Below are 144179 nucleotides of genomic sequence, written 5' to 3'. Positions count from 1 at the left end.
TCAAGATGAAATAAAGGGACAAGTAAGGAGAAGAAAAGGAGGAAGAATGAGAAATTTTCTTGAAAATCTTGAGAAACTTCATTTATTAGACCATGGAAAATATTTAGGGAGAAATGCATCACACAACATGATTTTTATGTGTGATATTGTGCATCAGGCAAAAATTCTCACTCTTGATATGCTTGTTACACCATGGAAATACTTGGGCATGATGTATAGCACCAAAATATTTTTATGGCATGGTACATCACAAAAGAGGAAGTTTTCATTTGTGGGAAAAGGCTTGGATACAAATATTCATGCATTACAAGAAAACTAATTTTGTTTGATACATTGCATATCAAATGGAAAATCTATATCTAGTGATACAATGGCTTTTCTTCACCTTACTTTATTTCATCAAGGAAAATATTAAAGGAGTGACGTATCATACCAATTAAATTATCTATGGGATATATATTGCAAGGAAATAAGCTTTGTCAGGATGTGATGAGCTAAATGGCTCTAAGACTAATGATCTAACCACATGAATGCTGACATATATTGCATGTCATCATACAAAAGATGATGAAAACTTTTATGGACGTTGACATGTTATCATATGATTGATGACATGTCAATTACATGGTAGTGCCTATGTGGAAATATCCTCAATACTTATTTAGTAGATAAGGAAATATTTCTTTAAGCAGATGTAAAAATCCTTCAGTCAATGCTTCAAGTAAACTTTCATTTCATCACTCAAACAAAACTTATTTTTAGCACCTTACTCAAACTTGTTCCTCAGTGATGAAATGAAAGATGAACATCGATAATGTAAACCAACTAAACAAACTAGGTTTTGATGTGCAATCTAAACTTGCTTCATGGAAAAAAATTAAGCTTTTCAACGCATTGAAAAAAAAAAATCAACTTTTTAGCTCCTTGAAAAATATTTCCTTCGATGATCAAAGGATATTCACCTTTCTAGTTCCTTAACAATTATCTCCCTACCATTGTACTTTAGAAACCATAACTCACTTTGAGCAAGAATATAGTCATTAGAAAGATCTTAAGGAGTATCATTGACCTACAAGCCCCTAAAGGGAAATTGGGATTACATTGAAGAAAAGAAGGTTTATGGAGAATGTGAAATTTCTTCTACACCCCACCATCCTAATAACTTTTAAGGGGTTGGGTATTTTATAGACATTGTGGCCTAAATGGCTATTACAAAATCTTCTACCTCCTTTGTTTTGCTTCAATAATGCAATCCTATATGCTTTGCTCAACTATGGAATAATAACAATACAAAAAGAATGGAACCCATTCTGTTCCTTGTGGCCCAATTTAATATAGCTTGATAGTCATCTAAGGTCATGGATAAGGTTTTGCATGCCTCAACCCTCAATTAGTGTTAGGGTTTGGAACCTCTAGAATCTTCTTGAAAGTCCAAATATGATTACCATCACATGTGAGAGTAACTAGGGCTAACATGGGATCTGATCAGTACCATGGTGGTCAACATTCTATGTCAACTTATGGAAGGCATAAAGTTCGCATATGAACCCCAATTGAGGTTATTTTCACAATGTTGGAAAGACTTTGGTTTGTAGAACAATGATGAGTGGTTGGGAGCTATTCTTGCAAAGTTTTAACTCCAAAAAATGTTATTTAATGTCTCAGCTCGGTTCTAGAAGGTTCTATACCCGTAATCACCAACTTGGTACTTGCTCCTAAAATGGGCCTTGCACGCCAATTACTCCTATTTTCTCACCAAAAAATTATCAAAATAGATGACAAGTTATATTATGATTCATTCCATATCATTAAATATTTAATTAAATCATGAAATAATTCTAAATTTGCTTATATTAAATATAAATATAAATAAAAAATGACTTGAACTATAGAGACCTTAATGAAATTAGTCATTAATATTAATCTCACAAAGACAACATGCAAATCTTACAAACAAAAATTGTAAATCGATGCTTTATATTACCAAAATATACTCAGATATACATGGTTGTTACATCTATCCAGCTGAGGATTTCTCTATGATTTTATTTGGATACCAAGGTTCCCATATACCATAACTTTCATAAATAAATCTTGGTCGAAAAACAAGGCATACTATTAAATCCAGATTACAAAAACGATTACAAAATTCCTTATTACTAGGATGTCTTAACCAGACATAACTAAAAACTAAAAAAACTGACAAGTAAGTTTATCATTCAGACTCAGAGGATGAAATGGGAGTTGGGTCTTTAGCACTCAATCCAAGAGGCGCAATAGTGTTAGAGTCACATTGTATGTGTCCCTCCACATGGGCCAACCTTGTTTCCAATCTATCCAAGGTGAAGTGTTGATTCCTTAACATTATTTTAATGTCCTCCAAGGAGGAAAACACATTACACCTCTCAACCTATTTATCCTTCAAAACCAACCCCAATATATTTTTCATATGCTAGTGAAATTCCACTGAGTTCAAATATTGCTTCTTTCATCCCCTGGTGTGACCAAGGTTTGGAACCCAAGTAGATACCTCATCCATGATTTCAGAATCTAAGTGGGATTTCCTCTCCACCCGAGCTTGAGTTTCTAGCTTGCAAATTTATCTTATTGTCTCTTAGTGGCACACCATTAAAATATGTAGCAACAAAATCCTGAGCGAAGAGCCTCACTCTTCGTTAGCCTTGTGGGTTGTTTCCCCCACCCCCTGCTTGTAACACATGTGTTTTCTAAGAGGCATAGAGGCACAAAAGCGGTCACACCTGTAGAAACTACTATATCGATTGTGACCAACAAATAAATACTAGAATGACCTCACCACCACTCTACCAAGACTTTAGAAGCACCCTATAGATTTATCACCAAGACTCATTAAACAGACCATGCGAATTGAAGAACACCCTGACTGGAACCCCACTATAGCAATTACCCTAGTGACAAAAGCCATAAACCCCTACAAAATTAAACAAATATAAATCTATGGGTTTCCCTAAGGGAAATATACTCCCAAAATTGAAAGATACCAGAATGGCAAAGAAATTCTTAACCAATCACCAAATATCTTCATGAGAGCCCTTAAACTAGCATAAAAGACAAACATAGGCATTCCAGAACAAATCCTTCTTAGCTCGATAAACAATAACAACCACTTATTATAGAGAGAGAACATGCACATACCATGCAGACAACCCTCCCACTCCTTAGACAAAATTCTGGAAACCCCAAAAAAATGACTCGAGAAAAGAACTAGGAAAGAAAAAAGGATTACAAAGAAAACAAAGCACACTGCCTTGCAGATACTTAAAGAGGTGATTCTTCGTAGGCCATTGACCTCCAGGAACTAAATCCACAACATGACTTCCACACATCCAGCTTCAAAGCCCTCCCACCACCTCTTCCACATAACCTCAAGATGTAAATATCCCACCATCATAGAACCTATAACACTCACAAATAGATTTATATTACTAGAGGAGTGAAAAAATGTCACTAGCAGCAAGGAGGTTGAAGTTTTGACCTCACCTTTCCCTCTTTCTCCCACGTAGAATTCCTGAAACACATTCGTTGATGTAAATATATAAACAAAGGTGTCCATTTGTTTCCATGCATGTCAATGCATGTTGGGGGCAAGGCACACTCCCTATTCATAAATTCCCATTGCGTCCCAATTTCATGCGCTCGACCCCTAAGGGTCCCTTATCAATGCCATTAACATCCCCATCGAGGAACACACAAATCTTACAATTGAAAATGATTCACAATTCATTAAAGAGCTTGAAGTTCCAAAAAAAAAATTGGTCAAAATGTTGGTTGTAAATGGTTGTTAATTTCTCATATCTAATGTTATAAAATGAAAAAAATATGTTTTGTTATTGTATTAAATTTTTGTAATTATTGAAACTTGGTGGTAACTAATAATGCATTAGAAAAATAAATCACTCATTAAACATGTTTATAAAATCATCTTTAATTATAATCTAATTCTCTATCATGATTTGGGCCAACCTTTTCACTAAATAGGTGGCATAATTGCCAAAACCAACTAAAATTGTGATAATTAAGAAAATATGCACAATTGGTCAATTATAAAAAATCGTAATGAAATGGAACATCTATAACATAATTTTGAAATGACACATCTATCACTATTAATTTCCATCACCCTTATTATGCTCATTGATTTTCATGTCAACATTGTGCTCCTAGAAACGTGTTTTAATCTAGTGTCTTAGTACGAACCACCAATATATCCAGCATATCAAGGTAAAAAAAATTGGTTGAAATGTTTTGGGAAACATAAGGCCCTTCTTTTAATTCCACGTTATTTTAGAGTTAATACATATCAGCCCACTATGATGATCTTTCTTTACATTTCTCCAGTCAGAGGCATCCCAACACTTGCACTTAGAAATAACACATTGGAAAGATGAGAGGTCCACTTACATGATCTCTTGTTTCTTCTCACGTAACCTAACTCCTCATCTATTAGGTTCTAATCAAAATATCTAGTATAACTAGATAGGTTGAACCCAACCTCCACTCCACAGTTGTTACATGTTGATCATCTGCATCTTTGGTGTGAAACTGGTGTCCATATTTCCCACATGGATAGGAATAAATGCACCTATAAAGATGGGAACAAAGGATGTGTCTTATGTCTAGTAACACAAGCAAGAAAAAAACACAATACATGTTATAAATCAGTTGTGCATTATAAAATGAAGAATTGATACAAATAAAGTATTACAAAGTTGATGTACTTGATCCCTATGTTGAGTGCATCCTCTACACTGTATGGGTAAAGATTGGACACACCATATTTCTCTTTGATGCAGCTAGCCACCTAGCTATTGGGACATATCTATGACATACTTTCTTTTAAATGATTAGGATAAAGCATTCTTCTATTGTTCAATTGTCGAAATTTATTCCTATATGTGGGGCTAAATTGTGCACCATGCAACACAAGTGTAGCAGGAGGAAAGGAAAGCTCCCTAGAGACAGCCTATGGGTTGATTGTAGACCAGTGCCTAGGACATCTTAAATAGAGGAGTGCTTGTGAGGTTATATGTGAGGGGGTTGCAGCACTCCAATTGTCACGTAAAAAGGTATGAGGGGCTTGGTTCAATAAGATTTCAAAGAGGAAGATTCATGCCAACTCATGGATCCAAATGCTGGGGGTATTTGGGCAATCTCAAAGAGAAACGACTTCTCCTTCTGGTGGCCGACACATGAAAATGAGACAGCTTAAACTGAAGTTGTATTGATGGTGGAGAGGAGGAAAGGAGGGAGAGAAATAGATGCATAGGGCTATAACAAACAGAATCCTAGGCAGCAATGTTCCAACAGAAAGGGGAATTCAATGGATAGGGCTGTAAGAAAGACAAAATCCTAAACCATGGTTTTCCAATGAGATGATAGAAATAGAGGAGCAAAAGAAGGTTTCAAATCAAACATAACATGGGTATTGTTCTCTACCAAAGCAGCTAAGATAAATCCATAGATTGAAGAGGAACCAACTGTGTTCATTACACTATTTCAAAGAAAGAAAAACACGGGTGAAATGAGATTACCAAGAGGAACTTGTTGTACATTAATCATGCTTGGAATCAACAGGGAAGCACCATTTATCCCAAAGGGCCCAATAACCAGTCCATACACTTAGCCATGCTATCAGTGAAGTCCCATAAAAACATATTGAACCAAAATGGCAACACAGAGTTTAGCCCTCGCGGGTCTGAGAATTTGGAACCCTTCTATTATGTTTCATCCCCCTATTTATAAGAAGAGGGGGACAACTTTGAATTACAATCCAAATATATGAGCATGAGCCCCATCTATCATGCTAGACTAGTTGTCTCGTCTCTGTCAGGCTCTTCTATCACCTACCTAAGATTACAACAGGGATCGAATCCCTTTCTTGAAAAAATACATAAATAAATGCATAGAAAAAAGTTGAGAGAGGAAGGAGGAGGTGTCCCCTTGCTGCTTCAGTGGAGGCCTTGGATAGAGCCACGTCCCTACTGTTGTCCTGCTCTTTTCGGCTACTTGAGGTAGTTCACTGCTGCTCGGCCGACTTATGTCAATTCTACCTTTACTGTGTGGGTGAGATGTTTGGTGGAGAAAGGATGGAGTGTTTCTAGGTAGTGTTACACTATTTAGAGGAGCGAGACTCCATGCCGAGGCATTAAGTCTCTGTAGAAGCCCCCCATATTGTCATTTATGCACTTCCCCCCTACCTCATTCAATACCGGAGTTGTTGACCCATACGTCCTTTAAAATCATTGCAGTACACTATCAGAGCACCATGGTCGTGGGTCTTTAATGTTTAAAACAAATGAATAGGCAGGCACTTTTAATTTCCCCTTTAGCCCCCTTATTACAACCCCTTTGTGTTTTTCTTATCATCTGACTGTGGGATATGACTAGGGGCTTAGCCCTTGGATGCTAAGGCCTTCAAGCTCCTGTCCGGGGGCTTCTTTCCTATGTTATTATGAAATCCCACACTTGGGCATGTTATTGTGTTTTTCCTGTGGCACTTCCCTTTATCGTTTCGATCGCCGATCTACAGGTTTGGGCCCGCCAAAAGATATCATAATCGCAACCGCGGAAGGGGGGGGACTCTTTACCTTTTTCTTTGGAACGAGCCGACAGTCTGGACGCGAGATCTTTATAGACCTTGTCGTAATAATTTATCGCATCCAGGGGCTTCTTCCTTATCACAATCGCAACCGGGGAGGAGTCTTGCACATCGCAATTGTTGAGTCCATCGTCTTTAGCTTTTCCCCATAACTGCTGCGATCGTCGATCTATGGGGTGATGTCATCACTGCCATGTGTCACCCTGTGAGTGGTGACATGTGGCACCCGAAAATGGCCCCATCTCACCCCTGAAAATACTGAAACTAGGTGACATGTGTCCCCCGTACGACCACGTCACCCTCCGTACTTGCAACATCATTACTGACATCAACTGCCATGTTAGCTCAGTGGACCAATTAGCGGATGCCACATGGCCCCCCTGGAGGAGAGAGAAAGAGGCCCGTCGAGCCCTGTGTTCCCATGCTTTCCTTTGTATTTAAAAATTGGCCCTCCCTGGGGATTTTGGTCCATATCGCAATATCAGCGATTTCTTATAGTTTCGGACCTGTGACCCCGCCGATCGTCGATGCCACATGGAGGAGAGAGAAGGGGAGGCCCGACCCTTGGTTGGTGTAGTCATTTCCTTTGTAAATCGAAATCAACCCCTCCCACCGGTACAACATTGAATCGCAATCAGCCCCACAAGGTCTTTGAAGTTTTAGATTACGGGACTGTTGTGATGCGAGATGCGGGATTGTGCCACGTGGAGGAGAGGGAAGGGGGGCATCCCGCTCCTATTTTGTTAACCATTTTCCTTGTTAATGAATTTCCCGGCCCCTTGGTGATATTACATAGTATCGTAATCGGCCGCCTGGCGCAGTCTTCAGGACTTAAATCCCACTGATACCGATAAACGTGGTGCCCTGAACCACCCGACGCTGATCTATGATATCGTTGATCAGTGAATCGCAGTTTCTACAATCACAAATGTTCTTTGGCTTATGGTCCTATCGATGCCGATGTGTGATGCGCCCAAACCTGTCAACGCCGATATGCGATTTTTCCCTCAAACTTGGCCATTTTTTGGGTTTTCTGAGCTTTCTAGAGGGATTCTTCAACATGCCCTAACTTCTAATCCAGGAACCCTTTTTTGGACTTCTATATACCCCCAGAAAGCTCTTTCAAAGCACTACGCACTGGAGAGGGTCCCATCTTGTTCTGATAGCTTATGTGGCTCAAAATTTGGCATAAAATATCACTATTGTTTGGCTTCTTAAGCTATTGGTGACTAAAAAAGCAGGGAGTGACAACATTGGCTCCTACTGGGGACAGTGCCTTGCTGGCAAGGTGTTGAGAACCTGTAGACCAGTATCCTTCACCAATGGGCATGGAGTCAGTAATTTATGAACTTTGTAATCAACAAAATCTCCAAGGGACTTTCAAGTATTTTTAACTCTCAAATAGAGCCAAGCCATCATAAGAGTACTGGAATCATGCCTTCATACCGTTGAAAAAGAGAAATTAAAACAGGCATGCACCATAAAAATCTTCAAACAAGGATCCTAATACATGCTCTAGAAATAACCTCTATTGCTAACTTAAGAATAGGCTCATGTACGTAGCCACAGGGTCATGGAATAGACAAGGAATTCTTGCAGCTGCCTCTTTTTCATGAACAATCTGTTGACCAATATCCTCATGGCCAGGGAAGCCATAAACACTTCTCAACTCCATAGCTTTAGACTTTTCTGGAAAAGCTTGTTGTTGTTGGGAGCCTTCTCCCCACTTTTTAGTAAACAACTCCTTCTAGACCTCAATCACCACCTCTCCCTCCTCTGAGTAATATGAATCACAAATTGGAGGGGGGTCTTGATCTTTTTCTCTAGACAAAGGATGAGCATTGCAAACTAAAGGCTCTTCGCTGACTTCCTGATGGGCGTCCTCTTCTTGCGTTGTGGCTCTGGATCAATTGACACTTCACCAGAGTCATATTCATCATAAGAAGGGGAATATCACATTTTACCAAATCAGACCCCTAAGGGTTTGTAGGAAGCTCGATGATATTTCTTTCTTCACTTTCTAGCTCAATGAGTGATGCTTCTTGATGCGAGAGGATGTTTTCTTGGAGTGGAGCTCCACAAACATCTTCAGTTGGGTCTTCAACCTCAGGAAAGTCTTTATCTTAGATATCATTTTTTGGGGATTCAACTGCGTTAAGTAAGTCATTCAAACGTATGACCATTTCCATGAGAGGTAGTCGTAACTGACTAATTTCTCATGATTTTTGAATAGTTCACTTAGCACTCATTGCATCGGGTGATGCTCACAGGGGTGAAGAAGTGGGATTGAAACTAGTGAAATGTGGAGAACGAATCACATAGCATCAATCATCACTTCCGAGGCTTGCACCCGGTAACCAGGACTTCCCAGGAGGTCACCCATCCCAGAACTCCTCTGGCTCAAGCGCGCTTAACTGTGGAGTTTTTCCACAATCAAGCCCACTTAGCTTGCTACTCCATTTGCAAAACCTTAGCAAGTATTGTGCCTCATGAACAATTCAAGTAGAGATCCCTTGACTCTTTTTGAATTTAAGTATGGGGGATTTACGCAGTGCATTATATTAGATATCATTTTTTTTGGGATTAAACTGCGTTAAGTAATTCATTCAAACGTATGACCATTTCCATGAGAGGTAGTCGTAACTGACTAATTTCTCATGATTTTTGAATAGTTCACTTAGCACTCATTGCATCGGGTGATGCTCACAGGGGTGAAGAAGTGGGATTGAAACTAGTGAAATGTGGAGAACGAATCACATAGCATCAATCATCACTTCCGGGGCTTGCACCCGGTAACCAGGACTTCCCAGGAGGTCACCCATCCCAGAACTCCTATGGCTCAAGCGCGCTTAACTGTGGATTTTTTCCACAATCAAGCCCACTTAGCTTGCTACTCCATTTGCAAAACCTTAGCAAGTATTGTGCCTCATGAACCATTCAAGTAGAGATCCCTTGACTCTTTTTGAATTTAAGTATGGGGGATTTACGCAGTGCATTATATTAGATATCATTTTTTTGGGATTCAACTGCGTTAAGTAAGTCATTCAAACGTATGACCATTTCCATGAGAGGTAGTCGTAACTGACTAATTTCTCATGATTTTTGAATAGTTCACTTAGCACTCATTGCATCGGGTGATGCTCACAGGGGTGAAGAAGTGGGATTGAAACTAGTGAAATGTGGAGAACGAATCACATAGCATCAATCATCACTTCCGGGGCTTGCACCCGGTAACCAGGACTTCCCAGGAGGTCACCCATCCCAGAACTCCTCTGGCTCAAGCGCGCTTAACTGTGGAGTTTTTCCACAATCAAGCCCACTTAGCTTGCTACTCCATTTGCAAAACCTTAGCAAGTATTGTGCCTCATGAACCATTCAAGTAGAGATCCCTTGACTCTTTTTGAATTTAAGTATGGGGGATTTACGCAGTGCATTATATTAGATATCATTTTTTTGGGATTCAACTGCGTTAAGTAAGTCATTCAAACGTATGACCATTTCCATGAGAGGTAGTCGTAACTGACTAATTTCTCATGATTTTTGAATAATTCACTTAGCACTCATTGCATCGGGTGATGCTCACAGGGGTGAAGAAGTGGGATTGAAACTAGTGAAATGTGGAGAACGAATCACATAGCATCAATCATCACTTCTGGGGCTTGCACCCGGTAACCAGGACTTCCCAGGAGGTCACCCATCCCAGAACTCCTCTGGCTCAAGCGCGCTTAACTGTGGAGTTTTTCCACAATCAAGCCCACTTAGCTTGCTACTCCATTTGCAAAACCTTAGCAAGTATTGTGCCTCATGAACCATTCAAGTAGAGATCCCTTGACTCTTTTTGAATTTAAGTATGGGGGATTTACACAGTGCATTATATTAGATATCATTTTTTTGGGATTCAACTGCATTAAGTAAGTCATTCAAACGTATGACCATTTCCATGAGAGGTAGTCGTAACTGACTAATTTCTCATGATTTTTGAATAGTTCACTTAGCACTCATTGCATCGGGTGATGCTCACAGGGGTGAAGAAGTGGGATTGAAACTAGTGAAATGTGGAGAACGAATCACATAGCATCAATCATCACTTCCGGGGCTTGCACCCGGTAACCAGGACTTCCCAGGAGGTCACCCATCCCAGAACTCCTCTGGCTCAAGCGCGCTTAACTGTGGAGTTTTTCCACAATCAAGCCCACTTAGCTTGCTACCCCATTTGCAAAACCTTAGCAAGTATTGTGCCTCATGAACCATTCAAGTAGAGATCCCTTGACTCTTTTTGAATTTAAGTATGGGGGATTTACGCAGTGATGATTGATGCTATGTGATTCGTTCTCCACATTTCACTAGTTTCAATCCCACTTCTTCACCCCTGTGAGCATCACCCGATGCAATGAGTGCTAAGTGAACTATTCAAAAATCATGAGAAATTAGTCAGTTACGACTACCTCTCATGGAAATGGTCATACGTTTGAATGACTTACTTAACGCAGTTGAATCCGAAAAAATGATATCTAATATAATGCACTGCGTAAATCCCCCATACTTAAATTCAAAAAGAGTCAAGGGATCTCTACTTGAATGGTTCATGAGGCACAATACTTGCTAAGGTTTTGCAAATGGAGTAGCAAGCTAAGTGGGCTTGATTGTGGAAAAACTCCACAGTTAAGCGCGCTTGAGCCAGAGGAGTTCTGGGATGGGTGACCTCCTGGGAAGTCCTGGTTACCGGGTGCAAGCCCCGGAAGTGATGATTGATGCTATGTGATTCGTTCTCCACATTTCACTAGTTTCAATCCCACTTCTTCACCCCTGTGAGCATCACCCGATGCAATGAGTGCTAAGTGAACTATTCAAAAATCATGAGAAATTAGTCAGTTACGACTACCTCTCATGGAAATGGTCATACGTTTGAATGACTTACTTAACGCAGTTGAATCCCAAAAAAAATGATATCTAATATAATGCACTGCGTAAATCCCCCATACTTAAATTCAAAAAGAGTCAATGGATCTCTACTTGAATGGTTCATGAGGCACAATACTTGCTAAGGTTTTGCAAATGGAGTAGCAAGCTAAGTGGGCTTGATTGTGGAAAAACTCCACAGTTAAGCGCGCTTGAGCCAGAGGAGTTCTGGGATGGGTGACCTCCTGGGAAGTCCTGGTTACCGAGTGCAAGCCCCGGAAGTGATGATTGATGCTATGTGATTCGTTCTCCACATTTCACTAGTTTCAATCCCACTTCTTCACCCCTGTGAGCATCACCCGATGCAATGAGTGCTAAGTGAACTATTCAAAAATCATGAGAAATTAGTCAGTTACGACTACCTCTCATGGAAATGGTCATACGTTTGAATGACTTACTTAACGCAGTTGAATCCCAAAAAAATGATATCTAATATAATGCACTGCGTAAATCCCCCATACTTAAATTCAAAAAGAGTCAAGGGATCTCTACTTGAATGGTTCATGAGGCACAATACTTGCTAAGGTTTTGCAAATGGAGTAGCAAGCTAAGTGGGCTTGATTGTGGAAAAACTCCACAGTTAAGCGCGCTTGAGCCAGAGGAGTTCTGGGATGGGTGACCTCCTGGGAAGTCCTGGTTACCGGGTGCAAGCCCCGGAAGTGATGATTGATGCTATGTGATTCGTTCTCCACATTTCACTAGTTTCAATCCCACTTCTTCACCCCTGTGAGCATCACCCGATGCAATGAGTGCTAAGTGAACTATTCAAAAATCATGAGAAATTAGTCAGTTACGACTACCTCTCATGGAAATGGTCATACGTTTGAATGACTTACTTAACGCAGTTGAATCCCAAAAAAAATGATATCTAATACAATGCACTGCGTAAATCCCCCATACTTAAAGTCTTTATCATTAAAATGCGTGCAACAATCTTCAAATAGAGCATTCGGTGGATATAATTCTTTACAATAGTTATTGAATGCTATATGAAAACATCTCAGGGAAGATATACTACCACAAGGTATTGTTCTGTACCAGACTCTAGCACCCTCCTCTAAAGAATACATGAACAATTTCATTTGTACATCTTCAAGGAAAATGCCCTGTTGTTCCATGCATTCATGAAATTCTTTGAGGTGTTGGTCAGGCCTTCTAGTTGTGCTTCCACCGAATCTAGGAAAATAGGTATTCCATTCATGAAATGCATGGACATGATTGGGATAACCAATAATAGAAGAGAAATCCAATGGGAAAAATTTGTTGGCCAGGAATGCAGGAATGGCCATCTCGAAAACCTCCCTATATGAGTGATTGCATGTTCAAAGGTAGGGAAATTTTTTGGTTGCTGCAGCATTAGAGTGAGTATGGGGCTGTTTGAAAGCTAGGATGATCATATAGATATTTCGACAGTGAAGTTTCCAGGATGTTTACCATAAAATTGACAATGGAGTCGCCAAGGTGAGAGATCTTCAACCCACACTTCCTATGCTCACCTAACAGAGGAAATGAAATGTTTTGTTGTACCTAGGGAAAAATATTCTAATCTATTCCCTGACAATGGCGCCAGAAAGATGTTAGGGCTAAATCTTGCACCATGCAGCACAAGTGCAGTAGGAGGCAAGGAAAGGTCCCTAGAGATAGCCTATGGGTTGATTGTAGACCCGTGCCTAGGACATCTTAAATAGAGGATCTCTTGTGAGGTTATATGTGAGGGGGTTGCAACAATCCAATTGTCATGTAGAAAAGTATGAGGGGCTTGGTTCAATAAGCTTTCAAAGAGGAATATTCAGGCCAACTCATGGATCCAAATGTTGGGGGATATTTGGGCAATATTAAAGAGAAACGACTTCTCCTTCTAGTGGCCGACACATGAAAATGGGACAGCTTAAAATAAAGTTGTATAGATGGTGGAGAGGAGGAAAGGAGGGAGAGAAATATATGCAAAGGGCTGTAACAAATGGAATCCTAGGCAACAATGTTCCAGTAGAAAGGGGAATTCAATGGATAGGGTTGTAAGCAAGATAGAATCCTAAACCATGGATTTCCAATGAGATGATAGAAATAGAGGAGCAAAAGAAGGTTTCAAATCAAACATAACATGGGTATCGTTCTCTGCCAAAGTAGCTAAGATAAATCCATATATTGAAGAGGAACCAACTGTGTTCATTACACTATTTCAAAGAAAGAAAAATATAGGTGAAATGAGATTACCAAGAGGAAATTGTTGCACATTAATCATGCTTGGAATCAACGAGGAAACACCATTTATTCCAAAGAGCCCAATAACCAGTCCATACACTCAGCCATGGTATCAGTGAAGTCCCATAAAAACATATTGAACCAAAATGGCAACACAGAGTTCAGCCCTCACGGGTCTGAGAATCCGGAACCCTTATATTATGTCTCATCTCCATATTTATAAGAAGAGGGAGATAGATTTGAATTACAATCAAAATATCTAAGCCTGAGCCCCAGCTGTCATGCTAGACTAGTTGTCTCGGCTCTATCAGGCTCTTCTATCACCTACCTAAGATTACAACAGGGATCAAATCCCTTTCTTGGAAAAATATAGAAATAAATGCATCAGAGAAATAAAGTCGAGAGAGGAAGGAGGATGTGTCCCCTTGCTGCTTCAGTGGAGGCCTTGGATAAAGCCACATCCCTACTATCGTCCTACTCTTTTCGGCTACTTGAGGCGGTTCACTGCTGCTCAGCCGGCTTATGTCAATTCTACCTTTACTACGTGGGTGAGATGTTTGGTGGAGAAGGGATGGAGTGTTTCTGGGTAGTGTCGCACTGTGCAGAGGAGCAAGACTCCATGTTGAGGCATTAAGTCTCTGTAGAAGCCCCCCCATATTGTCATTTATGCACTTCCCCCTGCTTCATTCAATACCGGAGCTGCCAACCCATACATCCTTTAAAACCATTGCAGTACACTATCAAAGCACCACAGTCGCGGGTCTTTAATGTTTAAAATAAATGAACAGGTGGGCACTTTTAATTTCCCGTTTAGCCCCCTCATTACAACCCCTTTATGCTTTTCTTATCATATGACCGTGGGATATGACCTGGGGCTTAGCCCTTGGGCACTAAGGCCTTTAGGCTCCTGTCTGGAGGCTTCTTTCCTTTGTTATTATGAAATCCCGCACTTTGGCGTGTTATTGTGTTTTGCATGTGGTGCTTCCCTTTATCCTTGTGATCACTGATCTATAGGGTTGGGCCCACCAAAAGATATCGCAATCGTAACCGCGAAGACTGGGGGACTCTTTACCTTTTTCTTTGGAGCAGGCCAACAGTGAGGACGCAAGATCTTTATAGACCTTGCCATAATAATTTATCACATCCAGGGGTTTCTTCCTTATCACAATCACAGCCAGGGAGGAGTCCCACATATCGTAATCGGTGAGTCCATCGTCTTTAGCTTTTCCCCTTAACTACTGTGATCGTCGATATGTGGGGTGAACTCATCACTTCCATGTGTCACCCTATGAGTGGTGACATGTGGCACTTGGAAATGGCCCCATCTCACCCCTGAAAATGTTGAAACTGGGTGACACGTGTCCCCCGTACGGCCACGTCACCCTCCGTATTTGCCACGTCATTGTTGACATCAGCTGCCATGTCAGTTCGGTGGACCAATTAGAGGCCGACACATGGCCCCCCTGGAGGAGAGAGAAAGAGGCCCGCCGAGCCCTGTTTTTCCATGCTTTCCTTTGTATTTAAAAATTGGCCCTCCCCAACGATTTTGGTCCATATCGCAATATCGACGATTTCTTATAGTTTCAAACTTGTCACCTCGCTGACCCACCAATCAACGATGCCACTTGGAGGAGAGAGAAGGGGAGGCCCAGCCCTTGGTTGGTGCATCCATTTCCTTTGTAACTCATAATCAAACCCTCCCGATGGTACAATATTGTATTGCAATTGGCCCCCGCAAGGTCTTTAAATTTTTAGATTACGGGACTGTTGTGATGCGGGATGCAGAATGCAGGGTTGTGCCACGTGGAGGAGAGGGAAGGGGTGCGTCCCGCTCCTATTTTGTTAACCATTTTCTTTGTTAATGAATTTCCCAACCCCATGGTGATATTACATTGTATCGCAATCGGCCCCCTAGCACAATCTTCAGGACTTAAATCCCCTTGATACCGATAAATGTGGTGCCCTGACCCCCCGACGCCGATATATGATATCGACGATCGACAAATCACAGTTTCTACAATCACCGATGTTATTTTTCTTTTGGTCCCGCCAATGCCGATATGCGATGCGCCCAAACCCACCAACGCCGATATGCGATTTTTCCCTCATACTTAGCCATTTTTTGGGTTTTCTAAGCTTTCTAGAGGGATTCTTCAATAGGTCCTAACATCTTATCTAGGAACACTTTTTTTGGACTTCTATATACGCTCAGAAAGCTCTTTCTGAGCACTACACACTAGAAAGGGTCCCATCTCGTTCTAATAGCTTATGTGGCTCAAAATTTGGCATAAAACATCACTATTATTTGGCTTCTGAAGCCACTGGTGACTAAAAAAGCAGTAAGTGACAACACTATCACTGTCTTGTTTCCTTCTCTTCTCTTCATACAATGCAATCCATGGTTGTTGTGCCTCCACATTGTAAAAAAAAAAATTATTAATGGCATTATTTAATAAAATTGTTGATGTATTCATAAAATCAATACAAATAATATGGGATCATATATATTATATCAAGTTTAGTGTAAATAGTTACTCTCTAGAAAAATGAAAAAAAATTAAGTGACTTTCTTTTCATCATGTGCACTTTTACATTGTTTTAAAGAGTTGCTCCTATTCCCTTTTATCCTCATCTTGGTGGTTTTCCCAAATTTCTTTTCATAATGTGTTGTTGTTTTTCTTGATGTAACCACTAGCATAATAGAATGGTTGATATACTATGTACCCCTCTAGCATAAGACCCTCATATTTCTCCCTTTTTCAAACAAAATGCTTCAATTGTTTCATTTACCTCTCCAAGAAGCGTCTCCAACAACATGAGACCACCTTGGTTAATTAAACCTTATTAGATATGTGAATTATAAAATGGACCTATAAGTCCACGAAACTCATGTCAATTCCTTCTCAAACATATAAACAATACCAACTATCTCTCAATGTCACCATGTAATGCTAGCCATGTGAATCACCTTTGATGTAATCCAATGTACAAAAGTAAATAATTTAGATATGGGTTGTCAAAGGTACTAGGAAATTCATTTTTCCGACAACCACACATGAGAATAGGCTAATGACACCACAAAATAAACATGTACAATTTAATTGTCATAAAATTGTAAGTGTATAACATATAAGGTACACTGTGAAAAAATAACCTTGTAATTGACATACATATCCTTAAAAGGTTCAGATGGTCATGTGATTTCAACCTTGAAAAATGTTTTTCTATAGTGAAGCAATGCCATAGAGTTGACCCATATAAATAAGGTGCATTCACACCCAATATAACATCCTTCACCAAGGGAAAATCATATTTTCTCAAAATACATGGACATCACCTTCTCTTAAAGGCCGACAAGATTGAGCTCTCCTCTACTTTTATTTCTTGACCATTGTTTATTTTTAGTATTGAAAGAAATAATATCTCTCCTAGCATCCAATGCATCACATTTTTTTATGATGTGCCTCCATAAAGAATATGAAACCTTTTTGAATATATGCATGGGATTTGGTAAGTGGGAAATCTTAAGAAGCTCCTAATATAGAAGCTCATAAAATATAAATTCTCATTTCATCCTAATGGACATTTTCTCAACATATGTGTTTAATTATTTATGATTTTCAAACATAGGTTCCCTCTTTGGATCAAACATTCCATAATTTCCTTCTCCTTTTTTGTTTCATATGCCCTAACTCGATCGATGTCATTATTTTAGATCTCTAATTTCTCTTTGGTTTATCACGAAAAGTAGATGATGCTCTTCTATAAGGGTGGTCCTTGGGGTGGAATACAATTGAGTAGTTATATATTGGTTTTTATAGGTGGTTGGACCATCTAACATTTATTAACATCCATGATACCATTTTCTTACAAGAGCCACAACACTATTGTATATGAAATACATTAACATCAAAGAAGAAAGTCACACGTAATTAAGTATGCCAAATATGTAATGGGTATAAGAAAATTAATAAACATGATTACTAGAGTAAAATCAAAATCATTCATACTTGTGCATGGTGTACACACCTTGATACATCATATACCTTTATCATATTACTTCAATTCATCAAGCAATGGTTGGAGGTAGACATACATTACACTCTTCACTTGTCTTCTACTAGCAACTATAAGAGCCAACATAAGACATTCACTCTTCACATACAATCATGGGGGTTACTGTTATTGATCACTACCACTATCCGAACAAAATATTTGGTATTTTGGAGGGAATACAAGTTAACTCCATTCATAACTATGCTTGATGGAAGGATTTGTACCTCATCCTTTAATTTATCTATCCATATATCATATACATGATTCATGGATATTGAACTCATTGGGATCAAGATAACTTCTAATTCACTTATCTATGAGGTATTCCACCCTTATGCATGTTCGCCTTGTAAAGAACACAATCATTTAGACAAACATGACATGATATGTACTTTCAAACCCCAACATTATTTTAGTGGTTGCATTGTCACTTTCTAGTTATCAAAGGGGACATTATCACTTAGAAGTGCCTTATCTTAAAATAACTAAAAAGTAATAGAAAATATAAGTGTACACTATTATTAACCACACATCAAAGCCCTTTTCATTATTATTATTTTTTTAACCCAAAGGAATCGAAAACTAAGTCAATCTTGTACTCGTGTGACATGGGGTTGATTCTGGCTATTACTACTATACCTATAGGGGCTTATGACCTGTAATCCTCTCTATATACCAGGTCATGATCGGGGGATTGAATCTCGAATATCTTGGTTTGCATGATTTCACATCACTTCAATCACTAATTGAGATTCCCCCTAGGACAAAACCCTTTTCATTATTGATTGTGTGACACGATCTATTTAAATATAGGCTACGTCAACAGTGTTGAGAAACACATGTTTGACATATCATGGACAACTTTCAAGTTTTTTGGTGACATTGATATGTCTAGCTAGGTAGAACTTGACCCATGTCTCTAGAGTGGGGCATTATACTTAGATTTTAGGTGCTTGAAGAAGGTACCAATGATACGAGAATCATCCCTAACTCATCATCCTAGAATTCATTTAACAACAATCTCTACATGACATGGGTACTATCTTATAAGAAATCATTCATACCAACGTTCGTATCATTGTTTGTATATCCAAAATTTGAATAATTAGTGTTATTGTAAATGTTATTAATTAGTGACTCAATATATAGTGGGAATAGAATAAGTGGTTTATTCAAACAGGCTTGGTATGCTTCCTCTCCAAGTTGTGCTCATTTAGTATCCTTCTCTCAAGTTGAAATAACAATGGGGTGCAATGATAGCTGATGGAAATGTAATTATTATTTCGACATTGAATGCAAAAATATTGAACCTTAAATTTGATGGTATCAGTAAACATAACATATTTAGTATATTTAACTTTGAGGGTTAGCTCAAGTATTCATGATCTAGACATGATTTCTCTACTTCCAAAATTAGAGAAGTCACACTCTATTAATCCCTTTAGGGTTAGGCTCTATAATCAAGGTTAATGGTTTACCTTGCTCACTATCCATGGATCATGGGGAAGTAATCAAAGGGTTTTCAACAAGGTGTTTTCCTTTAAAAGAAAATACATTTAGTATGTTCAAACTTTAGACGCAAACATTTATTAGAAGCTTGAAAAAAAAATTCTAATACACGTGCAACTGACCATTTTATAAAACAAACGTCAAATAAATTGATAAATTTACATGAATTCCATTGAAAAATCCAAAAATACAATTACACAATGATCTTTTTCTTATGTAACAAGGGTATGTCTAAAGTTAGTACTAATGTAAGTTTCCTTTGACAAGTTATTGGTAGTGTACGAAAGGTATAATTTATTGAGAACTCATCACTAGGAGACAAAATATACATTGTATACACAACAACAAATATGGATGCCCTCCTTTTCATAAAAAAATATGTATCGCTAGAGTGTTCCTTAAATGGAAAATTTACACTCAATAATAGTACCTATAGCTATTTATGAACCTTGCAATGTTGTCATCAAAATGTGGTTGATTATTGATATATAATAGGTTCTTCTTGTTAATGTTTCCAAAAGCATAATTATTCATTTACATAATATACATGTAAGTGCTTTATTTAAATTTAACAATGTTCAAGTAATTAGACTGACTATAAAGAGGACCACAAAATATCATAAGTCCTACCAACTATTAAGGAGGAGTGCACACATGTGAAGGGATAGGAAAGCCAAGATTTGTAGCATTTCTTTTAAACTTGAAAACATGTAATTAATACCACAAAAGAAGAATTTAGTCTTAACATCACGAACAAAAAAGGAAGATGAGGCAAGCATTAAACAAATTGTGCTTGTAATAGGTTTGGTATTTAATTTTCAATTAGGCGGGAAGAAATAAGTCATCATTTCCTTTCAACAATGGAATTGGCCCTAGTGTGTACTTGGACATTTTTGCTCTCATCTCATACAACCTTTTGAATCTTCTAGTAGATATGTTTTGGATAATATTGATATCATATTCTGGGTCACCAAAATTATTAGTTGACTCAAAAGAAGGAGACAAGTTAGTCAATTTTGGATGAAATACATTGGATTTTACTTCTAACTTCTTGAAAAATAAGCATATGGAAGTTTCATGATGTGCCTTTCCTATATCACATATTAGATACTTAATTGTAGTGAGAGGTATGAAACTATCAACTTTGGGTGGTCATTAACATAATGGGATAATATGACATGTCAAGAGGTCACTTTCAACCCTTTACATTTTGGAAAACCACATATTACTTGGGTATCGTAAAAGAGATCTAGTTCACAATGAAGTACCACTAGCCCATGATCATTGTTGAAAGATGGTATATTACAATTATTGGGGTAAAGTGGCTCTCCATTTTCATTTAATAGTTGCTTACAATATCTTGTTTTAGATAAGAGCTTGAAATTTTTTTTGTATTGGTGGAATACCTACACATATCAAATCAATTGCATCAATGATCCAACAAAATTCAACGTACAACTATTCAAATGCATGCACAAAGGTAGCATAAACTCCATATATATATATATATATATATAATGGATTTATTACAAATGAAAAGGGAGAAATTGGTGAAATTGGAATATATGTAATGTGGAATTTGAAGAATTTTTCAATTGGTTTTATAATTTTTCCCCGTGTATTTGAGCCAAAACCGCAATTAATATGTGTTAGCATAGGCTTAAAAAAATTCTGGGGGAACATGTAATATTGTCACTTCAAATAAGCTTTTGAATGTCTTTTTTAAGTAATTGATGCACCTAGATTACACATATGCACTTGTGTGTTTGTTTATACTATACACAACAATCATATGGATTTTGATGCACACCAAAAAAATGCTTACATCAAAACCTCCAAAAAGTACTAACTGTGGGGGTGTGCATTTCTATTTTTGCTTAAAAAAAATCATTGCTACAATGCAATTAAGGTATTGTAGCACATTGGTGCATTTGACATGTGCACCACACTAAAAACAATTGATAAAATAAACTACACATTTTTTTTATCAATACATTGAAAAATCTCATCGAAAGAGAATAGGAATTTCATTTTGTAAAAATGAGTTAAATAAAATCCTAAATATTTATTCATTATTGTGCTTAAAGTGAGAAGGGAAATGTGTACGAGAAAGATTAAAATTGATAGATTTTTCAAAAGAGAGAAATTTATAGGGAATCACCATTATGCAAAGGAAAAATTTAAGATATGAGATTTCATTCCCATTCTGTCAACAAAATTGCCCTCAAAATATTTAAAATTCCCAATTTTTTTTAATTCCTATATTTATATTTACATTGCATTTCAATAAAATGGAAAAAAAATTAGACTTACCTTCAACGTCGCAAACCAAAGTTTTCTTGCTGCTTCTTTTTTGTTTTATCTTATTGCAAACCTTAGTTGAAGGGGTTCAGTTCATTTACCCTTTTGACAATGAAATCTGTTTCTCGACGGTCTTTGGTATTTGTGGGCCTCAATGATTATTTTGGTGTAATGAATATTTTAATGGAATGACCCCTCTTATTACATTGAATCCCAAAACCTTTCATGTATTATTTTTTTTTTTTTTTTTTTTTTTTTTTTTTAAAAGTTGAATGGTATGCATTATATATTAATATGCACCCATTGATTGGTATTGTATTGTGCACCACTTAGTCGTTTATTATTAAAAAAAAAAAAATTAATTATATATATATATATATATATATCCTAGCTTTCGAGTGCATTGTATAATACATGGCATTGGTGCTTTTATCATTGTAAAGTGCACTAGCGGGCACAAACCTTCAAGCTACATGGTGCTCCATATAGAATTAAATGCATTAGTGTCTCTTAGTATACAAGGTGTGTTAGTGCATATTACTATATAATGCACATCATTAATATGAATAGCTTGAAAATAGTTTTAGGTTGAAATTCTTTACTTAGTTTATAAAATATATTTCATAGTTTATACATTTTATTGTGTATTATTTTTACTTGTATAATGTGGTTGATAGAAGATTTAAAAAAAAACTTATAATAATGAGTGTGAAGGAAGCATGTTTTAACCAAAGCAAGTTATTTGAAGTTATAATATTTAGGTAAGATATTGAATTATTTGTACATTTAAATGTGTATTAGTCAATATAGAGAAAAATAAAATAAAAAACTCAATACACTTGTTCACAATTTAAGTGGAAAAAGTATAAAATCTTTATGGATATATTTTCAATAGTGGAATTAAGTGGATACAAAAGTGATGTACATGAAATTTTCTTTGACTTTTGAGTAATAATATAGTTCTTAAGAATAATACTTAATAATGTTTCAAATATTCAAGTTTGCATATGTTGAGCATTATGTAATGAATGACAATGAGGGGAGAGATGACCCTTCTAGGAAGAAATAAGTAGAAATGGTGTAAATGATGAATTAAATATACTTTTAACTTACAATATAAACATCAATACAATGAAATCCAAGAATTGAGTTAATATAAATTACAACAAGCTTTTTGAAACAATGGTCAATGAGACTTCTCAGACTTGTAATACCAAAACCATATAATACAAAAAGAATCATTTAGAAATATGTTTACATATTTTCATATAATATCTATATATTAATTTGAAGATTTTCCAAATCTATATCCACTACATTTACTTCCATATAAATATAAATCAAATGTTTTGATTATTAAGCTCTTCATTTTCTAGGATGATTAAGAAAACAAAGGCATTGAATGATATGATATCAAAAACATACTAGTAGGAATGTCCCAAAAAATGTACAATGAGATGGTCAAAGAAATATGAATAATTGAATCTAGAAATTAGGAGGAGCTATCCTAATAACATACATCAAACATATGTAATCATTTATTTATTTATTTTTATATGTAATTAGAGAGTTTAATTATCACATGAAATAATAATAATAATGTCAAGTCCCACTAGCACAACCGGTTGAGGATGGGCTTCGTTAGCAAGGCGACCCAAGATCAAACCTCACGAGGGGTGTTTGTGCCCTATGCTAGCGGAAGGAGACATGCTAAAAAATCTAGTCAGTTAAGGGCTGGTGTGGCCCCCGGGTGACTTTGACGGCTTAGATTCCCCTTGGTTGCAACTCTTCAAGCCACAGGTCAAGCTTAGAGGATCACAAACAACTTGAGAAAATAATAATAACAATAATCATCATTATTATTATTTCATTGTAGAAAAGAAAACAAAATGGAATCCATTTAATACATAAGACAAGTTGACAAGAAAAAAAATGGCTAATTGCAAAACTTCGTCACTAACATTTTCCTTACTTGACATTTCATATTTGTTGTGATGTTTATATTCAATTAATTCACAGTCATCCATGGATGTTTCCTACGAGGTGGTAACATACAAAGGCAAAGCATCAAAACATTTTATTGACATTAGATCATCTATGAATTGTGAGTATATGTTGGAATATCAAGGCTTAATTTGACAATTTGTGAGTAGCTATGCCATTTTACTTCCCTATTTTATAATTAATGAAGCAAGAAGCCTACCTTTCATTATGCTTATCCTTTTTCATGGTGTATAAAAACTCATAGGCAACAAATTAGTAGTGGAGCCAATTAAAGATATCTTAAGAGACCATGTGAGGAATGGATTCAAAAAAACGTGTGTATTTCATGAATCACTTACAACGATGGTATGATTTTCAATTTACACAATCATATTTATTATATATAAATGAAGATATGCACATTGCACTTTTATTTCTATTTTTCTAAATAAAACATGAGTAAGTGAAACAAATCAAGCTAATCAACAAAACATTGCAAATAACCTAAGTATAATATTGCTTGCAAGTGATGAAGAAATGAGTTGTGTAAACAACTTGAATTCAAAATATGAATGATGATCACTATAATTGAGTGTTACAAGTTTTATACCTTGGAATATTTGTTTGTAAAATTCAAACATTTTGTTTAATGTAGAAATATCATTCTAACTTATATAACAATGTGTTACTAATAATTGTAACAATTATTTATTGACATTTTTCTTATCATGATCTTTTACATTATCTCATTTCATATGACAAATGACCTCTTATTTGTATATAATAAAAAATGTTTCTTATTTTGTTGTAATGTTCAGTGTTGTTAAATGCTATGTTGCTCATTAAATATGTGGACCATTTACATTATTATAATGAACAGAGGTGTCATAAAGTGTCATATTAGTTTAAATGATACAGTATGTTACTGTCATGATTATATTGAAACACATTATTTAAAATATAAAGATCAATATTATTATAAAAATATTTGATCTTCTAATTATTAATTGGAATTTTATTAAAGAAAAACAATAAACTGCATTTTCGTATCTACAATGTGAAATTTTTTAACATTGAAATATATTAATCCATTGCATTCATTTGAATGTAATGGTGCATTTTGTTGGAAATTGGGTAGCTCGAAAGGTATTTCTGAGTGATGAAAACCGACTAAAAGTTAGTTGGTTGGTGAAAGTACCCAAGTGGTTGGGGTTTTGACCCAATGTTGTGGGATTGAGACCTAAGTCAGTTAATTATTTAATTTAATTTGTTTTTGAGTGGTAAAGTAGGGATTTCTTAATGGACAAGGAAAACCCCAAAGATCACTCACAAAAAAGTATAAATAAGAGGCCAAAGGAGAGGCTTAGACATGAAAGTAGAGGAGGGCTTTCACTTATGGAGAGACGGAGGCTAAAGGACCTAGCCGTAGATTTGCATTAGAGGAGTCATTGTATCAAGGAGGTTGGGTTTCTCTAGGATTTGATCAGTTAAAGGAGTTGCTTCCAAAGTGGAGAAGGAGGCCAAGTAGGAGGATCTAGCCACATTGTTGGAAAGCCAAATCTGTAAGAAGAAAGTTAGATTTGAGTGTTGGAAGGTCAAATCTGCAAGAATAAAGTCATATATGATTGTTGGAAGGTAAAATCTTCAAGAAGAAAGTCAGATCTGAGTGCTGGAAGGTCAAATCTACAAGAAGAAAGTCAAATCTGAGTGTTGGAAAGTTATATCTGAAAGAAGAAAGTCAGATCTGAGTGTTGGAAGGTCATATCTACCAGAAGAAAGTTAGATCTGAGTGTTGTAAGGTTAGATCTACAAGAAGAAAGTAATATATATGATATGAAGAAACAAATATAGCAAATCGAGAAGTTGTAGAATAATTGCAAAGGGATTGGTTGCCAAGGCAACAACAATCCAAGGACCTTAAGCTGAAGGCACTAGCTTAGGTATGCATTTGATTTATTGGGCAGATGGAATATCTAAAGGAGAAAATCTCAAACCTTAGCTTCAAGCAAAGACAAGATTGTATGTATCAAGGTCTCTGAAGGGCCAGGATCACTAGTACAAAATCCCTATGCTTATTTTATTAATGGACTAATAACGATCAAGATTTCGACCCATTTTTTGTGTGAACCTTTATTGATTTCACTGATGTTATATTTCCCCTATGCTAAATTGCTAGTTAAAGGTTCCTAGTGTGTTTATGTACTAGATCAGTCATAAACTAGATCTAGGGCCCATGAAAAACTAACACGGTATAAGAGCTACTTTGAAGGGAAGTTGGATTAGAGTGTGCACAGGAAACAGTTTAAGAGGGAGTTATTGTAGAAAGTCGCAGTGTTGCCTAGACATGGAGCAAGAGGTTTAGCAAAGAAGGTGCCTTTGCTTGGAAGAGGTAGCTTCATGTGGATGGTTGGTTGAAGGCGAGATAATATCTTCATTAGGTTGTGGAGTTGCACATCAGGAAAGGGCGCCATATGAACATTAAGTATTTGACCCAGGAGGGTGATATCACTTGTAGATTTGAATTGTGGTGGTTTAGAGTTGATTAGAACCATTGTTTGACCACAGCTCAAGACTGGCCTTGAAAGGACACAAGTTCAATAGTAACACTTTCTAGGAGGGAAAATAGAGTGAGCAGTGGAGGTTGTGGAGGCTCAAATGGAGTCTTGCTTCACAAAGAGACTATGAAGGATTGTCAGTCATAAAGTGGAAGTCTGAACCTTCAGGTTCAAGAGAGAGGAGGTTTTATCCTATGTAAGGAATTTCATGGAGCTAGAGATTTCAAGGTGTGATGGAAATGTCTTTCTCATTAAGAGGGAGTGTTGGAATTTGGGTAGATCAAAAGGTATTTCCGAGTGGTGAAAACCCACCAAAATTTAGTTGGTTGGGAAAAGTACCCAAGTGGTCGGGCTTTTGACCCAAAGTTGTGGGCTTGAGACCCAAGTTAGTTAAATGTTTAATCTAATTTTTTGTTGGGTGGTAAAATAGGGGTTTCTTAATGGACAAGGAAAACCCCCAAGGTCAGTCACACAAAAGTATAAATAAGAGGCCAAAGGAGAGGCCTAGACACACAAGTGGAGAAGGAATTTCACTTGTGGAGAGAGGGCGACTAAAGGACATAGCCACATATCTTCCTTAGAGAAATCGTAGTGACAAGGAGACTTAGTTTCTCCATGATCTAGCCATCTAAATGAGTTGCTACCAAAAGCGAGAAGAAAGTCAAGTAAGAGGATCTAGTTGTAATGTTGGAAGGTCAGATCTGCAAGAAGAAAGTCATATCCGAGTGCTGGAAGGTCAAATCTACAAGAATAAAGTTAGATCTTAGTGCTAGAAGGTCAGAACTACAAGAAGAAAGTCAGATATGTGACCTAAAGAAGCAGATCAAGAAGATGAATCATGATTGCAGAGGGATCAGTTGCAAGGAAAACAACAATCCAAGGACCTTGAGCTGAAGGCACTAGCTCAAGTATGCATTTGATTTATTGGGTAGATTGAAGATTTCAAGGAGCATATCTCAAGCCCTAGCTTCAGTTAAAGGACAAACTATGTATTGTTTTTGTATCGGGGTTTCTGGAGGGCCAAGATCTCTAGTATGAGAGCCTTATGATTCTTTTATTAATGGACTAATAAAGATTGAGATTTAGACCCATTTCTCATTTATATCTTTATTGATTTCACAGATGTTATATTTATGTTGTGCTAATTTACTAGTTAAAAGTTCCTTGTGTGTTTATGTACTAAATTAGTCATAAAACATACTAGGGACCATAAAAAACTAACACATTTCATACATATTTAGGTATTGATGCATTTCAATAATTGTTATTTAATGTTGCAATATACATGTACAAACATAATTGTTATAATAAAGGCATAATAATACCATTCCCTTTTGTAATGCCTTTATCCTTGTTGTTATTGTTAACATTATCATTATCAAGAGTTTACTTTATGCAATATGCAATGATCTATATATACAATGGTGCTCAATCATATATAATACAAATCAATACTTTAAAAAATATAGTACACATTGGTGCTTTAAAAGTATGTAATATGAATTGATGTTTTCAAATTACTTTATATACATCAATGATTTTAAAGTATATAATATGCATAAATGTGTATTAAATATATTCACTCTCACACATTTTATTATGTTAAGCATATTAGAATTATTTGAAAAAAAATGAATATTTTATTTGGATTTCAATAATTTTAAAATATATAATATGCGTAAATATGTATTAAATATATTCACTCCCACACATTTTATCATTTTATTATTTTAAGCACATTAGAATTATTAGAAAAAAATTGGATATTTTATTTGTATTTAAAATATTTATTTTATGGATATCTACTAAAACTTTTGTTGTTAATAATGAAGAGTTCAGCAAAAAAATTGTTGAAAATATTTATTTTATGGATATCTACTGAAACTTTTGTTGTTAATAGTGAAGAGTTTAGCAAAAAATTTGTTGAAAATATTTATTTTATGGATATCTACTAAAACTTTTGTTATTAATAGTGAAGAGTTTAGCAAAAAATTTGTTGATAAATTTTCACAATTTCATAATATTTTCTTATAATATATTATTATATTTATAAATTTACAAATAACTTCACTCTCAACTTTCTGATACAAATAAAAAAAATACATCTACTATAACTTATATAAAAATATTATTACCATACTTAATAGCTAAATAAAAACATTAAACAAATTTATTAAAACAACAATAACTACATTAAAAAACAAATTATACTATCACTAACATAGCACCACCGAAGATTTCATTGAAGGATGAATAGAAGGAGAGCGGATTGGGCGATGCTGCAACCTGACCTAGGGTTCCTGCAAACCTGATCTCGGCAGGACTGTCATTCTGCGTACAGAGGGCAGAGACTGCAACGCCGACGAGCATATAGAAACGTTCATAAGGTACAAGGAGAATGGAAGCCTCACAGGGGGAGGGCCAGGGGCCTCCCCCCGATACGGAAAACAGAGAACGGTCTACAGCCGACAGAGAGAAGGAAAAGGGCAGCAGAGGCAATGCCACCGACAACGGACAGAAGAATGGCAAGGATATAGAAGCAGATGCAAGAAGCAAGGCAAGTTCATCAACTTGCAAACCTGTGGCAGTCCATAAACCAAGAGTGGACTTTCCAAGTGAACACATCAACGCCAGAATACAGTACATGAGAGATCATGCGCTAATCGGCAAATTCATTGGAATCTGGCCAACGGAGAGAGCGCTGAGAAGCTGGATCAACACCAAATGGCATCCTAAAGGGCACCTCTCGCTCCATCTGGGAGCTAAGGGTTTCTTCACTGTAGTTTTCAACTGCCTGGAGGACCGCAACAGAATTCTGGATCAGGGTCCGTATTTCTTTAATTCAGCGGGATTATACCTGAAAGGCTGGGTTGAAAGATTTAACCCAGACAAGGAGGATCTGACCTATGCGCCAGTGTGGATAAGGCTTTATTCACTACCGTGGGAATACTGGGAGGAAAAGTCTCTGCAAGAAATAGGGAATGCTATTGGCGAGTTTGTCAAGATCGCAGAAGAAACAAAGCGATGTAGTTACACATCCTACGCTCGGATCTGTGTCTATATGGATCTCAAGCAACCACTGCCAGACACGGTAAGCTTCTTTCATGAGGACTCTGAATGGAAACAAGTTATAGATTATGAATATGTGCCCTTCAGATGCAGGAAATGCCATGAGATAGGGCATCTTTATAGAGACTGTCCTCAAAACAAGGCACCTTCTCCCCAAGACAGCTCTGATAATCAAACTACAGATGGATACACCAAGGTTACAAATCGCAGAAGAGGAAACAAGAAAGCAACAGGCAACACCAAAGCAAATCCAGTCAACAAAGCCAAACCCACAACTAGCAACAGATTCGAAGTACTAGATAAGGAGGATGAGCAAGAACAGGAGAAGGAAAAGGCCAAAGACAAAGAGATCCATCAAGAACAGCCAGGCGAGACATCAAGACAAGGAGGAAAGAAAATCCAAAAGCAAGACAACTTGATTACCCCAGCAAAAACCCTGCCATGGCACACTCAAGGTATGGACGTGGAATACTCGCAGCCACATGAGAAATCTTCACAAAAGCGAGAGGATCTCTCACAAGCACCTCAAATTATGGAAGAAGATCCGGAACCCTTAGACATAGGGGAGCTGGATATTCTGGGCTTGGAACAGGCATGCAAGACAAGGAACTTTGAAAAGATATCAGAAACGCAAGTGGATAACCTAGTTGAAGTGCTGCACAAAGCACAGAAGAAATATTCGCTAGGTGTCCAAATAGGAAGTCCATGGGATGGAAAATTTATCACAAAGGACAATAAGAAAAGAGGTAGGAAATCCACTTTGGAAAGAACTATCAAGATTGGAGAGATTTTAGTGGAGTCAGGGAGGTATGCCAAACTGACCAGGTATTTTAATCCTCACCCCCAAATTTCTCAATGAAGTTAATATCATGGAATATCAGAGGGCTCAATAGCCCCAGGAAAGGAAGATTATTAAAAAATATGTTGATGCAAGAAAAACCAAGCATTCTTTTCTTACAGGAAACGAAATGTGGCTCAAATTTTTTGGAAAAAATAGCAGTGAAAGCATGGCCAGGAGGACATGTAATAGCTGTTGATGCTCAGGGAGCTTCGGGAGGACTTGCAATCCTCTGGGATGCGCGAGTCATACAGCTAAATAATATTCAAGCTAACAAAAGCTTCATTCAGGCAAACTTTCACCTCTTAGGCTCTAATACCCATGGGCTAATAACAAATGTTTATTTTCCTCAGGATACAGCTCAAAAAGCTCAGATCCTGAACACACTATCAGATCTCAGCTCAGACAGAACTCATCCACTTTGGATTGCGGGAGGTGACTACAACATGACAGCGAGCATAGAAGAAAAACGTGGAGGCAGAAACAGAGCAAATAATGAGGGTAATCTACTAAAATCCTTCATTCAAAATAACTGGCTGGTGGATGTCCCTACAGGCAATGGTCTCTTCACATGGAGTAATAAAAGAGAGGGAGAGCAGCAGATTGCATCGCGCCTTGACCGGTTCCTCATCTCAGATAATGCAGTTCACCTTGGAGGGGAATTCACAGCATCCATACTTCCTGTCTCAGGATCAGATCATTGGCCCATCGAACTACAATGGAATAGGCCAGGTAACAATATCAAACGTCCCTTTCGTTTTGAAGAATTCTGGTTTACTCACCCGGACTTTGAGAGGCTAGTAAGATCCACTTGGGTCCACTTCAATCCATCTGAAGGCACCAGGATGGCGAGATTTCAACAAAAGCTTAAACACCTTAAAGGGGTAATTAAAAGATGGAATCACAATACATTTGGCAACATCTTCACAGAACAAGCTTCTCTCAATACAGAAATGAAGAAAATCCAGCAAATCATCATCTCTGACGGGCGCACGGAGGAATTAACCAAGCAGGAGCAAGTTTTAGAAACCAAAATCATAGAAAGGGCTAAACAGGAGGAAATATTATGGAGACAGAAATCAAGGATCAGATGGCTAAAAAATGGAGAAAAGAACACTAAATTCTTTCATAAAACTACGGTTCAACGCAGAATGATCAATCACATCTCTCATATCAAAAATGAACAGGGGAATAAAGTTGAAACGCATGAAGGCATTGAAGCGGAATTCCTGAATTAATTTAAGAAGGCGCATCAGGAACCCGATTTTAATAGAATGTCGGCCATCAATAAGATAATCAAGAATATCCCAAGGATAATAATAGAGGAACACAACAGTCTTCTCCTCAAACCCATTAATTTAGAAGAAGTTGAAGAAGCTATGCGGAATCTGAAGGAAGGCAAAGCGCCAGGACCGGATGGTTTTACATCAAATTTTTTTCACAAGTTCTGGGACTTGATTAAGGAGGAAGTCTGGCAGGTAGTAGAGGAATCTAGAGCACTCAGATGGATGTATCCTGGATTAAATGCTACCTTCATAGCCTTAATTCCAAAAGGAGAAGATTCCAACACCCCAGACAAATATAGACCGATTGCGCTGTGTAATATCATATACAAAATAATTTCTAAAGTCATAGCGACAAGATTAAAGCCGTTGCTCCCTCTGATTATATCGCCCGAGCAATCGGGTTATGTTGAAGGTCGTCAAATAACAGATGGAATTATTCTAACGCATGAGATAATTCACTCCTTAAAGCAAACCAAGAAACCAGGTATGTTGCTCAAACTAGACTTATCCAAAGCATTCGATAGTCTTAGTTGGGCTTATATTCAAAAAATCCTTTTAGCTTTTGGTTTTGCACACTCATGGGTAAGATGGATTTTCAACCTTCTATCTTCAGTATTCTTCTCTGTCTTAATTAATGGCATTCCTTCAGCTACTTACCGGCCCTCCAGAGGCATAAGACAAGGTGACCCCTTATCTCCTTTCATTTTTGTCATCATGGCAGAGGGTTTAGGTAGATACATCACCTCAGCTAGACTTACCCAGCAATTAAGAGGTTTGTCTTTCAATAACTCCCCGGTCTATTCCCATCAGCAATTTGTAGATGATAATATGCTTTATGGACATCCTTCAGTGCAAGAAGCTCGTATCCTCAAATCTATCCTGACAACCTTTTCTGATGCTTCAGGAGCCCTCATAAATCGAGTTAAATCCCAAATCTTTTTCTTTAATACCCATGTGCCCACACAGAGATCTATTGAACGAATCTTGGGATTCACTACTGCCTCTCTGCCCTCCAAATATCTAGGTGCCCCTTTAATGGCCTCTGCCCTTAAGCACTCCTCCTGGAAGCAACTCTTGGAAAAACTTGAGGCTCGGCTTACCCTTTGGACTAATCGAGCTCTGAATATGGCCAGCAGAATTGTCCTTATTAAAGCGGTCCTTCAATCCATGCCCCTCTATCTTTTCTCCATCCTAGCCGCCCCAAAATGGGTTCTTAAAGAAATCAAGACTCTGCAGCGCAATTTTCTATGGGGAAGTTCGGGGCAAAATAGAAAATGGGCTTTAGTGAAATGGGATAAAGTTTGTCTTCCCAAAATAGCAGGAGGTATTGGGTTAAGGGACCCTGAGCACAACAACAGAGCAATGGGAGCAAAGATCTGGTGGAGATGGCTTGCTTATCCCAGCACTCCATGGGCCTCTCTTGGACAACCAAATACACAAGCAACTGTCCTATGGAAGAAAGAATAAGAATGACTGAGCTAAGCACGGGTTCGGTATTGTGGAATTCAACCATGCAACAAAGAAGCCTCATACAAGAACACAGTTTTTGGGAAATTAAAAACGGATCCACTGCGAGATTCTGGGGGGATTCATGGCAACAATTACCAAGGCTAAGAGACATTTTGCAAGATCATCATATTCCAGAACGAGAAATGAATCAACATGACACAGTCAGACAGTTCTGGAAAACAGGTACCACTCAAGAGCATAGGCAATGGCAAGATGCAACTCAATTTTTATCTAATTGCTCTGAGCAAACGAAGCATTACCTTAATACAGAACTTCAAAAAAGGCAAGTCACTACCTCAGAAGGTATGGATATCCTCAGGTGGGGATATGAAGAGAAAGGAATCTTCACCACAAAGGAAGCATATAAAATCATCATCCAAGATCGGCTCAACAAAGATAAACTTTGGGAGGTAATTTGGCGCTCATCTAACTGGCCGAAAGTCTCTACATTCTTATGGCTTCTTTGTCATAATCGAATCCTGACCTGGGATAATCTAAGAAGACGAGGCTTCTCAGGACCATCTATATGCCTGACCTGCCACATCGGTAGAAAACTCTGGGAGAAGGCAGATTTTCGTTGTCAAAAAGAGGGCAGAGTACAGGGAGACATTAAAGCGACTATGTGTAAATGGGATCAACCGCCTTTTCAAAGCAACTTCCTTAATGCTCTCTGGCATCTAATACCAGGACTATTAATGTGGAATATATGGAAAGAGCGTAACAGAAGAATCTTCAAAAATCACTCTTTGTCTCTAGAGCAAATATGGACCAAACTTCATCAGAATCTAGTGGAAACTCTTTCAACTAGAGAATGGCACGCAGAAGACTTCCCCACTACACCTCAGGAAAAAACAATATGGGACAACTGGGGGATTCAGATAAATCAAATGGTCGCAGGGACAAAGAACCACATAATGCAGGGACCAGAGCTAAATACCTGGATTCCGCCTCCCATCAATATGTTCCAGCTCAACTTTGATGGAGCCTCTAAAGGAAATCCAGGAAAGGCAGGATATGGAGGAGTCTTCAGGGATCACAATGGCAATCCTCAATGCATCTTCATGGGATCGATCGGATGGGACACAAACAACTCCGCAGAATTGGAGGGTTTATGGAGAGGTCTTAAACTAGCTCAAAGAAATGGTTTCTTTCCTCTCATAGTTGAAGGGGATTCACAAATCATAATCAGAATGCTCATTAAAATGCTGCACGGTTCTCCCGCTCACAAAGTAAGCAAAAGTTGGCGAATGGCTCAAAGGTTAGAGCTAATCTACAATTGGCTGGTTCAGCATCAAGCAATTTCTTGCAAACATATCAGGAGGGAAGGCAATAAGCTTGCTGACCTTCTTGCCAACCTTGGAGTGGAAGCCAAAAATGGTCACTTTGAAGGTCCTATCTCTAATCTTGATTCAGAGGACCAGTTAGTCAAAATTCAGGAGATTGTCATTAGTGACAAAGCTCAGATCAAGAGAACCCACCCGGATGTGGGTGCTCCCTCCAGGTAACAATGTCAAGCCACACTAATCCGACAGCTGGCTTCATTGCTGGCATCAGGGCGTACTGTATGGTACAGGAGGTAGATGGGATTTATAGGCTCAAGGTGGTAGCATTTACTTTGGAGCTGTCTCGAAACTGGTTTGATTTCATCTCAAGCATGGCAACCATGACGGCGCTTGGGTTCTGGGTACTGCAACCGGGCCATGGCATTAATGTTTAAGTGATCTTTAAAACCAAGTCGTTCCCGTCTTGGAGCATTATTATGTGTGTTTGGCGCGGGAGAATTCAGGAGGTTTACAGAGTTCCCTCTGTTCTAGGTCATTGGCACTCCATTTGCCTTCATCAACTCTCTGCGCCTGCTATCAAAATGCGTAGGCGTGGCATTCCTCGGCAGGGCAGCAATTATGGTAATAGGGGAGGTCGAGCTCATCCTGCACCCCCGATTGTTAATCCTATTTCTTCAATTCCGCCATCTCCTCTGTCGTTAGAACCTGAGAGGGCTCGTCCGAATAGCTCGTTTCAGACTTCCAGTTTTTCTTTCCAGAGTGAGGTCAACAGGCCTATTATTACTATCAATTTCACTGTTTTTGTTGCAGAAGAGGAAGGTAATCCCTCCAGCTCTGTTCCCTCTGATAATGAACCTTCTCAAGATGACAGTATCCTGCTTGGGGATCTGTCCGGGTGTGTTTATCGTGCGGACCGTCAGCAAGAAGACCCTCCGGCTCCTGAACAAACTCAGCCTCCAAATCTAGCTCAGGAAAGCGCCCTGGTTCAGGATCAGACTCCGAATTCAACCCCAGCTCAGGTAGATGCTCCACCTTGTGGTCCCTCTCACAGATACTCTGGAGTCCTGCACTTGGTCACTCATCCCAACGGCGAGCCAGTGTTGGATGAAGAAGGCTATGTCACCTGGTTAGCATCGCCCAGTCCGGAAAGGGAGGAAGCGCCACCGTCCCCGAATCATGCCGGTTCAGCACAGTAATTTCTGGCCGGGTGGCCATCCTGCTCTTATCTTTTGTTTTTTTTGCTCTTAAGGTCTTGGGTAGGAAGTTAAAAGTTAATGACTGGTATACTCTGTCATCTGATTTTGTCAACATCGGAGATTTTTTGGTACTGGTTGTCAATGTAGGTCTAGAAATCCATAAGTATGCTACATTTCATCTGCAGAACCTCAATGTGATTCTGACTGAAGGGCTATATTGCAAAATCCATGATTTTCTAGCTGAGGATTGGCTGAGGCCTCCTCTCGAAATGTAACCTCTCTGTACATATTTTTCACTTTCTTACTAGAATTAGCTTTTACCGAGAAAAAAAAAAAACATAGCACCACCGAAAATAATTATCATAAAACAACACTTAATGTGCATGCCATACATAATCATCTCATATAATGTAAACTATGATATGGTATAGACTATAAAAACCATAAAGGAAAAAGATCATATATGAAAATAATTATCATAAAACAACACCTAATATATATGCAATATTGTCATCGGAAACTATTGTTTTTTCACATATGATACAGGCTTTGAAAAAACCTAAAGAGCAAAATATCGTATATCTACTGTAGATAATATGTTTATAAAATAATAAATATATTTATTTGTATAAATGTACAAATACATAATTGTCTACATGTTTATAAATTAATGAATATATTTATTTGTATAATTATACAAATATTTTTATTTGTGTATGTGTATATGGACAAATTTGCTAATAGTTAGGTTATTTATATATGTGTGGGGACTAAAATGAATTTATACGAAACAATTAATGTATATTGAAATCACTAAAGTAATATTGATGATTTTTTAATAAAAACAGAAAATAAGACAACTAGAGTATATATTTGGGGTTATAAATTGTTAGGTTAACTAATTGTGCGTTGGACTATGATATTAGGTGGTTATATAAATGTGGCATTTTTCAATATTCCCTAATTTGAAGGAAGAATGACCTCCTTTCCATTTCCCGTTTCTTTCAAGTATATACTCAACTTGAATTTATATCTATCAATAAATGAATATTGAAATTACTTACACTTCTTTCCAATTGTTATCGTAGGAATTGCTTTGATGTTTATCATATTTGAAATAACTTAATTTTATTTAAAAATATTATAAATAATTAAATTACACTAAGGTATATTATATAATTTTTTTCCGTGATTTTTTAGTTGTGATTTTTTTGGATTTAAAATAAATTAGAAAACAATAGATATATATATCTATAAATCCAAAAGTAGATTCACTAAGTGACTCGGCGAACTTGTATCTTGCCACACTTTCTTGTATTATTGTCTAGACTTCACTAACCTTAGGAAGAGTTGTCTTTCTCTTGGAAGGTCCCAGAAGGAGGTTTCATTAGGGTTTCTTCAGAAGCCGTAGAGCTGAAATTGTAGGTCGAAATTGCAGGTTGAAGTTGCAAGTCAAAGTTACAGGTCAAGTAGCAGTATTGTAGCTGACATATCGAAGTTGCAATGTGTAGCAATTTTGTGCTCAAGAAAAGACTTTAGGTAGGGTTGCCTTGGTACTGGGAGAAGGACTTGGTATAGGGATTAGGTCTTTCTATCTCATTTGAAGCAGATTCTAAGAAGAGAAGAGTTTCCAGGTTTTCCCCTTAAAGGGGTTTTGCCCTAGTTAAGAACCTATATATGTCTCCTCTTTTGTTGTTGTTCTTTCTTGATATTGTTTGATGAAAATATCTAACTAAAGAACACAAACAATATAGCTAAAGATTCACAAGAAAACATAAAGGTCAAAGAAAATAAGATATAATAGTTGTCATTTTACATAATGTTCATCCAATTATTATCTAGCATTATGTTAGAGGGTGCCATCTTGCTTAAAATGGATCACTATGATCCGAGAAGGACCATCATCTTGGAAAGTCCTTGGGTAAAGCATCCTGATAGAACTAGAATGTATTATATGTAATGTGGAAACATGCTGGTAAAAAGGGACAAAGGATTGCAATGGGCCAGGATACAAACTTTTTTTGATATATATGGATAACTAGATGATTGGATGGGAATGCATGTTGTAAAGAAAACTTTGGATAATATTCATGTGTATGAGAATCTTGTGGAATAAAGTTGGTTAGAAAGACATGCTTAAGTATTTATGATGCTAAAAAAGAATAGAACTTGACTTACTTAAGAATGTATAAAAGATTAGGACTTTCTCTAGAATATGTATTTGATATTGATTAGCATCTAATATAATCTTTGAAAGAAAAGTTGTAACTTGGTAATCAAGTTTGATCCTTGGGCACTCTGATGCAAGAAGGAAAATTCAATTGGAGATGGTCGATGAGGATGTTGATGGAATGAGAAGGTCACCATGGTGAGGTAAGTCTATTTCATTTTTGGTTTGGTTATCTGGTTAACATCTTATTTTTTGCTACCTGGAAAAGGATGTTGTAGGAATACATGATGATAGTTGAGGCAAGTTCAACTGTATGGAAGGAATGTTGAGGAAAACTCAAATATCTAGTACTTGGCAACTATGAAATCAAGATGAGTCTATCTTGGGATTGAAAGGGTAATTATACAAAAAGATAACCTAAAGGTCAAGGAAGATCACTTTTATGAGGAAGCCATGATCATATTGAATATTGGTAAGGCTTAATGCAATGCCTTCATGTTGAAGATGAAAGTGATGAGCAAGAAAAATGACCTGGATCCTGTCATAATAACAAAGAGTGGAGATGGTTCCATGATACCTCGAAAAGAAGTAGGCTCAATGCAAGAGATGTGAAGGGAAGAGAAAATCATGTAGTGATACAAATTGGATCATTATATTGTTTGTCATCCATCTCGATGCATTCATAGTGGAAAAAGTGGAGGAATAAGCTCATGGGACCACTTTACTGACAGGACCCATTTTGGCAAAATGGGATCTAAAACCTTCCGAGAGCGTTTTGAGGCATCAAACGATGTTTTGAGGGCTGACTTGGTACTGGGAGAAGGACTTGGTCTAGGGATTGGGTCTTTGTATCTCATTTGAAGCAGATTCTAAGAAGAGAATAGTTTTCGGGTTTCTCCTTGGAGGGGTTTTTCCTTGGCTAAGAGCCTATATTTGTGTCCTCTTTTGTTGTTGTTGTTTCTTGATATTGTTTGATGAAAAAATCTAACTAAAGAACATAAAGAAGATAAAAAAAGATTCATAAGCAAGAATCATGGTCAAAGAAAATAAGATATAATAGCTTCCATTTTACATTTTCTAACAGTAGCAATTACCATGGATGGTAGGTGATTTTAATTTATTTTATTAATTTTTTTTTTCAATTAGTAAATATATGAATGTCAAATATCCACTAAATAATATTAAACGGAAAATTTATTATTTTATTTCATGTATAATTTGGAATTTGGTGTTCAGTTTGTTTATGACAAGTTTGTAATAACGTTTGAAAGTTTTGTAAGTTTAAAACAAGTTTTTATCTTCATGATTGAAATTTTTTAAATATGATGTAGTAGGCAAGTTTTGGGTGGGGAAATGAAAATGATGGAGGAATGAAAATTTAAAGATGGTTAAGTATTGGGTTTGTGATTTTGGCACAACAATGTTTGAAGGTTTGTTGTGCTTTAAAAATAGTGTTTTTATATCTATGGTTATTTTTTTTTAAATCTGGCTTGCCTAAAGTAGACTTTCCACTAAGGGTTGGAGAAATGAAAACAAGGGGATGGATGACATAGTTACCATGATGAGTAGATGGGAAAGCTTTATTAACTTAAAACAACAACAAATAATTATATACTAGAATTCAAAAAATGTTTTTCCTTGGGGTTTTCCTTTTCCTGAAAAAGTGAAGTAGAAAATAAAAAATTCAAGCTTTTAAATTCCAAAATAATGTTTTAGTTTGGTTCATGACTAAATTGGAAAGGTAGATATTTGAAAATTTGAATAATTAGTTTTTAAAATGATAATTTTTTGGACCGGGCCATAGTGAGATGAGTGAAATATTTTTATTAAAAATTTGTGGTGATAATGAGATTGAGTATGAAGGTATTTGTTAGATTATTTTCATTATAAATTTGGTGTATGAGAATGTCATCCAATTGATGACAAAACATCTAAAAAGGAGAGAATGTTACTATGTTGAATTTCAATTATAAATTTCAAACTCAATACAAAGTTTACTTCCATAAAAATTGTTGGTAAACATTGATAGGCATCAAAACACTTATCTCATAATATCCACATTACCAATATTTAAAAAAATCATAAAATAAAGTAAATTATCACTTTATTTAAACAACCTAGCTCCATATTAACTTCGTATTTATCAAACACCTAAAGTGATTAAATATCTGGAGGTGCAAAATTTTCCTCGGGTTTTACACTAAAAGAATACCATCGGTTAAACCATGGGTTGTCAAAAATTTTAATTTTATTTATTTTTGTTTTTGTTTTTATTTAACCAAGTCAAAATGTCTAGACAACATAGCATAACATGACATTACAACATCTCTTCCATAATGAGTGTCTCTCAACACAAATAATATTATTTAACTAACTTTTAAATCAATAATTTTTTTTATTACAAATATATAAATAACAATAACAATAAAAATCATTATCAAATACATCTAAAAGTGGCTAGTAAGGTTAAAAGAATTATAATTTCTATTAATTATTTATCACATATATATAAATAAATAAGATTTTTCTCAAATAGTTAAAAAGAGAAAAACAAATGAAAATAATAATTAATTAGACTATTTCTAAAGCACATTTTTGTCAATAATTTGAATTTATCCTTCTTAATTAATTTTTTTTGTAAGTCGGGGATCTATTCATTAATAAAAAAATAGAGTACATAGTTATCAAAATGCAAGTGGTCTCACCCCGACCGGGTTTGTTGACCAATGTTATCACCATATTATAAAAAACAAAAGGAGAAGTAGATTAGAAGTTCAAAGCTTGACATGCCAAAAGCACCAAAAGACAAACATTACCAGAAGGACACCTGTGACCATACTCAATCATCAAAAGTAATTGACGCTGGATTTTCTGGCCCAATCCCTTGAGGGGGAGGGGGGCAGTATGAACAATTAACATGTTTCTCAAAGTGAGCCAACCATGTTTCCAGCTTCTTGACATTCTTTGTTGGAAAATTTTGCCCTCGCCAAACCACCACTATCGTTTCTCTGACATGGCATTGAAAATAGTGTGTCTAGTTGAGCGTGGCAATGACGGCCTCATGCTATTCCTTTATGGTCCTGTCATATGCTTCTAGACTATCCAAAAGTGACTGGAGTAGGTCGCGTTGAGCAGTAGAGCAGATATGTCGGCTAGTAGTTGAACGTTGTGGAAGATTTGCGCTCCCTTGCCTGCTACTTCAACCTCGCACACTTGCTCCATGACACTTCCCTTCTTACCATCGATAGTTGCATGTCCACCCTGAATGGAATCTGCACCTCCTTTTCCACCTCGAGCTCTAGATGACGCCCTGACCGCACCACCAGCGACACCCCCCCCACTTGGATCTAGCAACAACCCTATCCCCCTGTGCCACCTCCAAATCACTTCTCGAGCCACCCTAATTGGTTGAGTCAACCATTCGCAAGGGTTGGGAGCGAGAAAACCGTGGTACAGGGCACATGGTGAATGCCCAGGAAAACACCCCCATGATGAGACCTATAACGCTCCTCACAACCTCCCGACGAACCATGAGCCAAAGAAGCTTGAACCAACCCCGAATCAACCAACAAGAGCCTCCACTTCAAAACTGTCAGCCACCACACGCTATCCAAGAGGGAGACAACCTCGACCATAACTGAATTTCGCACCAACCAAACCAACGCCTCTTTCTCTTTGCTGTCAGGGGAAACACCTAGAAGTAGAGTCGATGGCCAACTAACTTTGCCCCAGAGCACAATACCTCGAGAGCCTAACCAAAGCCAATTAAAATCTAGAGCAAACACCACCAGACACCCCCCCCGACGACCTCCAAGACCAAATGATAGTCACCCAATTTGGAAAACTCCTAGTTATGATTATGTCCACACTTAAAACAATCCAACCTAAGGCCCCACTATCTTCGTTTCCAGCAGTTTTCCTCCCTAAGGCCTAGGAGATTATACCCCAACATGCAAGCGTCTTAGAGGGCCAGGATAAAACCAGAGAGAGGAGGATGACCAAAAGACTCACTACGTACAAAAGACCCAGGCACAACCCCAACCACAGAAAACACTTAAAGAAAAATCTACCAAGCATTGTAAGAATGGACACCAAGTCCGGCCACCTTACCTGAAAATTGCACACAACCCACTAACGGAGGTGACGAATTGGGAACATGCATTAAAACTTGAAGTTTTTGTTGTTCATTCAAAATGGAGGAAGCGGTGGCATCGTTTTCTCCACCACTCCAAGACTACCCGAGGGCCGAAGAACCCAGCAAAATTGCAACTTCTCGGATCAAAGTCTACCAACCACCACACTGCTAGCCTAAAATAACCTACAACATCCCCAAAATTTTCCATCAATCACCTTAACTTACCAACACAACTTCCCACGGAGGATGAATGAAATCTCACACACATAACAAATCCTTTCACCTTACAAGTTATGTAATGGGAGGTCAGATGATCTGTACTCCTCCCCATCTATTGTATAATACCCTTCATTGCCCGTGGCGTCGATCATGTCTTGGAGATCTAATTAACTTTTAAAACACACTCACTTATACATGTTTATTGGTTAATTTTAATTCAAATTATTTATTATAAAATATTTTGTTTTTTATTTTTATATATTCATTAATAAAAGAGTTTGTTATATATATATATATATATATATACACCCCAAATAAATATTGTAATTTTATTCTAAAGAATAAAATTACATTTTGTAGATGTTAAATAACATTTGATCATACTAGTCATTGCCTGGTGCTCAATAAAACAAAACTAAAAAAAGAAAAAGAGGAAAAACAATTGGGAGCTTAGTATGAAAACACTAAGCTACCCTTTTCTGCCCTTCTTTTTTTCCACTTTTCGCCAACCACCATAGTTAGGAGTGGTAGATATAATAACCATTTGTTTTTCTTCCACATTTACAAGTATTTCTTTATTAGAGTTCGAACCCCTTGAGAATGAATTATTTGTGTGCCACTTGCCTCTCTTTTAGGGGAGTCTTCTCATTCTGCTGCTGGTGAATTGTAGGCATTGGGTTTGTGGTCGAGCTTGTAACCATAGATCCTACATGCACAACCCCCTTTCCACTAAAACTTCGTGGGATATTTGTTCGACGATATTTTCTGTATTTTCTTCCTCCTCTTCTTTGGAAACATGTTGATCTGAGAACTGCCAACCTTTTGGCTTTTGGACCTATCTCTTTTTTCTTTTGGGCTCTTTTTTTTCCCAAGGACACGAATTTTGCAAGTGTCCAGTTTGAGGACAAATGCAACATCTAAATGTTGTATTTTCAAAATCTAGAGGTTGGGTCCAATGAATGTTATTATGAAGCAAAATGATACGATTGGGTAAACCTTTACTAAGGTCTACCTAAGTGCATATCCCGACAAAATTAAAGATTCCTTTTGTGACTCTATCTGAATCCATCTTTAAAAATTATCCCAAAGAATTGTTGATCCCTTCTAAAGCTTTTTGATGCCAAAAGTGCAGAGGGAGATTATGTAACCTGATCCACATTGGCATTTTGGATATGACTATGGAATTAACATCGAAACCCAAAAACCATGGAGTCATAAAAAGACCTGCACTACCCCAGAACCATGGTCCCTCTTTTAAAGCATAATCCAGATCTTTTGATGTATCGAATTTTTACACAAGAAATCCCTTGGAATATAAATGAATATCACAATTTTTAGTTTAGATGGAGAAAATCCATTGATGAAGGTCATCTAATTTGGGCCAAAAGCCGTTAAATCTACATATAACTGCTTTAGATGAAAATCAGAGTAAAGATCTGTAACAAACCTGGTTACTAATCCACGTAAAAAATATAAGACCACAGTTGATGGGACACTTATTCCAAGCTGAATGGTAGGCAAGACATCCTAGTGTGGGTGTTCATTTCGGTTATTATGGCTAAAGGAAATTAGCAAAGGCAATGGAAAAGAATTTGGAAAAAATGGCATTTTTGGCAGATTTATTTATGAAAATAATGGAAATTAGGAGAAAAGGAATGTGAAAGGTCACAGGTTGCATGTGAGGAGGAAAATGAAGGAAAATAATGGAAAATGACGAAAATAGAGGCCTCATTGATAAAAGGGATTCTAAGGATTGGTTGGCAAGATTTTGCTCAACATTGGGTGAAGAAAGACAAAGAAGGCAAGAGGAAGGAAGGAGCAAGCAAGGAAGAGCGGGATCAAGCAACTACAACATGATTCTTTGCAGGCATCAATTTGCATGTGTGATTTCCTTGCTAGATTTGGAATGCATGTATTACATGTGGTTCTTTGTTGTTATGGCATGGCTTTTCCAAGTGTGATAGTGTTTTTAGCCTAGCCTTGCCATTTCCGGATGGCCATGGTGTGATGGGGTTCTCATGTTTTGGTTGAGCTAGATTATCGGACATATTCAAAGCTGAGTGAGGTGGATCTCTGAAAGGAAGAACACATGGCTTAGTGATCCCTAAACTAAACTATGGATTACGGTAAAGACATTGGCCTAGAGACCCCTGAGCTGGACTGTGGGTTGTAGTAAATCCAGGTATTGTGTGCATTAGTGGGCCTAGGAATCCTTGTCGGTGAATGGTGGGATATACGGTAAAGCCTAGAGGTGGTTTCCCTTGATTAGGCCTAGGAATCCTTGCCGGTGAATGGTGGGATATACAGTAAAGACTAGAGGGTGGTGTCTCGGTTTAGGGCCTAGTGATCCTTGGATTAGACTATGGATTGCGGTAAAGCCTAAGAGACTAGGAGGCAGGAAAACTCCTCACAATGTAGGTGGATAAATTCAGTGGCATACATGCTTGTTTTTCCCTAGTGATCTGGTGGAGATCATGGTAAAGCTTGTTATTACATGTTTATTATGTTGGCCTAGTGATCCAGGATGGATTACGGTAAAGCCTAGTTTCTATTGATGAGGGTGAGGTGATTTAGCCTCGAGATGCCCTGGTTGGTTCTTTTGGTTTGAGTCCCACATTCATGCTTGGAATATGACACATGGATGATTAGCTGAAGAGAGATCTGGCTCCGCCAATTTATGGTCGAGTGGAACGTGGTAGTCCCATACCGGGTTGGATTTTGCATTCATTAATAAGAGGTTCTTTCCTTGATATCTTATGTGTAAATGTACTGGTTTATATGTGGATTTTATAATTGATTTATCCTTGATATTTTTGTTGTTATTATGTTGGTTATAAGCACGTATTATGACAGTGATGATGTATGGCTCTCCTCATGTTTTAATTTGTAAATAAATGAAAAATGTATCTATGACCTAATAGATGATAATGTAGCTATTGATATAAGGGAACAATGCTTATTAGCGATTCTTAGATAATTACGAGACCCCTATGCTCAAATATGTTGTTTACACCTGTAGATTACATATTTGTGATATGTTTGACGAAACGCTTGCCATGGCTAGTAGGGGTTCAATTAATCCCTTGTTCAAGTAATTACATTTGTGTCATCATTCCCTTGTTATCTTTCTGTTCTGAAGGTGTCATTTAATTATGGGCAGTGACGTGGGCTTTGGGCCTGAAAAAGTGGCTCAAATCCCAGGGACGCTATCACATCATTAAGAAAAATAGTGCTTGGATGCTAACATGCCATGTTGTGGGAGAGTCCAGAGTCGTCTAGACGCAGTCATGCCCATATCATGGGACAATGCGGGATTTAATTGGTCAAAAAACTCAGTGGGACCCAGGGGTTGGTTACTTGAGAGGTTGGGATGGTTCCTGGGAGTCCTCATGCTGTTGTGGAAGGTTTGTATGTTGTGTTTCTGTCAATTCCATTTCCTTAAAGTCATATATGAGGTTGAATCCCATCATAGTAGCCTATCGTCACATGTTTACCCTGGTTGTCCGGTTACTTGGGTAGATGTGGGAGGAGGGTGTTACAGAGTGGTATCAGAGCATGGTTCACCCCTTGGACTAAATGGGTGGTGTGTTGGTCATGCATTTATGTCGGTTGCATATGCGTTCCTTATGCTTATAGTCCATATGCTTGTTGCATTTACATGGTGTTGATCATGGTTGTAGTGATGTCGTCATGTGAAGGTTGAAGGTGTTGTTGTAGGATGTGTCGTCACGAGTGTATGGGTGTATATGTGTTGTTATGCATGCCGGTGTCTATATGCAAGCATTATCATGGTTATGTTTATGCATGTATGGTAGGTTAGACATGCATTGTGAGGTCACTGTATGCAATTAGGTCATCATGATGATATTGGTATGTTATGATGCTAATGTGTTGGCTGAGATAGAGCGGGAGATGCAGATCATCAAAGTGAAGTTGCAACATTGGACCTTGAGGCAAGAGCATGTCGTCCTACAGGTTGTATGTTGGGCATGCATGTATGTAGGTTAAGGATTGTTATATGCATGTTTTTCATTCTATTAATGTCATGGTTACATTCATGATACATTCTAGTTGATTAGTGTAGTCATATGCACATGTGTCAGATAGTAAAAAAGATAGTAACTTGTGGTGGTATGCATTGTTTATTGTTGTTAGATAACTTGATGATTAGGTTATATGTTGTTGATGAGCCTAATATATAACTTGTTGTTTTTATGTGCTAGTAAATTGATGATTAGGGTTATTACATTAAGATCTTGATGTTATATGTATCATACTAATTTGGATTGCTCTATGCAAATTATTAGGGTTATGACATTCAAGTATGAGTTAATATGTTGCGATATTTGTTAGTTTTTGTAACATCGGATGTGTTCTAGCCACGAAATTTGGTGGAAAGGCTAGAATACATGAGATCTCCAAAGCCATAAATCATTTCTAGAAATTCCACCTAGAGATGACTTAATTAAAATAATTAATCAGTTTTTTAATGTTTCCTAAGTCTAAACTTAGGGAATATGATTAATTAAAGGGTATTAATTAAGTCATGGTGAGAATCTTCTAGAAAAATAATTGGATCGAGTTCTAGTTAATCTTAGCCATCGATTAAGCTTTAATCATGGTTGTTGGTCAGGTAAATCCCCTCTACGGACAGAGGCGATCCCACTAGCCTAAAACAGAACTAGCCACAATCAAACCACGCTGCTACGCAAGTTCCTAGTTATGCATCAAAGATGAATTAAGAAGACCAACCTGGAGTCCAACGCTATGATTGAAGCAGAGTTGATATCCCCGCTCCCTCGCTCCAACAGATCATAAATGAACACCTGCACATGCAAAGGAAGAGACAAATACCAACATAACATCTACCAAGGCACAACTATATTTCAGTCAGAAAGGAAATAAATCAACACATCACCATAATAGACAATGAGATTGGAACTATAATAGCAGTCGCTCATTAATTAATAATAAACAGGAAAAGTTACAACCATGGTTCTGACGTCGAACCTCTCCTGGCTGGGCGAGTAACTATATGTGTCTTGCAATGCATCTCCTCTCCGGCAGCATAACCTCTCTAGCATTCCTCCAAGAACTCAAGAACTCAACATCTAACACTCCATGACTAACGATTATCACTACTATCACTAGCTTGTCCAATGCATAATGACAAGCTTATATAGATGAAGAAGGGAGGAGGATACGATGAACCGGGACACCTTTTGTGGATTAACATTATCCCCAAAAGCCATTAAAGATGGAGATAGGATAGAGCTCGACATAAGACTGATTTTTTATCCTCAAAAAGCTCCATGTAATGAAGGAAACAACAGTCGGGCGTGCGTTAAGGCAAAAAGCATGACCAAACTTGGTTGGTGCGACTGTTGCTCTAAGACAGAGCGCCAATGGTCGCGCCCTCTTTTGAGGATCTCCATGATTGGCGCGGGTAAGATACTGTGGACTTGCGCCAATGGAAAAAGAGCACTTTTCAGGGATAATCTGCAGGAGGTGTCTTCAGGGAACATGAAGTACATACTCAGGGGAACATAATGCAAGTGTTTTTAGACTTTGTCACTTCTTATAACTCCCGGGATGAGTCCTCCAAGGTACGACAAGAGGAGTAACAGGGATGGTGACAAATTACTGTGTAACAGATGCCCCCTAAAGCATGAAGTCCGAGAGGTGGAGAGGGGTGAAATGCTTTACAAGAACACACAAGAACACATAAGAGCACATATAGTTACTGCCGCCGAGGATCTGTATTAAGAGACATGACTGATAGTTCAATTACATATGTACGTGGTATGGTCGTAGCCATCCATAAGAGAGTACATAAATAATCTAGATCCATAGTATGGACGCAGCCATCTGGTTAGGATCAATGAATTGACTCAGGTATGGTCGCAACCATCCAGTGAATGAGTCAAGTATCAAGAATCACACCTGGATTACAACAGACACAATCCAGGGTCTTGCGCTCCATCTCGCCCTGAACAAGAGTACAAGTTCAAGCATGTGAATATATGAGCTGAAGTCCAACATGCATGAACATCGTCTGATTACCAGTCAATAGTGGAAACTGTTAACAGACGCGAGAGGTACAACCAATAATGACAATGGCCCCCAAGGTACTATAGGTACAATCTACGGCGTGTGAATCAATGATCTGAAGTCGAACACCCGTAGAATTATTCGATCGGAGGCCAATGATGAAAACCTCACGTCGAACACGAAGAACCTGCCATTGAGGCATGCAGGCTCCAAGGCACCGGAAAGGAGTCTCTAGATCAACTTCCTGGATAATGAGTTGAAGTCGACAGGAAGTGACCTTGATCGAAGGTGGGCCATAATGTTTCCCACATCATCGACATGAGACAGAGAGATAATGTTGTGAATCGAGATTGTGCGAACTATCAGAGGGAGGTTGTTTCTTTGCAGAGGTCAACTTCTCTTGAACATATCGGCGGCACATTAATGGAATCGGCAGTATTTAACATCAATGTATCAAAGGTCATGATGACGAGGCAATGAGTGGATGAGAGGTCAAATAAGGTACCCAAGTCCATGGAAGCAAGTGAAAGATATGAGATGAAATATCCCCACCCTGGACACGAAAGCAGAAAAGTGCCATGTTCAAGAGCGACATACTGCCGTCACGGTAATAATTATGGTTAAAACATTTTCTTTTCCCCCCGCCATTTCTGGCGAGTACCCCAGTTATTTTTAACAAGCTTGATGGGGATAGCATATGCTTGTGTTTTGACAAAATCCGATGTCATTAAGTTTTAACGAGTCCAACAAAGGAAGAACTCGGAGTCTTTTCATGTTTAGAGAGTTTGAAAAGACAGCAGAAAAGGAAACTCCAGGGATGTCCTTTTTCATAAAGTTGTGTCTCTCGGGCCCGAAAAAGTATAAAATAATACCTGAAAGAACCGCCCAATCATTACGATCGAGGAGTACTTTTCATAATTAGTGATTTCGACCTGAAAAAGTAAAAAAGCGGTCAAAACCACGTCGTTTCGTAACCATTAACGAGTTTGAAACGACAAAACCCGGTAATCTTTTTATGTTTTAACGGTCGTCAAAAAGAACTTAAAACGACCGCCCCTTATTAACATTTAACGAGTCAAGAGGAGCGACTCGGCAATCTTTTCCTCTTTAAATGGTCAGAAAAGAGCTGAAAGCGGACCTCCATTTTTATTTTCTTTAACGAGTCAAAAAGGAAAAATACTCGGCAATCTTTTCATATTTTACGAGTCAGAAAAGAGCGTAAAGGCGACTCGTCCTGAAGGAACGAGTGGTATAAAGGGTAGCAACTGGTTCCGGTAATGGTGGAACTTATTTGAAACATGTAAAGGTTAAGAGGTTGGCTAATAAAACCACTCATCGCTGCGGTTCCTCAGGAAAAGAGAAACAACCAAGTGAAAGCATATGATTGGCCAAAGAGATGGTGGCGATGGAATGAAACAACCAAGGCTCATCTAGCAGAATTTAGCAGATAGAAAGCAATCACGGGATGTAAATCAGGTATGGGTTCATTTTTACACAAGCTTGAACCATGGAGAACTTTGCTTGTTAAAAAAATTTTGTTGCATGCCCCCAGCATGAAGATGCAAAATCGAGGTACATGCCCCCCAAGCTTCATGGCATTCACGGAGTGGATGGAATGAAGGTTTACTTGGAAAGACTCGATTTTGAAGGAGGATGCATGCCCCCCGGGCTTCAGTCACGCACCCGGGTCAGCTGCCGTCATCAGAATGACGGGGTGGATGCTGGGGCATTTCCTGTGGAAATAAGACCATTTAGGAATGGTAGATGACTATATGTGAAGTGTGAACCGGGGAAGGAAAGTTGGTCTACGACTTTGATCGTTCTTCCTTCATGCGGAAAACACATCACTCTGAAGAGTGAGGACACAATAGCACGTATGCGATAAATATAGTCTCGTCCAAGGAGTAAATTGTAATCTAACGGACCTTGGACTACCATGACACCCATTTGAATAGTCTTCCCTTCTAATGTGATAGGTACATTGGGAAGAATTCCTAAAGGTCGAGTGATTTCTCGATGGAAACCTGTAAGGTTTCTCATCTCAGGCAGAAGCAGTGGGGAACCAAGTGCTTCCCAAGCTGTTGAAGAAAGGATACTCACAGGAGATCCCTCATCAATAATTGTACCGGCCATAACCATGCGGTAGACTTGGACTATAATTCGAAATGGTATGGAGGCTGGTAACCGAGGATTGACTAGTTGATCCCAATTGAAGGAAACAACTAGGTTGCTTGGAGGTGGGACTGGATAGACAGCCGGATATGATTCTGATGGACTTTCTTCCTGGTGCGAAGGAATGAGAGGGATGCTCACTTGATCATTAGAGTCTATGTTGATGAATAGAATTGGGACGGTGGGATCTTCATCCTTTGTAGTGATAACATCATTTGAGGAGGTAACTTCTGAAGGCAAAACCGAGTCACTTGTAAGCTGGACCTTTTGACTTTTGTCTGGTTTGGATTCAGATGTAAGATCATCTAAGGCTGGAATTTCTGAAGGCAAAACCGGGTGACTTGTAATCTGGACCTTTGGACTTTTGTCTGGTTTGGATTCAGATGTAAGATCATCTAAGGCTGGAATTTCTGAAGGCAAAACCGGGTCACTTGTAATCTGGACCTTTGGACTTTTGTCTGGTTTGGATTCAGGTGTAAGATCATCTAAAGATGGAACCTCTGTAGGCAAAACCGGGTCACTTGTAATCTGGACCTTTTGAAAGACCGGGTCATCTGTAATCTGGAACTGTGGACTTTCGTTTGGTTTGGACTCAGATGGTTCATCTTTGATGATAGAGTGGTGTGTAGATGATGAATGTAAATCAACACTCGTTCCGACCAGGGACTGGTCTAGAGCTGGCGGAGCACAGGTAGGTTCAGGAAGAGAGGGTTGGACCAAAGAGGAATCATGTTTGATCACTTGGTTAGTGGAGAGATGATCTGCAGTCGCAAAAAGACGCTGATATCCAGCGGGTAGTTGGGGTAAGGGAGCCGACAGACTTGCCAAAAGACGGGAGGCTTCATCCATAAGTGGACAAAGGCGAAGGAGATGATTACTTTCACAAAGTCGACAAGGGAAACGAACCTTCCCTTTTCTCTTACCAACTGACAAGGTATCGTCGATTGGCGACGACAAGGAGTGAGTCGGGTCACGGGACCATATATCTAGGATCCGGGGAATACCAGGACAATCAGAAAGAAAATGGTCCTCCTTGCATAATCGACAAGGAGACTTAGCCTTCCGTGGAGGAGCAGAAGGTGGTTCCACCTTAGATATTTTGGTGGTAGATGCGACCTTTCCCTTAGGAGACTTCTTCTTTTTGGTCTTCTTCTTCTTCTTCTTAGCCACCTGGTTACTGAAATCCACGGTTTCACCAGGCGAAGTAGAAGATGAGGACACAGCAATGGGCGAAGAAGGGAAGGAGTCCACCTTAGAATCAACATGGTGTTGTTCGGGTGGAGGAGGTGGTGGCGGAACAGGAGTCATCACACTGGAGACCACCGAGTTTGAAAACAACCATACGGGTAAACCAATGGTTAACCCAGGCAAAGACAATGTTGTGATATACTGAACACCGACATTTCCAACAGAAGGAAATGGACGAGGGTTCCCATCAGGAGGAACACCTTGGCCGGTGGGCGCCGGGAAGGCTGCCATTGAACGAGAAATAATCCTACTCAAGCTAACGCAAACAAAATCTAATTGGGTAGATGTTATCGTGGCCAATAAATTTTAAGACGCTGAACTTAACCTTTTCATTTTTTAAGAGTCGAGAAAAGGATAAAAGATGACTCTAGTCTCCTTCGAATATTTAATGAGCACGAAGTGACAAGACGCTCACAGGAACCTTTTCGTTTAGGGAGTCCGAAAAGGATCAAAAGTGACTGCTCTGGAATTCTAGGTAGAGGGTGTGCCAAACTTTTCGCAAAACCACAGAATACTTTTTAGGGTACGGGTGGTCAATCTTCGTGAATGCTGTGTTCACTGCATTGCGAATCGTAGGGCGGCTGACACGGCTTCCTATGGATAAAGGCTTTATTCCTATAGGGGTCTCCCAATATATACGCGACGGTACGTGGGAGCACAGTCCGTATTGGCACCTATCGTTTCACCGTGGAGGAATCACCCAACCACTCGACGATAAACTACCAGGTTTAAAGACGCCGGAACACGTCTCTAACCTAGACCTCTAGAGTATTTGCGTTATGTTCCAATGCGTCGTTATGTTCATTGAGTTCATTTTAAAGTTTATCTTCGATTATGTTTCAGGTTTTGGTCCTACCGTATGTGATATCTCAAAAACTTCTTAAATGCAAACTATATGCCAAAATTATATCACTTGATTCGATGAATTCTATCTACAGGAGGGTTGAGATTTTTACACAAACGAAGTGATCACTCAACAAACAACAAAGATCCTAATGCAGCTAATAACAAGAAATGAAATTTTTTCTTTTTCTTTTTAATAGCAACAAATAACAATAAATGCTAACTAATATGATGCAAAAGATTTTTTGTTTTTCTTTCCTTTAAGATGGCATGATGCATGTAAACAAATTTTAAGAGATATGCACAATCCAAGTTCACTCAATGAAATAGATAGAACCAATTCTGAAACACCAAAATGAACCATGCAAGCAAGGAAAAACACAAAGACTTTCACTGAACCATGTAATCTATGTTCGAATGAAGTCAAGTGAAATCCAAAGAGGCTAGAAGTGAAGCACTCAGAGTATAGAAGATCAAGCTTTAACAAATCACTGGATAGGTGCAGAACACAACCAAAAAGCTGACTGGATAATCAAGAGATCGAAACTTCCCACAGAAGGCTAGACATGCAAAGTCACTAGATATCCTAGGGCTGAGACGAAAATCAATAGAAATAAGCAAACAGCTGAAGGATAAAGGCCAAGACCAGTCAAGCAGAGGCTCAACACACTTCCAGAGGCTGTAAGAGATATAAAAAGAGACTGAAAGAGCTTTCCACCCACACACAGGCAAAATTTACAGGGCTGGCGCGACTGTCAGCCTGCAACTTGCGCCACCACAGGATTGGCACGAGTTGCTTTTGAGCAACATGCGCCAACTGGCGCGACTGTCAGAGAAATAACCGCGCCAATTAAGCTTGCCAGCTAGAAAAATAAATGATATGACCTCAGGTCGGGTTGACAGTGCTCAGATGGGTCAAACAGTAAAGAATAAATTCAAAACTGACTCAGGAAGCTCATTCACTCAAGCAAGCAGAAGAAAATTAACATGCAAGACAAATTCTAAATAGCTTCTCCCCAGTGGAGTCGCCAAATTGTTGGTCAGGTAAATCCCCTCTACGGACAGAGGCGATCCCACTAGCCTAAAACAGAACTAGCCACAATCAAACCACGCTGCTACGCAAGTTCCTAGTTATGCATCAAAGATGAATTAAGAAGACCAACCTGGAGTCCAACGCTATGATTGAAGCAGAGTTGATATCCCCGCTCCCTCGCTCCAGCAGATCATAAATGAACACCTGCACATGCAAAGGAAGAGACAGATACCAACATAACATCTACCAAGGCACAACTATATTTCAGTCAGAAAGGAAATAAATCAACACATCACCATAATAGACAATGAGATTGGAACTATAATAGCAGTCGCTCATTAATTAATAATAAACAGGAAAAGTTACAACCATGGTTCTGACGTCGAACCTCTCCTGGCTGGGCGAGTAACTATATGTGTCTTGCAATGCATCTCCTCTCCGGCAGCATAACCTCTCTAGCATTCACTAGCATTCCTCCAAGAACTCAAGAACTCAACATCTAACACTCCATGACTAACGATTATCACTACTATCACTAGCTTGTCTAATGCATAATGACAAGCTTATATAGATGAAGAAGGGAGGAGGATACGATGAACCGGGACACCTTTTGTGGATTAACATTATCCCCAAAAGCCATTAAAGATGGAGATAGGATAGAGCTCGACATAAGACTGATTTTTTATCCTCAAAAAGCTCCATGTAATGAAGGAAACAACAGTCGGGCGTGCGTTAAGGCAAAAAGCATGACCAAACTTGGTTGGCGCGACTGTTGCTCTAAGACAGAGCGCCAATGGTCGCGCCCTCTTTTGAGGATCTCCATGATTGGCGCGGGTAAGATACTGTGGACTTGTGCCAATGGAAAAAGAGCACTTTTCAGGGATAATCTGCAGGAGGTGTCTTCAGGGAACATGAAGTACATACTCAGGGGAACATAATGCAAGTGTTTTTAGACTTTGTCACTTCTTATAACTCCCGGGATGAGTCCTCCAAGGTACGACAAGAGGAGTAACAGGGATGGTGACAAATTACTGTGTAACAATGGTCATTGATGTCTCAATGAGAGATTATAAGAAGAAACTCGATGGGGCTTGGAGAACACACACCAGCAGTTAGATTTCACTCGCAGATCGATTTCCTGTGTAGCAGCTCTGAGTTTTCGAAGAGAGATATAGTGAGCTCGAAGTAGTGAGAGAGGGGCAGAGATAGTAAGGTCGGAGGAATTTTTTCTAGTTCTGGTGAGTGCACTGCAGAGAGGTAGCGTAGAGCCATGTAGAGGCAATGCAGTGCTTTGGAGGGGATTCTGTATTTTGTTGGGGAGAAGCAGTGATTTAGTGCTATAAGTTGGAAAGAGAGTCTAGAGGCTAGGAGGATCCATCTTCCAGACACCAACTGATCAGATAGCGAGATGAAAAGCAGTTCTGAGTTGTGGGACGCAGTACTATGTAGGCTGACGCAGTGACTACGCAAAGGCAATAAAGGGAAACTAAAATTGAGCCAAGGACAGTGTCAGACCTCTTGTGGGAGTGAGATTTTTCTTACTAAATTTATTGTCAGTCATTTCTCTGTATGGATTTCTATATTTGAGCATCCATAGTCTTCTACTTATATTTACTACTGCATAATATTAAAACCCTTAGCTCCTGCACCGGTTTTACCGAGTTGGGTTTTTCCGAGGACTTAGTCCAAAAATAATTGTGTATTTGTATGTGTGCATTTATTCTTCCAACATTTTTATTTCTTCCATAGTATTTATTTTGTGAAGGTTGTAGTATATTCGTTTCGATATTTGTCGTAACACACAACAAATAATTTGTTTAATTAAATTAACAAATAGAAGAAATAACATTAGTTGTTGTAATAGGATTCAAGGTTAGCCAAATTTTCACATGGTATTAGAGCACAACCTGTAAGATGGAGAGCTCAATAGGAGAAGGTAAGAGGGATTCATAGCTTTGCGTAGGTAGCAATTCAAAACCCTCAAAGGAAACACAATCCTTTTGGCCAAAAGGGTCAATTTTTAAGGAAAAAATTAATTCTCTGAGAGAGTTGACAGAGAATAAATTTTCCAGATCAAAGATTACCAGAGGCAGAGGGAGAAGCATTATTTTCCTTACAGAGCAGATCTTCAGCTAGGACGTAGTTATTTTGCAACAGTTTGCTAGTGGATAATAGTGTCAGGAGGAAGGAAGAGTACACACTGAGGGAATTCTTTCCTCGAGGAACTTCTAGTCTAGAAGTTTGATTTTTCACTACAGAGGACTAATAGTTGAGAGTAGATTTTCCCACTCCAGCTAGGAGTGTGTAGAGCCAGTCAGCAACTACGAAAAGGAAAAGAGAAGGAGTTCAATTTTTTGCAGAGATGGCATCAACAGGGTTAAGAGATCAAGATCAGTTGGACGGAGCCTCCAACTATGTGATCTAGAAGGCAATAATTTCCTATCTTCTAGATGAATACGAGCTCAGAGCCTACATCAATAACATGGTAGCTATACCCACATATGTAGATTAGATGAAGACCTACAAGAAGGAGATGGAGAAAGTAAAGAGGTTTATTCTTGATGGGATTCAAGATCACGTGGTGTCTCACGTAGTGGGCAAAGCCATGCATATGTGGGAAGCTCTTGCTATGCTATACCAGGGATCTTCCGAAAAGCGGAAGATGTATCATGAGGAGAAGCTGAGATGTACAAGGATGTAGAAAGGGGAGCGCATAGACGCCTTCCTCACTGGGATTCAAGATGTCCGAGACTAGCTATCTACAGTAGGGTCAGCACCCCAACCTACAGAATTGGTGCGGTTAGCTCTAAACAACGTTTCCGAAGACTAGCAGGTCTTCGTCTAAAGTATTCTGGGCAGAGACAAGTTGTCGGATTGGGATCAAATGTGGGTTGATCTGCAGTAAGAGGAGATGAGGCGAGATTTGGAGAAGAGAACCATCAGTGGCACCACCACCAGCAGTGGGATGAAGCAAGTGAATGAAGAGGAGAATGTGGCCCTCGAATCAAAGGGGAAGCAAGAGTAGCGCAAGAGGAGGAAGTACCTTTCCAAGGTCAAATGCTTTAGATGTGGTGAACTTGGCCACTACAACACTTAGTATCCTCTCAAGAAGAAGGACAAGGAGGATAAGTAGGACTAGGCGGCAGCTCATGTAGAGATTGACATGTTGTCCTCTAGATTAGAGGAAGAGTTTGCCATGCTTAGCAATATACTTCGAGGAGTGAGGTGGGCTGATTTGGTTTTGTAGCCCCAGAGAGCTACAAGATGGGCAAGATTATTAAGGAGGTCCACCTCATGAATCAATACCTTTCTAAAGGAGCCCATAACATGCAGTAGCAGGATGGATCAGTGGTAGATGGTGCAGTCAGATGCTAGAGTGACAGATGCAGTGGCTAATAACGGTCAGATACTGGGCAATGCAATGCAGAGTTGGAAGTAGTGCAGTTGGCACATAGCAGAGTCAGCAGCAGCGTAGAGGCTTCAGTGACAACGCAAAGACTAGCAACAGCCAGAGACTCAAGAGACAGATGCATCATATTGATCACAGTTGATTCATTATTTTGGATGCTTTTCAGTTGCAATTGTTACAATTGCAACAACAATAGATGGAGAGGGATTTGTAGTGCAGATGCAGTGTTGGCAATAGTTTAGCAGGGCCAGTAGTAGAAGAGATGTAGTGTATATCAAAGTTGCACAACAGTTGGTGGGCAGCAACATCCAGACATCAACAACGTGACAAGAGGTGGTCTAGAGACATGGTGTTGCTTCAGTGGGTTGCAGTGCTAGAACACATTCCTCGCTAAGAGGGATTGTTAGTTTTTGTAGCATCGGATGTGTTCTAGAAACAAAATTTGGTGGAGAGGCTAGAATACATGATATCTCAAAAACCTAAAAATCGTTTATGGAAATTCCACATGGAGGCGAATTAATTAAAATAATTAATCAGTTTTTTAATGTTTCCTTAGTCTAAACTTAGGGAATATAATTAATTAAAGGGTATTAATTAAGTCATGGTGAGAATCTTCTATAAAAAGGCTTGGATCGAATTCTAGTTAATCTTAGCCATCGATTAAGTTTTAATCACGGTCATTGATGTCTCAATGAGATATTATAAGAAGAAAATCAATGGGGCTTGGATAACACACACCAACCGTTTGATTTCACTGGCAGATCGATTTCCTGTGTAACAGCATTGAGTTGTCGGAGAGAGAGCTAGTGAGCTCAAAGTAGTGAGAGAGGCATAGAGATAGTAAGGTCGGAGGAATTTTTTCCAGTTCCGGTGAGTGCACTGTAGAGAGGGAGTGAGTGCCACATAGAGGCATCACAGTTCTTTAGAGGGGATTCTGTATTTTTCTAGGGAGAAGCAATGATTCAGTGCCAGAAGCTGGAAAGAGAGTTCGAAGGCCAGGAGGATCCATCTTTTAGACATCAACGGATCAGATAGCGATAGGGAAACCAATTCCGAGTTGTGGGACACAGTACTATGTAGGCTAACAGAGTGACTATGTAGAGGCAGCAAAGGGCAACTCAACTTGAGCCAATGTCAGTGTCAGATCGTCTGTGGGAGTGAGATTTTTCTCACTAGATTTATTGTCAGTCATTTCTATGTATGGATTGCTAGATTTGAGCATCCATAGTCTTGTACTCATATTTACTACTACATAATATTAAAACCTTTAGTTGTTGCATCGGTTTTCCCGAGTTGGGTTTGTCTGGGGACTTGGTCCCAAAATAACTGTGTATTTGTGCGTGTGCGCATCTATTCTTCCAACATTTTCATTTCTTCCGCAGTATTTATTTTGTGAAGGTTGCAGTGTATTTGTTTCGATATTTTCCGTAGCACACAACAAATAATTTGTTTAATTAAATTAACAAATAGAAGAAATAACATCAGTTGTTGCAATGAGATTCGAGGTTAGCTGAATTTTCACAATATTATGTCATACTAATCTAGATTGACTGTGCATATGTTATTATTATGTATGAATGATAATTGTTTATGAGTTTATGATGTGAACATGTTAGCTAGTGACTATACGGATATCATGACCTTATTTATGTTTGAGTTGAAATGTTGTGAAGTTATATCGTGCTAATCTAGATTGATTGTGCAGACAAGGTAGCCTCTCCTGAGATACATTAAGGTATGGTTTTTCTTATGTATTCTATTTGGTGTTTGAATGTTTGACTATGTCATTTATTTGGTGTTTGAGTGTTTGGTGTCTATTATGCCATCTATATGTTGTTTGAATGTTTGATTACTTGAATGATATGAGTATGCATCTAAAAGATTCTTGCCGAAATGATATTGTTTTAAGATGGTTGTACTAATACATATGTGTTGAGATAACTGACATGTACTCGAGTGTAGTAGGTGATAGTTGTAGCATTATGCATTATCACTGATGACTGTGAGTTGATTTTTGAAGTATGACATGATTGTTAGTCTTTGTAAAGGTGGATTTCAAATTGATAGATATGATTTTATTGATATTTGGAACATGTGGTTGACATGTGTAAACAGTTGCAGGAAACATGCTTGGTATTAGTGTGACAAGGTAACAATTGATATGTTTATATAACTAACAGTTGGGTGATGTCACAATACATAGTAAGCCTCGATTGCAACAAGGTAAAAAGGTAAAAGAAAGGATTTGGGCAAGAATTCCTTTGGCTATGTTTGGAAACCTTAATTCCAAACGAATGAGTGCTTTGCATACCAGAAGTATTCTTAACCTTGATTTCATCTGACATTATGTGGGTATGTGCTATATTCATGGACATGTATTTGACAGGTACATCAACTAGTTCCTAGTTATGGTTGGATCCGTCAAAGGATTGGAGTCCCTTGAGAGACAACTTGGATGTGTTCAGTTGCAAGCGACGTGCTTGGCACAACAAGGTAAGGTAACTAGTGTATTGTTATGCTTATTTATGCACTAAGAGTTATGTGTTTATGTCAATATGATGCGGGGGATTTCATGGCAAGAGACTTCCATGAAATTTTGAAGAAGGCTCAGGTTGAGCTTTCCTTTGGAAGCACTAGGAACCATGGGGATTGAGTCACGGTGTTTGTTGAGAGTCTTATGATTTCAATTCTTTGTTCTTTGTTTGCACTTGATTTGCAACTTTATTTATGTCTAGTGTATGGTGATACCACTTTGGTTGCGGGGTCGTATTGTTTTTGGTTTACACTATTTTCTTCTTGTTTGGTTCTTGTTATCGCCTTTTATGTTTTTGAGGGTCTTGGGAATTGGTTGGAAAAGAGGAAAGTTAATGGAGCTCAGGGAGAGCTAAATGAAAGCTAGCAGGTAATATAAGACCCGAATGAAGCTCGGTGCATGATTTAGGGAAGTTGAAGGTAAGAGTATGATAATTGGTTAGATTGGTTCGATCCATTGGTGTAAATGGACAATGGCAATACAGTCATGAGAAAGGTAACAAAAAAGGTGAAGTAAATGGATCTCAGGCTTCAGATGCCTTGGCTATGTTGGGAACGATTGTTCTCAATATTGTGCATGTTGTGCACAAATAAAGGATGTTATCTTAACCTCGACCTTATGATATTTGGAAATTATGTTATGATCATGATTATTCTGATGTTTATATATGTATACATGCATGTATGTATGTATGTATGTCGTTGTCTAACAGGGTCGTCATGGATCATGGTTATTTAATGCTAATGTTTACATGCATATATGTGTGTATGTATGTCGTTGTCTAACAAGATCATGATTATTTTATGCTAATGTTTATGTGTATGTATCTATGTATATATGTCACTGTCTAATAGGGTTGTCAGGGATCATTCTTGTGGAGGAATGATTTCTTATGCAGGTGAGTGGCATGACGAGGTTCTTGGTCTCCTGAGGAATCAAGTAGGGAGAGTAGTCATGAAAAATATATGAGGTCAGTATCATGTGGATATGAATTGATATTGTATGCTTGTATTATGCCTGTGTTTATGTTATGACAGGTAACTCCGAGGGATACATCAGCGAAATGAAAGCAGTGTGGTCTGCGGCATATTGGGACAAGCATGGATAAGGCATTGGAAGTAAGGTTGCTTGGTAGTGACAGTGTGGTTTTGGATGTGTGTTACTACTATTGTGCATATGTTGTATATGTTGTACATGTTGCATCTGTGATGTTGTGCGCATGTGGTGTTGTGTATATATAGTATGTGTACATGTTGTTTATGTAATGTTATGTACATGGTGGTAGAGAGAGTGTTGTGTGAATGTTTCATATGCAGTTTTGGGTATAGATGGTGCTATGCACATGTTGGATACACAACTCTGTGTACATATTGTACTGTGCACATGATGGCTATGCGACGTGGTGTGCATATGGTGGTGTGCACATATTGGATATGCAGTGTCGTGTACATATGATGTTATGTACATGTTGGATATGCAGTGCTATGTACATGTGGTGTTGCGTGCATGTTGTACATGTGGTTCTATGTACCTATGGTGTTATGTGCATGATTGTACAAGTGGTGCTATGTGCATAAGGTGTTGTGTACATGTTGTACTAGTGGCATTTTGTGCAGGCGGTGTTGTGTACATGTCGTGCATGTGGCGCTGTGTACATGTGGTGTTGTGTATATGTTGTGCATGTGGTACTGTGTACATGTGGTATTGTATACACGTTGTACAGGTGGCACGTTGTACATGTGGCATTGTATACACATTGTGCAGGTGGTGTTGTGTACATGTGATGTTGTGCACACGTCGTGCAAGTGGTGTTGTGTACAGGTGGGACTATGTACATGTTGTACATATGGTATTGGTGTACATGTGGTATTGTGTGCATGTCGTACATATTGTGTTGTGGGCATAAGGTACTATGTATGTGCATTATGTAGTCATGGCATCGTGACATATGTATTCATGGTGTTGTACTTTGTGTATGTATTTGTGTTGTGTGTACACCGAGTGTAGGTGTATGTATTGTGTTGTGGTGTACACCAGATGGAGGCGTATGTATTGTATTGCATTGTACACTGGGTGTAGGTGTATGTGTTGTATGTCAAGTGTAGGTGCTTGTATTGCATAGTGTTGTATGTCGTGTGTGGGATGTACACTATGTGTATGTGTACATGGTCGAAGAGAAGGTACTGGGTGTTTATCGAGTGTGCCAACTAATCCTATGTGTGTATAGAATAAGGACAAAGGTAGAAGCTAAGGATTGATTAAAGGATAAGTATCTGTATTTTATTTCAGTTTTATTATGCATGTGATTTATGATTATAGTCTTTGATGATTACATGTGATCTATGATTATGGTTTATGATGGTTACATGTGATTTATGATTTTGACCTATGATGGTTTTGTTTTGAGCTAACCTAGCATGATATGTTTATACATGATGATTTGGTCAAAGGTGTTAGTTTGACTTGTCGTGATAGGAAGCGAACATAATTGCAAGTGTACCTTGTTAATGGGCCACCAATGAGGTATGATCTGAAGTTATTCAATTTATTTTGAATCTAATGGAAATTATGTGCTTGGTACAAGAAAGCATGAAGTTCTTGGTTGGGTGGTCAAAACTAACAATAAACATTAGCAACAACAAGAAAAGGAATTGGAAAATGTAGCGGTATGCTGGTAAAGTATTCAGGAGCAGGGCCATTATGGGACACTTGTACCCAATAGTGTCCATTGATTTCCATGAGCATGCTATGACTGGTCTTATGGTTTTGAGGTAGGGATACGCCTTGGGTTTTGTATATTCTGATGCGAGGAAGCCTTGCCAAGGGATGGACTGCCTGGGATGGGGGTGCTAGCGGAACTTAGAAGGTGTGTGACTGCATGGAAGGGGTGATCGGATTTCCCGAGGGACTCTGTAGCAGAGAAGGGAAGGACGAGGATGGATTTGCTTTGCTCATTCTCATTGCTAGATGGAATCAAATGCTCATTGGGAGTGCGCCCTAGAACAATGAGATGGTAACATTTCGCTGAGAGGACAAGTGGTGTAGGATTATAACAGATTTGCCCTTGCAGTGGATTCTGGACTTCCTGGGAAGGAGGTGAATCTAGGGTATTACTTTGGGGATGGAGGTGTGAGCTTCTGGATTCCCTTGTTCCTGATGCAGGCATCATATCCTTTTATTTGTTGGTTGAGCAAATGTGCATATGTGTATGTGTGTGTATTATTGTAAATACTGTATCGAGCTGGATTTATAAAGCTCCATAGACAGTAAGATTATTTTATGGGTGAAGCAAATGTGTATGTGTGGTTATTATTGTAAATATTGTAATGAGGTGTTATAAAGATCCAGTAAATGGTATGTTTGTCATGTTTTAGCAGATGGTAATTGTAAATACTGCAACGAGTTGTATTATAAAGCTCCATGGGCAATATGTTTTGTTTTCAATGGTCTTGCTAGTTATAGGTGTCATTGAACATCGAAGATGGTGTTCCCCAAGGGGGAGGGTTCTGTAACAACCTTGGTTAAACATCCATGTAAAAAACATAAGACCATGGTTGATGGGACACTTATTCCAAGCTGAATGGTGGGCAAAAACTATTAGTGTGGGTGTTCATTTTAGCTATCATGGTTAAAGGAAATTGGAAAAGGCAATGGCAAAGGATTTGGAAAGGAAAAATGACATTTTTGGCACATTTAGTTATGAAAGTAATGGAAATTAGGAAAAAGGAAGGTGAAAAGTCACAGGTTGCATGTGAGGATGAAAATGAAGGAAAATAATGGAAAATGAAGAAAATAGAGGCCTCATTGATAAAAAGGATTCTGAGGATTAGTTGGCAAGATTTTGCTCAACATTGGGTCAAGAAAGGTAAAGAAGGCAAGAGGAAGGAAGGAACAAGCAAGGAAGAGCAAGATCAAGCAGTTATAACATGATTCTTTGTAGGTATCAATTTTCATGTGTGATTTCCTTACTAGATTTGGCATGCATGGTATTGCATGTGGTTCTTTGTTGTTATGGCATGGGTTTGTCAGGGGTGACAATGTTTTCAACCTAGCCTTGCCATTTCTGGATAGCCATGGTGTGATGGGGTTCTCATGTTTTTGGTTGAGATGGATTGTCGGACGGATTCAAAGCTGAGTGAGGTGGATCTACGAAAGGAAGAACACATGGCCTAGTGATCACTGTACCAGACTGTGGATTACGGTAAAACCACTAGCCTAGTGACCCCTGAACCGGACTATGGGTTGTGGTAAAGCCAGGTATTGTGTGCCTCGGTGGGCCTAGGAATCCTTGATGGTGAATGGCGGGATATACAATAAATCCTAGAGGTGGTTTCCCTTGATTAGGCCTAGGAATCCTTGTCGGTGAAAGGCAGGATATACGGTAAAGCTTAGAGGATGGCATCTTGATTTAGGGCCTAGTGATCCCTAGATCAGACTATGGATTGCGATAAAGCCCGAGAGACTAGGAGACAAGAAAATTCCTCACAATGTAGGTGGAGAAATCCAGTGGCATCCATGCTTGTTTTGGCCTAGTGATCTGGTGGAGATCTGTTATTACATGTTTATTGTGTTGGCCTAGTGATCCGGTATGGATTACGGTAAAGCATGATTTCTATTGAAGAGGGTGAGGTGGTTTAGCCTCGGGATGCCCTAGTTGGTTCTTTTGGTTTGAGTCCCAGATTCATGCTTGGAATATGGCACGAGGGTGATTGGCTAAAGAGATATCTAGCTCAGCCAATCTATGGTCGGGTGGAACATGGTAGTCCTATACTAGGTTGGCTTTTGCATTAATTAATAAGAGGTTCTTTCCTTGATATCATATGTGTAAATGTATTGGTTTATATGTGGATCTTATAGCTGATGTATCCTCGATATTTCTGTTGTTATTATGTTGGTTATAAGCATGTATTATGACAATGATAATGTATGGCTCTCCTCATGTTTTGATTTGTAAATGAATGAACAATGTATCTATGACCTAATAGATGATAATGCAGCTAATGATATAAGGAAACATTGCTTCTTAGTGATTCTCAGATATGTACGAGACCCCTATGCTTAAATATGTTATGAGAGATTTTTCGGCGTAAATCACAAGATATTTCATTTGTCGACGCGTTTCAAACCAACCAGTGTGGTTCATCCTCAGGACAAGTTGAAAGAACAGATCATGCTTTGCATGTTAAATAGATAGAGAAGAACCTCCAACGACTATATTCCTTGACCAGGTAACGACTATATTGACAACGACTAGATTTGACTGGTTAGTTAGGACAGGATTAGGGGTATATTAATTAAATAAGTTACGCTGGTTAGTTAAATTCTTCTTAAAGTAAATGGACCCTTTTTATCCACTTACAATTATAAATATATATTAAAAAATAAATTATAACCTAAAATTAATAAAATTAATAGTTAGTTATCAAAGTTATTATATCTAATTATTAGAGTAATTAATAGTTAGTTACAAAATTATTAAAAATATAAAATATTAGAGTAATATATAAATAGCTAGATATATTTTTATTAAAATAAAAGTGAAAGGGACTGTTTCATACACTAATAAAATTGATTATAAACTAAATTAATTTTAAATTAATAGTTATTTATAAAAGTTAAATATATAAATATTAGAGTGATTTAAGGGTATGATAATAGAGTAATTTTAATTTATAATTATGATATTATTAAAACAAAATTTGAAGCTTTGTTGGAATACCTGACTTTTCTTAGATCTTCTGTTTGAGATCTTGCACCAAATACCCAACCTAAACCCTTATAATTATTGATTTCCCAGCAAGAGTTTTAACAAAAAAATGAAAATATGTTATCGTTGACTATTGAATTCCTTCATATATTTTGAGATATCCCACAACCTCGAACATTGGAAGGGGGTCCATTTTAACTGTCCTAGATCTATTGAAAGAACCACTTTCCTTAACAGATCCGACATAAAAACTTACATATAGATATGGCTCTGGAGAAGAACGGATCTCAGATCCTCCATGCCCACAAATATGCCCTTGATGAACCGCTAGGCCGATTGACCCCCATACATGATTAGATCTGAATAAAAACCATAAATGAATGGAAAGTTGTGATCCATAGGATCTAAAACCCCAATCTCCGCAAGATAAGAAGCAAGACCTATATGTAAACAACGATAAAGCCACCTTCGTTGAACTACAAAGATCCATTGCATAGATCTATTGAGGGACACAAAAAACTCATATAGGGAAAACTCGATCTCATATATATATATATATATATATATATATAATTTCTTCTTATTTTAAGTTTTTTTCCCTAATAGTTTGATTTTTATTTAAAGATAATAAATCTTGACTAAATTTGGGAATGAGGAAAATTGTACTTTGTAATATCAACACTATTAAAAAATGTTATTACGTTTCAATTTAAAAAGAAATTATGATAAGATAAAGATTAGAGAATAATAGTAAATTAAAGTATTATAAGGAGATGATTAACCTTGATTTAAAAAATCAAAAGTATCTATTTATTTAACCTTATAAAAAATAAATCAACCAAAGTGTAGATTAGTTACAAGTTCAAACCTCATGGGATGTTTTGTTAAAATGTATTTTATACATCTACATTATATATCAATTTCTAATATTTTGTTATAACATTAATTTTTCTAGAGTTTTAATTCATCTACACCGTGAGACATAAAAAAAATGTTTTTTTCGAAACTTTTTAAATGTAAAATTAAAATTGTAAAACTAATCACATAATTAATATATTTTTTGGATTAAATTTAAAAAACCAAAATTTTAATACACATTCCAAAAATCATCATCATTAATATTATCAATTATTATTGATAATAATTATCATACCTCAGCATTAATAAACATAAATACATATAATACATACAAAAACATTAAATACTTAAAATTATATATAAAATAATTAAGTTCACACAATATTTTTATAGAGAAAAACAATATTTTTATAGAGAAAAATGATATATAAATATTTGCTTAATTTATAAAATTTTAGAGTCGAGAATTTCCCTAACAAATATTCAAAAATAACTGATTTGAATGTTTGTGTAAGGCAATTCTCAACTTTTAATTTTTTTTTAAAAGAATTTATTTATACAAATATTTAAATAGAAAAATTTGAGTTTTTTTTTTAATTAAAATATAAATAAAGTTATTCATAAATATGAATGAAACAAATCAAATAAATACCAATAACAATGGAATATGAGATAAAATTTGTACAAAGACTGTACACAAAGGACACAAGTGGACAGTTAGTAGAGTCCTTGCAACAATCAATAACCACAAGTTATGAAGACCAAAAGATAAGACACGAGGGACTCCATACAAAACTTCATAATGTGACACTGTATGAATGTAAAGTTATAAATTTACAAGTCTCAATTGTGGTTATTAAAGACCAGAACGACAAGACATGGGACACTCGTTACAAATTTTCATCATGGGATGTAAAGTTATAAATTAGGAGTCTCAATGGCCAATTGTAGGGCCATTGAGGGAGGCAACCCTTAGAATCCAAGGGTTGGTTTTCATGATGAGTGTGGGGTTAAAAATGGTGAATCATCATTTAGGAGATGTTACCAACATGCCAATAATGTACACAACACACTATAGAAAGCATGATGAGGTCGCTCCAAAAGGAGTCAGAGACATTCATATTAATAAATTAAAGTGATAAAAAATCTTAAAGCAAACGAATTTTACCCCGGGATTTGGGGGTTTTCCCGAGATAACTCATGGTTAAAAAAACATGTTTTTTACTCGGTCTTTTGGTACACATTGGGCCTTCTGGTTCCGCTGACCGTTTTCAGGGAACAGTGAAAGCATGTGGTTATTGCGTACAATTAGCGAAGAGAAGGTTTCTTCGCTGGCCGTTGACAAAGATAGTATGCCAGTAGGTCCAGTTGCCACGCTTTTAATAAATGTCACGTCAGCAAAGTTTTTATTGGCATCTCTGTCGTTTTTCGCGGTGTCCGGGAAACACGAGGAGGATCTAACGACGACACGTCACGTACAGTTTTTCCATTACCGTGACGCGCACCCGGCGGCCGTAAATTCTCTTTCCCGGCTTCTGAGTTTGAAAGGATCGCAGTCCACGATGATCCAGATGCCATTGAGCTGTCAGAAGCAATCGGCGAAGAGGGCCGCCGCGCCGTGAACTGGCATCAGATCCGACGGTGCAGTTGGATCCCGAGGTTGTGGGACGGAGCGCAGCCCGTTAGATGAGCCCCTCTGCTTTAATTTCTCGACATAGGATCCGGTGGATGATTCTTTAAATTCTTGTCAAAGAATCCGGTGGATTGGATGAATCAGACGTGGGAGCAGGTTGGATTTGTATATTCACCTGGCGGGAAGGAATTTACTGAAATGCTTTAATCGAAATGGAACTGTAACTAAATGTCGTCATGCCTTGAGATATAAGTGCCACATTTAATTGACGATGCCTACCGCATGGTCATATTTGCAGATCAGGGACGCGTTTTTTGTGAGAGGGGGATTAAAGCTCACCCGTAGGCGGAGATAACGGGATATCAAATTCATTTTTATTTGATAGTTTTCTACCTATGAGATTCATATATTGCACAATCCGAATATAACAGCGATTTTTCAGGTTGTTGGATTTGTTTCAGGCTGTAATTTCAATAAATTTGTCACTGAATTTTGTCAAAGATTGGCCAGCAAATTCCAAATGAAAACACACAAGCTCGGCCCTTTAGGTTTATCATAACGGGCTTGCAGTCGGTCAGGTCCGTGCTCCTTGAATGGTCGGACGCGGATTTTCTCTCAATCTATTGGACAGCTTGACGAAATCCGGGCTTGAAAAGGTCGAATTTAGACGTTCTCAGACGTGACGAGGTGTAATTGTACACGTCACAGCTTTTTATATTTTTTTCACGTTTACAGCATCAGAAGATCCGTCAGGATACGAACCTTCATACCGTTTCGTCCGTCCAGGGTGTCGGGTTCTGACCACGGGCTTTACAGGTAATATTTTGAGATGGATGATCATACCTCTTCAGTATACGGCTTTCTATAATTTGATGGTGGATGGTATGTGGTGTGAATTTGAGATTTGGGGAGCTTTGTGTTGCAGGGGTTGGTGAAGATGGGGGTCATGTCAAGAAAGGTGCTGCCAATCTGTGGCAATCTGTGTTTCTTTTGCCCTGGTTTAAGGGCGCGCTCCAGACAGCCCGTTAAAAGATACAAGAAGCTTTTGGCAGACATTTTTCCTAGATCGCAGGTAAGTCTATTGTAATGTCCTCGTATTGAATGACAGGGTACCAAGGCTGTGTCGATTTAGGGTTCTAATTCATATTTCCGAGCACCTAATTGGAAATTGATTGGCATCTCTGATGAGTAGGAACGGGTTTCAGACTTGATCTTCAATCTGAAGTGCTTCTGACAAAATCCCCCATCCAGGGCAATGTTTTCCGTAAAATCAAATTCATCGTTAATTCCCCTCAAAGGCCATACTGAAAGTCTCAGTAGAATTAATTCGAGCTGAAAGGGCATTTAAGGGCGATATCCACCATTTGTTGAACGAAATTTTATCACATAAATATCTTGAAGGACAGGCACTGTTCGCTATTTGTTCAAGTTAACGCTTTAACATAAGTCTGAAAAAGCTCCTTCAAAATCAATTCCCGAATATGAACTTGCTTGTTTGAAATCTCCAAAATTCCTCATTCATTTCATTTATAGACATGGATTTTGTCGATTCTTCCTTAGTCACAAATTTCCTTAATATGGTATCGTTTACAGAAAATAACAAAGCTCCTCCAAAATCAATCCCCGTTTATGGACTTGTTTGAAATCTCCAAAATTCCTCATTTTTTTCATTTAAATAGGCATGGATTTTTGTCGATCCTTCCTTACTCACAAATTTCCTTAAAATGGTATTAGTTACAGAAAATAGCATAGAATGGTCCAAGCATTTATCCTCTCTTTTCTGACATTTTCTCTTTGGCAACGTGCATAAATTTTAGTCATTGCACCATATCGCATTCTGTATTTTTTAAATAAGTATTTTCGGTTTTATAAATTCTATCTTATGTTTCATTACTGAACAATAAGAAGTACGCCAAGAATCATATACCTTGGGGCCAAGGTTGCACAGGTTACTCGTTCTTCCATTGGTTAGTAAGGCTAGCGTGCCCGCTTTGGCTCCGATCTCAAGAGAATGTGCGCATTTCCTGAAATGACAATCTTAGCTGAAATCTTTTCTAGTCAGCTTTGATCTAAAAGTTGTGACTTATCCCAAATTCATGAAATATTTCCTTTGAATTGAATGTCATCCATCCAACCCCATTATGCAACCAGATGCGTAGTGGATAGCAGTGGGGTTCACATCCATGACTGCATATAATGATTGACCTATCCTGATGCTTATGACAGACTGCATGTCCTTCACTAAAGCCGTTGTTGTGATCAATGATAAGCGAGGTTTCAACATATGCATCTCTATATGTCATATATATAGGGTTTTCTGGAATAATGATGGATATGCATATTTGGGGCCCTTCCCTTGATCTAATTTTCCCTTTTATTTTTTCTTAGGGTAAAACCTGTTTTCTCCTGTGGGGAGTCATGAAGTATGAACTACATCTCTGTGTTGTTGGAGTCTTACTTCAATGTGTTGTTTCATTTCTTTCAAAAACTTTGGACCATTTGTTCATTTGTCCATGTCATCCTTGTGCAGGGCAATGCTATTCTTCTGTGTTCTCCCAATTTTATCAGATATCTCTACATGAACTGATAGAATTTTCTCTTGAATTAAATGTGGTCAAGGGCTTTTAGCTCCTAATCTATATATTTGTAATTCAATTTCTAGTACTTTCGGTTGTTGACATAAAAAATGCAGGTTCTAGTAATTCCTTTCGTCCACATGTTAAATGCTGGTTTTAGTTTGAGGTTTTTGTAATTTTAAACTACAAATTGTCTGAAGGCAATATTATGTTATTATTCATTTTTTGGGAAAAATTTAATGTAGAACAAGTCCTTCTGTAGCTTGGCGATGATTGAGCTTCAGAGATATTTATGAAACAATGTTAGATCCGACTGCTTAGCTTACTTTTTTAATCAAAGAAATTTAGTTTTAAATGGTCCCATTGTGAGGGTTCACAAATGTGGATAATTTTTTTCCTAAGGAATAGGAGTAGTTAATGAATTTCTACTAGGTAGAGTTCGACAATTTGATACAGCTATACTTACAATCATGTCTACTGATCAAATGTAAGTTGCAACTATATTGTCCCATTTCCTGTATGTTAGCGTGATTATATTTCTATCATTACAGTAAACCTTCTTGCACAGATAACATAACTGTCGGAAGAATGGGTGATGCAAAAGCTGATCAACTGAGTAGAATTTACTATTTAGCCACTTTATGATAGATAGTGCATAGAAACCTTGCATTCGATTGGACATGTTGATGTGGGTCTTTTATTATTCTGTCTGGTTTACACATATATTAAACCGAACCGATGTACTTATTTCTCTTTGCAGGATGAGGAACCAAATGATCGGAAGATTTCCAAGTTGTGTGAATATGCATCAAAAAATCCTATGCGCGTTCCCAAGGTTTAATTTATAAATGTTTTAAAAAATATGATTATTCGAGAAAGCATGTGTCGTTATAATGGTTTGCCAATGCTTTTCTTGGTTCTCTTTTCTGTAGCTTATCTGTATTTGACCTAGAATTCTTCACTGCATTTTGCAACAGATCACAAAATATTTGGAGCAGCGGTGCTACAAAGAACTGAGAAGTGAACATTTTGGTTATGTCAAAGTTGTCATGCGTGTTTATAGCAAGCTACTATCTTCATGTAAAGAACAGATGTAAGTACTTGTATTTTCAGGATCTAGAATTTTCTCTTATGTGATGCAAACCAGTGTTGCAAATATCTCTGATTGTTCCTGGGTTTTTCTGGTTGCTGATTTGTCCGATATTTTCAGAATCTTTCAGGTTTAAGTTTTTTCTTTCCAAAATTTTCCTATAATTTCTGATATTTTCCCTGATGTTTCTGATAATTTTCTTCCACACCCTCAGCAATATATTCCCTGAAATGATATTGCAACATTGCAAACACATGTTTCTATATAGTATACATCACTTCTTTTGGAACATTTAGTTGAGCTAAATTTGCAATTTATAATGATGGATTCAAATTTTGCAGCAGGTCAAGTAGAGCCCTTATCTATGCTTAAACAATGGGTTCATGTTTGAGAAACAAATTTTGGAAAGCTTGACAACAGTTTTTTACATAAACTCTGAAGATGCTTGACTAAAAAGCACCAAAAGCTTGCTGTAGTTCATATGTAGTTATTGTCTGACAGATTTTTTTTCCAACTTTTGTTACCTTTTGAGATCTTTCCCAAATACATCGTAGCAGCTTAAAAAAATGGCCTTTCAAGTACAGATAAGCCTACCACACCCTCAGCAATATATTCCCTGAAATGATATTGCAACATTGCAAACACATGTCCCTGTGCATCACTTCTTTTGGAACACTTAATTGAGCTAAATTCACGAATTATAATGCTGGATTAAAATTCTGCAGCAGGTCAAGAAGAGCCTTTATCTATGCTTAAACAATGGGTTCATGTTTGAGAAACAAATTTTAGAAAGCAATAACAGCTTTTCATATAAATGTTGAATATGTTTAACTAAAAAGCACCAAAAGCTTGCTGTAGTTCATATGTAGTTATTGTGTGACAGAAATTTGTTCCAATTTTTGTTTCCTTTTGATATTTTCCCCAAATACGTTGTAGCAGCTTTAAAAAAATGGCCTTTCAAGTATTCATAAGCCTACCGAGTTTTGCATGGAGAATGGATGACCTGCTCATAGGTGAAAGCTAGCAAAGCAAAACACTATTGCGACTTTTGCTGCAGCTGGAGGGGTTGTTATGGTTTCCAACTGTACAGCATATATAAATTTTGTTTACACTGTTATGCTATGTTTCTTGTGATATGTTTTTCAAATGCCCTTGTCGAGGTTTCTGCTGGCCCTTATGTCTCTAGTCAGATGAAGTAATGTTCAGAATCTTGATTAAATTTTCTGTTGGAATTGCCTTTTCACTAAATATCTTTCTTATGTTACATCAGCTTCTGGAAATGGGTAATGGTAGGAAGATGGTTTCTGGAAATGCGTAATGGTAGGAAGCTAGTTTCTGGAAATGCGTAATGGTAGGAAGCTAGTTTCTGGAAATGCGTAATGGTAGGAAGCTAGTTTCTGGAAATGCGTAATGGTAGGAAGCTAGTTTCTGGAAATGGGAACAGCAAGGGCCTGTAATGTAGGATATGGCAGGAGTAGCCTCAATACAAATGATTGGAAATGATGTAAAACTTAGGAAACACTAGGAAATGGTTCTGGAAACAGGAAGAAGATTTTGATATAAAATTTCACTAAATCAGAATGATAAAATATAAACATTTGAAAAATAAGATTCAATTCATAAATGTCAATTTCAGCGCCTGGGTGGCAGCTCATTGGCGATGGCTGTGAAAATGAAGTGTTATGTACCAGGAGGTTCGAGGTTCAAATCCCTCCTATTCACCCATGTCTATGAAAGGGGAATACGTAGGCACCTAGGGGGTTATAGTGGTAGCTGTCAGAATCTACCCCATGTCATGCGAGTATGGAACCGGCCCAGTTGCCGATTCCTCTAGTCACAAAAAAATGTCAATTTCAAATGATAATTTCAAAGTTCAGATTTAGTAATTCCATATTGCATACCACCATTCAACATAGATGATGAACATTCAATATTGTTATATAATTCACGGAAAAACAATTGCAACAATATCAAAATGGAAAAATGGTCGAACCAACTGAACACTAAAAATCTAAAGTTATCTGGTACTGTTACCATCTTCCCTGGGCATTATGCCTTAGCAGGAATGGTCGAACCAACTGAGCTATCCCTTGTGGTTCAAAATAGGTTTTTTGAAGGAACATATGAATTCAAAGTCCTCTCACTATCTCCTATCAAGCACATATTCTTGGAGTCGTTTTCTCTCTTCAGTGTTGAAACCACTCCATCTCTCTAATCATTGGAAATATTTGTAGTGTATATTTCTTGTTTGCATTGAATCATGTATTCAATTAAAATGAAGTGAGAAGGTTTAGAAACACCAACTGTGCATGTGACCTGTTACAAGGACCTTAGCCTCCATAATTATTTGAGCAAATCAATAATTTTTTTCCATATCCTTCGATGAATTATTCAAGCATGCATAGCACAAGGGGTTCAAAACAAATATTGAAACTGCTTCTACACATCAACTGACAAACAGATGCTGCATCTGTAAGCACTTGAGCTACATTTGAATTTCCAACCTCTTAAATAGCCTCTCTAAGAGGGGGCTCATACTATAGAACTTTGTCCTTCAATTTTCAGTAGGAATCTATTGCCTTAGTAAGGACCTTCAGAAGAGCTGACGATGATGTTTAGCAATGGATGTGTCTCCTATCTGTCCAACCATCCATATAATTGAACAACCATAACTTGCCAAAGGCTGTTTTTGGTCCACTCTACTCAAGGGTCTATTGATCACTGTGTTTCTCAGTTTGTTGAAACCATAAGGCCTGAAGCCTTTTGGGGTTTACATGATAGATTTCACTATTTTTTCACAATAAGGTGATCATGCAACATTAAAGGGATTTCGCAGGCATAAATAATATCAACAGCACCATTCTCTACTTGCTTACACTTTGGAATGTTGTACACATCCCTGAGACTTTTTTAGTGGTTTTATTTGTTCATTTTGACTTTGTTACTTCCCATGGGTTGATGCAGTTGTTGAAAAGTGGAGGTGGTTGGCCTCTTCATCTGTTTGTCATCATACCCAACTTCAACATCTTCTTCATATCTACCTCTTTCCAAGAAAGGCAAACTTTCATGATGCAACCTCAAGATTTCCTGGTTTGTCTTTGGGATTTTTCTGACAATCCTTAACTTCACACCCCTTTTCAGGTACCAAATGCCCCTTCACTCTTGTATCGTTGCCTTAGCATTCAAGGATGCAAAAGGTGCAGTGAGGTGGCTTCCCCCAGTATTCTTAGCTCGTTTGGAAACCAAGTTCACATGTTTCATTAATGGTGTTCTTGGATCACAAAAATGCTTTCTGTAGTTGGGAATGTTAGCTCTTTTAGAGACCAAGGTCACATATTGCATTAATGGCATTCTTGGATCTGAAATGCATCTGCTTTCTGCAGTTTGGTGGAAGCCAGTGCATTGGAGCCAAGAACACTCTGGAAGGATGGCATATTTGCTGTGTTGTTTGAAAGGGTGAGGAATAACTTCAAAACCTTCAAATAAATCTGGACTTTTAACTTCTGCAAAGAATAACAAAGAAAGAGAAATTAGAATCTTTTGACATCAGGGAAACTCTCCTTTAGAAGAAATCCAACTTTAAATTTGTCTCTTTACTGTCGAAATGTTGTTGCTGCTGTCCAGAAGGTGCCACTGTCAAAACGAAAATGGTCTAATGAAGTGAAAAATGATCTTCGTCCAACCTTAATTCTCTTTATTTTCCCTCTTTTTCATTTTAGGATTTGGAGGCCATTATGGGGACCATCAAACCCCCTTTTTTTCTGTTTTTAGCTTAAGAAAAGAAAAAAATCAGCATGGGGTGCTGGGAACACCAAGGCGTTTCATGAAACTGCCAAGAAATGTCTAACACGTTTTTGGAAACATTTCAGCAGTTTCCTGATATTTCTGTGCTCGCAGCTGACTGGAAATAGCTTCCCTATATTTTTCTCTTGAATACAATTTGAATATTCTGTCCTATATTTCCAGGATTGTTAATATTTTATAATAACATTTTGCAAACAAATTTTGTTTGGTAAACTCTTGTTTGGTTGTTTTGACATTGTGCATGACATAACTGCTTACAGGCCTCTATTTGCTAGTAGCCTTTTAACTATTATCCGTACTCTACTGGACCAAACACGATATGATGAAATGCGTATCCTCAGCTGCCAAACTCTTGCTGATTTTGTTAACAGCCAGGTACATAATCTTACAAGTTGTATTTGCTGTTTCATTAGTGAACTCTTCAATTTTTGAGAAGCTGCTTTAATTATATTTAATGATTCTTCTAACCAATAACATTTCTGAAGTAGAACTATCTTGATTCTTGAAAACAGATGGACAGCACATACATGTTTAACTTGGAAGGTCTTATTCCCAAACTATGTGGGCTTGCTCAAGAAATGGGAGAAGAAAGAAGGTGTTACCTTTTACGTTCCGCTGGACTTCAAGCTCTTTCATCAATGGTATGTTTTCATTCTTGTTTTAGTTGGTGCTTTAATGTCTTCCCTCCATTTTGTTGTCTACGAAGAATCTGGGACGCTTTATGGCACTGCTCACTGAGTTTCTCATCTTCATTCTTTATTAATCACTTACATCATAGATAGATAGCTTTCATTAAAAAGTCCATGAGGCAGCTGCATGGGACAAAAATAGAGTTTCTTCAGTCTTGATTAATCACTTCCATGATAGATAGATAGCTTTTATTAAACCACCTACAGGGCAGCCATATGGGACAAAAGAAAGTTCACATTTTGTGCAACATTTTTCAAAGTGCTTAAAGCAAAATATTACAATAAAAAGAGATTGCTGTGTAATGGCAGGAACCAAATAATGTCCCCAGTCTACTCATCTAGGTCCAATCTCCTTTGCTTTGCATCAAGTGTTAGCTGCCTCATTGACTTTACTTTCATCAACCTGCTTCTTGCTTGCATCCTTTTCTCAACCAACTTTGTTACTTCTCCTACTATTATCCTCTTGGAATGTTGATCTTCATTGTGCAAGTTTGATTTCTCTCTGACTTTTATGTACACTGCACAACTTAGGAGAAAATGTTGCTTTGTTTCCACCTCCCCATTTCCACATATCTAACATAGCCCTTCTTGGAACAAGTCCTTTCTCTGTTACGATATTCCTGTTTCACATCTCAACCTATGGGAGCTGGTTCTTAGCTGCACTCTTACCTGCTTTTCGTGCCATAGATCTTATTAGTTTTGCATTTTGATTTCTTCCTGTTTGTGGAAATCATCATGCAGTATTGTTGTTTTCTTTTGATGTGTTTTCTACTTTTTCACCTTCTAACATTCATGTACATGACTTATCATCTCTTTATGTGTTGGGCATTTTTTTCATCTATATCCCACTCGTCAACCCATTTACTGGGTTGTAGATTCCATTTGTTTTCCTTCTTTTCAGCTCATCTTGGTTGATTAATTTTTAACTGAATATTGTCACTGCTCATCGCTGCCAGTTTCTATGCATACAGAGTCAACTTGCTTAATGCATGGAATTTCATTGGATTTAGTCCTCTTTCAACTAGAATTATATCATTGCGGGTGTTGTGTTTTACTCTTAAACAATTTGTAATTAAGTGTTTATATACTTATTCAAACTGGTTTCACTTGTTTCTAGAAATGCTTTGTCCATGCTACTACAAGCTCTAGCACCTTAGTGCAAAGCCTCACTAAGCAACCTAGATTGAGACAACAATGAGTGAGTTACCATTGTCACCTCAATAACTACTACCCCATTTTTGTGTTTAGACACAATCCACCACAAGGGGGGTTTCCCTAGTAGATCTTAGGGGTCATGTAACCCAATTAGACTTAGGCTAAATGCCCTTGTAAGGGTTCTACAACAAGATTTCACCCAAGTATAAGTATGGAATGATTAGGGTTTTGGGTGATTTATGGCATATTTCCAAGAGAGCAAGTTAAAGGGTTCCTAAGGCTTATTCTAGAAGGCTTAGGTTAACCAACAAAGGTTCAAATAGGTTCCCAAACACACAATCAGAAATTTACACTTGGCTGTTATAAACTAGGGTTTTAGTCAACAATTTACAACATGCAAATAGTTTACAACAACAATAAAATAAAGCCTCAGAATCTACGATAAACAAGTGCACAAAATAAGTCTAAATAAAAAGTAAAACAATGAAATAGCTACAAGAATCTTCAATGGTTGAAAACACATATAACGACACAATAAACCCTAGAAGTCAAACCGTTGCTGAAATCACATGTAAAACGATATTTTTACTTTTTCAAATAAATGCATACAAATCCTGACCCTAGGACAATAATCTCCAAGGCAAATAATGTTGAACAATAAATGATTTTGCTGTAACCTACCTCAAATTTACCCCATAAAATTTAAAATAAAAATATTTAGTTTTTTTGAAGGATTGGCATAAGAGATAGGACTAGTGCCTTTCTCAATCTAGGGCTAATGGATTCTAGGAGTAAAAATCCTTGGAATAAAAGAGATTGATTTGGATTCTAAGAAATTGAGGAAGGAAAACCTGTGTTCCTCAATTCTTTAACCCTAGCGTCATTCTATCTTCTTTGGAGATTGAAAGGGAGGAAGCTAAACCTATGTTACTTGAAGAGAAACTTGATGAAAATCTTGTACAAGGAGATTTTAGAGCCATAAAACATCAACAAAACCTTGTGAAAATTTCATTAAACCCTAATTCATTAACAAGAACAAGATGGAAGAAGATAACTTACATTAACATAGCACATATCATCAAAGAATCACCAATAATCATCCAAGAGAGAGAACCGTCCATGAAAAATCCAACAAAGGAGATTCACTACACTAGTGCTCCATAGTGCACAAGAGGAGACCAATTAGCTAGTGCAAGTTATCTCCAAGTGTGACAATTATCTAAAGGAAATTGACTTCCCTCTATTTATATGAGGGTAACCAAGTTGATTTGGACTAATTTAGCCTAAAAGCCCTAAAATAATAATAAATTACGATTACAAGTTGGATAGGTTATAATTTGACCCCCAAAGATAGATAAATCAATGATATATTGTAAAATTATAATACCTCAATTAGCCCACACGTGTGAGTTAAATTCCCTCCAAGGGTGACAACATTATCCCAAAGGAGTGTCTCTCCACGAAAAGTGCAATAAATGGATCAAATGGGTGCATTTCATCCCAAAATGTCATGTGCCATTATCAAATGGATGCCTAATTAACAAGCAAGGCCTCCCCAACCCAATGCCATTCATAAAAGTGACCACGTCATCCTCCCAAGCATCAAGAACATGATGTCATAATGCTTGGGCATGACATCATCATGGAGAATAGTTTATCGCCCCCTCCAAAGGGATCCCAAATTCCCATGTCATCATCATCATCAAATATTCCTAAAAAACAGGGAAACATCCATCAAGTATGTGCAATGCCAACTTGGGGATGTCTTGTCATCTTTAGGGTACAATTTCTCTTAAGGCAACGTTCTGGCTTTGGAGGGCAGTGTCTAGGGACCTAAAGGTTGGTGGAGGTATCATCAACTGTGTCAAGGCATCCCAAAGTTAATGATCCTCAATAAGTGCCCAATGTCCTTTGTCCAAGTGTACTAAGTCTTCATCAAATGGGTTTGGACATCCTCTTTGAAGTGCTAGAGAAGCATCATGCAATCCCTCAATGGATGGTAGCTCTACTTGGGAACAAATATCTACACATACTCAAGGAATCAAGTGAGATCAACATCATGGGTGCGAGAACCATAATAGTATTAGAGTGGGCCATACTTAATGTTAAAGGCATCAAAGTACTTCATATAAGCAATATCTTCAAATGTCTTCCTAGGTTATGATCTGTACACAACTTACCATGCATGGGAGGATTATTAAAAGACCCTATTAGATGCTTCCAACCATATGGGGAGGAACAATTCCTAGGCCAACCCTTTGAGGAGATAGGTATAAGTGATGGGTGAAATGGACTGGGCTGTACTTCATGAATGGACTGGGCTGTACTTCATGAATGGAGTCATAGTCTTATAGTAGGTTATATTAAACCATTATCCATGAGTTCCTTTGTAGAGGGAGCGCTTAGCAATGCGTGAGTTACATTCCTTGCCTTTTTTTTTCCAAGCCGCTATACATGCCTTTTTATTTTCTTTAGATGGCTTGTTAATACACTTCATTGATTAGCATGTAATAATAAGATAACCCCATTCTACGATGGGTATTATTATCGCTTCATCTTGGCTAGGATATTCGTAGAGAGTTCCTTTTACTCTAATAGGATTGATATGCATGGATACTCTTAGGGATGAGTGGCTATATTAGAGAGGGTAGAGCTCATGCTTCTATTTTGCTCTTTCTTTCTTCGCATCCTTTGCCATTCTTTTGTGTTTTAACATTTGGCTCATGATCTTTCCTTTTTATAGTTGCATCAACCTTCGGTATATGCAACCCTATCTTCTCATAGGGAAAAGTCAACAATGAACTAGTGCGATTGACTGACAACAACCAATCAAAAGATGGGACAGTGGAACAAAGGGAAAAGATGACGAATGCTCATTATGGATAACATGGAACACTACCATCATCAGTGCCTCCTATTTGTGCCCCTCCTAGACATTGAAAGAAAGGCCCTAAGGAAGGTTATATTGGATTAGGGGCAAGTGATAACTACCAAGGTGAAACAAGGGAACAAGTGTACAACCAATAGTGGGTTGTCATCCAATTCAACCTGTACCACATACCAAAATGCCCTTAAAACATTAAATGAAATCACTTGAGTACAAAAATGGTTAGTGAACCTCACAATACATGACCATCCTTCATTGGATGAGCAAGCTAGATGAATAGATGCATTGGTTAGAGAGTGTATGAGAGGCATATGAGGTTGGCTATCTGTGGGTTGTGATAGGGCTACCATTAACAAACTGTGTCATAGGAGAAAATGTCTCTCCTTGGACCCGAATGTGTGGGTGGTTAAAAGTCCCCAAATGTTGCATCCATATAGAGGTATTGGGGTTATGAGTGTTTGGAAAGAGAAGTGCAACATTTGCTAATCCTAGATCTATGTTGTCTTCTATCTATTTGGAGCAGGAAAATTGCTTTCCATCCTCCTTTTTGTGTTTTCATTGTGCGTGTCCTAACTTAGCTTATCATTAAAATCTAGTCCCAACGGGAAAATACTTGTAGTTTTGGCTAGTCTTGATCAGTTTGCTTTTAAAGCTAATTTGTGGTTGTTTTGGTCTTCTTTTAAGCAAGAGCAATGACATCATGGTTATGCTTGTGTTCATGTTCATACCTATCTCTAATTAAAAGGACTTTAAGGCCTTAGGTCATACTATAGGTTGTATAATGTCTTCTATTAGCATTATATCCATTCATGAAATTATTGGCATATATAAGAAAATATTTAAGGGCTTAGATTACGAGAAATTGGAAACATTGACAAAAAATTAATAGGAATTGGTAAACCATGGTGTTGACATGGGTTTTTTGACCCACTTTAATGCACATGGATCTATTGGGATAAAACCCTCAAAGTGTGGTTCCCACCCTTATTGGTGAATCATCTAGCTTTTGGCATTGGATGCCAATTTCATTTTATGGTTTTATATTTTTTGTTTATGTCGCAAAAAGCAAAATTCAGAAAGTAAATCCTAGTACTAGGAGCAAGTTAAAAGTAAAATTGGAATTGCAATGTGATATTGCACAAATTGAAGGAGAGAATAGTCCACAACAATCAATAATATATACTAACAATAAATTAAATAAAGTAACACATAAATATAAATCACAACATGAATAACTGTCAAAGTTTGAATTAACTCATTGTTTAGCTGTGCTTTTAAACTTAGTTACAAGATAGCTTGCTTCCCAAGTTTGAACCCCCCTTTTCTTGTTTTAATGCTTTACTTACAAGAGTTAGAAGTGACTCCTGCCTACTCCTTATGGCTCTTCACATCTTCGTTGGACCTCTCACATACCCCTTAGACCTGTCAACTCCTAGTCTTTGATTCTTTGATGTCAACATAATAAATTATCTAGTAATCAACCTCATCAAATGGGGATCATAACTATTGATTTGGGTAAGGTCTCAATAATTGATTTTTTTACAGGGGAATATAAAATTCCTCACCTTAGGTCTAATTTTCACCAATCTAAACTCTACATTGACTCTCTTCCCATAAAATTCAACAAGTACATCATCGAGCAATCCATATTACTTTGTAGGTAAAGCCTTGTGCTTGTCGAGCATTGATTCATTGAGGGCTTGGGTCATCTTTCAATTTGATGCTTTGGACATCTTTCTCTTGGAATTTTTCAAAGGGGATAGTTGCTTCTTTAGGATAATGATCGAGAGGAATTAGCATGTTTTGTATGACTTGCATGTATAACAACATCTTAGAAATTTCATTCAATATGCTAAACACTTGATTTGTGTGCTTTGAACACTTGATTCACCAAATGCCATATGTGCATGAAATTTAGCCACCTCGATTTTTTTTCTTTGAAGTTATGTAAATGTGTGGGATTAGCATGTATAATTCTTCCCTTTGGGTTCACTTTATGTCATTATGAGTGATATTGTCATTGGGGTACCTCGGTCAACCTCTTCTTGTTTTTTGTTCTTTCGATTTGGCTCTATCATCAAAGCACCAATACATGCAAACTGATGAGTATATCAAATTATTTAGATATTGATTCTTTGAATTTATCTCTTAGCAAAGAAGATCTGTCATCAATGCCATCATACCATTGGCTATGGTGCTTTGAACTCTAATTTGTTCTCCTAGCTTAACAATCACCTTATCCTTTGATAAGGGTGCATTGTGCATCTTTTGCAAGTTTGTATTGGTTAATTTTGAAAATGCAATGCGTGATGCTGCAATGCCCACTGGGTGCATCATCAAAATTGGAGATGAATTCTTTAGTACTTATCATCTTGATTCTCACTTTCTGTCTTTCTTTCCCCACTTCTTTTTCTAGGCTCTCATGAAATCTTGGTTTTGAACATTGAATGTGAAGGAATCAAAAAAACATTTTGCACCATCTTTCAAAACATTCAACTACTCAATGAACCATGGCACTAATCCAACTGTTTGACTTACTAATTTGACTATGGCACCTTCATCTTGTTTTTTGCTAGTAGCACATTCATTTGTGGATTATTTATTGCTTGTATGTTGATACCCTTTGATAGATATGATCTAGGCCTCTTAACATATGTTTTTCTTTGGATTGGGAAACTTGGGTTTCACAGAAGGGACTATGTCAAACAATTCAACCTTCTGCACACTTCTTGATTCATGAACATGTATTTGTGCACCTCTTGTGTTGATTCTTTCTACTACTCCACAACTAGCTTCGGATTGATGATTGTGAGCATTGACTACTTTACAAAGGGCTAGCTACAAGATGGATGATGGTCTCAAGTTCATTGAAATGAGTGACTTTAGTACTTGCTTACTTCTCCTCCCTACCTCTACGTAGTTTGTAACTCTTCTAAACATTTGTTCTTTCTCATTTTGCTAATGACAAATTCTCCTTCTTGCTCATTGTGCTAGCGACGAAGTCTCCATGTTACAATTTGAGACATGAAGTTTTCAACCTCATGAACAGGATCATGAACCTTGATTGGTTTAGATTGAAAACTATATGCCTTATTTCTAAAGAAAGTTGTTCACTATGAGGAAAATCAATGATTTGGTATGGTTCAAGAGCAATGGGTAATAGAGGCCAAAAGCTCCCTTTTTACTCTTTTTCAAATTCTTGGTCCCTCCATTCCAAGCCATTATAAAATCTCTCTCCGAACTATCTTTTGATTCTTGACTAGTATGTAGATTGCTAATGTTTGAGGATTTGTAGAAAGTCCATACATTTTGATGTTGCAACTTTCCTTTTGCTCATATCAATCTTTGATTGACTCCATTGCTTTATTAGTTTTTCTATGAACAATGAACATAACACCCAATACTTAATTCCTAGCATAAAATTGATCTATTGAATAAATACATAGCTAGGTTCCTAACACAAATTTAGTGGAAGCAAATATAACGATCTCAATCACAATGAAAAAAATAGATTTATGCTCAATCAAATCAGTTCATCATTAATAATGACTCAAAACCTACTTGGGATCCCATCGTAGGATAATGGCCCAACTGAGGAATTGCATATAAACCAATAAACCTGGATTTATCCACCTAATCAAGACCTAGATTTGTCCTTCAATCTTCCTCGGATGATCTAGATCTGTCTCCCTCGCTACTCCTTGCATCTTTTTTTGAACCTAACACACTAGAGTTTCACATTTCTCATCCTGATGTTAGTGCCATTGTATGGTGTGTCTTCTCCCTCTCCTTAGCCTTGCTTTTATAACTTTACAATGAGCTAAAACCCTAATCCTAACCCTAATCTCAAAGTGATTAACAACCAAGATTAGATCCCGCTTCACTTGAGATCAACGACTAAGATTAAAACTTACTTAAGTAAATTACTTTACTTTTCCTAAGTTTCTATTAGCTCAATAAGCCAACATATTAATGTGTTTTTTCCTATGTTTGAACTTAGGCTAAGTTACATCAGCAACTTGCTCACAATTGAGTAAGTGTTCTAAGGAGAATGTAGGCAACTTCTGCATGCTTAGACACAAGGTCTGTGTAGAAGTACCTTCTTGAGCTACAAAAGATAACACTCCCTCTTAGCGAGGGAGGTACTTTTACCCCTTAGAATTATCTTCGATCGTGGACCTATATCCCTTTCCTTAGCTGCTACCTTTGAACTAGAAGCCTTCTCATCCACTTGGTTTGGAAAGATCCTTGAATTCCAACTCCCCTTGGTGTTGTTCCTAGAAGCCTCCTGCTTTTGAAAAACCTTCTTGATAAACATGGAGGAATCTGTTGGTTGCTCCTCCCTACCTAAACCTGAAGGCTGACTCCCTCTAAGTTGATCAACCTTTGGAGCCTCCCACTCGTTCTCTGTCCTGCAATGCCTCTCGCCATTGCTCTTATTCTAAGTCCTTCTAGCACTACTATGGGTTTGTTTCGGTCCTTTGAGACACCCGAACTTTGCTGCCAATTAGTTGATTGGTTGCTGGTACTGTCCTTCATACTTGCTTTGTTGGCTAAACCCTGGTGAAATTCACAACCTATCGTGGAAAATTCTCTACCTAGTGACTCCTTGCTACCCACTACATCCCACAGTTACTTGATCATGCCCAGCGTGGCACCCTTCCCATGGCACTATCCTCCACACTGCTCTGTGGCATTGCTTGCACCCAACCTGGCTTCTGTAGCCTTGTCTCGACAACTTCCTCACATAGCCCTATCAGTAGTCCTGCTTGCGGTCTCAACTTGGCCTCTTTGTACCCTGTGTGCTATGACACCCACGTGTCCATTTGCTTTCTCCTACAATGTGCGTGGCCTTGCCTTGTTCTGCTGACACCTCCACTGCTCAACTCAACTACTGTCAGTTTGTACCGCAACGACCACTAACCTTCTGTCATCTACCGTCAATCCCAACCACCATTGTGTGTTCCTTCGCACGACTTGTTTTTACCACCACTGACTACTCAGCTCACTGCCAAACAATGATTGTATCTTTGCATTGTTGTGGCAACAACTTCCACAACTTGGTGTCCTCAACGAGCTCTACCTCCACTTGCCTGCCTCATTGCACTGACCTCTGCAGTGGCTGGGTTTCTTGGTAGCTAGTCGGCTATCACTCCTTGTCAGCCCCCTCATGCTACCCCGATAACATACTTTGGCGGTTGCATCCTCCTAGTCTTATTGCCATCACTTGTTAGGCCACTTTTGCGATGATTTGCAGCTAGCCCTCGTGCCTCAATCAACTTTTTTCTTGCAATTCACACTGACCTGCTGTCTTGGGGTTGTGTTACGCCATTGTTCTGTCGCATCTGTGCTCTTGCCGACCCTGCTCACGTCTGCGCCTGTGTGTTCAACTAATGGTTGTGGCTCGACATGTCTTGTGCCTCAATCAACTTTTTTCTTGCAATTCACACTGGCCTGCTGTCTTGGGGTTGTGTTACACCATTGTTCTGTCGCATCTGTGCTCTTGCCGGCCCTGCTCACGTCTGCGCCTGTGTGTTCAACTAATGGTTGTGTCTCAACATGTCTACCTCCTGCGGATTGTTAGTTAGTTACCCTCACCATCGTTCTTGCGAGTTACGCTGCCATAGAGTATCTCTGCCTCGTTCATTCACTGTACCGATGGCTACTGTGGCGGCTGTGTGCCATTGGGATTTTCTTAGACCTTACATAACCACAATGTTGTGGCCGATTCTAACTTCCTGTCGACAACCCTAATGGATCTGCACATCGACTTCCTGTCGGCAACTCCCTTAAATGTCTTCACCTTTACACGATTTCGTCCAAACCTAGCCTAGCGATTCTGTATAGACCCTGGCTTCTGTGATTCTGAGATCGGATTTCTTCAGAGTTTTGGATCTGATATCATGTTATTTTTTTTATGAACCTAACACCCAGTACTTAATTCCTAGCATAAAATTGTTCTATTGAATACTGAATAAATACATAGCTAGGTTCCCAACACAAATGCAGCAAAAGCTAACGATCTCAATCACAATGACACAAACTGATTACTGCCCAATCAAATAAGTTCATCATTAATAATGACTAAGAACTTACTTAGGCTCTCGTCTTTGGATAACGACCCAATTGAGGAATTACATATACAACAATAGATGTGGAGTTGTCCACTTGATCAAGCCTGTTGACCCTGCCGCCTACACCTACCTACAAGTTAGTGAGAAAAGCCTTCAACCCCACAAGGTGTGGTTGGTGGCAGGGAACTCAGAGAAGGGGTTGTCAAACTAATCCCGACTCTCTCCGTTTGAGCTATCTCCTAGGTTAGCTAAGGGGGGTGGTCCCTAATGAAAAGTTAAGTTAAAAAGGATGTGAGTTTCTAGGAGAATTGTTAGAGTTAAATAGATTATCTCTTTAAGATTTATAAGCAAAAAATTGATATGAGCAATAACCATCATAAGATAAGCATGAAATACATAAACAACCAGTGCCTTCCAAGTATTTGCTCTTTAAGAAATGAAATTGTATTTTGCTTAAAATGAAGTGAAATGTTTTCAAATGGAAAGCCAAAATAACCCTAAAAAGTGAAACACTAAATTGTTAGCACAAGATATTATAAATGCTTTCAAGATGAATAAGTCTACAAATCAAAGCATGGAAAGTTGAAACTATCTTGCTCCTAGGTTGCACGAAATGGGGAAATGGGTACCCGTTTCCGAAACGGGAAGTGATACGAAACGCGACCGCCCCAAATTTTGGAAATGGGGAAACGCGAATATATCTTAGGACATTTAAGAAATATGTGCAATCATAAAGCATATATGATACATTCTAATTTATTACATTATGATAAAATTGTCAATGCATAAACTATAAGTCTCTAAATTTACATCACATTTACTCATGAATGATCACATAATGAAAATAGAAATATCCAAAATCAGCCACGAGAAATTTCTAATTTCTTGTCTCGTGCTTGATTGGGAATCTCCTCCTACATAGTCGAACAACCTTAGTGCTCTTGATTAAATACAAGTTTCATACACTAGTACCCTACATGCTCTTCATTATTGGGTGTCTCCCCTGCATAGAGGGCTTGGTTCTCTTGATTAAATACAAGTTCCATACCCTAGAACATGATAAAATCCAATGGAAACATTGCAATCCCCCCAATCTTGAAATCCTGAAAAACAGATACATCTGCTGGATTTTTAGTGAGATCTAAAATTCTACTTTCTCCATATGAAATCCAATGAGGGCGAAACCACTCTCAAACATTCTGAGTCACTTCATGGTAATTATAAAAATTTAAGTAAAAGGATGAAAATGAAAAATAAAGGAGAATATCACTTTTACTTTAAGAATTTAACATTACCATGAACTACATATCAACACTAGGGAAAAAGTTCACTTTTATAACTTTAGACATGCATCTAGAAGCAACTAGAAGTCATTAGGATAACCTAAAAATAAATTAGAAAACAAATTAAAAAAACACAAGTAAAAAGCTGAAACATGAGTCGTATGGCCCTGAAACGCGTTTTAGGCTGTACTAGCCACGTTTCAGTTTTGTGAAACATGGCAGTGCGGCCTGAAACGCGTTTCAGGGCCGTACCATACGCGTTTCAGCGTTTCGTACCTATTTTCGTATGGAAATGCCCCCTTGCCCTACGTTTCCTGCAACATAGTCTTGCTGAAAAGGATACAAAAATAACTCAAATGTTAGAACAAGATGACAACATGCAATTAAGTTTGCAAGCCAAAATACTAATACTTGAAAGTGAAATCAACCATTCATGATAATAAGCAATTAAACCAAAAGATGAGTCAATTTCCAAGTACAAGAAAATTATACTTGTTGCAAAATTAAAAGAGATTACAATGCTTGCATCCAAAGTGCCTCTTGAAATAAGATTTGCATGTGAGACTTTAAACCAAAGCAAATGTGATGGAATGTTTTTCTTGGTTCATTTTATTTGATTAGTGCTAAGGCAAAGTTACAATTGAACTCTAGTCCTCAGACCTCATCCTTGCCCAAATATTTGGATCTCACAATGAGGAGTCAATAGAGGTAGAGGGTCCCTAAAAGTCTATTCAACCAACTTAAGTTGGAGGTAAGTTTTAGTGATGCTTGGGGCATGTAAATAAATTAACCAAACAATGAGAATTAACTTCTACTTGAAATGTATTTGCTTGACATGAAATAAAATGTTACTTTATGGAGAAAATTTGTCCAAATACTTGATGCATGTAAAATGTGCTTAATGGTGAAACATAAGTAAACTTGGAACTATGTTCAAGCCAAATAAGGTCAAGTGCTTGCATGCAAAAAATCTGAACTTGTTATGGATTTAAAACATATAGTAAGTTAAAATAAAGTGCATGCAAAATGAGTGTGATGCATGTTGTGTTAATTTCTCAATTAGATGATATGCATGCAAAATGAAATAAACCAACAAAGTCAAACCACCAAGCCTCTCCAAAAGGTGGAGAGATAGGGATACCAATGGGTAAAACCCACGCTCCCAAAATCAGAATTTTTATTAGTTGTTACAATAAGTAAAAGACAATGAAGTCTTCTCGTAAATCCTTACAGATTTCCATTTATTGTTCCAGGGGAGGACGTTTAAATCACCACAACTTACACCTACTTGGGGGTTCCATTTTCAAGGCCTAGGTTTGGGTGGAGGAAGACCCTCAACCATTATTCAATCAGAGTTTGTGACCCACCCATTCTAGCTTGAGACCTTTTTTAGGCTTGTCTCTTTTTTGCATTAGACTAGAGTTATGCTGAGTTGAGGGCTAGCAAGGGATGCTATCGATACTTTGAAGTTTGGTCATTGTTCTTCTGAGGCCATTTCCTCAACTATACCTACTAGATGGGCTCATAATTGGTTTTCAAAAGTTTTATGCCTTCTTCACTTAGATGATATTTTGATGGACCACTTCCATTCGTTTAGGTATTCTTTGGGTGCCCTTGGGCATCTCTTGCTGAATAAGATTATTAGTATATATCTACTTCTAGGTCATTTAGCTTAATCCATCAAGGGGGGTTGAAGCCCAAAATGGCCTTCTTTGTAAAGCACTCTATGGAGTTGAGAAGTGACCTCATTGTTTGAACTGATTACACATGGCACTGGATGCACACACCTGAGATTCCTTTCAGCCAATTTCAAATGGGTTTACATAGTCTCTAGGTGGAGGTCAAGCATCAACTTCCATGGGAGGACATGATCTACTAGCTCTGTCATATGCAGGAGTCCAAGATGGAGGAGCGCTTTATCTTTTAATGCCTCATTTAGCATGAGATACAGGGATGATTCTATTGTGTATTCCCGGAGTCTCAAAATTCCCTTTTGATCTGTCTACGATGTTTGGACTAGTGGTGTTTAGTATTGTTCATGAGGAGGGTACTTGCACTCTGATCTTCCACACTTTGGTCGCTCACCTTTTTAGACACTACTAGGACATTGCATCCTTCTTTGTGCTACTCCCAGCAAACAAGTGTGCCAAGAGGTATGAAATAACAACACCACTCTAGTAGTATCTCGATCTGTGAGGACCTTCTACCATTGAGACCCATGCAAAATTGTCAAATCAGATCTTCGGATAGGTCTTTCCTTTCCAGTAGGTAATCCTTTGCTTCAAACCTCAGTAGTAGCTGACTTCCTCAAGATGATGAGACAGAACACAGACCAATGCTTCTTGCAATTCTTTTGGACAATATTCTATTGTGAGTTTTCTCTCTTTGGCCTTGAATGCTAGGAGAGACACATGCATAGGTTGATGCCATGGAGAAGAGCAACCTTTCCTCCTCTTAAGGCAACAAGGTTAGGGAGCACTGGGACTAATTCCCTTTTTCCCTCTCTCTTGTACCCTCTTTTGTGGCATCCCTCTAGGGCATTTGGCCTTTGGCCCTTTGCTGTCCACTTATCACTCCAATTTTTCCCAACATTATTTCCACATTCATAGAGATTAGATCTTAGAGTAGATGTCTTTGGTTTTATATGGAGTGCCCCTTCTGCTACCACAGTGTATTGATGCTTTTGTACTTAGCGGTCACATTGATCTATTTGTGGTCGTTTGTTCGACATTAATAAAATTACCTTATCTTCACTTATTGCATTGAGCTAACTAGTAACTATTGTGCAGTTTGTCACAGACTAGAAATGGTTAAGCACGTTTTCTGTAATTGTAAAGTTGCTAATATCATTTTGGATTTTGAATGGCTGTTGTGTATAATGTCTCTTTGTAGACCCTCTGCACTGGAAAGGTGTTCTGTTTGGGGACAAGCAGATGATTCAACAGGCTGGTAGGGCCACATGGGATGCAATTTGTTTTCCTTCTTATAGAAGTGATGTTGAACAACTTTGTAAAAATCTCTGTTTTCCCACCCCGGTTTTCAGTTTCTCCTTATTTCTCCCATGTAGTTAAATGCCCATTCCTATAACCATACATTTAACAGACTGAAAAAAATAAATATTGCTGAAAACACAAATTCTGGAAATTTTTCAGAATGCTGGAAATTGCAGAATTAAAAATCAGCAATAAAAAACAGCCATTAAAACACATTAAAACACTGATATTTTTGGTCAACTTGACCCTGGAAAAACTCCCTACAACTCTTGGGGAAAACCAGTTTGAGAGCTCTTCTTTATTTCTAAAAATTGCCTTTTTACAGTGAGAATTATTCAACAAAAAATCAGCAAACAAATTTACAACTTATCTCCTTTCTCGTGCCTCACAGCAATCTGGAAATTACAGCAAACAGGACAGCAATAAATGCTGTACGGCCTCCGTTTTGTGTGCAGAAAAATCAGCAAACTGCTCCTCGATTTTTGTGCAAAAATCTGCCTTTCACTATGTGCTGAATCAGCTGTACAAATCTGCTCAACTGCTGCCTTGGAATGTGTGCCAAGCTGCTGTCTCCTTCTCCTCCCTGCTCAGAAATCTCTCTTGCTCTCCTTCTCCCAATCTGCTCATGAAAGAATGAATGACCTTTTCCTCCTTTTCCTCCTTTAATATAACTCCAAGTGACTTTTGGGTGATCCAAGTGACTTTTGGGTGATCTCTAAATCCAATGGCTGAAATAGATTTAGATCAATGGCTGAGATTAAATGCTCATTTAAATCTCACTTTCTATTTTTTAATTCACCCCACTTTAATAAAGACTCACTTAGTCATTTATTTCCAAAGTCACTTTTCCTTTCTAATTTTTCATTGACTTTATAAAAGTCACTTTAAAATTAGACTTAGTAACTTTATCACTTAAAGTCACTTTTAAATTAGATTTAACTTTATAAAATTATAAAGTCACTTTAGGAGAAAAATTAAATTCTTTTGGACACTTTTCCCTAGGCCAAAGATCAAAGCCTAAGGGAACCACCTGTCCTCCGGTACCAAATTTCAACAAACTTTTCATGGATTCACCATGGCATTCAATTTGGAAGAATTTGTTGTTTTAGAGCAGATTTAGCTATTTACTTTTCAGTAAGGATTCCCATTTTAGAGTAAGATGTAGATAGTCTTCAGTTTGGGACCAAAGTGTATATGCTACCTTGCTTATGTAGGTAGGGAGCTTATGTATGATCACTTTTTGGTTCCTAAGTGTACTAATTCCTGGTGTACATGTATCTTGATTTTCATTTTGCAAAACTACAAATAAAAATTGAAAGTCAAGGGTTAACTATCTTTTGAGCTATCATCATTAACTACCATAAACAATCTAATTGAGTGGACGTGTTGCATGCCATAGCATAGTTGTTGATATTCATAAGAAGATAATAGATCTACGGTGAGCACTTTCAACAAACCAAAATCCAGTCAAGTAAACATGGAAGATTTATAATAGCACTTAATTTAGATCACAAGAGATTTACTCATAGCATTTTGCACTTAAGAGAGATCAACCATAGCCAAGAACAAGTAACCATGAAGAAAGTGAACTATTTTAGGAGTACTCTTAGGAAAATATTAAAATATTCACTTGAATGAGATGGTTTATTAATGAGGAGTGTATTGTATATAGCCCCAAGAAGGTGGCTAGGCTGGCCTTAGCCAAAATAGTAAAAAGTAGTAAATCACAATAAATGGGTTAGTTACCCTTGTGTAGGCTTAATAAATCCTACAACATATCAATGCAATAAGTTGACATTGCCCTCAGGCGAAGATTAATCACAGAATCTCAACATTATTCATAGACCCAAATGAGAAAGAACAAACACTAGGTACAAATAAAACGTGCAAAACAAGCTATAAAGATATTGCATTAATGTTTCTCTGCTGTTTCTTCTGGCTGTTCCAATATAATCTGATTCTTAGATCTTTCAAAAGCATGACATAATTTTGAATATCTTTTTAACTGGAGCTTGAAAACATTGAACCAGGCTTATGAGATCTTCTATTTACTTGTGTGATAAAGTTGATGCTTTGGTTTACACAATATTATTCAACGTCATGTCTAATGTTGAAGTTCTATGCAGCACATTTTACTTCTGTAATGGTTAACAATGCTTATTGGCTCATCTTAATGCACAGGTGTGGTTCATGGGAGAACATTCACATATTTCAATGGATTTTGATGATGTAAGAGTCCACAAGCTCGATAGTTATATTTTAAATTTATCTTCACACTTCTATATTGTGCTCTAGGTTAATATAATATTTTGTCAATTCTCTTCATTGTTTTTTCTTTTTGTTAATGCATGTTAAGTAAAAATATCTCACATGCACTTGCAAATTCATGGTTGATAACATTGAGTGCAGTTTTGGTTATCTTCTCTTGTTCATTTGGTATTCTTTTCAGATTGTTGCAGTGACCTTGGACAATTATGAATTGCTTCCAGTAGATAAAGATGATCAAATTAGTGATAATTTCAATGACCACTGGGGACAAGTACATAAAGGTGAGGGTCATATTGAAGCAATGTCAGGAGCAATTAGAAGAGTTCCTTCTTGGAAAGAGGTCTGGAACTTTAAAGGTGAAATTAATCTCACAAGGTATGAAGATCATCATGTTTCCTGTGTTGTGTGCCCTCAATTGTAAACTATTTTCTCTAAACATTATCAGTTCTTTTTGTGCCCTACTTATTGAATAATTTTACAGGGAGGAAGGAGAGAACCCCAAAGTCTGGTCTAAAATTTGTCTCCAAAATATGGCAAAACTTGCAAAGGAGGCCACTACTGTACGTCGTGTTCTTGAACCTATGTTTCGCATTTTTGATGCTGGAAAACATTGGTCACCTCAGCATGGACTTGCTCTTTACATTCTGTATGACATGCAACAATTAATGGAGAGATCAGGTAATGCCAAACACACCATACAAAACAATCCATGTTAGGAAAAACTATAGTTCTTGGGCTGCAGATTGTCAGCTACAATTTCCACAAACTATCCTTATAAATAGCCTTGATAGTCATATTAGCGTGGTTACACCATTATCTTTTCTAAGAGACTATCCAGTTGAACTTCCAAGCAGAATTTTGCATGGCTTAGATAGTTACTATCAGATAGTTCGAATATGTTTTGATATTATTAGACATCATTTCTAATTATGAAGCTTAGTTTTTGGATATGAAAATTCATATTTTTGTTTTGTTTGATTTGCAGGTCATTCTACTCATTTGCTATTATCCATGTTGATTAAACATCTTGATCACAAGACCGTGGTGTCACAACCGCAAATGCAGATCAACATTATCGAAATTACCGCTATCCTGGCACAACAGTCAAAATCACCACCTTCTGTGGCAATAGTTGGTGCAATAAGTGATCTGGCAAGGCATTTGCGCAAGAGCATGCATTGTTCTTCGGAGGCTTCAAATCTGAGTGATGATATAAACAACTGGAACAAGTCTTTTCAGGCTGCAATTGAAGAATGCTTGGTGCAATTGGCAAAACGGGTAACTAATGATTTATTTTTTTCCTCTTGTTTTCTGAAAATTGTCTGCAATTGGAGAAATCCAGAGCATGCCAAACATAAGCCTAAAGAAAGGTGGTAAATCAAACCATGGTTAATGACAATGTTTGGAATTAACATGTGATCCTCAAGAAAACAAAGGACACGCCAAATAATTTAAAGCAAGGCTTATAGCTTGTATATATACTTCATTGTTGAATTTGAATGCAACAATGAATTATCAGCCCATACAAAACTTGAGGAATATTGTTATTTTTTGCATATACAAGATTGGTTTTTTTCAGAGATCATATAGAAAGGGATTTACATTACCAAAAATCCTTTTACAATCAGTTGTTTACAGGACCTTTTGAATTTTTCAGGTTGGTGATGCTGGTCCAATTCTGGACATGATGGCTGTCACGTTAGAGAATCTTTCTACTACCACTATTGTAGCTAGAACAACAATTGCAGCAGTGTATCTCATAGCACATATTATATCATCCATACCAAATCGTTCATATCATAATAAGGTAGGCCTTCGATTCTTTCTGGTCATATGTGCTGTGCTGTTAGATGTTTTTGACTTCTGAGTTGATGGATTTTCTTAACATTTGGGATGAAGGGTTTCTGAAAGTTCAAAATTCCATCTTGTTATAGGCTTTTCCAGAGGCTTTGTTTCATCAGCTATTGCAAGCTATGGTGCATCCAGATCTTGAAACAAGGGTTAGAGCACATCGGACTTTTACGGTAGTCCTTGTGGCATCTTCTATGACTGCTCGACCAGGGTCCCATTCACCAGATTCACCAAGAGCACATGGCCTGAAGAGAACATTTTCAAGAAATGCTTCAGTGTTGTCTTCTGCATCTGCCTTCTTTGAAAAACTAAGAAAAGAAAAAGGGTTTTTCCAAGAAATTAAAGGCAAGGAGGATTTTCAAGGGAAAGATATGAAAGATATTCAGAAGACACAGAAGGTCGGGTTTACAGACCGAGAAGAAGCTGTGCCAAGAAGAGACATTGATGTAAAGCATTGTACAGTTCATCCAATTCCTAGCCAAACCCATAGCTTGAAGCTTCCTGGAGTATGTTCTATAACTGATGGAAATTTTTCCAGTGACATTCTCAAGAATGCAGTATGTGCAATTCAACTATTCTCTATGTTTAGATTGTTTACTATTTGAAATGTTAGCCCTTGTTCAACTTGCTCATATCAAAAGCAATGTAACTTTGAAATTCAAAACCTAAATAATTTAATTTATGATTGTTATCTCCTGAAAATGTCAGGAAATGGGTTCCCTTAGGCTTAGTGGACATCAAATGGCACTGTTGCTTTCCTCACTGTGGGCTCAGGCATCTACTGAGAACACACCAGCAAATTTTGAGGCAATTGGCAACACTTACAACCTTGCTTTACTGTTCTCTCGTGTCAAGGTAAGCTGTTCTTGAAGTCATTTGTCTAAATTGCTGCTTAGTGAACTATTTCTTCACTTAGCTTGAGTAATGACATCCTCATTGAAGATTTTCATATGTGATTGCATTTGAATGGAAAATTAGAAAATGCTTTGGGGTACTTAGCCTTTTATCACTCTCATCTTTGAAGTTTAAGCATGTTCGTGGTCAAAACTCAGGAAATATAATAAATAATGTAATATGCATTCACTGAACCTACATAGTGTTGGTGAAATTGTTATGTCATGTAGATCATATACTTAGGCATAAGAATAATCACTTTATGACCTAGTTTAATTTATGCTTTAGTGTTGTATTGGTGACTTAAAATGCATCTATGGTTTATGTCCTTCCCTTTTTTATAGGGTTTCTCTCTCCATATGATATCCAAGAAGTATATCTCTCGTTTGTTGAAAAATGTAACTAGGTTCGGTCTTCATTTAATGTATTTGAGTCATCATGAAATGTACTTGTCAAAAGAATAAGGATTTTATTATTATTATTGTAACAATGACTTATTAAAGCATGGGTTTCATGCTTGGGTCATCATTATATTAGTCAAAGTCCCCATTGTGGACTCCTAGGATTAATATTGAGTTTATAGAGTCATTGTATATTCAAAGAGACCCTTCTTGGGCTTTTGAATCATGTAAAAAGGTTTAGTATTGAGTCAAATATGATTTATGTATCCTCCACACCAAGTCGGCCTAGAAGAGATCAAGTCAGCCTAAGGACACCAATTCGACCTCCCTTGAAGCCTATAAATAGAAGCAAGTCGAATTCATTTGGAGCATCTCATCTCAAGCTAGTTCGATATCTCTAAGGAAGCTGGAGAAGTGTGAAGTGGGTCAAAAGAAGCTGAAGGAAGTGCGAGTTGGGTGGAGTCTAAGGAGAAGAAGAAAATTGAACTTTTGGTGCCTCTCTCTCTTTGTTTCGTGCCCTAGTTTGGGAGATCGAAGTCTTCCAAGTTTCGCTGATGCCAAAAGCTGCTACATAGTCAAAGTTGCTGGAAAAGAGGTCAAAGATCTAGGAGGTTGACTTAGTGTGGAGGGAAGGTTTGGTCTTTGTCTAGGGTGAAGAGTCTCAAATAATAATATTGAAAGGAAGATAATTTTGATTGGGCTTTCCCCTCGAAAGGGGTTTTTCCCTGGCATAGTGCATACATCTTGTGTCTCTCGTTTTGTGATCTTCATACAAACATAATATGGTAATTGCTTGATGAGAGATATGATACTAAAGAAGTAAAAGAAGCCAACATAACTCACAGGTAATTATCAATAAAGGAGAATCAAACCCTAATCTATTTGCATTGATTTTCCAACATGGTATCAGAGCTAAGGTCAGGAAAAGTTGAAGATCACTTTGTTGGCATGGATTCTCCCTCTTTGATGAACTACATAAGAATGGGTATCAACACTGCTGGAAGCTGGATCAAGAAGGTCATCCATTACTTATTCAACAAGGTCAAAAGTCAAGGATTCTTGGCTTCTCTTACAGGTTCTCTTAATGATGAAAATGCATGTTGATTTTTAATGTACCTTGGACAAGTGGTTTCCCATGGGTTAGTCTCTACCTAGTGAAAGGTGTCCAAAATAATTCTTTTCCTAAGTGTGACTTTATAAGTGGTAAAGTCAATGTTAAATTATAAAGTGAAAAGTGACTTTAGACATAAAGTACAATGTGGGTACTTTATTTAATAGGTGAGTTAAAAAATAGAAAGTGAGAATTAAATGCACATTTATTCTCATCCCTTGATCTAATGAATCTGAGCCATTGGATCTTAGGGTTGCCCAAAAGTCATTTAGGGAAAAAAAAGGGGGAAAAGAAAAGAGAGATTGCATTCATTCTTCATGAGCAGATTGGAGAAAGGAGGCTGAGAGCTGGAGAAAAGTTATGAAGGAGAAATTTGTTGTAGCAAGTTGAAGGAGTGATTTCTGAGAAAAGTTGGGCATGGAAATTGAGGCATAGAAGACAACAAAAGGTACAGTATGAACAACATTTAATGCTGTGAGATGCAAGCTGTTTGAGAGAAGATTTTGAGAATTTAAAAAAAAAAAATCCGTACAGTACATATTTTTAGCTTCAAGTGGGCATGGAAATCGAGGCAAATTGGGCATGATTTTCAAGGAGTTTTGGGCTGAAGAGACAAGTTGCATTTTGCTGTTTTGTTTTGTCTGCAAATGTTGAAGAGCTCTCTAACAGGTTTTCCTTAGAGAAGATTGAAGGGGTTTTGCCTGGGTCTAAGTTGACCAAAAATCTGTGTGTATTTTTATGTCTGTTGCTAGTCTGTTTATGTTCATAATTATTTTCAACATGTGTTGACAGTCCCATGTGCTTTAATCTGAAAATTTCATTTCCAGGATTCTATATGTTGAATGTATGTTTATGGGAAAGGGCATTTAACTGAATGGGAGTGATAAGGTGAAAATAAAACCGGGTTGGGATTGCAGAAAACTTTTTTTTGTCATCAAATTTCAACAATGCATGGATCATTGATAGTGGAACATCAAGACACATGACAGGAAAAGTAAACAACTTCATACACTATCAAAGAAGCCATCTTCTCATGTAGTGGAATTGGGTGACAACGAAAGCGTTGCGGTTAGAGGCCTGGGATCAACATCGTTGAAGCTGGAAAATGGATCGAAGTTGCATCTCAACAACATTCTATATGTTCCAGGTTTGAAAAAGAATTTGCTTTCTATTTCTTACTTATAAGATAAAGGGGAAAGAGTTGCTTTTGTTGATGGAAAAGTTTTGGTTTGGGGAAAAGACTCTAGCATTCATAAAACTAGGGTTATTGGAATTCGTGAAGGAAGCCTTTATAGAGTCATTACACCACCTCCTCAAGCTTTGGTTCATATGGAAATCAGTCCCATTGAACTATGGCATAGGAGGTATGGTCATCTACATTATAAGGTCATCCCTACTCTTAGTCAATTGGTTCATGGTATCCCCAATATGAAGTTAGATCATGAAGGTGTGTGCAAGGGATGCTCTTTGGGAAAACATACAAGAAAACCATTTCTGAATAGTGAAACTAGGTCTAAAGAAATATTAGACCTCATCCATTTTGATGTGTGTGGACCCATGTCTGACAAATCACTTGGAGGTCATCTCTACTATGTGACATTCATTGATGACCATTCTAGAAAGACATGGCTCTACCTTCTCAAAACAAAAGATGAAGTATTTGATAAGTTCAAGGAGTTTAGGTCCGAAGTGGAAGCCCTAACCGAAAGAAAGATAAAAACTCTAAGGTTTGACAATGGTGGGGAATACACTTCTATGGAATTGATTGCGTATTGGAAGGAAGCAGGTACTAAGAGGGAGCTCATTGTTCCCTATAATCCCGAACAAGATGGATTGGCTGAAAGAAAGAATAGGTCGATTGAAGAAGGCATTCGAATTATGCTCCTTGATTAAGACCTACCAAAATTTTTATGGGGAGAAGCAACAATGACAACCATATACATTCAAAAAATAGAAGTCCTCATAAGAGTCTTGATAATACTACCCCTGAAGAAGTATTCCTATTGATTTTGATGACAAAGAAGTTCCCATATTTGAAGAAGAAGTAGTTCATCATGAAAACCCTACTACAAATCAAGAAGAAGAAGGATCAAGTGAGCCTATTCAATCGGTGGTCACTCCAACCACAAGGAAAATATCAAATTGGTTAAAAGCCACATTAGAAGATGATGAAGGACATGAAGTTGCGAAAGGAACCTTCAGGGAAAGTAAGAGACCGAAGAGATATTCTGGTTATGTTGCATATATGACGAAGTTGATTGAAGCCGAACCATCTACATTCAAGGAAGCTACGTATCAAGAGGTTTGGAAGAAAGCAATGTAGGAAGAATATCAATCCATCATGCAGAATGGGGTTTGGGAAATTGTTCCTAGATCTAGTGACAAATCGGTTGTCACATCCAAGTGGATCTATAAGATCAAACACACTGTTGATGGAAGTATGGACAAGTACAAAGCAAGAATCATTGCAAGGGGTTTCTCTCAAAAGGAAGGCATTGATTATGAAGAAACCTTTGCACCCACAATGAGGTACACTACCATTAGATCTCTGGTTTCACTGGCTGCCACAATGGGTTGGCATATCCATCAAATGGATGTGAAGACCACATTTTTGAATGGGACCATTGATGAGGAAGTGTATATCAAAGAACTCGAAGGATTTGAAGTTAATAGCAGGGACTCTCATGTTTGCAAACTTAAGAAGGCCCTATATGGTTTGAAGCAAGCACCTAGGACATGGTATGCAAGGATGGATGCATATCTACTTAGAATTGTGTTCGTGAAGATTTTTGTTGATCCGAATCTCTACATCAAGGTCGTGAATAATGAGCTCGTCATTATTCCACTATATGTTGGCAGCTGAATTTGAAATGAAGGATCTAGGACTAATTCACTATTACCTGGTTCTAGAAGTATGGCAGAGATCCGGGGAGATATATTTGGGGCAAGGAAAGTACATCATCAAGTTATTGCAAAAATTTAGGATGATGGATTCCAAGCCGATGACTACTCCTATGATCACCAATCTCAAGAAGTTAAGGGGCTCTGATTCTAGTCTCGTGGATCCTACCTCCTATTGACAGTTGGTGGGTTCCCTAATGTATCTGGTAAATACTAGGCTAGATATATGTTTTGTAGTAAACATTCTTAGTCAGTTTCAGTTGGAGCCTCATCATGATCATTGGATAGCTTCCAAACATATATTGAGGTATCTTCGTGGCACTATACATCACTGCCTAAAGTATGATAGTAAGGAAGTCAAGATAATTGGCTTCACAGACTCTAATTGGGGTGGCAGTGAGACCGATGGAAGGAGCACTATCGGAGGATGTTTTAGTCTGGGAGTTGCTATGATCTCATGGATGAGTAGGAAGCAAGATCCCGTTGCTTTAAGTAGTGCTGAGGCAGAATATGTGGTTGCATGTGAAGTAGGAAAGGAGGTTGTTTGGTTAAGGAAGCTTCTGACAGATTTGTTCAAGAAGTCTCTGGGTCCTACTGTGATTAATTGTGACAATCAAAGTTGTATCAAGATGTTTGGAGATCTCGTGTTTCATGCTAGGACGAAACATATCAACAATAAGTTCCATTTTATTAGGAACTTGGTACATGATGGGATCGTGAAATTGGAGTATGTCTCGACAGATGAATAGGTAGCAGACATACTAACAAAGGCTCTTCCTAATAAGAAGTTTAAATATCTAAGGAATTTGCTTGGTTTGGTAGATATTGCTGATTATATTGATGATAAGAATGTGGAAGAGATTTGTTGAGGCTTTGTGAGTGAAGCATTGCCTGGGAGGACATTTGTTGATGTCTAGGTCCTGAAGTTGGAAAGGTGGCGTTGGTCATTAAGCTCTGACACACACCTAGATTTTTGGGTTAATGGTTAGCAAGTAAGCCTGATGGTACCTAGAGAGGCTGACAGCTTAAGTCCATCTTAGTCCCACCTGGATAGATTTCCTTGGTCAAGAATCTAGTCCATGGCATTGCAGTGCCTAAATTGTTGAGAGACCAGTGGATAGATTTCCCTTATTAGGAATCTAGTCCATGACATTGCGGTGCCTAAATTGATGAGAGACCAATGGATAGATTGCCTTGGTCAGGAATCTAGTCCATGGCATTGTAGTGCCTAAAGTTCTTCATTGTTCATATATTTTGAGATCTTCCATTGTATATGTATATTATGAATACCTCCCTAGTTAAGAGGAAGTGTTGAAAAATGTAACTAGGTTCGGTATTCATTTAATGTATTTGAGTCATCATGAAATGTACTTGTCAAAAGAATAAAGAAAATAATTTTTATTATTGTAACAATGACTTATTAAAGCATGGGTTTCATGCTTGGGTCATCATTATATTAGTCAAAGTCCCCATTGTGGACTCCTAGGATTAATATTGAGTTTATAGAGTCATTGTATATTCAAAGAGACCCTTCTTGGGTTTTTGAATCATGCACAAAGGTTTAGTATTGTGTCAAATATGATTTATGTATCCTCCACACCAAGTCGGCCTAGAAGAGATCAAGTCAGCCTAGGTATGATTTTTTGGTATAGACCAATGTTTTAAAACTCTGACTCCGACTCCGACTCGGCCGAGGATCAACTCTGACTCCGACTCCGACTCAGTATCGACGCGGCCGGCTCGATTTCAATGACTCATTCGTTGTAAAAAATACATTAAATATTTTTTTTTTTATCAAAACACATAATTTTAAAGATTTTGAACATAATTTTAAAGATTTTCCTTCATGTTTCTAGAATCCAAACACACAACATTATAATATAAATGGAAGACAACATATGATCAAAGTAGGCTCATGAATATATCCATTATATCAAAATGGCACCCAGTGCACTGTCCAATGGCAATACATAGTCATACTGATACATGATCGAAGATTCAAAACAAAAAACACATAACCAAGGAGGCTAGAAATGGCCTTTACAACAAAAGTAAACTGTGACCAGACTCCAGTACTACTGGCTAGTAGCTACTGCCAGAGGAGCCAAGATCATGTCAATCAATCTCTGGATCACCATTAGAGTCAGACAGGGGGCCCCATGGCTCCTCCTCCTCATCATCATCTCCATCTGCAACTGTAGAAGTGGTACCATTAGCACGCTGTGCAACTGTAGCAGATGCAAGTTGAGATAGAGAAGATATGCGACTACGCTTCTGTCGTGGCTGAGCAGAGGAAGCGCCTGCAACTGGAGTCCTTGCTGGCTATGAGACTGAGGCTGGATCGGGATCTGCATTCAATTGAACATCATGTTCAATTGATGCCTCGACATCTAAATCTAAATCAAGATCCTCATCAGGATCAAACTCTGCTGGATGACTCGCCACTACCCGATCTGATGTTGGATCAATGTCTTCCAACACAATGGGATCTGAATCAGGTCTTTTGTTCAACAATTGGTTTTGTCTGAGCCGGAGGTTGTATTGGACATAGACTATATCATTTAACCGTTTTTGATCCAAACAGTTTCTCCTCTTTGTGTGAATCCTCTCAAAGACAGACCAATTGCGCTCACACCCAGTAGCACTGCAAGTTTGACTTAAAATACGAATTGCAAACTTCTGCAATTCAGGACAATGGCCACCAAAAGCTTCCCACCATTGTGCTGCAAAAAACATAGGAGTGTAATGAGTTAGCTCAACAAAATTACAAATTATATCCAACTTTCAAATTATAAACGATTTAACAAAAAAAAAAAAAAAACTATTAAGAATTTGAAAATTGAAATTTTTGTTTCCCTGGCTCATCTGCTTCTCTTGCAATCTTTGCTAGGTTCTTCCCAAGGTACTCGAGGCATTGCTGAAGGTCGTGACTTGTCGGTGTATCTCCAGTTGATCAGACTCCAATGGGATCATGCGATCAATGCAGTCAATCAGTCCATCTCTGACCTCACCCCTCAAAGCTCCTGACTCCTTAGCTTTATAATGATACCGTGGGTTCAAAAAATACGCAGCTGCATGTATAGGGCGATGGAGTTGGTTGTTCCATCTTTCATTAGTGATTGCCCAAATGGGCCCATACTTAGCCACTCTATCCTTGTATGCCCTCTTTATTTGCTCCTTTGCTTGATCCATAGCCTCATAAATGAAGCCCATAGCCAACCTTTCCCCATCCACCAACCACAACACCTTAACCAGTGGCTCAGCAAGCTTCACAATCTCTGCTGCCTTTCTCCAATTAAATTTCTTTTTCAATTCTTTGCCTTCTGGTTTGTTAGACCAGTTGCTTTGATTCCGTTCATCACTGGAAAACATCTTTTTCAAGTTTCTATTTTGGGAAAGCATAGATTGAAATGTCAAAAAATGAGTAGCAAATCTAGTGATGGCAAGCCTAATAATATCCTTGCCCCCAGTGTGTTTCCTCATGAGGCTCAAAATCAATGAATGATTGTAGATAAATTTTGTTATGCTTTTGGCATGATCTACAGTGTTTTTGACCCAATCTATTTTTCCAATATCCTCAAGCATGAGGTCTATGCAATGTGCAGCACATGGGGTCCAAAAGATGGTCCTCTAATAGTTTACCAGCAAGAACATAGTTAGAGGCATTATCTGTGATGACTTGAACAACATTAGCCACCCCCACCTCCTCAACAACCTGATCGAATAGCTGAAAAAACAAATGCCCATATTTTACCTTATCAGATGCATCAACTGATTTTAAAAACATGGTTCCCCGTGGGCAGAAGACAAGAAAGTTTATGATGGTACGGTTTATTTGATCAGTTCATCCATTTGACATGATGGTACATTCTGTTCTTGCCCATGAGTCCTTGAAATCTTTCAAATACTCATTAATGGAGTCAAAATTTTTTTTTTTTCTGCAAACGACACCCCCTAGCTCATGCATAGTAAGGCCTTTGAAGCCTTTTCCAGTAGCATGTATGGCATCAAACATAGGCTCATAATATGGTGAACAGGAAGCATTGAAGGGGATATCAACATCATACCACCATCTAACTATGTACTCACAAGTAGTCTCCCTCAATTCTTTCTTCCAATGGTCATCTACAGTGGGTTGCATTTGACTTTTACTAGCTTGAGGACCATGTGCATCTGATGGAGAGAAGGGAGTGAAATAACTTTTGATAGTCATATCACCCTTTTTCATTCCACCCTTTCCTTTATCTTGAACAGAACCAAAAGAGGGAGGAACATATCAGAAAGGGTTGGATGCATCAGTATAAGGGATAGAGGAAGAACCCTTAAAATCATAATGGGGGTTGGTAGCCATCATTTTTTGTATCTCCCTCTTGCCTAGTCTTATCTTCTTTAAACTTCTCAAAGCTGTCTAACAATTGCTTCCTAATCTCCCCAATTTCTGGTGAGGTACATGGAGTAATTTGGCCTCTAATCCCCGCCAAGTGTTGTTTCAGCCTGTTAATGCCTCCAGGACCTTCCTTAATTTTCCTGTGGCAAAATTCGCAATGCATTTCACTATCAACCATTTCAGCATATGCCCAAGCAGGATCTCTCGCTGTAGGTGCCATTTTTTGACTAGGAAATGAAAGCACACAATCTGGAAAAAAAAATGATTCAATGTTCATTTCTTTCACAAAAACACTCTCTAGGCTTTCTAGATATGCACCTAAAATTTAATAAGCAAAAACAGATTTTAGAAGTGAAAAAAAATACCTCCAGGCACAAACTGCCTCCTCAAGCTTGCTCCAAGAATCAACTCCTCAATGCTGCTCCAAATGGCTACCCAAGAAGCTCCTCACTCCAGCTACAATGCTTGCCCAAGACTCGTCATTGCTGCTCCAAAAACAAACTCAAGAACTGCTCACTAAGTCTCGCTGAAGTTCTCACTCAAATGCATGAGATGGCTGTGAGAGAATGAGAGCATTTGAGTGGGTTAAATAGGGTTTGGGATAGGGGAATGGACCCCAAATAGCATTTAACTAATTTATAAAGCACCTTGGAGTCCCCAACACTTGGCCAATAGTTAAAAATAAAAAAAAAATATGAAAAATCGCATTTTTTTGGGGTTACAGGCTGCATTCATTGACTCAGCCGAGTTATTGTGGAACCGGCCGGGTTGACCAAGTCATGACTGACTCGGCCGAGTCAGTCATGACTCGGCCTCCCGTTCCATTTTTTCTGCCGGGTCACAGAAAATCCCAACGACTCGGATCAACTCGGCTGTTTCGAATTCGATTCGGCCATTTTTTAAAACATTGGTATAGACATTGTTACCCAAAATATTGCACAAGGATTGCACATGTGGTTTTCATCACATGTTTTAGAGTTTTGCAAGTTGGTATCATATGATCCTAGCCTTTGAAAGGTTGGGATTGTTAACCACCAAAAAGTGGGTAACCCATAGGAGCAAAATTTCCTTCTCTTTGGAGTCTGGACAAGCAGCCAACCAACAAATTTATATGATCAACACATAACATAATGCCAATATCCTCCACTTCTTTCTTTAGTTAGATTTTTGTCCCATCCACATTCCTTCTTGAAGGAAGTTGAGTCATTTATCGACATGTAGTTTAATTATTTTTGTAATCATGTGCATTCACTTAATGTTATGGGCATACTAATATGGATCAAGGGAAAACTGGATGATTGAACAATTTGCACTGTATTCCTACTCCCTCACTTCATCTAGTAGTTTAGTCTTTGGCCCTAGTCAAGTGGGACCTCCTTTAAGGACTTAAGGTATCAGGAATGACACCATCTGGGAGGCACTGATTGAAGTAGCATGTCCAAGATATTCCATCAATGACAACATACTCAACACTCCTTGATATTATTGGTAGATGATTATGCTTTTTAATGGTTGGCCTTAGTCTTCATTCATTATGACTTTGGCTTATGTGAAATTGTGCTGAAGAGATCACCCCCTTCATTTGTACTTTAATTAATACATGCATCTATGTAATGGAGTGAAAATATTCTTTTTTTTTAAACAAAAGGGGCTACCCCCTTCATAACTTAACCATATGGTAAAGTGGATGATGTCTCATATAAAGTTTCAAACTTAAGTCATGAAGGCGACATTTCAAAATGACAAGTCGATTACTATGGCAACAAAGGGCACATATAATTATGAAAGATCATGTTAATATTATATTAAAGGGGAGGGTCTTTTATGAAAATTTGAAAAAGCTTAGTGTGTGAATGGGGCGGTGAGCCACACTTACCATAGAAGTTGTTCCCTTTCTCAAGCCATGCATTATTTACCGATATGCTTGATCGGGAGTGCGCATGTTGAAGCAAGAGATCATCATATTGAGGGACTTGTCTTTTGGGGCCCACATCATGGATGACCACATTATGAATAGGGGCTGTGAGATGAGCCTACATTGCAACAACCCTTGTTTACCAACATTACCAATTTCCTTGACATATATTATAATGTTATTTACCCATATGCTTGATTGGGAGTGCACATGTTGGTGTAAGTGATTATCATATAGAGGAGGAACTTGTCTTTTGGGGCCCACATCATGGATGACCATACTACGAAAAGGGGCCGTGAGTTGAGCCTACATTAGAACAAACCTCGTTTTCCAACATTACCAGTTTCCTTAAAATATATTATAATGTTACATGTTGAGGAAAAATGTTATCTGCTTAATTATGTCTTGATATTATTGGTAGATGATTATGTTTTTAAATGGTTTGCCTTAGTCTTCATTCATTGTGACTTTGGCTTATGTGAAATTGTGTTGAAGAGATTACCCCCTTCATTTATACTTTAATTAATACATGAATCTAAGTAATGGAGTGAAAATAAAAAAATACTAAACAAAAGGGGCTACCCCCTTCATAACTTAACCGTATGGTAAAGTGGATTATGTCTCATATAAAGAATTAAACTTAAGTTATGAAGGCGACATTCAAAATGACAAGTCAATTACTATGGCAAAAAAGGGCACATATAGTTATGAAATATCATGTTAATGTATATTAAAGGGGAGGGTCTTTTATGAAATTTGAAAAAGCTTAGTGTGTGAATGGGGCGGTGAGCCACACTTACCATAGAAGTTGTTCCCTTTCCCAAGCCATGAATTATTTACCGATTGTTGAAGCAAGAGATCATCATATTGAGGGACTTGTCTTTTGGGGCCCACATCATGGATCACCATACTATGAATAGGGGCTGTGAATTGAGCCTACATTACAACAACCCTCGTTTACCAACATTACCAGTTTCCTTGAAATATATTATAAGTTATTTACCCATATGCTTGACTGGGAGCGCACATGTTGGTGCAAGTGATTATCGTATCGAGGAGGAAGTTGTCTTTTGGGGCCCACATCATGGATGGCCATACTATGAAAATGGGCCGTGATTTGAACCTACATTAGAACAACCCTCGTTTTCCAACATTACTAGTTTCCTTAAAAATATATTATAATGTTACATGTTGAGGAAAAATGTTATCTGCTTAATTATGTCTGTAGGGGGGCATTACACAATCTATACACATATAGCAGCACTCAACCATTGTCTAGGAAGTGGGGATGGAATGCCTTTTCGTTAAACATGAGTGAGTTTTGTTAAAATCTGAAAGTTCTATGCAGAAATTTAAAAGTTCTTTGCAGAAACTTGAATGTTCTAGGCAGAAATTTAAAAATTCTTTGCACAAACTTGAAAGTTCTATGCAAAAAGTGGAATGTACTTGCAAAAAATTGAATGTACTTTGCAGAAAAATGAATGGAACTGAATGTACTTTGCAAAAAACTGAATGTACTTTGCAGAAAATTGAATGTACTACGCTGTTACAATTACTTATAATGCGGATTTCTTCTTCAGAACTTTTCAGTACAACGATTGCAGATAGAACATAAACTTAAGCATCATATGAAGATAGCCAAGCACAAATATGAGACACTGAGAGTTAGGTCCAATGACTAGGCCCAAACCCAGAAGGGGAAAACCCAAATGATTCCTCTTCTATTAGATTTTTTCAATTGTTCAACATAGTACAGAGAGAGAGAATGATAATGAATAAAGTCACCAATGTTTGATCAACTTGTAGCTGAAGTTGTCTTGCTCTTTGCAGGAAAATAGCCTCCTTCTTTTGGTTAGATCTTTTTCTACACACTTGCTCTTACTCTTCACTTTCTCTCACACTTCTCTTGCACACACTCAACTCTAGCTCTCCTTCTTCACAATGAACATGTTACTCTCAACTCTCACTTGCTCTTGCTTAAATAGATGAGAAATGAGAGTTACAAAATGAATTCATTCCTTGAGCCAATAATAGGAGAATTGAATTCCATGAGGAAGGAGTTACTTGAGAAGTGTAACTCATCCCAAGAATAGAGAGAGAGGTACACTTGTCTTGAGGAGTTACAATTTGAATTAGGGAGAGAGAGAGTATTTGGTGAGAGTTACAAATCGAATTGAATGAGGGAGTTACAAGTGCATTTAATGAGGAGTTACACTTTTGTCATACATTGAATTAGTGAGGGAGAGTTACATTCTCTTAAGTGTGGAGTTACTATTTTATTCCAAGGGAGAGGTTCAATTTGCCAAGTAAGAAATTCTCAATTTAATTTACTTATTTCATGAGAGAATTCATTTTTATTAATCCATTAAAGGGGAATCACTTTAGACTTTTTTATAGATAATAGTATAATAATAATAATAATAATAATACTAGTAAGGATAAAAATATTAGTTATTGACTTTTATAATCATGATTGATTTGATTTTAAAGAGGATTCCATATGTTGAGATCATCCTTGATCATTAGACATGACTTTCTATTTTTGGAAAGTCACTTCCAAATTGAGATGTGACTTACTATTTTTGGAGAGTCATATTAGAATTGTTAGAAATGAAATTTTATTATAGGTGGTTCAAACGGAATTGAAAGATATGTAGAAATTTCTCATTTCCCACCCCGGTTTTCAGTTTCTCCTTATTTCTCCCATATAGTTAAATGCCCTTTCCCATAACCATACATTTAACAAGCTGGAAAAAAATAAATTTGCTGAAAACACAAATTCTGGAAATTTTACAGAATGCTAGAAATTGCAGAAATAAAAATCAGCAGTAATAAACAGCCATTAAAACACATTTAAACACTGAGATTTTTGGTCAATGTGACCCTGGAAAAACCCCCTACAACTCTTGGGGAAAACCAGTTTGAGAGCGCTTCTTTATTTTTGGAAAATGCCTTTTTACAGTAGGAGAAATGTTCAGCAAACAAAAATCAATAAACAGACTTTTACAACTTATCTCAGCCTTGCTGAAACACCGTTGCTGTTACACCGCGGCTGTTGCTGTTACACCGCTGCTGTTGCTGTTACACCGCGACTGTTGCTGTTACTCCGCTTTCAGCTTTGCTGTTACTCCGCTTTCAGCTTTGCTGTTACTCCGCTTTCAGCTTTGCTGTTACACCGCCCAGAAATCTCCCTTGCTCTCTTGCTCTCCTTCTCTCAATCTGCTCATGAAAGAATTAATGATCTTTTCCTCCTTTTCCTCCCTTAACCCAACCCTAAGTGACTTTTGGGTGATCTCTAAATCCAACGGCTGAAATAGATTTAGATCAATGGCTGAGATTAAATGCTCATTTAAATCTCACTTTCTATTTTTTAATTCACCCCACTTTAATAAAGACCCACTTAGTCATTTATTTCCAAAGTCACTTTTCCTTTCTAATTTTTCATTGACTTTATAAAAGTCACTTTAAAATTAGACTTAGTAACTTTATCACTTAAAGTCACTTTTAAATTAGATTTAACTTTATAAAAATTATAAAGTTACTTTAGGAGAAAAATTAAATTCTTTTGGACACTTTTCCCTAGGCCAAAGATGAGAGCCTAAGGGAACCACCTGTCCTCCGGTACCAAATTTCAACACTCCCTCTTACCGAGGAAGGTGTTCCTCACCACACCCATCTTGTCTCTGAAGTAGACATGCTTGCCCCATGGTAAGGCTTTGGTAAGAATATCTGCAACCTGCTCATCAGTGGAAATATACTCAAGCTTCACAGTTCCCTTCTGAACATAGTCTCTGATGAAATGATATCTAATCCCGATATGCTTTGACCTGTCATGAAATACTGGATTCTCCATGAGTTTAATGCAACTCTGATTATCACAGTAAATCACTGAAGGTCTCAACGGCTGACCAAATAAGCCAAACAACATCTTGCGAAGCCAGATGGCCTCACAACTAGCTAGACTGGCTGCCATATACTCTGCTTCCGCTGAACTCAGTGCTACTGACTGCTGGTTCCGGCTGAACCATGACACTACTGCTGAACCCAACCCAAAACAGCACCCTGAAGTGCTCTTCCTATCAAAAGCACAACCTGCCCAATCAGAATCAGTGTATCCTGCCAATCTCACTCCATCTCCCTGCTTGTAGTCCAAACCATAATCCACTGTCCCCTGCAAGTACCGCAAAATGTGTTTTGCAGCCACCTAGTGAACCTTCCTAGGCTCACACATAAACTGACTCATCGTGTTGACTGCAAAACAGATATTTGGTCTAGTGTTGACCAAATACATCAAGGAACCAATCAGCTACCTGTACAATGTGGGATCCACCAACTCGGAATCCGAAGCATGAAGCTTCTTCCAGTTGGTGATCATCGGTGTCGACATGGGTCTACAATCCTCCATGTGGAATCTGCTAAGGATGTCCACAATATACTTCCCCTGCCCCAGGAAGAAATGCCCCTCCTCCTGCCACACCTCCAAACCCAAAAAGTAATGCATCAAACCGATGTCCTTCATCTCAAACTCCGCCGCAAGATCTCTCTTGCAGTGCTCTATGAGTCTCTCTGCACCTGTAATGACCAAGTCATCCACATACAGCACCAGAATGAGAGGCTCCTCACCAATCACAATAAAGTAAAGGTTCGGATCTGCCTCACTCTCTGTGAAACCCATCCCCTGCAAATATGTATCTATCCTGGAGTACCAAGCTCTGGGAGCTTGCTTCAGGCTATAAAGGGCCTTCTTCAGTCTGCACACATGGGACTCCTTCCCATGCACCTCAAAGCCCTGTGGCTGCTCAATGTACACCTCCTCCTGTATGAAGCCATTGAGAAATGCGGTCTTCACATCCATCTGGTGGATCTTCCAACCCATCTCTGCTGCTATCGATATAATGGAGCGTATCGAAGTATATCGAGCCACGGGAGCGAAGGTCTCCTCATAATCAACTCCCTCTACCTGGGAGAACCCTCTAGCCACAAACCTTGCTTTGAATTTCTCAATGCTGCCATCTGCAGCATGCTTTACCTTGTAAAGCCATCTGGAAGTAACCACGGATTTGCCCTCAGGCCTCGGCACCACCTCCCAAACATCATTCTTCATGATAGAAGAATACTCCTCCTGCATGGCCTCTCTCCAGACCTGCTGGCTAGTTGCCTCCTCATAGCTAGAAGGCTCAGAGTCAAGGATGCTGGTAACCATCGCCATATAACTACAAAACCTCTCAGGTGGTCTACTCTCTCTGACCGGCCTCTTCGGCTCAGCAACAGATGTGGCATCTCTCAAGGTGTCCTGAAGCCACTTGGGCTTCCTCTTCCCTGAGCATGCTTCTCCCATAGGAGAATGAAACTCCTCCTCCTCATCACCATCAGTAGCCTGAACTCTTGACTGTCTGTTTGCTGTCCTCCTGCCTGCACCTGAACCTGTAGAAGCTGAGGTACCGTGTGAACTGTCCATCAGTGGACTCCCTAGTGAACTGCTCTGCATGCTGCCCGGAGCACCACCCCTCTGGCTCGGCGAGCCACTGCTCACTGATGGACCTGACATCCTCATAGATGTACCTCCGGATCCTCCTGATCCCTGCCCACTGGATCCCTGTGACTGACTCAACTGCTGCTGAGGGTCTGGCTGATCCAAATACTCTAACTCCCGTGACCTCCTAAAGGCCCTGTCCTCCTCGAACTTCACATCCCGTCTGACAACAACTCTCCTCCGTGCAGGAATGTAAATCCGAAAGGCCTTTGAGGTCTCACTGTAGCCCACAAAGATACCCTTCTCTGTGGTGGGCTCTAGTTTGGTCCTCTTCTCCTTGGGTATATAGGAGTATGTGATGCACCCAAAGATACGAAGATGACCAATATCAGGCTTCTTCCCAGAAAAAGCCTCCTCCGGAGTCATGTGCCCCAAGGCACGATGCGGACTCCTGTTCTGCAAGTAAACAGCTGTTTTGCAGGCCTCTGCCCACAAGAACAATGGCAACCCCTGATCATGTAACATGGTTTTGGCAGCCCCTATGATGGATCTGTTCTTCCTCTCCGCAACCCCGTTCTGCTGGGGGTTGTAAGGAACAGTGAACTCCCTCCTAATGCCTGCCTCCGCACAATAGTCAACAAACTCTCCAAGGGTGTACTCTCCTCCATTGTCCGACCTCAGGGACTTGATCTTCCGACCTGTCTGTGTCTCCACAAGAGCTCTGAACTCCTGAAACCGCTTGAAGACCTCACTCTTGGTCTTCAAGAAATAAATCCAGGTCCTCCTGGAGTGATCATCAATGAATAAAACATAGTACTCATATCCACTCAAGGAAACATGAGACATTCGACCGCTCACATCGGAATGAATCAAATCAAGTATCCCAGTCGCTCTGCTGTCACTGCTGGGAAAAGGGGATTTGGCAAACTTGCCCATCGCACAACCTCTGCAAGTATCAAAGTGATCAGTACTGAAATCTGGCACACCTGTAGTGATCTCCCGCAATGTCCTCAAGGCTCCATGATACATGTGTCCCATCCTGCGGTGCCAAATCTCACACAGCTCAGAACTGCTAGCTCTGCTGTCGGTACTACTGCTCAATGCCAAAAGGGGCTGGAATGCAAACTTGTACACCTTTGCATGGCGTACACCTATCACTCTAGCTGAATCAGCTGGAGTGCCCCTGGGATACATCAACACATGTCCTCCCCTGAATAGTACCTCATATCCTCTGTCCTCCAAAGCTGAGACGAATATGAGGTTCTTCCTCATCCCTGGCACATAAAGAACCTCTGACACCTTCAAGGGAGGTTTGGACTCCCTCTGAAATGTCACTGTCCCCACCCCGACTGCTCTAACAACTCTATCATCACCGAGTACTACCTCAATATCAGTGCCACTCTCTGAAAGCTCTGAGAAGTACTCCCAGACTCTTGTCATGTGACGTGAAGCCCCACTGTCCACATACCAGATACCTGAAGATGCTCCACTAATCGAGGGAAAAGCATGCTCCCTTTGAACCTGTGTGGCAAGTGATCCTGCTCTAGAGGACTCACACGAAGTGAACGCAAACTCCCGGTCAAAACGACCTGCAAAGTCCTCAATCTCTGCTGAAGCTGCCACGTCCTGGTTCTTCCCCTTCTTCTTCTTCTTCTCCGGACACACAACTGCATAGTGTCCCATCTTCTGACAATTCCAACACTTCACCTTGGAATAGTCCTTCTGTGTGTTCCCCTGTTTACCTTTACCTTTGCCTTTGCCCCCACCACCGCTTGTGGAAGCCTGCTTCTTCCCTTTGCCTTTCTTGCCTCCTGCCACCAGTGCTACGTCCTCATCCTGCTCAACTGGCTTGGCTGCCCCAAGCTGTCCTTTCCTGATCTCTGTCTGAATGTAATCATCCCAAAACCTCTCCCATGTGGGAAGGGTCTCACGTGCACACACCCCATCAGCAAAGTTCAACCATGAACGGGGGAGGCCATTCACTGCAATCCGCACCAACTCAGTGGGTGGAATGGCCTCTCCAATCGCTGCCAACTCATCTCTCACATTAGTAATCTTTGTGAGATATCCAGCTGCACTATCATTACCCATCTTAATGTTCTTCAACTTCTCCTTCAGGACCATCTTCCGGTTCTCATTGGTACTCTGGTAGAGATTGGACAATGCTGCCCACATCTCATGGGCATTGCTCTTTCCTCTCACATGAGGAATGCAATGGTCTTTGATTCCGTCTAGAATCAACCTCTTACCCTTGTTGTTCTTTTTATTATAAGCAGCCAACTGAGTTGCATCAGTAGGCACAACAACAGGGTGCTGTGTTGTATGCACCATGATATACCAGACTTCTGCCTCCTCAAAGATACTCTGCATTCTCTCCTTCCAAACACTGTAATTTGTATGCCCATCCAACCTATCCTCCACCCTCAATCCCAATGACATCCTGCTGTCCTAAAACTGAAAAATAGCACTGCTGTAGTAAAGATAAAACTGCTGTTTATGAAAAAATCAGCTTGCTGGAATTTTCTGAGTGAAAAATCAGCAACTGTAATTTTTCCTTTTGCTGTCCCAAACTGCCCTTCAGCACTCAAGCTCCGATACCATGTAGAAATTTCTCATTTCCCACCCCGGTTTTCAGTTTCTCCTTATTTCTCCCATATAGTTAAATGCCCTTTCCCATAACCATACATTTAACAAGCTGGAAAAAAATAAATTTGTTGAAAACACAAATTCTGGAAATTTTACAGAATGCTGGAAATTGCAGAAATAAAAATCAGCAGTAATAAACAGCCATTAAAACACATTTAAACACTGAGATTTTTGGTCAATGTGACCCTGGAAAAACCCCCTACAACTCTTGGGGAAAACCAGTTTGAGAGCTCTTCTTTATTTCTGGAAAATGCCTTTTTACAGTAGGAGAAATGTTCAGCAAACAAAAATCAACAAACAGACTTTTACAACTTATCTCAGCCTTGCTGAAACACCGTTGCTGTTACACCGCGGCTGTTGCTGTTACACCGCTGCTGTTGCTGTTACACCGCGGCTGTTGCTGTTACACCGCGACTGTTGCTGTTACTCCGCTTTCAGCTTTGCTGTTACTCCGCTTTCAGCTTTGCTGTTACACCGCCCAGAAATCTCCCTTGCTCTCTTGCTCTCCTTCTCTCAATCTGCTCATGAAAGAATTAATGATCTTTTCCTCCTTTTCCTCCCTTAACCCAACCTTAAGTGACTTTTGGGTGATCCCTAAATCCAATGGCTGAAATAGATTTAGATCAATGGCTGAGATTAAATGCTCATTTAAATCTCACTTTCTATTTTTTAATTCACCCCACTTTAATAAAGACCCACTTAGTCATTTATTTCCAAAGTCACTTTTCCTTTCTAATTTTTATTGACTTTATAAAAGTCACTTTAAAATTAGACTTAGTAACTTTATCACTTAAAGTCACTTTTAAATTAGATTTAACTTTATAAAAATTATAAAGTTACTTTAGGAGAAAAATTAAATTCTTTTGGACACTTTTCCCTAGGCCAAAGATCAGAGCCTAAGGGAACCACCTGTCCTCCGGTACCAAATTTCAACAAGATATGATTTCTTTTAGGAGAAATTCATGTCGGAGTTGTCAAATTTTAATAGCCCCTCTCAGCTAGGGAGGAATTTCTTTCTGCATCAAAGATCTCCGCTTCCTCTGATCTCTTTCATTCATCTCAGTTCAACTTTGCTCGGTAACATCTGTAACAATGAGGTCTCAATTTAAAGAAGAATCATCCACTTGACACAAGTTTGTAAAGGAAGGAACCATCACATGTCACATACACAAGGACTATACTCAACCAATTTTCATCTCAAAAAAATAGGTGATAAAACATAGACATCACATAGACAAGACTCAAACAAGTCACATAGACAAGACTCAAACAAGTTACATAGACAAGAATCAAATACAACCAAGTGTCAAGTGGTGGAACATCTGCATCCTAGACAAGTCACACAGACAAGTCTCACTACACCTATTGGCCAGATAGGTGGCTCTTCCCACGTCCCAGATTGTGGGTTGGATGCATACTGAGGCCTACTCTTGTGGCACACACTACACAAGAGGTCCTTCATCCTCAAGAGCTTTCCAGTCTTAGGACTCGTAATGGTTGCCCTGACTTTCCTATGGTGCCACAGACTCGTCCTTTAATCCACAAAGAAATATTAGTTGTCTCAAGAACACGTGCCACAGAGAATTTGATCGTCAACTTCAATGCCTTAGACTTAGAACTCAACTTTTGTGCAATGATGTGTCCTCGCTGTGCCAGAACAGAGATAATAATGATCAAATAAAATTTTCCAATTAGGGTGGAATCTTTCACCACTGAAATGGATAGGAGAGATGGGTCGTAAACCCTCAAAGCGATTGCTCAAGAAAAACAAATGATTTTGATCCACAATTGATGATGCCCCTTTGATCTCAACCCTCTTCTATTTATAGATTTTCCATGGGCTCCAACAATGTGAGGAGTTGTGTCTGCAACCTCTAATTTGGCCCCAACCAATCCAATTTTTTCCCATTGTTGCCCCAACATGGGAAAAATTTGGGTTTTTACCCCTTTAACAAGACTATAGCCTATAGGCTAGGATAGGATATTATGTCCTCCATAAGCCCTCAACTTGGAGAGGACATTACATGCAAAATGGCAAAGTATTCTAAGGTAGAGGAGTGAAGTATTTTGAGGCAGAGCAGCAAAATATTTTGCGGCATATTAGGGAAGTATTTTGAGGCAGAGTAGCGAAGTCTTTTGAGGCAGAGTAACAAAGTTCTCTGAGGTAGAGCAAGGAGGAATTTAGTAGATTGAATTCTCCTAAGGTGGACTAAGTATATGAGTAGACCTACTTTGCCGGAGCAAACTGAGCTAAGGAAGAAGAACAAATTATTAAGTCATCTTGGGTAGCAGAATGAGTTAGGGCGGAAAGCCTAATTCCTGAAGCAGAAAGAATAGGACAAAGTCTGAGCAGGCCAAGTTGATAGATCAATTCAAGTCAAGCTTATGGGCAGATTGATGACTTGACATAAGGGCTAATTGACTAGGTTAGACCAACGCTGTATTGATGGTCTATTTGTCCTTGTATTTGTCTAATGTATCTTTGTTGAACTTGATAATTTTTTTAAGGAAAAGGTTGTTGGGTTTTCCTAGGGTAAATTCTTGTCTCTTGTGTTTGGTTGTCTCTATTGTCATTTATGTTTCTATCGTTGAGATTTTCTGTGTAATTTCTTTATGATGAATGCAAATGAAAGAAAAAGTAATGGAAGAAATCATAAGAAGTAATTATCAGATAGGAAGAGCTATGAAAATCAACATTCATCATCTTGAAAACCCCTGGGGTACTTGGGTTATGCAGAGTACGGATCTCAAACTTATGATTCCAACAAATTCTTTTCGAATTTCTGGCAAAATTGGTTGGAAAACATGACTGAAAAAGGGCCAAATGTAGAAGAGTTAGACTACGACATTAACTAATTCCATAGTCCATGAATTATAACAATAAAGGGAGTGGGGGATTGGGGGGGGGGTTGGGGCATAAAGTATGGTGGACTACCTTTCATTCATGAATTGGTGAAGTTAGGGGTAACTTCATATAGCATTATCGAATAGCTGGATGTGGTTTTATTTCGAAGGTTATTGGTGCCATGCATGGGTCATATAACATATTTGGGATCAGTAAACCACATTGAGGATTTGCAATAGATTCGAGCACTTTCTAGAATAAGGGAAATACCATTTTTTATTGTAAAAGGTTGAGCTAGAGACTCTATTTAAAGATCACTTCCTTCACTTTTTTGCCATGGTTGGATTTGGGAGAACATCTCTCTTTGAGCATAATGGCAGATGTCTTGGATGTGCTTGGTGGCTCTGCAAATATGAAATATCTTATGGGTGAGATTGTCTCGCACATTCTCAATGCGATTTCTATTTCATTGAAGTGATTTGGAAATGCACCTTTTGGAGAAGGAATTTGATATTTTCTTTTCATTTCTTGTTGGGCTATCATTGGAGTTTTGTCAACAATTGTGTTTTTGTTTCTTCTTATGGACTAAATGTACACATACATGACTCCTAGGTTTATTTCTACACATATAAACTTATGGATGTTGTCTACATATGCAACAATCCTAGGTTTATTTCTGCAATACAGGGCAGCAAGGTAAGAGTATTATTGGCTTGTACTTCTTAGCCATATTACCTCTTTCGAACAACCTTCCATTTGTGTTTTTCTAATGACTCCATTTACTCAATAGACTAGGCACTAATCTCCAGCTCACCATCCTTTCATTTGCCTTTCAACTCTCAAATCTGTTTTGCTGGAATTTCTTTTTGAACCACTATTGCACTCCATTGCCCTATAATTCCAACAATCCTAATGAGGGAAGCCTCCCATGAGTGAAAGGAGAGTTGGCAAGGTGATATTAATTGACCTTCTAGTAACCTGAATTTATCATATGGGTGCTTGGGGCTTTTACACATTCAAGATGATAGATTGAACCGTAACAAGTCCAATTTTATTTTCATAAATTTCTTTATTTAGATTAGTGTTGAAAATGTCGGTATCAGCAAAATATCGGCGAGGGTCCAGAAAATATCTTATCGGCAATATCAACAAACATAAAAAATGCATAATATATTCATTTGTTTCAGATTTTTAAACATATAAAGCAATAACAACATGAACTAAACACATTGGCACATAAATATGAAGAAGGCACTGATATATATGATGTCAAATAGAAATGATACATCAAACTTCAAAGGCGATACCAAATCCTACTGATCCCTGATAATTGTCCAATCAAGGACTCAAACAAAATAACATCACATATATAAAACTTTAAAAGTATTTCATCATTATGAGTTATAAACTTATATGTGGCAAAAGTTGCAAAACAAATAAAACTAGCAGCTATCTATCTGAGACCATTGGCCTCTCCCTAGCAGCTTTCTTTCTATCTTGTTCAGCAATTGCTTCAAGAGCTTTTTGTATAACCTCTGCACTAGAAACCATACAAGGCATTACATCTGCATCATGTGCAGAGAGTCTAGCCAGATGGTATTTCAATCGTGTAACCCCTCCTGACATCTTGGTCCCACACAATTTGCATGATATATATCCCTGATTTGCCCCACCAACAGCCTCCCCATACTCCCAAAATGGGTCCAAGGCTTTTGGCATATTTGACATTTGTAGTGAACTAATTCAAACCTAGGGCACAAAAAAAAAACAAAAAATTGGCATTAAACCCCCCAACACAAAAAATAATAAGTAATAACCACCTCATTTAAAAAAAATTACTACATTATTTGCATTTTGCAATGTGAATGAAAAATGGCAATAAGAGGGTGCATAAGAAAGTTGAAAAAAAATGAAGCTTGCTGTCCAAATATGGAGAAAACCCTTGCATTGGCTCATGGGCATGAAAATCATAGCAAATGGAAAAAAAACAAAGAAACAAAATGTTGGTAGGCAAAGAGGCAAGCAAGCATAACCCTAAATCTATGAAAAAATCATTAACATAGGGGTTTTTAAGAACATACCTGTTAATGGAAGAAATGAAGTTTGTCTCACTATTCTTCAATCTTTGATCCACAAAAAAATCTTAGTTGGTGGTGATAATCGTTGTTTGATCCTCAAACCCTCCTTGACAACCACCACAAAACTCTTCCCCTTCCTTCTCCAACACTCAGAAACAAAAATGAAGAAAAAAAGATTTTTCCTTTTTCTAGCCGCGGCAAAACACGCCCGACGATATTTTATATCGTCTCGCGATATTTTGCCGAGATATCGCCGATATCTCGGAAATATCGCGATATTTTCGGGAGCCAAAAATATCACGATATTTTCTCTACTATATTTCGGATCGCTGAAAATATCACAATATTTTCGATATTCGGCGATATATCGCCGATATTATCTTCACTGATTTAGATAGAACATAAAATGCTTAGGAATTGGATGATGGCTATTGAGGGGGTTCAAGCTCATGCTAGGATTTTTCTTGTGTTCTTATTACATGTCTCAACCATTTTGTGCATTTTTCACTTTTGTTTCATTTGTGGCTTATTATGATTTTATCTTTCTTCAGCTGCATCAAATTCTTAGGGCAAATTTCTGGGCCCTGACTCAAAGATGAGGATATAGAGTGTTAAGCCCTAATGACCAATGACAATCAACCCAAAGATTGGAATTGGTTGTAAGGGAGAAGTGGAAGGCGATAAGTATGGATTATCTTGGGCATGTTACATCAATTAGTGGCTCCTATTGCTGCCCCTCGTACAAGTGGAAGAAAAGGGTGTCAAGAGAGTTCACACTACACTAGGGGAAAAGGATAAACTCTCAACTGAAGTATGGGAGCAAGGTTACAATCAAGAGAGGTCAATCATCCAACCTGGCTTCTGATCCATATTAGTATGCCCCAAGCATTAAGTGAAAGCACATCATTACATAAATGTTTAGTGTACCCTCTGACAGATGACCCACCTTCATTCAAGAAGTATGTTAGATTGAAGAGAGCACTAGTCGGAGCATAGGTGGAGAGCTTTGAAGTAAAGCTATCTATACATCATCATAGGGTTGTTGGCTAGTTCATTGACCAATGGGAAGAAAATTTTTCTCCTGGGGGTTACCCACTTTTGGTGGCTAACAGTACCCAGGGTAAACTATATTCTTTAGGGATCAAGGTTAGGTCAACAGTCAACAATTGGCTTGCAAAGAGGGAAAGGATGTCACAAAGTAGGATTTTAGCACATGTTACCAAACCTTGGGGTCTCGATGCTAGATCTATGGATCTATGTTTTGGATATGGATCCAATCAGATTTGTGTAGGATCTGCCACATAAACCAATCCTTAAAACCCAGAACTAAATCCCATGCTACTGAAACAAATCCCGTGCTAGCTGGCCCTCACATGCTGGATCCCAAGAAAATAACATTAGAATTTTGGTTTATTTTTTATTTTTTAAGTATAGTTGGCACCTATTTGAAACCCTCAAAAGCATGTTCTATTTAGATATTTAGTTAGATTACTTGTTAGTAATTTATAGGTTGTATAGTTTTTTTCTATGTGGTTCATGGACCCTGAAGATTGGTGACCGCTACGTCCACAAAATATTTGTACCAGGCAGATCCACCCAAAGGGATCATGTCCTGCTGGCTCAACCATGGAGCTTGACTGCGTGGGTGTCTAGAGAATTGAACCCATGGCCTCTCAATAGCAAAGGTTATTTAGCTACGGAGACTTGACCAATTGAGCTAACCCTCAAGGCTATTTAGGCTGTATAGTTGTATAAGTTATTAATTTTCAATTTTGACACATCAAAATTTTAATTTTCAGTTTTTGATAATGGTAACAGGAAAGCTTTGAGACAATACATAGATAATAATATACAGTTTACAAAGGATGCTTGTGTCATTAGTAATCTAATTAGATCAATCTCATCCAACTCTACGACCAGGTGTTTAGAACAATATGATACATACACTAGCATGTTCTCAAATGTTATACAATATTCATTTAACATTGTAACTAGATAGGAATTTTCAGATTTTAAGGCAAATTTCAAAGAAGATGACAGGTTGATCATGATGTAGAGTTGAAATATTCAAATGATGAGCTTGTAGACCCATTTTTGAAGATGTATTTAGACCTAATCTACAACATCATATCAATAGAGTGATCATTGATGAGACACAATTTTGTATTTACAGTTATCCTTTTTATATAAAGCATTGCGCATCATGATTCCAGTCTTCAGATTTATAAAATTATCAAATGATTTCAGTTCTAATGTTGTGATTCATGAATGGTTTTGATTTTAAGTTTGAACATGTTATTTAAAATTAAAAAAATATTATTGTATTTTTTGTACATGGCATTTGCCCATGGTATCCGAATCCCGGTTTTTCAAAAATCTGGTAGATCCATATCCGGATTTGTTTCCTTTTCCCGGTAACTTAAATTTGAACCTAGGAAGGGGAGGGTAACAACTTTTTTCTTAGCTTCTCAAGCCACCAAATTGATACACACACACACACACACACACACTCACATATTCACTTGTCTATGTTCATTTGGAAATTCTATGAAGTATTACTGTTAATCAGATCTGACACTTTATCGAAACATACTGAATTGCATCAATATGTGCTTTTTTTTTCTGTTTTATTGACGTTCATGATTTATATCATTTATTGTATTGAAATATTTCTGGGGCATTGATAATCAGATTGTGTTCACCTCTAAAACTATTCAGAAATATGCAGTACTCTCCAAAACTTCCTCCATTTACAAGTTTGTGCTGTTAAAATAAGAATATGATAGTACTTAAATGATATTCCCAACTGATTTGGATGTAGTGGCTCATTCTTATATTTAAATTTCTTGCAAGCGGATCATCAAGTTCCAATTCACTAATTCAGAGAAAAACTATGCCCAATTTCAGAGTTCAAGTCACAGTACACTTATACGAAGTTTCCAGCTTGCATTGACATTGAGGAGCATTGCCCTTGATCAAGATTGTAAGTGTCTCTCTTTGCAATCTGTTTTAACTATCAAGTCCCTCATTTAATTTAAAATGCATGTCAATGAGGGTAATGTGTATTTTTAGAACACCATTATTGATGAGGTTTGTGTAAGATCCTGAATCTTATGTGTAACAGATCAATGTTGTTGATGAGGGTTATGGGTTTCCCCACGGGTAGGGATCACCTCACACATTACCAATGTCCTTAGGGATGTGATGGTGTGTTGAAACATTCTTGATTTCGGATGGAGGCACCACTAAGCACTGGCAAAGAAAGTGCCGCTCTTTGTAATTTGGCATCAATGATGCCAAGACCACCCAATTCTTTGGGGATGTAACAAGTTCACCACACCACGTAATGGAATCCCTTTTTGCCTTATACATTGGCTCAAAGAAAAGACTTTGATCTGTTGATTCACTCTCACTTGTAAGCTTGATTGATGGAATCCAACATGATGAATAATAAATGTGTGTAGCTGCTAACATTTTTGCAAAGATTGAAACTTAATAGCTAAGGGCGTTTTAACTTTTTGTCGTACTCCACTATGTAATTTTCTTATCAATTATTTTAACCAATGCTTCCATATGTAAGTTGGCGATGTCATGAAACCTAGAGGAATATTAGCAATTTAATTATCTGCCTTATTCAGTTAGGTTCATTGAAAATCTGGGCAGTGTGACCCACTTTGCCTGAAATTCAGTCTTCCAATTAGCTTTCCAACCCAAAGCCTTATGAAATGTTTCATGTAATCATTAGTATGATACTGTTCCAGTGTCGAGAAAGAATCATTATTAAAATGTCCATTAATAAGCTGTTACCATCCTTGCTTGGTCAGAGCATTCTTATTATTCTACACGTTACCACCTGTTTTGCAAATTGCAGCTAGATAGCCAAGGCCATCCCTTGAATGAAAAAATTGCTGGAGCCAATGAATAGCCTTATTTGATCGATCTGAATAGGAAAATCTTCCAATCCAACTCTGTTGATGTTGACACAAGCTGTTGTGCAAGAGTTGATCATATTGATCAACAAAATGTCCAGAGTTGATAGCCTGCCTAGCATATAAGGCTATTTGTTCCAGTCATAGTCTTATAGTATCCATTTTAATGAACAAAGTGTCTTGGGCTGGCATTGACCAATGGTTCAAGCCCATTCCATATCTTCTTAGACTGTTACAGTGCCACTATATTGGAAAGGATATATCATTTGTGGATGAAAACGGTCTAGGTTATTCTCACAATTTAAGTTAAAATGTACTCAGTGCTCATTGTAAGTGACTTGGCTAAAGTCTTGTATGAAATGTTAGGTAATGTGATAGGGAACCAGCTTGAAATTAGTTTAGGATTGCCTTATTGTGGAATCATTTCTACATTTTCTTGGTTAATCATCTCTGCCATGACTGGTTCCTTAAGGCTTTCAGATATATTTTATAGAGATCAGACCTTGTAAAAGTCCGTTTGGCATTATAAAATGTACATGGAATGTTGAGAAATCTAGGGCATAGAAATTAGGTGATTCCTCTTCTATTGATAATTGCTTGTGAGTGCTTTTTACTTCTTAGATTAGGATTTTCTTCTACTTATATTATTATAGTGTTATTCTTCATTAAACAGTTACCAATGCATAAACCATAAAGAGACAAGAGACACAAAATATAGGCTATCAGCCAGTGCCAAAACCTCTCCCACTTGAGAGGAAAACCCGAACAAATTCTTCTTCTTATAGAGATTACAATTGACGAATACCAAGACCAAGGCCCTTGACCTCTTTGCCACTCCAAGACCAAGACACAAGTTCCCTTCCACTCCTTTTTCTTTCATTCCCAAGTCAACACTAGTCAAACTTCTGCTCCTTCCTCCTTCTCGGCTACCCTTCAACTTCAGCTTCCTTCTGCACTTTATTTCGGCCCTATTTCAGAAACCCTAGCATATGAGATTTGACCTTCAATCTTCTTCGCTTGAGGTGGAGACTGTCCTTCCTCAATTCGGCTTGAGGATACACTTGATCTTTTCCCAAATCTGCCTTCTTATGATAACTGAAATACCTCGGCCCTGTCTGCAATAGGTGACAGCAGATCCTTACACGTGTGGAGTGTATTTTAGCCCAAAACAGACCCAAGAAAAACTTCGCTCTTCCTTCTTTCTTCACGCTGGCTATGAGGCTGTCTACTTTGACTTTTTCGCACTTCCTCTTACTTCAGACCTTGACCAAAAATCTCTGCTTGAAATGATGCCGAGCTGCCCTATTTATAGTGGTTGGAGCCTATAATAAGCCAACTTGAGAGAGGGTGAGCCGACATGTCTCTTTGTGTAGATTATTTACTCCATCTTGTAGCTGACTTGAAGGAGAGGTCTTGTGCTTGTCTTGAAGGGATTTCATACTTATTTAATGACTTATACAAAATGTAACATGCCCAATTTGACTCTTATGACTAGATGACAAAACCTAAAGGATCACAATGGGAGCCATTACTAAAAATAGAATTCCTTGCTCATGAAACCCATGAGACAAGCATTACAATAATAATTTTTGTTTTTCTTCTTTTCATCAATTGCATAAAATCACAATTACATATGTCATTATGAAGACCGAACCTAGTTACACTTTTCAACATGGAAAGCTGTCCAGACTTAGTGACTTGTCCCCACCACTTACCTTTAGACTAAATCACCTGATATGGGGACATAGGACACAAAGGACATGGAAAAATGAGTGTTTGATATGAGACATGGCAACCCCAGAAACAGGACACAGAAAAATGAGTGCCTAACATGTTGATGTGACATGGCAACCTTGGAAATAGGAAACGGAGAACACAGTTTATATTTATATATATCAGAAATGAAGGACATGGAAAAACGAGTGTCCAACACGAAACATGGTCGACCCCAGAAATAGGAAACAGAGGAAACTGTTATATATTAAACAAATTAAATTACACATACAAAATGAAATATAGACATAAAGATTTGAATCTTGTGGGAATTTAAAAATTAGAACTTTTACATGTACAAATTCAATCCTACAAATAATTACTACTAATCACTACTTAGTACTTACTAGTACTACATCAATGATGATCAAATGACAAACACATAAGAAATTAAAACCATAAACTGCAATTTTCTCATTAAGTCATCAAAATCAAAATCTACTACATAGGTACTTAATTACTCCTACTAAAGGTGGGAATGCCAATGGCAGAGATACTAGAACTGTGGATGGAAGAATCTCACAGCTCGTGACTGTTAATAGTCCTCCTCCATGTCAAAATCATCAAAATCAGTGTCACTGCCACTGCTCTCTCCTCTATCCTCCTCTATATCCAATCCAATCCGTGCATCTGCTGGTATGGAGGATCATCCCTCAGGAGGATTTCCATCATCAAAAGTGATTGGCTCTCTCACTGTTTCATTAAGATCCAAGTTGGATAATGCCAACTCAACACTGCTGTCCAAAGTTCAAACCCATATCATCGAGAAGCACAACCCACATTTCTGTTTTGGAGGACACATGTCCTAAAATCATGATACTGTTAGGGCACGTGTCCTATGCATAGGACATATGCCCTAACGGTGTTATGATTTTAGGATGTGTCCAGAAAAATGATGTTGGTTGTGTTCACGTGCCAAACATATAAGCAACATGTGTCCTAATGTATCTGTTTCTGACATGATAGATACAAACATGCAGGCCCATAATGGTGTGTCTTGTTACTTAGCCTTTAGAGTTCTACAATTTCATTCAAGGAGAGTTGTGAGTCACATTGGGCTATTTGCATCGTTATATTTATTTGGAACTACGTCCTGGCAGGTTTGCATTGCTTCCTTGTGTTCTTTGGATATCTCTTGGGCCTGAAAAACCATTTTATGGTGGTACATAAATGCTTGAGCAATTTCAAATTCAGTCTGCATCGTGACTTTTCTCTATATTTATTTTTCAGTTTTTGTTTGGAAAATGCCACATATTTGCCTAAAAGTATTTACAAAGAGCGAATTAAAATGTGGAGGGTATATACAGTGGAGCTTGTATCCTCTTCCATAAGGCTACTGATGCAGAAATAAAATCAGAATAAGCTACTGGATCTAAGGTTTGAGCATCTTTTATCATTGAAGCACCCTTAACCAACAGCTGGTGATGCACCTCATCACACCACATGGTATGATCATATGATGGTACAAAAGGCAGACAAAGAACTAACCTCTTGTTCCAAAAAGAAAAAAAAAATACACCTAATCTTCTAAAGGCACAATAGAGCAGACTCTCAATCACTACAAAATCCCAATGAAAGAGCGTTGGAATGGATAGCTAACATCACCAAACAAAACTATTGAATCCTTCCCTGAAGGAGAACTCAATATTTGTCATATATACTTCTAACAACTCTTAGGAAACTGGCTCACTGTCTCAGACTGGTTGTCCGTCAGAAAGCCTGCTCTTTGCCAACCTGGCCTTGGAGGGTATCACCTGGTAAGTGACAAGCCGTGCAAGGACTTGCAACTTATAGAGGAGCTGAGTGGACTAGAAATTGTGCAGTCCGTGCACTGACCTATTTTCTGGATCAACTGAAACCCATCTTGCATTGAGAACAGGGGCTAACAGATGCTGTTGATATGCCAAGGAATAAAGCCTCCCTAAACCATACTGCTGCAAAGGCCAACCAAAAATCCACCCCTAATGCCTCCAAAATGACACTGGCATCACAATGTTCATTTTGAACATGTTGACCCGAGGAGTGAACTCAATCGACTCAATAACCAACGGTTTGTTGGGGGAAGTAGACCATACTTATGTGCCAGAGTACACCAATATTTCCAGAAACATGACTGTACATGACAAATCCGCCCAAACGAAAATGCCTTTCCTACTGAAGCAGTGAGCTTGGAAGCGTGGCAACTCGGCAATACAAGTATCCCGCAACCTCCAGCTCAAAGTTGGTGGTGGGGTCCTTGGTTTTGTTTCAGCATCAGTTGATGACATCACAACAGGTCTGGGGGTTTTTGATTTGTGTGGTTATCTTTCTTTATTAATAGCAGTTATTGGCTAAAGGGTTGTTTAGTAGCCCAGGCCTTGGATAATTACTTTGAGTGCTTGTCACCAGCTTTAAGCCAATGCAGTCCAGATCAAATTTGGGCACCTTTTGCTCTGAGAGTCTCTGCAATTAGTGTTTCCTGTCTAAGCTCTGGAACTATTACCTGCAACCTCATTGAATAACAGTAATGTTAACTGTTTTTCACCAATGCCATTTATTAGCCAGTTTGTTTCCTGTGCCCCTTCTAATAACAGTGTCTTGTTTGCCATATCAAAGAAGAAACAATGCTGTTTTGGCAATAGCATCATTCCACCATCTATTCTACCTTGAATCAGTTTTGGTTTTGAGGACCCAATTTCAAATCAACTTGATGCTGTTCAGGCATGTTGGGCATTTTAGATGAGTGAGATTAAGCTTGTAAGCTGTTCGAATAGGAGATGTTAAGCTTTCCCCAGCAGAATTGCAAAGACAATTGGTTGGTGATCAGAAAAGACATCTAGAAAGGTTATTCTTATGAGCCTGGTTATCTGATAAAGAACCTTTCACGTAAGAGGACTTATAATGTTAAATTATCTTCACTGCAATATTACGCATGCAACACAATGGAACCTTTACAAACAAGCCATGTGACTTTCTGTTTTGCATTACGAATTTCCTAATCTATACATTAAATGTTATTTTTGTTGTTAACCAGGTCTAGTTTGAGTTGTTAAAGGGGTGTATTGTTGTCCTCCTATCTAGGTTTGATTCCCACTTGTGACTTGCTTGCCCCTCATGTGCTGATTTGACTCTGCAAGGAAATGTTTCATGTGGATGGGACCAGGTGAGATTCATGGGAGACTTTGGTGGATAGATGCCCCCCAGTCACAGCCTATTAGCGAAGACTTGTCTTCACAATTCCGTGGGTGTGATTCTTGCCATTGCCAGAAACATTTCAGACATAAAAAAATATTTATATCAACTGCAAAACCTTGAGAGACCATTGTATTTAACCTTACAATACCAGCTATTGAAATAGTTCTATAGATAATCAAATAATGAGGGATAATGCATTTAGGAAAAGCTTTGGTTTGAAAGTGTTTTACTAGGAAAGCCGAGTGGTAAATCGATTTCTGTGGAGGAATGTTTTGGCTGGTGAATTGCTACAGATTTGCAAATCTGATTTTCAAAACATATGCATCAAACTAGTTGGTAATTTCAAGGCATGTTGCTAAGTCTTGGACACATCATTTCTACAGGTTATTTACGACCATGTCACCGCAGATCTCTCTTTACATTGGCCACATCAATGCTTGTGTTTGCAGCCAAAACATACAACTGCTTAGCTCTTGTCACACGTGTAAAGGCGAGGCTCACAGATAAAACTGTTAGTAATCCTTGTCACTATATTTTCTCGTTTACAAATGAAATTACATGTTATACCAATCTTGAGATATTTCTGAGTAATATTTTATCTATTTATTACTGATCTGGCTCATGTGAAAAAGTTATGCATAACTGTTATCATTTGAAGTGTTTAAGAGAGAATCTTGATCGCTGATTTTCTAGTTGCATTGTTTATTCAATTCCTCTGAATGCTCATGTTTTATAAACAGAAATTACCTCATTGTTAAATATGCATTCATTTGAACAAGATGGTGATGACATCTCTGCTTTGTTATATTGCAAACAGATTGATCCCTTTCTACAGTTGATTGATGATAATAGGCTGCGAGCTTTGAATTCAACTCTTGGGGCAGAGGGAGCATTATATGGTTCAAGTGAGGACAATAATGCTGCATTGGAGTTTCTTTCAGCACTGACAATTACAGAAGACCAGTCCACAGAATCCTTAGTGTCCTTGATCATTAGCAATTTAGGCAGATTATCAGAGGTGGATATAGTTATTTTTAATTTAGCTTTCGGATTTAGTTGTCTACACATCCGTTTTAAAATGGTTTTCATTTTGTTAGAGTTTTGCATATTAAATTTTGTGAGTTCATAGAAGAATTGTTGTGAGACATATAGTTAGTATGGAATATAATTTTAATCTTTTATATCGCCAGAGTGTGTCCATATGGTTGTATCAGTGTGTATAACTGGAAACATTGGTTCTACAGAAAGAGGCTTCTACCATGAGGAGCGAACTCCTGCAAAATTTTTCTCCCGATGATGCGTTTGCCCTAGGTGCCCAACTGTACATGGAGACACCCCGTCCATGTTCACCATTTGCGTCACAGGAAAATCCATCATTTCTTGAGGTGATCAAGCATTCATTTGAAAAATAAGTGTAGAAATTCCTTTTCTAAACAAATAATGATTTGCTCCATGACAACACTTTGTTACAAACTTGGTGCATTTGGATATAATCAGATGGCAGCTCCAACATACACAACAGAGGAAGATCTTGTTAGTGAACTATTTGGAAGTCAGGCCAATAGTAAAGATCATGTTCCTAAGGATGCAAAACATGTGCTGAGTGTTAATCAACTATTAGAATCGGTATGCTCCATATCCAAGTTTTATTCAGGTCATATTGTTGTGATCAGTTCAATTTTTTTATAACCATAAGTACTGTGATTTGGTGTATGCCTACTCTTTTAGGTTTGTCAAGTTATGTGCTTTTTGTTTCGTGCCTACTCTGTTGGGTTTGTGAAGTAACGTGCTTTTGTTTCGTGCCAATTTTTTTATGTGCCGAATATACACGAGTACAACAACGAGGGTTCAAAGAGAATTCCATTGACGTCAATAATGTTATAGTTCCTAAGATAACAATTAATACTTGAAGGTTATCGTTTCATCCTAAAACGATTCCCCTATTAATGGCGACAATGAATTTTGACTGGGCAGGTTCTGGACACAGCACGGCATGTTGCAAGTAGTATATCCACCTCGACTACTCCTGTACCTTACACCCAAATGGCAAGCCAGTGTGAAGCTCTTGTAATTGGCAAACAAAAGAAAATGTCGGTCGTCATGAGCTTCAAGAGAAATCCAGATCCTTTGCTCCTTCCTGCACCGGAAAAAAATGATTTGAGTGGATTGATTGTGTATGAAGCTGATCAAGACGTGCAGAAGGTATGTTGGTCAAATTGCTATTTCTCTTTTCTCCTTTTGCTCTTGTATGGGGCTTTTCAAAAGCGTGTAGTTTTCTCTATTTCAAATTTTCACCCACAGGGCTTTATAAAAGTCTGTGCCATTTGTTTTGCAGATTAAAAATAATTCCCTCAATGGACAGAAACTAGCTATCGATGCAGGCAACCCAGAGTGGTTTAACATCACCTCTAGCTTGTTGCATCCTTCCTTGGAAGAATCCCAGCATTCTTGGCAATCTTTCAGGCTACCACCGGCAAGCCCTTACGACAATTTTCTCAAAGCTGCTCGCTATTGAAATTTTGTTGGATCTTTTTCAAAGCAGCAAACCTCTAGATATTTAAATACTATAGCTCTACAGAGAAAAATGCATGACTACATTCCAAGCTCGAGTTCTGAAGATTTGAAGATTTCCACATTCTTTTAGAATTGTTTGTATAACTGTTGACTGTAATTTCATGCTGGTTTTCCTAGAAAGTAGTGGGCAGTGTTGTTAGGGTGAAATTGGAGAGAAGCTGTTATTCTTTCCTTATTATGAAGAGAAATGGGGTTTTGTGTTTCCTTAAAGGAGACATTTCTAGCAATGTATGACATATCTTTTTTTGTACCAGGCAGAGGCTTTGCAATTGAAAAAGTTTTCAACTACTTTCTGATGATATATAAATCTTTTCAAATTTAACGAAGAAGTCCTTTGTACATTGTGATGAAATTGCTTGGAGATTTGACAAAGGTCATTTGTCAGTGGTGATACCGATTGGCTATCTTTTCATATAAAGTGATTTGCAGGTGGAGCAGTGTTTTCAAACTTGGACTGAGTTTACTTGGGTTCCATCAAGTTAGTTGAGTTGACCACTGCCTATATTGAGTCAGCCAATGAATTGGTTCAGAGGACCAGTTCGGTACCAAACTGGTCTTACTTGGCTGGGAGGCTCTCAGACCCCTGTCGTTGACTCAACAAGCAAAACTCAATTTTTTTTAATAAAAAGGCAAAAAACCAAAAGCCTAAATTCTTAAAGCTTACCAATGCTAGCAATTAATGGTAATGTTACTCATACTTAAAATTTTCACATTACCAATTTTTTTAATAAAAAAGCAAGAAACCAAGAGCCTAATTCTTAAAGCTTACCATTGCTAGCAATTAATGGTAATGTTACTCATACCTAAAATTTTCACATTACCATTAATTGTTTCAGGATATGTTTAATTGTTTCAGGATATGTTTGAGTGATTCCAACCTCATCAGACTTCATATGGAGAAAGCATATTCAAAAGACTTAATAGTTTTCAAGATTTCAAGAATGGTCCGATTGCAATATTTTCATTGGATTCTATGAAGTATGAGTGTAATGGATTCACATTTAATCAATAGCACCAAACCCTTTATGTACCTTGATGTTGGTGGTATTGATTGTTGAACTCCTTTATCATGGTCTTAGCAAGAATGTACCTTTCATTCAAACCAAAATCATTAGTTAGGCATGTTGAACTTTTTCTATAATACTATAAGGCTCAGATTAGGCAGTTTCATCAAAATAGGGTAATATTGACTAATGTCCCTGGAGGATAGATGTAGAGGCAAAGAATATACAAGAGGCAAAGGGTGATATTGATGATGATGATTCCAATATAATTAATGGTGAAACGTTGCTTATCATTTAAATGTTTTTGCTAATTTATTCATAATGCTTTCTTTCAAAATTTTGATAATTTTTTGAATCATGTTTTGGAATTTTTAAACTATCAAATTTTCATTAAAATTAAATATTTCATGTATTTTTAGTAAATGGAGTCGTTGAAATCTGTTCCGTCTGAGTCAATCTGGATGCAAGTCCAAGTTTGAGTTGACCCTCAATTGAGTTCGAGTCCAAGTTTTAAAACATTGGGGTGGAGTTGGTTATGAGTTTTTGCTACTAGTATTTGAATTAATAAATCGAGAGTGCTATCATGACATAAATAAACATCAAACCTTAATAAACATCAAACCTTAGTAAATACATCACTGCAAATAACAACGGAAGAAAATTCTTGTAAATCATTATATTGGGAATTTCCTATTTTCAAAAAAGCAAGGGTTCTCCAGCGTGGATGGTGAGATTTTGGCTTGTTCAGATGTGTAGGTGTAGTTCTTGGTGATACATTAATGTCTGCTGAATTATATATATAATTTTTATTTTTTCACTCCGGTAAAAGATATGTATATATATATATAATTTTTATTTTTTCACTTGGGTAAAAAATCGGTAATTTTATTGTCTGTAAAGGTGCAAAATACATCCAGCACTAGCCCTCATGGGCTGTGAGCCTCTAGCCATAGCTTGGACACTTAAATTCTTTTGTTTGAAGAATAGATTTGTGTTTGTGCAACACGTATAGAAAAGAAGGTCAAGATGTGGGGCAGTTCTGCCTCAACCTAGGAACCTTCAATAGGGACAGGCCACTCCATTAAGTATGCAACGATGCCCTATGATTTCTTGCAAACAGTAAAATTACGTGACAGTAAGCCCCCCCTTGCAGCTGGACCCATTCTCATTAGTGTGCATCAAAACTATCTCACCTTCAACCAGATCTCGCACTTCCTTGGCCAACTTATTTGCTGTAGTGTTTTGTTCCCTGAATGTGTGGGATACGTGGATGGAATGAAATCTTGGATACATTCCTTGGTCGACCAACCATACGGCAGAGAGTGAGGTGGGAATGAAATCTTGGATACATTCCTTGGTCGACCAACCATACGGCAGAGAGTGAGGTGGGAAAAGTGGGCAGAGTTCATCCAATTGCATATTTGCTTCGAGTCTATGGAGATTTAAAGGTTTTGGATCTCCCAGTCAAGTGCAATGGGCAACACTGGGAGCAGTCCTATGATGTCTACATAATTGTTTGAATGATGTCTAATGCCTGGATGAAAAGATACAGAATGGCATTCCATGGTGAATGATTCCATAAACCCCCATTGGGCTGAGATTCCCCTACGATGCCCAATTTTGATGAGGAATTTTCATTTGGATGTCAAGCCATTAATGAATATTTAAATCTGTAGATCTTGTCCATTGGAGATGGCATTTTTCCATTGAATATGGCTGTATCGTGAGTGACCCAAACACCTCCCATCACAGGTAGAGGGAGAGATACAAACTCTGGTGGGGTGCCTCTTCCTTGAACCATGAATTCCAAGCTTAATCTAACGAGACCCCTTATCATGTGGGACATCTTCCCATAGACCACTACAAAGCTCATTTGAAAAGTGGCATGATACCAAGATGTGATAGGCAGTTTCTGTTGGAAATGCGTTGTCATTGATTATTAAGGAGGTATTGTGTTACTCTGCAATGTCATTGATGTCTAAGAAAGTGCATATGTTGTCAGTGATGCACAAGGAAGCTCAGGTGGATGCTTGCCCAAGAACATGCAACAATGGGAAACCAAGGTATGAACTCCAAATTTCAAATGAAAGGGGCAAACCCCAAATTTGTTAAAGACTCACACAAGTTTGCAGGGACATTGTTGGCTAGTCAAGATCAACGACCATGGATCGCATCGACGCCCTTAACGTGCTCACTAGTTAACGAGCAATACTGGTACCGAATACAATGATAATACGATGATACTGGGCTTTGGGTGAATGTTTAAGTGTTGAAAAGGATAGGGAATGCCGATATATAAAAATACAAAAGAAACTTTAAAACTAAAATCAAACGGTTTTCTCGTAAAAAATGGCTTTATTAATCTTGTCCACTAATTTGTTATTAAATCATTTTTTTTTAACCACATGGTGAATCGGTAACTACCAGTTCTAATCTATGGGAGACCTAGGATCAATCCTCGTAGCTGCCACTATAACGCCAAGAGTACATCCAACTACCTGCAAGTCGATATACTAAGATCCTATGGTTTTAGCAAAGCGAGACTCTCGTGCCGCCAAGGCGGGGGTGGGGAATCTGCTTCTCGAACATCCACCACAACAGGCCAGTGTACTCAATGAGATTTGAACTACGGTCTCCCAGGCTTCGCCCAAGTAGACTTACCGTCAAACCACACATCATTGTACAATTTGTTATTAAATCATTATTATGTTAATTAAAGGGTAATTAGAAGGTACTAGATAGGTTTAACATGTCAATTCATACCGTATCGAATGGGATGATACTAGGGTACCAAGTACTTGATGTTATGCTATATAAATAATGAAAAAGATAGGCTGATATTTGGTATGATGGGGCAGAAAGATGACGTGGTAAGGAGATGATATGGCATTTCCATGTGGAGGATAGCTGGTAGAGTTGATGATGTGGTAGGAAAAAATGAAGTTTTTGGCCATCCAACAGGGCTTTGGCAAGTAACACACGACAATGTGAGAAGGTGACACATGGTAGATGATTTCACAGAGGACATGGTAGATGGACCACGTGGGGGGCAATGATTGATCCATGGAGGTTTGATGTGGCTGATCTAGAGGTCTTGAGATTCGTGCCAGGACTAGGGTCAGTAAGGTTTTTTTGTGTTGTTATTTTTGGTTAAAAGGACAAAAGGTTGTGCTTGTGGGCCATGGTCACAAAGAGTCAAGGGCTCAACCCTTGGGGCCCTATGCATATTAGGCTTACCATACTGGGTTGTGTAGTATCAAACCCCTTCCAATATGGAGGAAAAACTTGGTATTCAGTATGGATGGTTCTAGTCTGTCATGGTTCCACATAAGGAAAGTGTTTTGCAGTTGTTTGATATACTAGAGTACTAGGGTATCAAGAATGGATAACAATGTTTGAGCCTTCAGTATGTGGTGTCCTAGTATGACGAGAAAAATGCCATCAACTGAAGGTTATGGAAAATCATTGGAAAAGTATGTCAATTGACAAGAAAAGGTACTGGGGTACCGAGATGATAAGTTGTTTGCATTATTGAGATCATGACACGTGGTTGTTGGTGTTAGATATTTTAGAGCTTGGAGCTAAAGGGTCATGAAAAGGCACGTTTGGGTATCCAAACATATGGACATCTCGTTATACAGAAGTGGATCCTCTTCAAGGATCCACACTCCAGATCCATTGGAGCTGATCGTTTAAGATGTCGTCCCGACTCCAGGTCATGAGGGCTTGATGGCTTAGCGTTGGAGCTGGTAAAAAAATGAGTATTTAAGAATTTGACTATTTAAGAGTGTCTTGTTAAGAAGAGACCAAGGTTACATATTTATTGGAGCAATTGGTTTAGATTGTGGTTATGGCACATGGTTGCGACAAGAGCTTGGTGGTTTAGCCCTTGGGGTTGAGCAATTATGAAAATTTAGCATATGGGTTATTCATATATCCATTCCTCCCATGGCGTATGTGTTCGGGGTGCCAAGTTTCTTAAGTCCATGGTTTTGGCCCGTGGTTTCTGGGTATCCCATGGTATTAGTGTATTAGCCTCAAAAGGGGATCCAAGGCACATAATCCACTCAGATCAAAATTTTGTAAAGTGTTGGCTCATATCCATATACTTGTATATAAATAACTTGATCTAGAAAGGTGTGACTTGGTTTGAAGTGAATTGTGGGTGGCATGGTGAGATAGCAAGAAGATCAAACACAAAGAAGAAGAGACACATAGTTTGAAGTATGCATAGTCAAGTATGGAGTCTAAAGAAGATGTGTATTATGTGCAGGGAATCTATCCAAACGGAGTGTTGAAGTGCATAATGAAGTATGTTGTATGCATAGAGGATTTAAGTTTGTAATGTTGTCTGAAATACAAAATAATGTGGTCTGAAATACAAAATAATGTGGTCTGAGGAAATTAGGATGAGGTTCGTCCACAATTAAGGAATTGATATTTGAGGTGAACATAATGAGGTTGAGTGCTAAAGTGAAAATGATTGTTCTAGTAAGGGAGAGGAGCAATGCTTAATCAAGCAATATATAGCCTTGTAATGAACAAAGTGCAATGGCAGGAATGTAAAGTATAGAGCATAGAGCCATGTGAAAAATTGTGAAGAAAAGAGAAGGAAATGAAGTCATAATTATTTAGGGATTGGTGTCTCCTTCAAGTTGGTGCTTGTACAATCAGGGGATTGGTGTTTCCTTTAGTTGGTGCTTGTAAAATCAAGGGATTGGTGTCTCCTTCATGTTGGTGCCTATAAATTAGGGGATAAGTGTCTCTTTCTGGTTGGTTCTTGTAAATTTGGCGATAGGTGGCTCCTTTTGTTTGGTGCTTGTAAATAAGTGAATGGGTGTCTCCTTTTGTTTGGTGCCAGCGAATTGATGTAAAAGTAGGTTGGTGCCTACAAGAATATTTAGACAAATAAGTCTTGTGGTTTTCTTCCTTTAAGGGTTTCCACATACATTTGGTGTTCTCATGTGTTTCTTATGAGAAGAATCACATTGATGATTAGTGCTTGGTTGTACTAGTTCCATACTCTTACACATTGTCATCCAACCTAAGCATTTTTGTAGGGTCCATCCCAAGTTCCATTGATCAAATGTGGAGTGATCATATGTATCTGATAGGTGGTGAATGTTGTTGGCTTTCATCCTATCAATTAAGCTCAAATTGGTCCTCGGGAGCATTGCCAACTTAGATGCACCTGCCCAAGGGAATTTTTTGGCCATCCCCTAGGGCCCAAACTAAATTGCCACCAACATGTCAAAACTCAATATTCAGACTTTCCAAAACATGGGTCCTCCAGCATGGCACGTTGGAGAGGATTCAATATAGTCAAAGATTGACAAAGGCTATATATGCTTTTGCAGTAAACATAGCTTCCATAAACCCTACATAATGATGAGTTGCAAAACTCCCCTTTGTTGCCAGATCTTTGGAGAATAATTGTAGGTCTTTCATACCCCACTGCCCAACTAATTTTGGATAGGTGATGGATCCCTGTCTGATAAAAGGGGTGCTATTGTGCTTCCCATTTCTATACCATAAATAGTTTAGACAATTTTTAATCTTCTTGAGCATCATTTATGGGATTTAAGCTAATGAGAGTGAGTACACATGCATAGCTTCCAACACAGTTGATAAGAACTAGTATCCTAATTCAAGATTCTCCATTTGTTTCACAATAGGCCTGTTTTCTTCTTTAGTTGATCATATAGTGTTAGACACAAGATTTGGTGAAATATGCAAATAGAGTAATTTGAATAGACCTTGAAATTGGAATCCCAAATGTCCCACACTGATGTATCTAATGATGTTCAAAATAATGGAAATTCTGATTGGGAGTTTTGTTTGTGGTTCCTTCTCCTGACATGGTATCAGCGCCAAGTTTGGACATCATTGTTGCTCATTGTAACTCCTTTGCCTTAGGCTTAGACCCGACTCTGTTTTCACTACCATTCTAGCTTGTTAGAGCTATTTATTTCCTCTACCAAGAAACCCTTGCGCTTATCCATTTGATGTAGTGCGTTGCCATGGCATCATTTACGCATGACATCGTTTTTGAAACTTAGCCATGGCATGTACACCAACGGTCCTTCCTTGAAAAGTTTTGTCCTGACTTGGTCTGCACATTGGCCTACACCGACCTGACTATTTCATTTCTCTACATACCTTTCTGTTGGTTACTTATTTGGATCAAATTTGATTTGCTTGTTGGCCATAATTAAGTCTCTGTGGGCGTTTTTTGCATTCTCTCTCTACGTCAAACATCCTTGTGCACATTCTCATCCATGTAGACTCCCTTCTTTCACCTATTGCTTGACGGTGCCATGTTCGTTCTTGCTAGGTATGACACTTGTGATTTCAAATGTCTGGAAGGTAACTCATTCAAAAGAAATTGAGCATTAAATCTTTTGGAAGAGCTTAAAAGTGAAACTCACCAAGACTATCTAACACTTATGTGTGAACTCCTGTCATTGATTTGGGCAACCAATATTCACTGTGCTATTGACCCATTAATGCGCAGGGGCTGTATATGCCTATCGTTGGATTCAAGAAAGTACCTTATCCAACGGTGGGCATATACAAACCCCACACATTAATGGTCAATAACACCATAAATATTGGTTGTTGTTGATTTACGCTGAGCTTATGGGAATGAGCATTCTCACATAATTGTTTCCTTGGAATCGATTGCCGAGGTGCCATATCTCTGCTTGCACGGGTTCCAATAGCTCATTGGCGTTTCTTCATCATCAAAATGAGTTCCGAAAGTGTATTTTTCTGTAAAAGAGTACTAAAATTGCAAAGTGCCATTATTTTTTTGGTCTTCATCATAAATCCTTTGCTTTGTTCTAATGCGGTTATTGTATGTTTTTGATAGGAAAAAATGGCTATATTTCGTCTTTATGGAAAAAATTCATTAAATAAGTTGTCGTATTCTCTCAGTCAAATCTGTTGAAAGAGGTTGTGCTCAAAGCATTGTCTTAAGCAGCGGAATCAGAGAAAAAAGGTTCGTTCAGGTCTCTACAAGGGTTCGTTCTAGTCCAGTTATTTCGATCGTTCGATTGAAAAGTTTGACCCTATATTGGCTTACAGAAAAGGCTTAATAAACTAAGGCTCTCCATAAACATACTAGAGGAGGCTATGCTAATAAAAAAAACATAGTTTGGGAAGAAGTTCATTGAGCTAAAGGATCAAGATTTTGATGCATTTCAAGTAGTTTGATTGAAATGATTTTGTCTTAGTTCTGCACATTTCAAAATTTTTGGAGAATGGGGATTGATTATTCTGGTATTTGATGGTTTAAGCATTGTTGTTTGTAACATTCATTGGTATAACAAGATACATAACATATGCTTTGTCGACATCTTTATTTTTAAGTAGCCTTTTATGTGAGAATAAAAGTCTTTGTTTGTTTGGGTCAATTATCATTGTCATTATACAAGAGGTATCTAAGTGTTTAAACCCCATGGAGCGCCTGCAAAGTATCATTGTTAGCCTTGGTGATTGTAGAAAACTGCGAAGATGGTCCTTGAGATGATCTCTTTTGTGCGAGAATTATGAGAAATTTGTCAATGGGAAGGACCAAGACGTAGTGCAGGGCGATGTTTTCGACATCACGCCTACGAAAACTGTTGGGTGTGGAGCCTGATTATCTTCTGTATTCAAAGGTTTCAGCCAGATGTATACCCCAAGAAGACTGTACACCCCTCCACACGGGGGGGCTAATCCCCCCCGACTGGGGGGTCTGGGGGCCAGTGCCCCGAAGCTAAAAATAGATGTAAAATTGCCTTGTAAAAGTCTATTAATTTCTAGTCAATCTGGGCCATTCATTAGGCGGAAGATCTGACGGTAGAAGTTATGTTTAATATAGGGTTTTTTGCCTTAGAAGGCAACCCCTCACTATATATGAGGGAATTGTATTGCGTCTATGCATATTGTATTCTGAGTGAGGAAGAGAGAAGAGATTGAGAGCAAAGAGGGTGTTACAACGGATCTGCTGTTGGTTGTATCTCTTCAGTTTGCTGGATAATATAAAAGGAAGGACTGGTTGTTTCTCCGTGGACGTAGTCCAAACTTGGTGAACCACGTATATCTATGTCTCTCTTGTTTTATGCATTTTTTGTGTTTATATTTCTGCAATATTTTGTGTTCCATTGCTCCATAAGATATAATTTTTTAACAACTGGTATCAGAGCCGAAGGTCTATTTGGCTGATAAATTCGCAGGAGAGAAGGGTTCCTGGTTCGAGTGGGAGCAATGGCGGAAGATGGTAGGTTTAGGGTTGAAAAATTCAACGGCCAAAACTACCAGCTATGGAAGATGCAAATGGACAATTATTTGTATCAGAGAGATCTGTACCTACCATTGAGTGGAAAGACAAAGAAGCCGACGAGTATGACAGACACAGAATGGGATATTCTGGACAGAAAGGCACTTGGAACAATACGGCTGTGCCTAGTGGCGTCGGTAGCGTTTAATATTTCAAAGGAAACGACAACACAGGGTTTAATGTCAGCATTGGCCAAACTATATGAAAAACCCTCGCCTCAAATAAGGTATTTCTTATGAAGCGTTTATTTAATATGAAGATGTCAGAAGGTGGATCTGTTGCAGATCATTTAAATGATTTTAATACAGTTACAAGTCAGTTAAGTTTTGTAGGGGTAAATTTTGATGATGAAGTTAGGGCTTTGTTATTTCTGTGCTCATTGCCAGAAAGTTGGAATGGTTTAGTTATGGCCGTTAGTAACTCTGTCTCTAGATCTAGTACTTTAAAGTTTGATGATGTTGTTGGTGCAATCCTTAGCGAGGAAATGCGACGGAAAAGCTCCGGTGAGACATCAGGTAATGCTTTGACTGCAGAGGCTAGGGGAAGAAAAATGGAAAGAGGAAAGAGCCTAGGATATCACAGTAAGTCAAGAAAAGATAGATCCAAGTCCAGATCAGGGATAGTGTGCTGGAAATGCGGGAAGAAAGGACACCTGAAGAAAGACTGCAAAGTCTCGGAAGGGAAAGGAAGGAGATGCGCAACAAGAAACTAATCATGAAGCGATTGTAACAGGTGATGTGTTGCAAGATGCTTTGATTCTTTCATTAGAAAATATTATTGATGCCTGGGTGATAGATTCAGGGGCCTCATTCCATGCCACACCTGATAAGAAACATTTTCATGATTATGTTCAAGGAGATTTTGGACAAGTTCGATTGGGTGATGATAAACCCTGTAAAATCGTTGGAATAGGTATAGTTTTCATAAAACAGCAAAATGGAAATCAGTGGCTATTGAAGAAGTTAAGACATGTTCCAGATTTGAAGAAAAATTTGATTTCAATAGGGTAGTTGGGAGGTGAAGGTTGCGTAAGTACTTTCACAAATAAAACCTGGAAGGTCACTAAAGGATCCTTGGTAATAGCGAAAGGAGGAAAGGTTGGTACATTGTATTTATGCAATGGTATTTATAATTCTGTTAATGCTTTAACCTTTACAGGAGAAGATACGGCATTGTGGCATCATAGGCTTGGGCACATGAGTGAGCAGGGGATGCAGATTCTTCACTCAAGAAATTTTTTGCCAGGTTTGAAGCATGTTGATTTAAAATTCTGTGAGAATTGTGTTTATGGAAAACAGAAGAGTAAGATTCCTTAGAGTTGGGAAAGAAAAGAAGATCGAAAAATTAGAGCTTGTGCATACAGATGTATGGGGACCTGCTCAGGTATCATCTCTTGGTGGCTCTCGTTATTATGTTACTTTTATTGATGATGCAACCAAAAAAACCTGGATTTATTGTATTCAAAATAAATCTGATGTATTTGATACTTTCAAGAAATGGAAAGCTTTGGTTGAAAATGAGACAGGGAAAAGGTTGAAGTGTCTCAGATCAGATAATGGAGGTGAATACTGCAGCAAAGAGTTTGATAGGTATTGTTCAGAGAATGGAATTCGCAGAGAGAATACAGTTCCAGGAATACCACAAGAAAATGGTGTGTCAGAAAGGATGAACAGGACAATCATGGAGTGTGCAAGGTGCATGAGATTGCATGTAGGATTGCCTTTACAGTTTTGGGCAGATGCCGTAGATACTGCTATTTATCTAATAAACAGAGGGCCTTCAAGTTCCTTGGATGGTGGTATTCCAGAGGAGGCATGGACAGGTAAAAAGATAAATTAATTTTTAAAGACTTTTGGTTGTGAAGCCTTTATCCACATTAATAAAGAAAATAGAACAAATGTTGAGGCAAAATCAAAGAAATGTACCTTTATTGGATATGGTGTTAATGATTTTGGTTATCGCTTATATGATTGTGAAAATCACAAAATCATTAGGAGCAGAGATGTAATATTTAATGAAAAGGTCTTGTATAAGAATCAGTTGCAGGAAAACAAACAGGAAAAAGAAAACAGAGAATACATAGTGCTTGATGATATCACAGGAAAAGTGATGGTGCCTGAAAATCATAATGATCAACAGCTAGAACAACAACCACAATAGCAACAAGCACCTCAAACACCTGAAAGTGGTGTTAGAAGATCTACTAGGATAAGTAGACCCCTTGAACGATACTCTCCTTCATTATATTATGTATTGTTGACTGATTCTGGTGAACCAGAATGTTATGAAGAAGCAGTGCAGGTAGAAACCAGGAAGAAGTGGGAGCAAGCCATGAAAGAAGAGATGGACTCCTTAGCACATAACCAGACTTGGGACTTAGTCAGGTTGCCTGCAGGTAAAACAACATTGCAGAATAAATGGGTTTACAGGCTGAAGGAAGAAGATGGAGGAAAACAGAGGTACAAAGCTAGACTTGTGGTGAAGGGGTTTGCACAGAAGAAAGGTATTGATTTTGATGAAATATTTTCTCCTGTTGTTAAAATGACTTCAATCAAAACTATTTTAAGTCTAGTAGCAGTTGAAGATTTTCATCTTGAGTAGTTAGATGTAAAGACAACCTTTCTCCATGGGGATTTGGAGGAAGAGATATATATGCAACAACCACAAGGATATGAGGTAAAAAGGAAGGAGAAACTATTGTGCAGGTTGAAGAAGAGCTTGTATGGCTTAAAACAGTGTCCAAGGCAGTGGTGTCTGAAATTTGACAGGTTTATGTCTGAACAAGGTTATACTAGATGTCACTTTGATCATTGTGTTTATCTCAAAAGGCAAAATGATGGCAGCTATATTATATTGTTATTGTATGTAGATGACATGCTTATTGCAGGTTTTAACATGTAGGAAATAAATGTGCAAAAGGGAATCGACAAACTCATTTTCAATGAAGGATTTGGGTGCTGCAAAACAAATCCTTGGTATGAGAATAACTAGAGATAGGAAGAATCGCAAATTAACATTGTCTCAAAGTGAGTACATAGAAAATGTGTTGAAAAGGTTTAATATGCAGAATGCAAAACCATTTAGTATACCTTTGGCTAGCCATTTCAAATTAAGTAAGGAGGCGTGTCCCAAGACTCAAGAAGAAATGGCTCATATGTCTAAAGTTCCATATGCATTCGCAGTTGGAAGCTTAATGTATGCAATGGTTTGCACAAGGCCTGATATTGCACATGCAGTGGGAGTTGTAAGCAGGTACATGAACAATCCAGGAAAATAACATTGGATGGCAGTGAAGTGGATTCTTAGGTATTTGAGAGGTACCACAAATCAAGCATTATGCTTTGGTGCTTCAAACATTGCTCTACAGGGATATGTTGATGCAGATATGGCAGGTGATAGAGATAACAGGAGGAGCACAATAGGGTATGTGTTCACTGTAGGTGGAACAACTGTCAGTTGGGTTTAAAAAATCCAAAGTGTTGTTGCACTTTCAACAATAAAAGCAAAGTATGTTGCTGCTACAAAGGCTAGTAAAGAAATGATTTGGTTACAAAGGTTTCTGGATGAATTGGGCAAGAAGCAGGAGTTGGGAAAGTTATACAGTGACATCCAGAGCGCCATACATCTTGCAAAGAACTCTACATTTCATTCCAAGACTAAACATATACAGCTCAAGTACCATTTCATACGGTCAGCATTGGAAGATGGATAGTTGAAGTTGGAAAAGATACACACTAGCCAGAATCCTGCAGATATGTTAACAAAAATTGTAACCAGGGAGAAACTGAGAATCTGCTCAGTTTCAATTGGTCTTCAAGTATGATGAAGAAGATGAGAAAAAACCAGGTCCAAAGTGGAGTTATTGTCTAGCAAATGAAGCAGCGGTGGAGTTGCTATAATCAGTCTCCAAGTGGGAGATTGTTGGGTGTGGAGCCTGATTATCTTATGTATTCAAAAGTTTCAGCCGGATGTATACCCCAGAAAGACTGTAAACCCCTCCATGCGGGGGGGATAATCCCCCCCGGCTGGGGGGTCCGGGGGCCAGCCCCCGAAGCTAAAAATAGATGTAAAATTGCCTTGTAAAATTCTAGTAATTTCTAGTCAATCTAGGCCGTTCATTAGGCGGATGATCTGACGGTAGAAGTTATGTTTAATTTAGGGTTTTTTTCCCTAGAAGGCAACCTCTCACTATATATGAGGGAATTGTATTGTATCTATGCATATCTGTGTTCTGAGTGAGGAAGAGAGAGGAGATTGAGAGCAAAGAGGGTGTTACAGCGGATTTACTATAGGTTGTATCTCTTCAGTTTGCTGGATAATATAAAAGCAAGGACTGGTTGTTTCTCCGTGGACGTAGCCCAAACTGGGTGAACCACTTATATCTGTGTCTCTCTTGTTTTATGTGTTTTCTTTGTTTATATTTCTGCAATATTTTGTGTTCCATTGCTCCGTAATATATAATTTTCTAACAAAAACCCCATGGGAGAGCCCTGAAAAATGGAGGGGATTCGAACTCTCGATGGGTCCATAAACATAATGGAAGGAACAAGTCTTGCACTGGGGTTTGTTGCAGCAAGTGGGTCCTAAAGACAGTGTCAATGGATGGTCGTCCCCTTGCGGAAACCTATTTCACGTCAGGGATTCGAATTATTTCACCAAGAAACAAAAATTGCCTACTGGAGACTGG

General features: G+C 38.2%; 2 protein-coding genes and 1 non-coding gene across 3 annotated transcripts; 2 read left to right on the top strand and 1 right to left on the bottom strand.

Moving 5' to 3' along the window:
* The first annotated feature begins 30192 nt into the window (after positions 1-30192).
* On the top strand, positions 30193-31347 carry LOC149153573 (uncharacterized). Its single transcript, XM_089443852.1, has one exon. The coding sequence runs from the start codon at positions 30193-30195 to the stop codon at positions 31345-31347; it is 1155 nt and encodes a 384-aa protein (XP_089299978.1).
* A 35952-nt stretch (positions 31348-67299) lies between these two features.
* On the top strand, positions 67300-130494 carry LOC149153571 (protein SEMI-ROLLED LEAF 2-like). The gene is made up of 21 exons (XM_089445317.1): positions 67300-67735; positions 67837-68210; positions 68320-68466; positions 70731-70805; positions 70948-71063; positions 75125-75239; positions 75377-75505; positions 92127-92174; positions 92395-92588; positions 92695-92891; positions 93199-93491; positions 93871-94020; positions 94148-94621; positions 94773-94919; positions 121623-121698; positions 127975-128102; positions 128409-128609; positions 128836-128976; positions 129089-129217; positions 129566-129793; positions 129927-130494. The coding sequence occupies exons 3-21, from the start codon at positions 68332-68334 to the stop codon at positions 130104-130106; spliced, it is 3156 nt and encodes a 1051-aa protein (XP_089301443.1). The 5' UTR covers positions 67300-67735; positions 67837-68210; positions 68320-68331; the 3' UTR covers positions 130107-130494.
* LOC149153572 (U6 spliceosomal RNA) lies at positions 69879-69982 on the bottom strand. The gene has a single exon (XR_016263859.1). It is a non-coding gene; the product is annotated as a U6 spliceosomal RNA (small nuclear RNA).
* Positions 130495-144179: the final 13685 nt, after the last annotated feature.

Source organism: Pinus tabuliformis, chromosome 9 (assembly GCF_031772625.1).
Source record: "Pinus tabuliformis cultivar Carrire ecotype Pingquan chromosome 9, CPIR1, whole genome shotgun sequence".
NCBI classification, from domain to species: Eukaryota; Viridiplantae; Streptophyta; class Pinopsida; order Pinales; family Pinaceae; genus Pinus; species Pinus tabuliformis.
The sequence above is the reverse complement of the archived record's forward strand: the minus strand, read 5'-3'. Positions and strand labels throughout refer to the sequence as shown.

Excerpts from the sequence above, each read along its gene's own strand:
- LOC149153573 (XM_089443852.1), top strand. The coding sequence starts at position 30,193 with ATGTTGATGCAAGAAAAACCAAGCATTCTTTTCTTACAGGAAACGAAA.
- LOC149153571 (XM_089445317.1), top strand. The coding sequence starts at position 68,332 with ATGGGGGTCATGTCAAGAAAGGTGCTGCCAATCTGTGGCAATCTGTGT. Across the intron at positions 75,240-75,376 it reads CTGATTTTGTTAACAGCCAG|ATGGACAGCACATACATGTT; the intron begins GTACATAATCTT and ends TCTTGAAAACAG. Across the intron at positions 92,892-93,198 it reads ACAATTAATGGAGAGATCAG|GTCATTCTACTCATTTGCTA; the intron begins GTAATGCCAAAC and ends TTTGATTTGCAG.